The sequence below is a fragment of the Salvelinus fontinalis genome, chromosome 35, assembly GCF_029448725.1.
Source record: "Salvelinus fontinalis isolate EN_2023a chromosome 35, ASM2944872v1, whole genome shotgun sequence".
In the NCBI taxonomy this organism is placed as follows: Eukaryota; Metazoa; Chordata; class Actinopteri; order Salmoniformes; family Salmonidae; genus Salvelinus; species Salvelinus fontinalis.
The window spans coordinates 2,540,904-2,684,480 of NC_074699.1; the positions used below are offsets into that span (position 1 = coordinate 2,540,904).

At 42.4% G+C, this 143,577-nt stretch overlaps 8 protein-coding genes across 23 annotated transcripts; 5 read left to right on the plus strand and 3 right to left on the minus strand.

Annotated features, from left to right (window-relative positions):
- Positions 1-1,433: 1,433 nt before the first annotated feature.
- On the plus strand, positions 1,434-19,222 carry LOC129834217 (synaptotagmin-13-like). Its single transcript, XM_055898964.1, has 6 exons — positions 1,434-1,973; positions 4,277-4,499; positions 7,281-7,418; positions 11,130-11,431; positions 18,552-18,672; positions 18,855-19,222. Exons 1-6 carry the CDS (start codon positions 1,800-1,802, stop codon positions 19,160-19,162), a joined length of 1,266 nt encoding a protein of 421 aa, XP_055754939.1. The 5' UTR covers positions 1,434-1,799; the 3' UTR covers positions 19,163-19,222.
- A 5,603-nt stretch (positions 19,223-24,825) lies between these two features.
- Positions 24,826-30,472, minus strand: LOC129834220 (uncharacterized). Of its 3 annotated transcripts, XM_055898968.1 has the most exons (7): positions 30,102-30,472; positions 29,143-29,227; positions 27,864-27,970; positions 27,285-27,544; positions 26,876-27,131; positions 25,760-26,434; positions 24,826-25,628 (listed from the first exon to the last, which is right to left on the minus strand). In XM_055898968.1, the coding sequence occupies exons 2-7, from the start codon at positions 29,199-29,201 to the stop codon at positions 24,868-24,870; spliced, it is 2,118 nt and encodes a 705-aa protein (XP_055754943.1). In that variant the 5' UTR covers positions 29,202-29,227; positions 30,102-30,472; the 3' UTR covers positions 24,826-24,867. The 3 variants fall into 3 exon arrangements, with proteins under 3 accessions (XP_055754943.1, XP_055754945.1, XP_055754944.1); XM_055898970.1 differs by lacking the exon at positions 29,143-29,227 and having other exon boundaries at positions 24,827-25,628; positions 30,106-30,471; XM_055898969.1 differs by lacking the exon at positions 30,102-30,472 and having other exon boundaries at positions 24,827-25,628; positions 29,146-29,221.
- Positions 29,622-33,551, plus strand: LOC129834219 (zinc finger protein 408-like). 3 transcript variants are annotated; one of them, XM_055898966.1, is made up of 5 exons: positions 29,622-29,711; positions 30,565-30,807; positions 30,905-30,972; positions 31,108-31,376; positions 31,515-33,551. In XM_055898966.1, exons 2-5 carry the CDS (start codon positions 30,595-30,597, stop codon positions 33,464-33,466), a joined length of 2,502 nt encoding a protein of 833 aa, XP_055754941.1. In that variant the 5' UTR covers positions 29,622-29,711; positions 30,565-30,594; the 3' UTR covers positions 33,467-33,551. The 3 variants fall into 3 exon arrangements, with proteins under 3 accessions (XP_055754941.1, XP_055754942.1, XP_055754940.1); XM_055898967.1 differs by having other exon boundaries at positions 30,648-30,807; XM_055898965.1 differs by having other exon boundaries at positions 29,628-29,711; positions 30,587-30,807.
- Positions 33,552-34,525: 974 nt separating this feature from the next.
- Positions 34,526-41,426, plus strand: LOC129834221 (prothrombin-like). Its single transcript, XM_055898971.1, has 14 exons — positions 34,526-34,696; positions 34,874-35,034; positions 35,216-35,240; positions 35,558-35,629; positions 37,373-37,478; positions 37,572-37,705; positions 37,884-38,192; positions 38,799-38,909; positions 38,989-39,115; positions 40,039-40,206; positions 40,376-40,549; positions 40,663-40,841; positions 41,020-41,090; positions 41,192-41,426. Exons 1-14 carry the CDS (start codon positions 34,621-34,623, stop codon positions 41,345-41,347), a joined length of 1,869 nt encoding a protein of 622 aa, XP_055754946.1. The 5' UTR covers positions 34,526-34,620; the 3' UTR covers positions 41,348-41,426.
- Positions 41,427-41,517: 91 nt separating this feature from the next.
- Positions 41,518-49,062, plus strand: LOC129834224 (rho GTPase-activating protein 1-like). The gene is made up of 13 exons (XM_055898976.1): positions 41,518-41,871; positions 43,276-43,473; positions 44,521-44,616; positions 44,717-44,804; positions 44,973-45,104; positions 45,348-45,434; positions 45,520-45,618; positions 45,758-45,865; positions 46,002-46,078; positions 46,298-46,375; positions 46,532-46,660; positions 46,825-46,928; positions 47,154-49,062. Exons 2-13 carry the CDS (start codon positions 43,335-43,337, stop codon positions 47,322-47,324), a joined length of 1,308 nt encoding a protein of 435 aa, XP_055754951.1. The 5' UTR covers positions 41,518-41,871; positions 43,276-43,334; the 3' UTR covers positions 47,325-49,062.
- A 313-nt stretch (positions 49,063-49,375) lies between these two features.
- On the minus strand, positions 49,376-59,305 carry LOC129834222 (autophagy-related protein 13-like). Of its 4 annotated transcripts, none has more exons than XM_055898973.1 (17): positions 59,185-59,305; positions 58,685-58,764; positions 58,503-58,583; positions 58,279-58,398; positions 58,100-58,146; positions 57,840-57,980; positions 57,684-57,724; positions 55,874-55,970; positions 55,597-55,695; positions 55,362-55,452; positions 53,287-53,382; positions 52,468-52,601; positions 52,220-52,340; positions 51,996-52,073; positions 51,767-51,880; positions 50,432-50,560; positions 49,376-50,164 (listed from the first exon to the last, which is right to left on the minus strand). In XM_055898973.1, exons 2-17 carry the CDS (start codon positions 58,754-58,756, stop codon positions 50,087-50,089), a joined length of 1,539 nt encoding a protein of 512 aa, XP_055754948.1. In that variant the 5' UTR covers positions 58,757-58,764; positions 59,185-59,305; the 3' UTR covers positions 49,376-50,086. The 4 variants fall into 4 exon arrangements, with proteins under 4 accessions (XP_055754948.1, XP_055754949.1, XP_055754947.1 ...); XM_055898974.1 differs by having other exon boundaries at positions 53,287-53,355; positions 59,105-59,305; XM_055898972.1 differs by having other exon boundaries at positions 59,105-59,305.
- A 188-nt stretch (positions 59,306-59,493) lies between these two features.
- Positions 59,494-62,828, plus strand: LOC129834227 (putative nuclease HARBI1). The gene is made up of 3 exons (XM_055898987.1): positions 59,494-59,565; positions 59,924-60,608; positions 60,734-62,828. The coding sequence occupies exons 2-3, from the start codon at positions 59,939-59,941 to the stop codon at positions 61,108-61,110; spliced, it is 1,047 nt and encodes a 348-aa protein (XP_055754962.1). The 5' UTR covers positions 59,494-59,565; positions 59,924-59,938; the 3' UTR covers positions 61,111-62,828.
- Positions 62,829-67,245: 4,417 nt separating this feature from the next.
- On the minus strand, positions 67,246-114,173 carry LOC129834225 (PHD finger protein 21A-like). Of its 9 annotated transcripts, none has more exons than XM_055898978.1 (18): positions 113,926-114,173; positions 108,842-108,897; positions 104,243-104,341; positions 102,994-103,026; positions 102,155-102,220; positions 79,772-79,945; positions 79,408-79,662; positions 78,947-79,030; positions 77,962-78,282; positions 77,307-77,429; positions 76,836-76,887; positions 76,600-76,679; positions 76,259-76,319; positions 74,904-75,181; positions 74,196-74,351; positions 72,229-72,304; positions 72,027-72,130; positions 67,246-71,907 (listed from the first exon to the last, which is right to left on the minus strand). In XM_055898978.1, the coding sequence occupies exons 2-18, from the start codon at positions 108,881-108,883 to the stop codon at positions 71,509-71,511; spliced, it is 2,403 nt and encodes an 800-aa protein (XP_055754953.1). In that variant the 5' UTR covers positions 108,884-108,897; positions 113,926-114,173; the 3' UTR covers positions 67,246-71,508. The 9 variants fall into 9 exon arrangements, with proteins under 9 accessions (XP_055754953.1, XP_055754955.1, XP_055754956.1 ...); XM_055898980.1 differs by having other exon boundaries at positions 74,904-75,070; positions 113,909-114,173; XM_055898981.1 differs by having other exon boundaries at positions 75,159-75,181; positions 113,909-114,173.
- Positions 114,174-143,577: the final 29,404 nt, after the last annotated feature.

Genomic DNA, 143,577 nt, shown 5'->3' on the forward strand with positions numbered 1-143,577 from the left:
AATAATCTTATATTTTGGGTTCTGATGGGATACTACAGTTGAACTAAGCTCATGAGGAATTTATAAATTGTATTCTTCAAAAATCAATGGGTACATATCATTAAGTTATACATCCAAAAATTTGTGTAGCAACTGCATATTTCCCCTTTAAACTGCTTACAATTTAGGCCATCCTCCAGATGGCATCAAAGATTAGGCCTATATTCTACATTGGGTTATCCTTCAATTCACATATTGTGCTCTTGCATGTTCAATTCACATCCATGAATGAGTATTGTCTTAAAAGGGACTTCCCTCACTGTCTGAAATAATAATACTGTACTTATTTATTTAACCTTTATTTAACTAGACAAGTCAGTTAAAAACAAATTCTTATTTACAATGACGGCCTACCAAAAGGCAAAAGGCCTCCTGCGGGTTTAACACTGGATGTAGATTGCTGGATACATGTAAACCTATAGAATGCTATCTTTTTGTTTCAATTGTATAGATGAGCTGTGTTAAAAATGAGAATTAAGAACCCGTATTGCCTTCTGAATGAAAGCATCCAGGAAAACCAAACTGAGGCAGCATACGTCATACCTCATCACACAGTTTGGAGAGATGGCCAGTGCCCTCGGGGAAATTTCAGGATGTGATTCATCTAGACATGGAGATGGAATGTAAAAGAAGACTGAAGTGTTATTAAGTTATCCAGACCGCCATAGTGATGGCTTTCATTATACAGCATGTTTCCAGAAGAGCGTGCAAAGTGGAACTACTTGCAGTCAGCTACTGTTGTTAGTAAATTAGCCTTTGAGCTTTTTTAGTTGTTATGTTCAAGTGCTGTACTTTTGGTTACAGCAGTGCTAAGAACAGTGCTTGGCCCCAAGATGTTCACAGGTTTTGGGAGTCTGTTTGTACTGTTGGTTATGTTGTTTCCATGGAAACTGCATATTAAGGCAAGGTTGGGGAGCCAAATATAGAATTTGATGAGCGAGAATATATTTTTTTACTATTTATGTGGCTAAATGAAATGTCTTCATACTCTAGCTATTTCAGATTAAGAGAGATGTTCAATTCAGAGAGATATCATTTGCCTAGCCATGAGGAATATACAGCAATATTGTGGTGGTGCACATTCTCCTGGCTGAACAGCATAATGGGGATAGTGCATTGAGAGAAGGGGAATGAGATCAGTCTATTTTTTTTTAACTTTCTGTTGTTGTGTAAAAAAAAATATATATGTTATTCTGGGGAGCAGAATTTTTTTCAGATGTCAGACATGGACGTGTCTGAGGGAAACAGGAAAGTGGTTGTGGGGAAGAGAAGGAAGGAAGAGAGAGAGAAACGTAGAGATAAAGAGCAAAAGAGAGACAGGGAAGGTAAGCATAAATGAAACAGACATAATACACGAAACAGACATATTCTGTCCTAACCAGCTAACCAGACAGCCAGCCTGTACCCTCCCACTCCTTTCTTTCCCTTTGTCCTTAACCCATCCCTCCTCTCACTGAATATATGCAAGTAGACAATGCGGACTACCGCTCTCTCACGCTATTCTCTTCTGCAGACAGGAACATTCTCCCTCTGTCTCTGGATGAGGGAACTGCATACTGAAAGTGCTTGCAACCAACTGCTGGTACCCAAATGAAGTGTAGCCTGTCTCCTGAAAAAGCATCCTATTTTTGTGGGACATTTGCTGAAGACTAACCAATCAGCATCTTGATTTGTAATGCTGCCTGAAGAGTAACTTGGACATTTTTAGCTTCCTTTCTTCTTCCTTTTTATTTTTTCCTGTGTTGCCCTTGTTGACCAGCATGATTTTCACCACAGCTGCTGTCCTTGGTGCTACGCTGGGCATTGCGTCAGGCATCCTCACTCTCTGTGGGCTCTCACTGATCTGCAGGTCCTGTAAGAAAGGCAAGCCGGAAAGTGGTGAAGATGCAGACCCAGAGAAGGCTAAACCCAGTGTTCTGCACTCCTCAGAGCAGGTGAGCTGCCCAGGCTACAGTACTTGGTCATAGACTCAGATCTTAATGAGCTTACTTTCCTGGGAGGGTAACTACCAGCACCGCAGGGGACTTGGTGAATCTGTGTCACTAGGTTTATGTGGCGTGGGACTGGAGTGAATGCCATGGTTATTGAAGTGGTAACATTCACTAAATGTCATATCACGTGTGGAGCTGTTTTTTTTTTTATCTCATACGTGATCTATAATTGTAGTGCAAAAAGCTTTGTCCTGTCTGTTTGATTTGAGCAACTACAGTTTCACTGAGTGGTAACTACTCTGAGTGGTAACTAACTTACTTTGAGCAACTACAGTTTCTCCTGGTAAATAATATAGCTAGCTACAGTTGTTTAATACACTGACACAACAACTACTCTTTTGATTTTTGAACAGAGAAGTTGGTGGGCTAAGATGATTCCAAATATCTGCTTATGACAGCCTTTGATATCTCCCTTAACTGATATTAAGATTGTAACACAGGAAATGCAGAAGTAAAAAAACAAACATCAGATAGGGGTTACATTACAATAAAGGACTGCGTTAATTAAGATAGAGCCCTTCAATTGGCTCCTCTGATGACCATTTGTTTTAGTCTTTTTACTGTCATAGGCACTGGAGTACAGTTAGTATAGCACTCTATTCTTGTTCCTTTGGGCTGCAGGAGGCTTAACCTGTGACTTGGCTTGTGGCATTGTGTCACAGTTCTGCTCACAAAGGTTGATTGTCTGTTGCAGTCCCCTTTACAGTGAACCCACCCATCCTCTCTCTGAGCCAAGCACAAGGTGTTGCACGTATGTCCACATTTGACCTTGAGTGATTAGTCATAGAGTGAGATCCCACAGCTTTGAAGCAGACTTAACACCTCAGCAACCACTTTGAAGAACTACAGTGTGTTTAATTGAAATTCCTATGGCCTAATGGGCTGTGTAGTGTTCCTGAATATGGGTCTCATTTGAAGATGGCTAAATAATGGTGTTAGAAGCAGATAATAATTTTAAAAAGACACACGCATGTTCGCACCCACCAATCCGATGAGTTTGTGACGAGGTGATGAGTGATTCAGAATCTTTCAAAGCGGAAAAAAACTGCTAGGACTAGCCTAATAAAGAATGCATAGGTTCCCTGCACATCTGTGTCAGTGTAATTTGGGGAGGAGCAGGATACCCCTGCAGCTCACGCTACAACTTGGACTCAGGCGTAGACTTAATATAGTAAATGTAAATCTGGGACACTCCAATTAGTATGATATGTTAAGTTTCGTTTGGTATGTATTCATTTCTGGATGTCGATCATCCATTTCGTATGATATGTTAAGAATTACAATTTGTTGTGGCTAACGTTAGCTAGGTGGCTAACGATAGCTAGGCTAGGGGTTAGGGTTGAGGTTAGGGTTAGGAGTTAGGTTAAAGGATTGTAAGGGTTAAGGTTCGGAGTCAGGTGAAAGGGTTAAAGTTAAGCTAACATGCTATGCAGTTGCTAATTAGCTAAAATGCAGAAGTTGTCCGTGATGAGATTCAAACACGCAACCTTTGGGTTACTAGACGTTTGTATTAACCCTTTAACCTTTGTCTTATGTAACCATACCAAACGTAACATATCATACTAATTTGATCGTCCCAGATGTACATTTACTATGTTACGTCAAGTCTATGCACACAGCCTTCTTTTCCTCAGCTTACACAAGCCCTCACACATGATGCATGCTCCAGGGGGACACCACGTTCCAGTCAGCTTGCTTTTTGCAATACTTCAAATGTGCTGCTAAGGAGGTGAAAAAACACTTGCTGGGTGGAGAGATTTAGTTCTCCTCTGAATTGTTTATATCCCATTATGCAATGTAACTTAACAATGTGCAATTTATTCCACAAGCATAAATAAAGTTCTATACTTTAATATAATAGCTTCCAGTTACCAGTCAATGTTATCATTTAGAGTTTGATTTGGGAGAGTAATGATGCATGCCCAGGAGAATGGATGGAAATTCTCAACCATAACTCACCCATCTGAATGGCCCACCTTTAGCTGACTGTCAGAGTGTTGCATTCACTGTAAATTGGTGTTCCATGTTTTCCTGTGAATTGCCAGACTGCAGTCATAATGGACTGCTATGGCCGTAATGAACCCCTCTGGGATTGGTTGCATACAGCAGGCTTGCTGTCTTTGAACTGCACGACCAACACTAAATCTTCATGAAAGCAGTCTACAAACTAGCTGTGATTTCTCACCACACCTTGTATCATAGCACAGTATTATTAGCCTGTGTTTAACCATCTCTTCCTCCTCTAGTTCAGTGTGGAAAAATCCACAGAGCCCATCCAACCAAGGACATTGTTGAAATTTCCCAAAATATACAAGCCCAAACCGTCTGTGACCTCATCTGAGGTCATCAGCTACCCTGATCATCCCTCAGAGAAGGGGGGTGAGCCCTCTCCCGAGGGACCCTCGACTGAGCCTGATGCTGGTAACCAAGCAACTGACAGCTCTGACACGTTCACGATCCTCAGACAAGGTAAACTCCAACCAATAACATACACCCTGAATTAAACAAGATAAATCCCTTTATCGTTTCCTATTCTTTTCATAGCTACTATGCCTTCATCATGTTATACAATGTGTTATACTCTTCAGTTATTTCGATTCAACATTTTTCAGGTGAAATTTTACATGTGAATTTTTGGACCTAGATTGAAACCACTTTTTCTCTGTAAATCCGGAAAACAATCTTGGCAGTTTCTTGGCAGAAACAAATTTAGTTGTTAATTACTGTAGTCAATCACTTCCTACTATTGTATTAGAGTTACCACTCACCCAGTCTAGATAATTGTGTTTGAGTTACTTATCTCTATTGGGCTCCCAAGTGGTTCAGCAGTCTAAGGCACTGCATCTCAGTGCTAGAGACGTCACTACAGACGCTGGTTAGATTCCAGGCTGTATCACAACCCGCCATGATTGGGAGCCCCATAGGGCGGCACACAGTTGGCCCAGCGTCGTCCGGGTTAGGGTTTGGTCGGGGTAGGCCGTCATTGTAAATAAGAAGTTGTTCTTAACTGACTTGTCTAGTTAAATAAAGGTTAAGTAAAAATAAATAAATACAAATAAACCCACCTCTCCTCCTGCCAGAGCATTGTGATCAAAGGCTTTGCCCCACTTTCCCTTCTTCCCTCCCTAGTCCCTACACTCATCCACTTAGTGTTATTGATGTGTCCAGTCAATGGAACCTAATGCATGATGGATAGGACTGGTCCCAGAAGGCTAAGAGCTTCCTACTGCTATTCTTGGTGCTTTCTTACACCTGAATGCAGTTGCCTTACAGTAATAGCCAGTTTGGCTATACATAGTTTCTCAAATAATTGTTTCTAAAAAAAAATACAAATAAATGTAAGATGCACTGATTTTCATGGTTTAGTTGATGCACACATTTACCATTCAATGTCCCCAGGAAGAAAAACAGCCAGTAATTTCCATATATGTCACGCCCTGACCTTAGAGAGCTTTTTATGTCTCTAATTTGGTTTGGTCAGGGTGTGATTTGGGTTGACATTGAGAACCATACTTAGGTAGCCTTTTCCCACCTGTATTTGTGGGTAGTTGTCCATGTATAGTTGCCTGTGAGCACTACGTTGGCGGCATGTATTTTCGTTTTGATGTTTATTGTTAAGTTGGCGACATCTTAAAATAAAGAAGTATGTACGCTTACCACGCTGCGCTTTGGTCCGCTGTTTCCACCTTAGACGATCGTGACAATATAAAAGGACCCATGAGCACCAACCTGTTAAGTTCATAGGAGCATATCAATTGGGTGTCAAATGAAAGCTAAGATATTTTAGAGAAATTAAAATGTATATTCACAATTTGGAATAAGCAAAGACTTCGATTTCTGGTCAAACAGATGGAAAAGGGGTCTTAGAAAACATCTAACAGAAATAGTCTGAAAAGGAAGTATAAATCAATCAAAACACAATAATGTTGAAGTAAAGATCCCTGCCAACTAATATCAACACTGATATTTAGTTTTGTGAAATGTTTCTGCTATCTGTAAGTTGCCTTGTGCCTTGAAATTCCGTTACCAAAAACCCATACATCTTTAAGATATTTTTTAATTTCTCTCCCTCATGAGAGGGAGAGAAATTACAAGTTAAGGTAACAAGTAAAGGTAGACCTATCAATTAGTTATGGTGTTTTTACTGATACCAATTTTGTTTATGAATTATTAAGTGATTAAAACTTGAAATTCTGTGACCAAATCGATAATGTAATTTCCGAAACATCGGTAACGTGATTTCTGCAATTGAATTGGCTACAATGGGAAATCATGGTAGTCACAAACCACAGCTGGGTTCACAAGTTTGGAAAGTACAGTACATTACAGTAGAGTAGAGTACAGTACAGCAAGGAAAAGTAGAGTATAGTTCAGAACAGTACTGGGGTAGAGTTCAGTACATAGTAGAGCACACTAGAGTAGAGCACACTATAATGTACTGTATTGTACTGTACTGAAGTCTACTGCACTATACTGTACTGTACTGAACTATATTGTACTGTAATGTACTGTACTGAACTATACTGTACTGAACTCTACTCTACTGTGCTGCACTTCGATGTCCAAACCTGTGGAACATAGACGTCTATGATTGGTTCAGATTTGGTCTCGTCTGGACCAAACAAATTTGGTCTTGTTTGGGGACAGAGCTCATTAAAATAATAGCCATTGTGTAGCAACCAAATATGTAAAGGAGGATATTGCATATTTATACCTTTGTGTACCTATTTAGGATACATCACCATGAAGAGAATGACATTGAAATCCATAATTATGCATTTCTGTGTAGTACAGATCACGGACCCATGAATAAATTCCGTTAACTCAATTCCGTTAACGGGTGTAAATCCACTTTACTTACTGTAGTTCAATAACCAAAATAAATATTTTTTTTCAAAGTCAATGTGTCATGTCATAACTGACACCCCATTCTTTCTGCAGACATTGTTAAGTCTTAATTCGGAGCACATATTTAACAGAGTTTTTGGAAAACGTGGACACATAAAACAACTGAGGGAGATTTTACCAAGATTCTGTTACCAAACTTTGCATCTGCATATTTCTTCCAGTAAATGTGTTTTGTAAAATGTTCAGTGTAAATTGTTAAAAGTAGTCCTTGTGCATGGAGTTGTGTGGTTTGTTGAACTTTGAAATCAATGGTTTTTGTTTGGCATACATTTTAAGTGAAAAGTCTCAGCGCAATACCGTTACCAAGGAATTGACCAGCCCTAACCCCGTCTCCTTTCCCAGACTCAAAGGACAAAACCCTGTGTGCAAGGGATCTAACCAATGGGATGACAACAAGCAGCTCCATCCTCCACCCTAAACTGCATTTCTCTCTCACCTATTATACCGACCAGAATGAGCTACACATCACCGTGATAGAAGGTAAGGCAACAATCTCAACAGTATGATCTGCCAGTATGTCCACTTCGTGGAAATTATGAAGGGTGAGGTATCACTAACCATGATGTTGACCCTAGATGTTGACCCTATTAAACATACAGTTGAAGTCGGAAGTTTACATACACTTAGATTGGAGTCATTAAAACCTGTTTTTCATCCACTCCACAAATTTCTTGTTAACAAACTAAAGTTTTAGGGCTTCCCGGGTGGCGCAGTGGTCTAGGGCACTGCATCGCAGTGCTAGCTGCGCCACCAGAGTCTCTGGGTTCGCGTCCAGGCTCTGTCGCAGCCGGCCGCGACCGGGAGGTCCGTGGGGCGACGCACAATTGGCATAGCGTCGTCCGGGTTAGGGAGGGTTTGGCCGGTAGGGATATCTTTGTCTCATCGCGCTCCAGCGACTCCTGTGGCGGGCTGGGCGCAGTGCGAGCTAACCAAGGGGGCCAGGTGCACGGTGTTTCCTCCGACACATTGGTGCGGCTGGCTTCCGGGTTGGAGGCGCGCTGTGTTAAGAAGCAATGCGGCTTGGTTGGGTTGTGCTTCGGAGGACGCGTGGCTTTCGACCTTCGTCTCTCCCGAGCCCGTACGGGAGTTGTAGCGATGAGACAAGATAGTAATTACTAGCGATTGTATACCAAGAAAATTGGGGAGAAAAGGGGGTAAAATAAAAAAAAAAAAAAATATATATATAAAAAAAAAATTTGCAAGTCGGTTAGGACATCTACTTTGTGCCTACCTTCAAACTCAGTGCTTCTTTGCTTGGCATCATGGGAAAATCAATAGAATCAGCGAAGACCTCCACAATAATTGTAGACCTCCACAAATCTGGTTCATCCTTGGGAGCAATTTCCAAATGCCTGAAGGTACCACATTCATCTGTACAAACAATAGTACGCAAGTATAAACACCACGGGACCACGGAGCCGTCATACCACTCAGGAAGGAGCCGCATTCTGTCTCCTAGAGAGTAAAATACTTTGGTGCGAAAAGGGCAAATCAATCCCAGAACAACAGCAAAGGACCTTGTGAAGATGCTGGAGGAAACAGGTACAAAAGTATCTATATCCACAGTAAAACCAGTCCTATATCGACATAACCTGAAAGGCCGCTCAGCAAGGAAGAAGCCACGGCTCCAAAACCGCCATAAAAAAGACAGACTACGGTTTGCAACTGTACATGGGGACAAATATCGTACTTGTTGGAGAAATGTCCTCTGGTCTGATGAAACAAAAATAGAACTGTTTGGCCATAATGACCATCATTATGTTTGGAGGAAAAAGGGGGAGGCTTGCAAGCCGAAGAACACCATCCCAACCGTGAAGCACGGGGGTGGAAGCATCATGTTGTGGGGGTGCTTTGCTGCAGGAGGGACTGGTGCACTTCACAAAATAGATGGCATCATGAGGAAGGACAATTATGTAAATGTTTTGAATCAACGTCTCAAGACATCAGTCAGGAAGTTAATGCTTGGTCGCAAATAGGTCTTCCAAATGGACAATTACCCCAAACGTACTTCCAAAGTTGTGGCAAAATGGCTTAAGGACAACAAAGTCAAGGAATTGGAGTGACCATCACAAAGCCCTGACCTCAATCCTATCAAAAATGTGTGGGCAGAACTGAAAAAGCGTGTGCGAGCAAGGAGGCCTACAAACCTGACTCAGTTACACCAGCTCTGTCAGGAGGAATGGGCCAAAATTCACCCAACTTATTGTGGGAAGCTTGTGGAAGGCTACCTGAAACGTTTGACCCAGGTTAAACAATTTAAAGGCAATGCTACCAAATACTAATTGTGTGTATGTAAACTTCTGACCCACTAGGAATGTGAAGAAAGAAATCAAATCTGAAATAAATCATTCTCTCTACTATTATTCTGACATTTCACATTCTTAAAATAAAGTGGTGATCCTAACTGACCCAAGACAGGGAATTTTTACTGGGATTAAATGTCAGGAATTGTGAAAAACTGATTTGAAATGTATTTGGCTAAGGTGTATGTAAACTTCCGACTTCAACTGTATTTAAGTACTTCCATGACAGTGCATTTCTTTCTGTCAAACCTCATTTATTAACATTATCAAAAGAGGTCAACAAGCAGATGTCTTCTGCAAATGAAAACAAGGATAAAGGGAAAAACTAAGAGGCAGTTGTCTGCAAATAGAATAAATAAATGTGAGGCAACAGTCAATCAAGAGTGACAAATAGATTGAAATTGTAAATGGAGACCTCACAACTCAATCCCCTCAGTGCATCGTGTCTTGTGGAGCAATATTCCGAAGCCAATAGAGTGGCAAAGTGATGACGCACCAACACTGTCACACTGGCTTAATCTATTTCAATATTCTACCTTGCTTCTTTTATGTTCTCCATCTACAAAATAATTGATTTCATTTGTGGTGAGACAAAGCAATCCACCGGCCTTCCCCTTCATAAGACTGTGGGTGATTTGATAAGGGGTTGAGAGGCTTGGACGCCTTTGTGTTGGCACTCTGTTGGCTGGTCCCCGTATGTCGATGCTTAGCGACTGTAGATGCTGATGCGTCACCCAATGAAAAGGTCAGCAATGCATCTACTTTGCCTCGCGGGAGGTTGGGTGGGTGTTTGTTGGTGGTGGGGTCGGGGTGCAAGCTGTCACACTGTTCATACCAGCATCATACGCCTGTTGAGATATGCTAACGGAGGACACAGGTTCTCTGCAGGCCAGCTATCTGCGAGTCCTGCCTCTTTGGTTTGTTTATCACCTGCCGAGTGCTCAATTATATATCATTATATCCAAGCCCTTAGCTTCATTAATTACTATTTTTATTCAAGGCGTACCGTCTGCTTTGCTGTTAGAGAAACTGCTGGGAGAGACCTATGCCGGGTCTGCAAAGTGCTTCTGCATTGTTTATCATAAACACATCTACTAGGCATACGCATTCTCTCCTTATAAATACATAGCCTATAAAGTTCTAACTTCAGTGAATTCTACATAATAAGATATTTTGCAGACCTTTGTCATATATGCTTATTTCATAAATATGGAATTGGGAACAGCTAATGAGATTCTCTCCTCCGCACACTCCACTGGCTTCGAGTCAAAGCTCGCGTCTGCTACAAGACCATGGTACTTGCCTACGGAGCAGCAAGAAGAACTGCCCCCCCTCTACCTTCAGGCTATGCTCAAGCCCTACACCCCCAACGCGAGCACTTCGTTCTGCCACCTCTGTTCTCTTGGCCCTCCCACCCCTACGGGAGGGCAGCTTCCGGTCAGCCCAGCTCTTCTCTGTCCTGGCACCCCAATTGTGGAACCAGCTTCCCCCTGAAGCTAGGACAGCAGAGTCCTTGCCCATCTTCTGAAAACATTTTAAACCCGATCCTCTTCTAAGAGTATCTTAAATAATCCCCCCCCCCCCTAAAGAATGCCTTTTGTGAACAGACACTCACACTTTACTCCCCCCCCCTTACGAGCTCTGACTTTGCTAAAAGCTACTTTATTGGGGAAAAATATACTCACTAATATGTGGTTATCCCATCTAGCTATCTTAAGATGAATGCACTAACTGTAAATCGCTCTGGATTAGAATAATTTAGCATTTGCTAAATTACTAAAATGTAAAATGTAAAAATGTAATTAAAACTACATCAATAGACTGCTATTCTCAGCGTTCACTCCCCCTCTCTCTGTTGCCTTCCTTCCCTCTCTGTCTTCCTCTGTAGCGGAGCATTTGAGTGTGGGGTCGGGCTGTGAGGGCTATGTGGCCGGAGTCCTGACCTTAGCAGCAGGACAGAGGGAGGCTCAGACTTCGTCGCGACGCCTGACCAGCCACACCCGCTGGGAGGAAGGCCTGGTGTTCTCCCTGCCAGGGGGGTATGAGGTGGAGGGCGAAGTGGCTCTCTCCCTTCACGGTTGTGACCAGTTCTCTCAGAACACCAACCTGGGCGACATGAGGTTCAAGCTGGTTGATGTGGGCATGATGTCCAACGCAGACTGCTGGGTCGACCTTCAGGCACCAAAACAGGTAGGCTACCCTGTTCTTACCATTGATATATAGTAGACAGCATTGGCCGCAAAGTTAAAGAGCAACTGCGTCTAAAAATGAACTAATCCTTTTGAAAATGGCCTATTGACAGAACATTTATTATGTTGTCAAAATTGACTACAAAGTCTAAATAGGGTCATTTTGGTCATAAAGTCAGTTTGGAGTTGAAGGTTGGGTTTGGATTATAATTATGTCAACAAATCATGCCCCGTTTTGCCAAGCTCCACATGCAAATCGCCACTCCTCTCACTTCGATTCCCTTCTTTAAATGGGGCTCCGTTGTTTCATCACCCCCAGCCAACATGTTCAAAGGATCACGGCCGTTTGAGACTGAAAATATCTATATGGATTGACCATGCAATGCATGCGTCCAGCAAGAAGCATAGCCAACAACTATGGTTTGCATGCCCTGCCGAAGGACCCTGTCATGCGGAATAGGTGGTTGGAGTTTGTTGGTCCCCAGTGGAGATGAGTATACCGGTAGCTAGACCATAGACTGCTGGTTATGTATCTGGTTATGTAAATTGATAATCATTATCACTATCATCGCTAACATAGCTGACGTTAGCTAGCTAGCTGGCTAACTTTAGCCTACCTAAATACAACTCAGATTTGGCATGGAGACACGATAACATTTCAAAAGAAGGCAAATAATTAGTAGGGAAGCCTTTTGTCATGACTGTGATGTTTCCAGATTGACTTTAGATGCAGTATAAAATTCGCCAGCTAACTAAGATTGAGGGGACCACCGTATTTTAGTTAGCTAACATTAGCAGTGCTTTACAAACTTTGCTAGTAACAGTAATGGCAACATTGCCATCTCTCTAAAGTAAATTTGACGACATCATACTATGGCAAAGTTGTATCATACAAATTATTTGGTTACTTTAGCGATGTAATCATATTTCCATGCCACTCTTAAGTTAGTGTCTAGGTAGGCCACAAATACATATTGTTGTTCGAGAGATGTCTAGTTTGCAGCCAAACATGCAGCATAGAGACCAGCAAGAGGGCCCTCATCAGCATCATGCAGACTTGCCCTTGATGTGAGGATTCCTATGGCAAGTATCCGGCCAGCAACCTTCACCTGTCTGCGGCAACAGCTTTCACAGGCTCATCATTTTGTACAAATACAGAAGGTAACCCACTTTGTTACTTTGATACATTTGATAACCCAATTGTGAAACATAATTGTTGTAAACTGACATTACTTGTTGCTTTTCTTCTACTTTTTAGATGCATATAATGTCCGGGGCATAAGCTAGCTTGGTGGAACAAGCTTGATCTGAAGTGAAATAGAATGATGATCGGCAACGATCAGGTTGGTTCCACCAGGCTAATCATAATCGGTGCTCTGTGTGTGTGACCGACCAGTATCTTTGAGGGGCCAGGAGCTGATCTACGCTGCTATGCCTATCAAAGGGGCTCTGGCAAAGACCTCACCTCCAGCCTCACCTCTTGCCTGCTCACCAACGGTTATTGATAGGGAGAACAGAATTAGGTAGGTCTAGTCTGACTTGTTCAAACTCCAACATAACACTTGTTTGTGTGTCAGATATTACCTATCCTAACTGCCATTGGTAATATGACAGTGACTATGTGCATATGTGTTCACAGAAACATGAATGGAGCCAGCACACGAAGACTTGCAAGATGATGGGATGAAGTCCAGACTAACAGATGGGCTTGATACGGATGTCTCTGAATGGAGAGAGATCTTGCACTCTGCATAAACATTTGACTAGAAACAACTTTTACTTGTATTGTCTTTTTTTATTATTGAATTGAATGGTATCAGTCAATATGGGGAGGGAGAAACCCTGTGTATTCTGCATCTGATCAGGGAACTCAGGGATTTTACACAGGAAGGTATGACCACTGACATGTTTGCCAAGGTAGCCCCATTACCACTTGACAAAATGCTGATAGGCAGAGTATCTGTATCGACTGGGAATGACAATGAAAGATGAAAGGTGCTCATTGTTATGTTAGCAGAACACGGCTTCTACGGTATTATGTAAAGGGTTGTTTATTCTACATGGACCTTGTGCTACATTTAAACGTTACCAAAACACTTAGTTTAAAATGTATACATACATTCAGCAATTGCATTCTTCTTGTTATTACTCTGTAGGCTACTGACCTATTCAAAGTTTTCTCCGGCATCTCATCATGCATCTGTAGTTATTAAACTCAACCTCCAGGAGGTTTGTTGCGATTGAGTGGGAGGAAACAGCTGCGGGCAAGGTTCTGACAGATGGTTGTGTCTTGGTGGTGGCTAGGACACCCAAGAAACACCCACATCAAACCACACCCCCAAGCCAACTCAAGTTTGTTTTCTGTCATAGCTGCAGGCATTTCTTGAGGAGTGTCACGAATACGCCGAGAGTCAGGAAGCAGGTGCAGAAGGTGAGTTTAATAATGATAAATACAGATAAATAAAACAGGAGAAGTGTACAGAACGTGAATCAAATCAAACCAATACTGCCTGATGACTGAGGCTACCGAGGGCTAAATAAAGGGAAGGTAATCAAGGTGATGATGAAGTCCAGGAGTGCGTAATAATAGTTACCAGGGCCTGTGGTTAGTAGACTGGTGATGTCAATCATTGGAGAGGGTGAGCGGGAGTAGGCATGACAGTACCCCCCGCCGCCATCATAGACAGGGGTCCCATAGATGTCCATGGTAGACGCAGGGGTGTCGAGGGGGACGGCATCAGCCAGGAGACCAGGAGCCACCGGCCTGAGGAGGGAAACATGAAAAGAGGGTGAGATCCGGTAGTTGGTGGGGTAAGTTACCTCATTGATCCTCCGGAGAACCTTGAAGGGACCCACAAACCGGGGGCTCAGCTTCCTGCAGAGCAGGTGGAGTAGGAAGTTCCTGGTGAACAGCCAGACGCGATCACCAGGACGGCGGTCTGCCTAATCCTTCTGACAGTGGATGGCACACTGGAACCACTCGACCACTGCAGGGGCCTTGGTCTGGCTCGGAGTCCACAGAGGCAGGGCGTGCTGATAACCCAGGACGCACTAGAAGGGAGTCAGCCGGGTGGAGGAGTGACAGACTGAGTTCTGGGCGTACTCCGCCCAGGGAAGGAACCGGGCCCACTCCCCCTGGCAGTGACTCCTGAAGAACCTCCCCAGCTCCTGTGTAACAGTATAACTTTACGTCCGTCCCCTCGCCCCGACACGGGCGCGAACCAGGGACCCTCTGCACACATCAACAACAGTCACCCACGAAGCGTTGTTACCCATCGCTCCACAAAAGCCGCGGCTTCTAGGTTTCAGAGCAAGTGACATAACTGATTGAAACGCTATTAGCGCGTACCCGCTAACTAGCTAGCCATTTCACATCCGTTACACTCACCCCCCTTTCAACCTCCTCCTTTTCCGCCGCAACCAGTGATCCGGGTCAACAGCATCAATGTAACAGTATAACCTTAGACCGTCCCTCGCCCCGACACGGGTGCGAACCAGGGACCCTCTGCACACATCAACAACAGCCACCCACGAAGCGTCGTTACCCATCGCTCCACAAAAGCCCTCTGCAAGGGGAACCACTACTTCTAGGTTTCAGAGCAAGTGGCGTAACTGATTGAAACGCTATTAGCGCGTACCCGCTAACTAGCTAGCTATTTCACATCCGTTACACCTGGTTGGTACTCTCCACCTGCCGGTTGGACTGAGGCCGGTACCCGAATGCGAGGCTGGCCATGGCCTCCAGCTTCTCCATGAAGGCTCTCCATACCCGTGATGTGAATTGGAAGCCACGGTCAGAGACGATGTCCTATGGAAGGCCATAGTTCCGGAAGACCTGCTGGAACAGTGCCTCTGCCACCTGGAGAGCGGTAAGGAGACCAGAGAGAGGGATAAAACGGCAGGATTTGGAAAATCTGTCCACAATAACCATCAGATGGGGGGGAGGTCAATAACAAAGTCTATGGACAGATGGGACCAAGGCCGCTGAGGCACAGGAAGGGGAAGTAGTTTCCCTGCTGGAGTGTGCCGGGGAGATTGGTTTGTGCGCATACAGGGCCGCCCCTCTGCCATAGTAGACCCCGGGTTGGGACGCACAGGACACCACTGAAGCTGGTGCCCCTCCTGGCCACAATAGAGACAGAGCCCCAGCTGTCTCCGGCGACGCCGCTCTTCCGTGGAAAGGCGTGTGGCCCCTACCTGCATGGGTTCAGGCTCTGCCTCAGGACAGCCAAAGCAGGAGGGCGAGGAGAGAGGTAGGTGCCGGTGCTCCAGAAGAAGGTTATCCAGACGGATGGCCATCGCGATGAGTGCGTCCAAGGATAGGTTGTCATCTCGATACGCCAACTCCGTCTGGACCTCTTTGCGCAATCCTCACCGGAAAAGAGTGCGGTGCTCCGGCTCATTCCATCCGCTGGAGGCTGCCACAGTCGGGAAGGTGAGGGCATACTCCGCAGAGGTCTGGGAACCCTGTTGGAGAAGTATCTCCCCTCCCTCTCTGCCCTCTGGGAGGATGGTCGAAGACTGCCTTGAACAGAGCCATGAACCTCTCAAAGGATCCCAGCTCCTCCTTTCCTCTCTCCCAGAAGGCCGTAGTGAGCCATAAAAGGAGCCAAATCAGCGGGTGCAGTTCCCCTTTTAATATTATTATATTTTTGTAAATTTAATTGTATAGGACTGTGTTCCTCTTTGAGACCATCATAGATATAGTTTGAGTAATGAGGAGTACTGTAACTGTTTATCTTCTTTTGAAGATTGTGTGATATTATGAGGGATTCTGAATTGGGGTGAGATGTATTGGCTGAGTCACTGTGATATTTTGTGTGTTTCCACTAACTATGTCTAACCTGTGCTTCTCTGGGCTGTCAGAAGGTGTTGCCATGGCATCCTTCGAGAGCCCTTACCCCTCGGTGATCTGATAGTGACTTGAGCCATCCCAGCTCTCAAACTGGACAACTGTTCTGTGGATCTGGTGAAACTGAATACTAGGCACTGTGATCAAAATAATGTTTACTCAAGGCCAAAGTCATTTATCTCAATAGCTAGGTTTGGTCTGCCTGTCTGTATGGCTACCCTGTAACAAGCACTGTCAAGCCTCCTCAAGATACAGCGATAACCATCCGGCTTTATGTTAACCTAAAGAGGATTTAGGTTAAAAGGACAGCTACTCAAGCTGCTATAGAGAAAGGAAATCCATTTCACGCCTCATTCTCAGTGACACAGGGAGTATTTGTATATAGTGTTGAAAGGGAGATTGTTGTTGGACGTTTTGATAGAAATGTCTGAAAGGATTGAGCACATACAGAGAGACAAAATGTATACTGCAAGTTTATTCAGCCTCTGATCCATTTGCAAGGTTAAAAAACCCAATATGATCTTGTTTCTATTTTCTTTCGGAACAGCTCATTCTGTCCACCCACAAGCTGTTCTTCAAAGCTTCAGCTACAAGGACACCTGAATGCAAATAGGGATTTAATAAAAAACAGCCAGCTCTCCAGTCTTTCCTGGCTGCTCCATCGTAAGCCTCCAAGCTAGGCAGGAGATCAGAATCTACGTCATCACAAACCCTTGGGATTATCCTTCTTCTGGGATGCGCAAGAGAGCATGAAGTCCTGCCAGGAATCACAAACAGGGATGATGCATGAGAGGGAGATGACGTAGAGAGATACGAGGATGACATGGGAGAAATAAGTCTTGCCAAAGATAAAGAGCAGATAGAGGAGCTAGAGAGGACAGGAGGAGGCTGAGAAATGTAGGAAGGGGAAGGCGGGAGTTTGTATGATGTAGGCTGTGACGCAAGTGATACACCGCTGCGGAAGAATAGCTATAAATGATTTCTAATTGAACACAGTGAGAAGTTTTTCAGCTCTTTATTTAATGGTCATAGCTGCATAAAGAGAACACAGGGGCAGATGGGGCTGACAGAAGCCAGGGATGACACACAGCAGTAGACTGTGCTATAGCTCCTCAGGAGATTACACATTATGATACTCCACTGAAGAAAGAGAGAAGATATTTGATTTATTAGACGTCCACTGAAAGAGAGAAAAACATTTTCATGAAACTGTTGATTTGGATGTAGATGTACAGAGTTATGACTTAGAGAAGAACACTATTCAAAAAAACAAGACTACCCCATTCCCTTTGCATCGATTACTTACCACTCATTTGATCTATTTCTCACAGGAAATCAAAGAGTGAGTCAGGCCGCTACTTTAAAGGGTTTACTTGCTATGGATCGCAGACTATAAAGGGATGCTCAAGCTGTAAAATTGTACTGTGCTCTTTGGTGCTGTTAAAATGATGTAGTTAACATGTCATTTTCAAGCATCCCCTAAAAAGCCAATAATGCCTCGTCTATACTGCATATTGGCAAATGCATAATCCTTGACTTTTTGTCCATTAGTGGGCTCCCTATTTTTTGTGTGGCCTGTTGGAACATAATACGAACCTCTTCCTCATATGTGCACTACTGGATGACCAACGACCCTAGATATCAATTACTTTCACTAATCAACCCTCCACACAGTTTGGCTGTGCATGATAACAGTTTGAGAAAAGGTGGCGTGTTGACTGTAAAGCCTCTCCTACACACGTATTACGTTTATATGATATTACTTTTACGACAGACTTTCCTGGTTGTAAGAGTCTCTGAATTAGTTAAGTGACATATTGGGACATATTGCAGTTTTTGTAGGAGTTGCAATGCCCCTAACCAACGCAGGAAGACCATTTACCAAAGTGGCACGATTTCAGATCAATATGAGATTCACCAGTAGCATCAGAAGCATAATAGCAGGGATTATAAGGATTTGTGCCTAATGAATCCTAATCTTCCTGAGGCACAGAGGTGACTCACACAGCCATTCATCCAGTCCATTTGATTACTAGTGAATCAGACCTTTGTGTCCGTTAATGATGGTGTCAAGGTAACAGGCAGGCGTACCTTATTGTTATTCATAAATGGACATTGCTTTTTGATATTTGTTCTAACCTATGTATACTAAAGTCTGCTATGTGTTGAAGTTTTCCGCTGTGTGTTTTTGACATTATTCGCAGAGGAAACGTTTTCATGTGACCTGTTCTAATCACAGTGAATTGGTGTAATTGACTATAATCGGCAGGATGTCCAGTCAGCTGGAGAGCTCCTGCTGTCTATAAGTTACCTACCTGCAGCCAACCGGCTGGGAGTTGTGGTGATGAAGGCTAGAGGACTACAGTCAGACAAGCTGAAGGACTCCATAGGTACACCCTGTTTATTAATATAACCCATTGCAGCTCATACTGTATGACGCCTACAACTGCTCATTAAACCATACAACCATGAATGGATAGTCCATCCACAGGTTGACGATAGAGTATGCTAAGATAGACAAATATTTGTTGGTGGATTTCATTGTAGTGAAAGCCTTGTTCCTTGTTCCTAGACCTGTCTGTGAAACTGGTCCTGAAGCACCAGACTACCAAGCTGAAGAAGAAGAAGCAGACGCGACGGGTCAAGCACAAGATGAACCCAGTGTGGAATGAGATGATGATGCTGGAGGTTCCCCGCGAGCTGCTGTCTAAATCCAGTCTGGACTTGGAGGTGTTGAACCAGGCAGGTCCTGTTGAGCAGGAGTCCCTGGGCTGCTGCCAGCTGGGTTTACAGGCCTCTAATACTGGCCTCCAACACTGGCAGCAGATGCTAGATAACCCCCGTAAGCAGATCGCCATGTGGCACCCACTGTATGACTAAGATAACCACCTGTCCGCTTTGCCCTTCCAAATACCCAAATGATGGTGGTGGGGGGGGGGGGGGGGGGGGGGGGGGGGGGCAAGTCAACTGCCTTCCTGGATCAGGATTTAAGAGCCTAAATCTATTTATCTACTTATATGGAAAGTATCCCATTACCTGTAATTAATTATCCCACAGCATCCCATGACATATCAACAATAGCATACACCAAACTGAAATGTCACTGAATATCACTGAATTTCCAAAGAATACCAATTATGAACACATTTTATATATTCAATGAAACTCATCAATGCAATGTAATACTTTGCCTACAGTACCTATACTCAACCACCTCTACGATCTGTTTTTATAGCTGAACAGAATAAATATGATAATGCCTGTGTTATTGTGTATATGGTATGTAATGGTATGATAAATATCAGTGAATTTTTCTACAGTAGAGCTGTCATTTTATTTGTAAAGTGATGTATTCACATGCTTGGAAAGCAATCGAGAGAATGCACCTAGCAGAAACTTAAGGGCCAGCCAATATTGAATGGATAGGAGATTTAAGAGCCCTGTGTACTACTGAAAGGACAAGTATTAGTATTCATAGATATACTGTAACAGTGATGGAATTACAGTGGACTACATGTTTCAAGTTTATCTTATTACACAGGGTCTAAAAACGGCAGCTAAAGTTATACACACGATGTATAAAAAAAATCATGCAGTGTTTAATCAAGTAATATACTGCATTTGTCATTTTTATGAATATGTGCAGCTGTATTATCTTAGGAGAATACAAGAGTTGTTATACATGTTATATTTAAAGTAGTTACAATACAAATATCAACTCAATTTCACACCTGTTTCCATTCAACCCACTTTGCTTCAGTTATGTACAAAAGGTATTTTTCTCCATTGTGGTTTTACTTTTACATAGCTTTTGTCAAGTGAACTGCTATAGATTGCGCCAGTGAGGAACATACTGTGTATTTTGAAAATGTACACACTGACACACAAAATGTGTGAAAATAAAAAATATCTTCAAAATATGGCATGCCAAAATCTGATTCTAGGCGACTTGTACTGAGGATGTGCAAATACCCAGGTATCCAGAGAGCACTATGTACAGTATCAGCCCCTAACACCACATCCGGGCAGACATTGATGTAATATATCTATTTATTGATACTTCCTATCCTCAGAGCTCATTTTACGTAACTGATATAACCTTGGACCTGACCTAGTATACAGTAGCTCGCTTTTCATAGCTGAATGAGCACTACCATTATCATGTTGAGATGAAGTTACATATTAATATCACTCATCCAAGCCATTTCACAAAAAACAAAGATGTACTGTAACAGACCAGAATATAATCAACCTGTTAAATGATAACTTATTGACTACTAAAGTATGGCTGTTTCACATGCAAGGTGTTGAATTTACAAGAACACTGGTAATACTGTATGCTGAGTTTTTTGTTGTTGTAAAGCATATCACTCTTAAAGTGGAACAAGGGGTTAATCGCAGTCAATACACCTACGTAAATCCTACTCACAGTATGTAGCCTACTCCTTGACTCACAATCACAGGCTTATATTTTCTGCTGTAATAAAAGTGTTGCAATTTCCATGTTAAAATAAATGGAGATTTTTTTCTATTAAATCATTTCAACAAATGTCTTATGTTGTGTGTTATTGTACTTAGGCTAAGTCATCGTTTGTAGATATTGAAAGTTAGGTCTTACATTTTTTTACATCTTCATGAGATTCTGAATGATCATTTGCCAGATTGTTTTAGCATGCCATGGCCATTATATTCCTGCCTATTTGTTAAGATATGAGCTTGGGTGCAAGTAGTGCAGTCATTATGCATGCAATGGTGTGCAATGCGCATACACTTTATAGCCCTAAACAACAGCAGTTCCAACTAATGATGTAGCTACATTGTTATGTAAATTAACTGGTGCAGAGGCAGTGGTTGGATATAAAGCAACAATAAATCATCCAACGTTTCCAGCCAGTTGTCTTTTTTTATATATTTTTATTTTTTATTTAACTAGGCAAGTCAGTTAAGAACAAATTCTTATTTACAATGACGGCCTAGGAACAGTGGGTTAACTGCCTTGTTCAGGGGCAGAACTACAGATTTTTACCTTGTCAGTTCGAGGATTTTATCTAGCAACCTTTCGGTTACTGGCCCAACGCTCTAACCATTAGGCTACCTGCCACCCCTTCTGTGGACTATCCATTACAAAATCCCTGCAGCTGCAGACATGGCCAGAATTAATAATGAATGTTGTTTCCAATGTGCAGGTTATATAACATAACCAATAGTACAGTTCATCAACCTCAATATCCGTCATGGCCCGAAAAGAGAGAAAGAACGATGGGACATTTTTTATCCATTGCCTGGCAAGGACAACATGAACCTGGAAGAATAATTGCATGAATGAGAACTACGAAATAAACCCGCTGATTCATTAATAAGTGAACCGTACTGACTAGAGCCGCCTGTCCCATGGGTCTAATACTTCTCTTTTCAATTTAAAATGAAAATGCTTGTTGCTGCCTAGTTGTGTGTCAGCAATGGAGCCATTGTTTAGGCCAGAGTCAAATCTGACATAGGACAATGTGATGAGGCTAAACAGTTGTGACATCGTTGTGTACTGAATTAATAAAATTACCAAAATTAAGTATCATCGAGCTCCAACCAAGAGGTTTATTTTGACTAATAAGCCACAGTTTCACATGTTCTAGCTCAATACAGACGGGGTGACACTTAAAGCACCTATAAAGAATCAGTTGGCATTAAAAATATTGGGACTCGCAGGAAGTGAGATACAGTATATTTTCCAAGTGAAAGGTAGAAAAGTGGTCTGTGGATGCCAAAGACACAGCCCTTAATATATAAACATTTGTGACTTTCAAAAGTCTCCAGCAATACATAAGACTTTAACGGTACATAATACAAATAACAGGGCAGATAGCAAACGCAAATAATAGAAAGATGATGTCAAAACTGTAACTAATATACATATATATACACATATACAATTGTTAAACAATTGTTTATAGACAGATTATTTCACTTATAATTCACTGTATCACAATTCCAGTGGGTCAGAAGTTTACATGCACTAAGTTGACTGTGTCTTTAAACAGCTTGGAAAATTCCATAAAATTATGTCATGGCTTTAGAAGCTTCTGATAGGCTAATTGACATCATTTGAGTCAACTGGAGGTGTACCTGTGGATGTATTTCAAGGCCTATCTTCAAACTTAGTGCATCTTTGCTTGACATCATGGGGAAATCTAAAGAAATCAGCCAAGATCGCTGATTTTTTTTATTTTTTTTATTTTTTAGACCTCCACAGTTCTAGTTCATCCTTGGGAGCAATTTCCAAACGCCTGAAGGTACCACGTTCCTCTGTACAAACAATAGTACGCAAGTATAAACACCATGGGACCACGCAGCCGTCATACCGCTCAGGAAGGAGACGCGTTTTGTCTCCTAGAGATGAACGTACTTTGGTGCGAAAAGTGCAAATCAATCCCAGAACAACAGCAAAGGACAGTGTGAAGATGCTGGAGGAAACAGGTACAAAAGTATCTATATCCACAGTAAAACAAGTCCTATATCGAGTGGTTAAAAAACGAGTTTTAATGACTCCAACCTAAGTGTATGTAAACTTCCGACTTCAACTGTACATACGCACATGTGTGTATATACAGCCCTGGAAAAAATTAAGAGACCACTGCAAAATTAGCAGTTTCTCTGGTTTTACTATTTATATGTGTTTGGGTAAAATGAACATTTTTGTTTTATTCTATAAACTACTGACAACATTTATCCCAAAATTCCAAATAAAATATTGTCATTTAGAGCATTTATTTGCAGGAAATAACACATATGGAATCATGTAGTAGCCAAAAAAGTGTTAAACAAATCAGAATATATTTGAGATTTGAGATTCTTCAAATAGCCACCCTTTGCCTTGATGACAGCTTTGCACACTCTCTCAACCAGCTTCATGAGGTAGTCACCTGGAATACATTTCAATTAACAGGTGTGCCTTGTTAAAAGTTCATTTGTGTCATTTCTTTCCTTCTTAATGAGTGTAAGCCAATCAGTTGTGTTGTGACAAGTTAAAGTGGGTATACCGAATATAGACCTATTTGGTAAAAGACCAAGTCCATATTATGAACAGCTCAAATAAGCAAAGAGAAATTACAGTCTATCATTCATTACTCTAAGACATGAAGGTCAGTCAATACGGAAAATTTCAAGAACTTTGAAAGTTTCTTCAAGTGCAGTCGCAAAAACCATCAAGCACTATGATGAAACTGGCTCTCATGAGGATCGCCACAGGAATGGAAGACCCAGAGTTACCTCTACTGCAGAGGATAAGTTCATTAGAGTTACCAGCCTCAGAAATTGCAGCCCCCAAAAATTCTTCAGTGTTCAAGTAACCGACACATCTCAAAATCAACTGTTCAGGGGAGACTGTGCGAGTCAGACCTTCAATGGTCGAATTGCTGCAAAGAAACCACTACTAAAGGACATAAATAGGAAGAGACTTGCTTGGGCCAAGAAACACAAGCAATTGACCAGTGGAAATTTGTCCTTAGATTTGGAGTCCAAATTCAAGATTTTTGGTTGCAACCGCTGTGTCTTTGTGAGACGTGGTGTGGGTGAACAGATGATCTCTGCATGTGTGGTTCCCACCGTAAAGCATGGAGGAGCAGATGTTATGGTGTGGGGGTGCTTGCTGGTGACACTGTGATTTATGTAGAATTCAAGGCACACTTAACCAGCATGGCTACAACAGCATTCTGCAGCGATTCGCCATCCCATCTGGTTTGGGCTTAGTGGGACTATCATTTGTTTTTCAACTGGACAATGACACAACACACCTCCAGGCTGTGTAAGGGCTATTTCACCAAGAAGGAGAGTGATAAGTGCTGCATCAGATGACCGGGCCTCCACAATCCCCCAACCTCAACCAAATTGAGATGGTTTGGGATGAGTTGGACCGCAGAGTGAAATAAAAGCAGCCAACAAGTGCTGAGCACATGTTGGAACGCCTTCAAGACCGTTGGAAAAGCATTCCAGGTGAAGCTGGTTGAAAGAATGCCAAGAGTGTGCAAAGCTGTCATCAAGGCAAAGGGGGGCTATTCTCAAATATAAAATATATTTTAATTTGTTTAACACTTTTTTGGTTACTACATGATTCCATGTGTGTTATTTCATAGTTCCTTATGTCTTCACTATTATTCTACAATGTAGAAAATAGTAAAAATAAAGAAAAACCCTTGAATGAGTGCGTGTGTCCAAACTTTATATATATATATATATATATATATATATATATATAAAAATAAATATATATATATATATATAAATAAATATATATAAATATATATATATAAATATATATATAAATAAATATATATAAATATATATATATAAATATATATATATATATATATATATATATATAAATATATAAATATATATATATATATAAATATATATATATATATAAATATATATATAAATATATATATATATATAAATATATATATATATATAAATATATATATATATATATATATATAAATATATATATATATATATATATATATATATATATATATATATATATATATATATATATATATATATATATATATATATATGTATATATATAATCATAGTTTTTTCATCTTCATGGAATTGATCAGTTCTCTCATCACCGCCATAGTCTCGGTGTGCTGTTGCTGCAGAAGGCTTCGCAGCTGATTAAAGCGCTCCTCTGCCCTCCTTTCCCTCTCCTCTTGCAATAGTTTGTCCTCCTCCCTATAACCCTGAAAGGTATCCAATATATCTGCCATCCTCCTTCTCTTCCGCCCACTGGGTCTAACATGGAGGTGGTTTCCTCTATGTGAAGAGGAGAAGGAGGCAGAAGTGGAGGGGGGACTGACAATGTCAATGGGGCTCGCCGGCACCTCCACAATGTGTAACAGATTCTGGCTTATGTCCTCAACCCCTGCATCTGCCTCAGCATCTCCCATGCTGCCATCAGGCTCGGGGGAGTCTTCAAATAGTTGAAGGCTGAGCCGGTGGCCTATGAGGTCCTGGAGCCTATTGAAGTAGGCTGGAAGCTTCCTCTTGGCCATGTCAGCCTTCTCTGGGTTGAGGACGTACTCCTTGTACGCCCTCGACAGGTTCTGCCATTTCTGGAAGCATCGCTCCCCTGCCTGCTCAGGCACATCACTGATGGGGAAGCCTTGCTCCTTCAGCCTGCTAGCTAGGATCTCAAAGATCCTCTTGGTTCGGGTCTTGTTTTCCCTGATCAGTCCCTGGATCTCTGGAGAGCTGTACAGCTCTACTAAAGCCTCCGTTGCCTCAATGTCCTGACTGATCACATTCCACTCCGACCACACAGGCAGGGACCCACCGTTCTCAGCAGCTAGAGACGTGGATAGGAAGACAGAGAAAAATGAAGAGTTATTACACAAAGACTGTCAATGATTTTGAAAATGGCTGCGTCCTTTTCAGTTATAGGCCAACTGCTAAGATTCAACGTCATAACACGTGTACCTCTGTCATCCCCCAGCCATGACCTCATCCTCCCCTTTTGGAGTTGATTCTCTTCCCTCTCCTCCACCGCATTTGACTGGCGTATCTTGGGATGTGGGAACCGTTCGCTCCTGGACTTCCTGGCTAGCGGTTCAGGCTCAGTGGTGCCTTCATAGACTCCAATCTCTGACTCTGGGCTGGAGGTGGAGGGGATACCGAGGTTGACTGGATGGCCTGATGGGACTACAATAGCATAGAGGGGCAGGCTTGGAGTTGGTGCTACAGCTTTAGGCTTCAGCTTGGTCAACACCCTGGCTGGGGTGTCAGCAGCAGCCAGCTTGGAGCTCAGCCTCTGGCCCATGAGTGCATGGAACTGGTCAAAGAACTCGGGCTGTTTCCTGCGTCCAGCGTCAGTCCTCTTGGACGCCAGCACATAGTCTTTGTACGTGCGCTCCATGTTGCGCCACTTTTGGAAGCATCGCTTGCCAGCCTGCCACGAGTTCTCACTGATCAGGAAACCCTGTGCCTCCATCCGACTGGCAATGATCTCAAAGACATGCTTGGTTCTGGTTGTCCGGTCGTTCAGTAGGCCCTGGATCTCTGGGGACCCGTAGTGCTCGATGAGGGCCTGGTTGGCCTCCCGGTCCCGGGCTGTAACATTCCAGGGGCTTGACCACACTCGTGAGTCCTTTTCAACTGTTGTGGAGGGAGACAAGATGATCATTCAAAACCCCAAGTTTAACTTGATCAGCCTCTGACAGGTAAGCACCTTAAAACTGCTTATAATAATATAAACAAACATGTAATCATTCTTACATAATAAAATGACAAAATCCTCTTTATTAACTATATTTGTGCGTAAAACGACATGCTGATATATGAAGTATTAATTTCAAAAAGGTGACTACTGGTTTGATATTGCCATTCATTGTTTGAGCTTCTGCATGTATTTTGCAACATGGCTCCCCCTGGTGGTCAAAATGTCATACTATTGAATTTCTTAGAATGACTATTTAGGAGATCTTAGATCAGTGATATGAGTAGAAAAGTACACACATTGTAGCACTCTGGAAAGCAATAAAAATAAGTTTGGTAGTTAACTAGAGGGCTGGCAAAGGGATGAGGTAGGAGTGTTACCTGTGGCCAAGTTGCTGTCAATGGTGTCCTGGGACATGCGGTGTAATCGGTCCATGTAGTCATCACTGTACCATACCCGAAGCCTCTCTCCCACTGACAGGTCACGGCACACCCGGAAGTAGATGTGCTCACCATGCTGGAAGGCTGTCAGGTTTCGCTCAATGTCCTCTGAAGAGTTTCGGACATACCTCATCCAGTTGGCTTTGGTTTCGTCGCTACCATCAATGGATTTGTATGAGTTGTTTTTGTCCACCAACTAGGGATAAAAATCATTGACATAAATACATAGATGCGAGAGCCTTAAAGTTACACATGGTGCATGAAGTTAGGAAGACAATTTCATGAGTCATACCATATACGAGTGAAAAGTGAATTGCAAAACATAGTAAGGTTTGTGGATTCAACTTACCATCCAGGGGAAGAAACCAGAGGACTTGTCCTGTGACACCACTTCACCCTGGTAAGGACCGAATAGTGCCCCCCTAGGAATGTCTTTGTCTACGCAGTACACGTCCACCTCACTGCCTTCCTGAATGACCTCGATGCCACTAGGGGTAGTAAGGGCGGCACGGTTTGGGACACCCACTGGCACAGGGGTGTCAGGCACAAAAACTGGAGGGCCGTGTGTGGGGCATTCGTCAATAAAATTGTCTTTGCACTCTTCACAAACTGTATGGTATGACAAAGGTACATTTTAAGCAATATAACTTGAAGGTAAAATGTACAATTATTTATAAAATTACAGCAATGATGCATGGATGAAAAAACACTACCACAGCAACAATAGAAGTTGTAGAGTACATTTCATTAGCAATAAAAATGCAATATTCACATAAAGAAATGATAGGCCTAGTGGCACTGGGAAATGTATCAAAGTATCAGAACAAATGAAACAGTCAAACACAGTTCAGCTGCTCTTAGTCATAGTCTAAGGCTCTTAGTGCGAGTCTGTGTGTAAAGGCACTGGACAGAAATAGCTAATACTCACACCAGAAGTAACATTTTTGGTCTCTTTCAATGGTGAAAAGCAAGTGGTCGACTTTCAATCTCTGGTTGGCTCCCTCTGTCTCAAATGACTCAATGTCTTTTATTTCACTATAAGATTATAGCATATCACAATCAAATCAAATTTTATTTGTCACATGCGCAGAATACAACAGGTAATACAGTACAACAGACCATACAGTGAAATGCTTAGTTACAAGCCCTTAACCAACATGCAGCTTTAATACATTTTTTAAAATGTGTTTATACTTAACACTTCTTTTTCATAAAGAGCAGCAGTAAAATAACAGTAGTGAGGCTATATATGAGAGTACCAGTACAGAGTCAATGTGCGGGGGCACAGGTTAGTTGAGGTAATATGTATGTAGGTAGAAGTAAAGTGACTATGCAATCTCTGGATGAGCGTTAAATGTTTTATTTTTATAACTGCACCTGATTAGCATCCATTTATTCAACTAACCTGCAAAGATGGGCTATCAAGGCAGCAGTTATTAAAACAGACTAGGCTATATGAAAACCAGTGGAGGCTGCTGAAGGGAGGACGACTCATAATAATGGCTGGAATGCAATGGTTATCATGTGTTCGATTCCTTTCACTCCATTTCAGCCATTATACTATATTTCAGGCACATTTTAGGAGCCGTCCTTCCCTCAGCAGCCTCCACTGATCAAAACAGCAGATCATTGATTAGTAGAGGATAGAACACATAGCTAATACTAAGCTATCCAGCAGATCCAACCCGCTTGCTTACAACTGCACTAGGGTCAGACAATCTTTCTGTGTAGATTAATACACATCAGAGTTGGTGCGAGATATGGCTCACAAAACGTACCTCAATCCAGGAATGAGGAATGTGTTGTGCTCCGAATTGTCCCATTATCCCAACTGTTACACAGAGACGATTGAACAACTGCTATTTGACTTTCTCTGTATAACAGTTGGGATAATGGGACAATTCGGAAGTTCAATGCATTTCTCATCCCTGGATTGAGGTACGTTTTGCGCGCCATATCTCGCGCCGGCTCTCCGCTGTTATTTTAGCAGTGTTCAATGTCTCAGTGTAACAGTTGGGATAATGGGACAATTCGGAGTACAACACATTTCTCATCCCTGGATTGAGGTACATTTTCGGAGCCATATCTCGCGCCGGCTCCGCGGTGTCTTAATTTACACAGGAAGCCTGTCCGACCCTAGCCTGTCTGCAGCTGTAAGCAATCTGCTGTCAATCTGCTGGCTACTAGGCCAAATTGATTCATATTACTACTTGGTGCATAGTTCTGCTTCTGTTGAATGGTCCTGGATGGCAAGTGACTCTGCCATTGTGCATAGGTCCCCAGACTCCCCACCTCAGCATACCATGTCAAGAAAAAACATAATATAATGGCAGTTCATGAATACAGGTGGATCAGGTAATACAATTAGTCCTAGTATTTAAAATAAACTCGACATTCAATTTCAGTCAGGCAATGGCAAAACCATAAATGGGACCACGGCACTTGCTGTATGAGAACGTACATGAGTTCCTATTGCCGCTGACAAAATATATGTTGTAAATTAGCTAGTTGGAAAAAAACAAAAACAGCAAGGTACGATAGCTAAAGATACATGACCATATCATGTAGTCATCTGGCTTTTTAACGATTCTAATTAAAATAAATCTAGCATTTACGATGTGGGTCAAATGACATGTTTCCTGTCGGAATGTTTCGATAGAAAGGAACTTGAGGACTTCCGGATTCTGCTCTCGGCTGGAGAACGATGATTTTCCCGGAGTTTTCAAATGGAAAAAACGAATGATACAAATTGGCCAAGACCCTGTGGAAATCCTGAGTTAGTTGAAATATTTTCATGTTATTGCCGCGACTCGAACGTCTACTTGAAATATGTTTGATATCCTAATCGTAGTATCATGTTCACACTGTCGTCGACTGGTTAGCCAGACAACAACAATGTAGCATGCATGGTAGCAAAAACAGTAGCTTGAATTTGTTAGTTAGCATCATCACTGCCACCAAGAACAAATAAAAAAGCGTTAACGTTCATTATTAACTAGCTATCAAACTAAATAACTACTGTTTCTAGAGTTCTGATATATACTCAAGCCTGTTCGAGCTAACGTTAGCTACTGAAATCATAGCTTGCTAGCTCGCCAGTTAATAGTTGGCTTGTGCTTCTTCATAATAATTGTCTGCCTGTGTCACAATTCATTGACAAACTTACTCACGGTCCCATGTCGACGTGTACTGTTTCCAGTTAAGCAGGCCAACTTTTGTTAGTGAGCAAATTCTGTTAACGTTGGCTAATGGTTTTGACAGGGGCTTACATTAGCGCTGAAATGTGTTGCCTTGTCCGCGCATGCGCATGCATACATATGTTGTCACGACAAAGCTTGCCACCCGCCAGGTCACGTATGCATGTCACACACAATTATTGATAAACGATGGCCATAAATCTGTTAGCTATATTCCTATGGTATATACATTGTATATGTGGCTGCTGTTTCTTATACAGTACTGTATCACATACAAGTACTGTATCAATGACAGCTTGAAACACAAATCAAGAGATAGGTTTCAACTTCCAATGTAGCTAGTCATTGTAAATGACCTCCAAAACGTGTATTTTTGTTTGTCATTGTAAGCTAATCATTGTAAACAACGTTCAAAACATTTGCATTTTTAAGAGTCTACATTTTGTGGCTACAGAGAGTAGGATGGACTCTCTGGGTATGAGGGGCCCATCCCTAAACCAGGACTTCCTACACAGTGTGCTGAATGCTGTTCCCCGTGGACTGACAGTAGGCCCCTCTCTAGCAAATGATGGCCAGTTGGGGCTCTGGTGTGTAGGACATGCTCTGCAGAAAGGGATGCTTCTGGGTGTGGAAAACCAAAGCAACACCTTTGACCAAAGTGAAGACTTTACAGAGGTATGTATCAGAGTGGTTGTGATGGCGGAGGCACACACTTGCTCAAGTTTCTATAACATTGCAAATGTATTGAATGTAACACATTTGTTGTCGTCAGAGCTTGATGGAAGAAGCGTATCAGACGATAATCAAGGGGCATCTTTGGGACAGGTGCTATTGGATTAGGTAGGTGTCTCTAGGTAAAGAAGAATAACCCAATGGTTGTTTTTTTTGTAGCACTCAGCTGTATCAAACACATTAACATTACTGTCACATTGAATTTGGTCATTGGGAGAGAGAAACCCTCTTTGTTTTATGCAGATTTGCCTGTAATGCAAGGAGAAAGGATGAACAGAATGTTACTGTTCATGAGGTGGATGGAAGTCTCTGTCTAAGGGCCTGCAAAGACATCAACCCAGGGACAGAACTTCTGCTTTGGAGTTTCCTAGCTGGTCCTCTGGAACACGATGGAAGCCAAGGAGGGTCACTAACAACACCAGGCAAACCTCGCAAACAAGTTACACCTCGCAAGTCCAGGGAGGAGAGATCCCCAGGTGTAAACTCCACGGAGCAAGAGCTCAAGCTTACAGGTAGCCTGACACCCACATTCTTAATACACACTAATACATTTTTTTTACCAATAAGGATGATGTTATGAAATTATGATATTTTATATTTGGATAGTGGTTTCTGAAATGTTACGTGGAAGATATTTGTATGTCTTACAGAGCCTGAGGAGCACACTGAAGATTCAGACATGTCAACTTCTCCACTGGGGTCTACAGAGTCTATGATGGTGGAGGAGGAGAAAAGCCAGGCTGGAATCAAAAGGACCAAACCTCTTATCTACAAAATGAAAAAGAGATGTGTGAGAGACTCTCATTCCAGGGGTGAGAAAACAATGGAACAGAATGGAGAAGTTGACTCAGGCAAAATAATAAAAACAGAACATTTCATTCCAGAAATAACCAATGTGCCATGCTCTAATGAGGACAAACTTGTGAGTCCTGCAGACGAGCCTCCAAAGAGCAGTGAAGAACCAGGTAATGTGGTAAGAAAACCCCAGGAGGAACAGGGGCCACAGGTTGTCAGGGCCAGTTGCAGACTGGCTGCTAAACCCAGGAAGGTGCATTCATTAGTCGGCTGTATCCACAAGCGTCTTCAAGGGCACAAAAATAGGTATCTGGATCGTCAAGTGACATTGGAGGTTACGTCCAGAGTTGGTGATGAAAATGGTCAAGCTTGCCAAGAAACAGACATAAAAGGTAGAGAAAATATAGGCTCAGATGAAATCTCAAAGGATAGTGACAAAGGGGGGAAGAAAGACCCGGAGGAGCTTATGACAGCTCCAGACCTCTTTAACATCAGGGAAAGGAGGTATACATGTGACGAGTGTGACAAGAGTTTCTTCCAGCTCTGTCACCTGAAGAAGCACAAATTCACTCACTCGGACCTGAAGCCTTACTTATGCACAGAGTGTGGTAAGAATTACAGCTCCCAAGAGAACTTCAGGGCCCACCTTCTAATGCATAAGGGAGAGAGGCCATTCAAGTGCCAGCAGTGTGACAAGAGCTATGGCCTGAAACGGGATCTGAAGGAGCATGAAGTTCTTCATACAGGAGAGAGGCCTTTTGTCTGCGATATCTGTGGGAAGGCTTTTGCCCGCCGGCCTTCATTACGTATTCATAGAGAGGCCCACCGCGCCAAGGAAGAGAATTACCATGCTCCTAAGCTCAGGTGCCCTGTATGCGATAAAGAACTGGCCAATTCGGGCTCCCTTAGGAATCACATGCGCTTGCACACAGGAGAACGGCCTTATGCCTGTCCCCACTGCAGTAAGACATTCCGACAGCGGGGAAACCTTTTGGGGCATCTACGCATCCACACAGGGGAGAAGCCTTACAAGTGTAACCATTGCAATCAGTACTTCTCGCAGGTGCCTGAACTCCGCAGACACCTCATATCACACACAGGGGAAGTCTACCTCTGCCCTATATGTGGTAAAGCCTTGCGGGACCCCCACACCTTGCGGGCCCACGAACGTTTACACACAGGGGAGAGACCTCACAAGTGTGAGGTGTGTGGGAAGGCCTACACCATGGCCACCAAGCTACGCCGTCACATGAAGTCACACCTTGAGGAGAAGCCCTACAAATGTCAGGCATGTGGTGCTGGCTACACGCTAATGCAGAGCTTGGTTCGCCACCAGCTCTCCCATAAAAAGAGAGAAGATCGGACATCTGGGGAGCTAGCTGACGCTCTGGCAGCTCTGGAGTCTAGCCACTCTGCCCCTGCTAGAGGCAGACCTAGAAAGACCCCTCGCAAGACAGAGGTCAAGCCATGGGTTGATGTCACTGAAGAGAACATGGAGAGTCAGACAGTAGTGTATGTTCAGGCCATCGAAGACTTAGCCATGCCTAACTCAGGGGAGGTTATTGTCAGCACCTATGACTCGTATCATGATAATGCCATATCTTCTGTGGTAATAGAGGAAGGTTTGGAACAGGATGCGGGCCAGATCCAGCTAAATGAGAATGTCATTGAGATAGTTGTTTCAGATTCTAGTGATAAGTGCATTGTGGTAAGGGAGCACAAAACACACAGCAACCTGGTGATTCTACAGGGAGAGGATGGACTGAGCTCTGTGGCAGAGACAATAGAGATAGAAACAGGAGTTTAAAACTGCAAGTCACACTATTTTGCTTTTTGTTGCTGTTTTTAATTTGTTTAAATCTTCAAATAAAACCAACTATGTGAAGAAAAAATGTTGTTTTGAATGCTAGATGTACTTTACCTAAAATAAGACAATAAGCAGTATTTATTTGGAAAATACATTTGTCATGAATATAAAATATGTTATGTTATCACCATCAGGATACTACGAGTTAAAGATATCAGCAAATATTGACTCACATCTGTGGTGGATCTTGTCTAGCCACTATCTACAGCAAATGTTATTTTCAAGGACTGCTAAAACTACCTGCCCCTGTATTTTAGGAAATATCTTAATGGTTACAAAGAGAAATCCTCATGAATATTTTTTACATTTATCTGACTAAAATATATTTGATGTCTAGAGAATGTTTATGAAGGCTTTTTAAAAGCTTTACTGTATTTGAATACACTGTTTAAATATGGGCCATCAACAAGAGGATCATTATTGTTGAAGACTCCAATTAAAATGGAGAAATGAAGTACCTCTGTGGTGGCTTTACAACAGTTGTATGTGTTTTTGAACACGACTTTGACCATTCACTCTTTATCCAATGCGTCATTCAATATTTGGGTGCAAATATTTAGATGGTTGGGACAGTCCGAGACTGAATCAGCAAATATTCTGGTTTGGAGCAACTTTAGTGTGTGTTTGCTATGCTTGTCTATGCAGCACACACTATCATAGTCTAAATTAGTAAATGGCAGTATTTAAAAGGTTGATTTATTGTGTGTGTTTTTGACATTGCCTTTGTCTTTATCATTTTATATTCCACTTATAATTACTTAATAGCAAACATTTTTATATAAAGTAATCCATGAGTAGGCCCTGACAGAAAATAAACAATGGAGAAAGCTATTCTTGACAAAGTGTGGAAAGCTTATCCATGGTCATATGTAGTAGTTTAAACTTTAATGGAAATATTGAGTTCAATTTTATGTTGACATGACCCAGATGGGAGGTGCAGCCCCGACTCAGTCTTAGTACAGTGGTTCAATATTAACCAGGTGGTTCAATGTAACAAAGTGGGGGGTTTCAATGAGTACTGGATTTTGAGGGGGCGAGAAGGTTTGGTGATGTCCTAGGTTTTACAAGGAGTTCTGTCTTAACCATCCGCAACAATGGGTCGAATACCTGCAACTCTCATTTTCATTCTACTATTTTCTTCTACTCTTCAGATCACCCTTTGTGAAAATGGTAAGATACTAGCTTTTTATTTACCAACCCTGAATGCTCAAAAGCAAGCAAGTTTCAAAATATCGCTATTCTGAAAATGTATACCCCTTAAACTGTTACTCCTTGATGTGAATAAGGCTATTTGTCAGTTATAATATCACTAAAGAATAGGTTGAGTTATCAAATATTTGTTTATAGTATTTCTTAACAGCAAGGAGGCCTCACAGGTTTTTATCCGTGCTAAACGGGCAAATTCCTTCCTTGAGGAGTTGAAACCTGGGAACTTGGAACGGGAGTGCATCGAGGAGATCTGTGACCATGAAGAAGCCCGTGAAGTCTTTGAGAAGCCTGACAAGACGGTGAGGATGTCTGGCTTGTTAGATTGAAGTATCATGCAAAGCACATTAATATTCACCTCGGTATACTGGTAACTAAATCATGAGCTTTCTGTTTACCTGGGTAACACTATATTTGCATAATAAAGTATGATTATAGTATTTCTCCCCAAATAACTGTCTAAACCGATCTTTCTTAATTTAGAAGGCCTTTTGGGGCAGCTATTTGGGTAAGTATTTGTTTTTATTCGTTATTACTTGTGTTTTCTATCAAAACCTTATCTATGGAATATGCAATCATCAGTCAGAACACCCAATGTAAATAGATTGTATTGAACCAGAACAAAGTGCAACTGAGATGTGAGTCGACTTGTTTGAGGAACAGGCTTTAGCCCCAGTGTCGGTGACCCCACACGTTTTGCTCTTCCTACACATGCTATGCTCTTTATACTTAAAAAACAAACATTAATATCGGCTTTGGCAATTATAAGCAAGTAGAGTCAAGTATTTCCGCATGTTTTCTAATTCTTGCTTGTCTTCTTCACAGCTTGCAAAGGCACTTCACTGCTGAGAGACAAGGACAATATAAAAACATTGAGAGGGTGTATTGATGCCAGTGGTAATAATTATGGCCTGATTACACTGCACATTTCAAATACAGTGGCTTGCGAAAGTATTCACCCCCTTTTGTATTTTTCCTATTTTGTTGCCTTACAATCTGGAATTAAAATAGATTTTTGGGGGGTTTGTATCATTTGATTTAAACAACATGCCTAACACTTCGAAGATACAAAATATTTTTTGTGAAACTAACAAGAAATAAGACATAACTATTCCCCCCCCCCCCCCCCCCAAAGTCAATACTTTGTAGAGCCACCTTTTGCAGCAATTACAGCTGCAAGTCTCTTGGAGTGTCTCTATAAGCTTGGCACATCTAGCCATTGGGATTTTTTTCACATTCTTCAAGGCAAAACTGCTGCAGGTCCTTCAAGTTGGATGGGTTCTGCTGGTGTACAGCAATCTTTAAGTCATACCACATTTTCTCAATTGGATTGAGGTCTGGGCTTTGACTAGGCCATTCCAAGACATTTAAATGTTTCCCCTTAAACCACTCGAGTGTTGCTTTAGCAAAATGCTTAGGGTCATTGTCCTGCTGGAAGGTGAACCTCCATCCCAGTCTCAAATCTCTGGAAGACAAACAGGTTTCCCTCAAGAATTACCCTGTATTTAGTGCCATCATAAAATTCTGACCAATTTACCAGTCACTCCTGATGAAAAACATCCCCACATGGTGTTTTTGGGGTGTTCTCGGGGTGATGAGAGGTGGTGGGTTTGCGCCAGACATAGCGTTTTCCTTGATGGCCAAAAAGCTCAATTTTAGTCTCATCTGACCAGAGTACCTTCTTCCATATGTTTGGGGAGTCTCCCTCATGCCTTATGGTGAACACCAAACGTGTTTGCTTATTTTATTCTTTAAGCAATGGCATTTTTCCGGCCACTCTTCCGTAAAGCCCAGCTCTGTGGCGGGTACGGCTTAAAGTGGTCCTATGGACAGATACTCCAATCTCCACTGTGGAGCTTTGCAGCTCCTTCACGGTTATCTTTGGTCTCTTTGTTGCCTCTCTGATAAATGCCGTCCTTGTCTGGTCTGTGAGTTTTGGTGGATGGCCCTCTCTTGGCAGGTTTGTTGTGGTGCCATATTCTTTCAATGTTTTAATAATGGATTTAATGGTGCTCCGTGGGATGTTCAAAGTTTCTGATATTTTTTTATAACCCAACCCTGATCTGTACTTCTCCACAACTTTGTCCTTGACCTGTTTGGCATGCTCCTTGGTCTTCATGATGCTGTTGGCTTAGCGGTGTTGCAGACTGGGGCCTTTCAGAACAGGTGTATATATACTGAGATCATGTGACACTTAGATTGCACACAGATGGACTTCTTTTAACTAATTATGTGACTTCTGAAGGTAATTGATTACACCAGATCTTATTTAGGGGCGTCATAGCAAAGGGGGGGGGGATACATATGCATGCACCCCTTTTCTGTTTCAGATTTTTTTTTTTTTTTTTTCATTTCACTTCACCAATTTGGACTATTTTGTGTATGTCCATTACATGAAATTCAAATAAAAATATATTTATATTACAGATTGTAATGCAACAAAATAGGTAAAAGGCCAAGGGGGATGAATAATTTTGCAAGGCACTGTACGTCAATGATTTATTGACTAAATGTTAATGTTTGTGTTGAAATCAGCTAAAAAGTGTGAGGAATCTACCAGGAAAATATTATAATGTAAAGATACATTTTTTGACCAGGACATCCTGTTTCTCAAATATTATGTGGGCCTGCGTCTTACAGGAGAGTGCTCAGTGGGCAATGGTGTGAACTACAACGGTACCATCTTCACTACTTCCTCAGGAAAAACATGCCAGTACTGGTCCAGTAACTTCCCACACAGAATTACGTATGTAATATTGACCCCATAACTTGAGGAATGTAATTTCAAAGTTGTCCCATTCGTGATGTGTTGTTGCTGAGGGGTAATATCTCTTCTTAGGGAGTTCAATAGTTTCCTGGATGAGACCCTGTATGAGAACTATTGCAGGAACCCAGACAAAACTCCTGAAGGACCTTGGTGCTTCACCAGGGATCCCACAGTCAGGAGAGAGCAATGCATCGTCCCAAAATGTGGTATGATTTCACTACTTGCATAATAACCAACATTTGGTTGCATGTTGTTGCTGAGCTGGTGTACTTTTACACTGACAATCGGTGGTTTATATGCCTCCTTGTTCAACAACAAAGTGCAGAGCATGTTGCTTGTTGCAATATGTCTTAGTGGTCTTCTATTGTGATTGTTTCCTTACAGGTGAGCCTTGGGTACCCCCAAAAGTATCTGCTACAGTAGATGGGAAAGCCAAGTACACCAAGAAGGACTGCCTGGCCAACAATGGCTTGGATTATACAGGTGATCTCTCAGTTACCATGAATGGCAAAAAGTGTCTGCATTGGGCCTCCCCAAAGGCATTGGCACTCAGCAAAGGAAAGAATTTCATCCCAGAGGTCAAACTTGTGACGAACCACTGTAGAAACCCTGACGGAGATATGGAGGGACCCTGGTGCTATGTGGACCAGCATGGAAATACCACTGTGGACTACTGTGACCTTGAGATGTGTGGTGAGCTGTTTCAACAATTTTTCTAGTTTTAAATGATTCACTTAAAATATTAGGACACTAGGGCCTCCCGGGTGGCGCAGTGGTCGCAGTGTTAGCTGCGCCACCAGAGTCTCTGGGTTCGCGCCCAGGCTCTGTCGCAGCCGGCCGCGACCGGGAGGTCCGTGGGGCGACGCACAATTGGCATAGCGTCGTCCGGGTTAGGGAGGGTTTGGCCGGTAGGGATATCCTTGTCTCATCGCGCTCCAGCGACTCCTGTGGCGGGCCGGGCGCAGTGCGCGCTAGCCAAGGGGGCCAGGTACACGGTGTTTCCTCCGACACATTGGTGCGGCTGGCTTCCGGGTTGGAGGCGCGCTGTGTTAAGAAGCAGTGCGGCTTGGTTGGGTTGTGCTTCGGAGGACGCATGGCTTTTGACCTTCGTCTCTCCCGAGCCCGTACGGGAGTTGTAGCGATGAGACAAGATAGTAATTACTAGCGATTGGATACCACGAAAATTGGGAAGAAAATGGGATAAAATTTAAAAATATATATATATTAGGACACTGAAGAAAAAAAAGATATCTGACAGGTATCATAAATGCTCAGTGCTGGACTGTTGTTCTCTTTCAGATGACCCAATAGATAACTATGAGGAGGCGGCCGGTGGAAGGGAAAGGACAACACTCTCTGGGCCCAGACAATCCTTCTTCAGCCCTCGGAGCTTTGGCAGTGGAGAGATGGGTAAGTAGTATAATTTTGGTTATGATTTTTTTTTTAACATAAAGTGTAAGGTACGGCTTTGACTTTGAATTGTTTTCAGTGTGTGGAGAGCGACCCATGTTTGAGAAGATAAGTAAGAAGGACGGTAGAGAGCAAGAACTGATTGACTCCTACCAAGGAGGCCGTATTGTTAAAGGGATTGACGCAGAAGTGGCCAGTGCACCATGGTAATGAAATTAATAGATATTCAAAACACCACATGTATTCTATTGCATTACGTAGGACTACTACTTAGGATCATGGTCGTCATGTTTGACCATATACACGGTGGGAGCGGGAAAGGAAGTTATCTGTGTGTCTGTCATTTAGAGGATGTGTTTTGGGGTTGTCGACACATTTCCCAATTTAAAAGAATGTAGTGGCTACAGATGTGACTTTTCTGCACCTTGCTTCCAGACAGGCAAGGCCCCCCGAAGCTTTTGCACATGCGAGATTCTCTACTTTGCACACGGTCTCTGTTCTACTCATAGACAACAGGGCTACTCTGGCGAATGGTGCCCGTTTTAATAAAGTTAGATCAAAGCTGAATCAATGTCTACAAGATCACATAATGATAGTAGCCTATTCTACATAGCATAACCAAATATAATAGCACAGTAACGTTACTCTAAGACAAAAAACACCACCTCATTTCTTATGATATTTTAGGATGATTGAGATCAAATTGTCTTTTTTTTTCCTCATGTGGCCAAAACTCAAAAGCACGCCACTAGGCAAAATATGTACTTTGATTGAAACAAAATACAGGTAGGCTGTACTACAGTTTGTTAACACCATCTGCTCTAAAATACACTCACTGTACATTCATTCAAAACAACACTGTAGGCTTCTTTGAAACGGTAGCCTACAACTCAAGAATATCTAAATGCTTATCCCCATGAAACTGATTGAGATCAAATGGTAGGTATGTAGATGCAGCTTGGACGTTTCACCAGTAAAACCTGAATAATTATAATTTCACGATTGACAGTGAGAAATGCACAAGGCCGGAAAAGTCAGATCCGCAGCCTCGGCCTAAAAAGAAAGGCACAGATGTAATTTGGCAGAAGAAAATGATGATACCTGTTATTCATGGATGCTTTGATGTTAGGCAGGTGATGTTGTACAAGAAAAGCCCACAGGAGCTGCTGTGTGGGGCCAGTCTAATCAGTGATGAGTGGATCCTCACTGCAGCCCACTGCATCCTCTACCCACCATGGAACAAGAACTTCACCATCAATGACATCCTGGTCCGCCTTGGTAAACATAACAGAGCTAAGTGAGTGGTTATCTCCTATTTTCCCATTTTATCTTTATTAAACAAACGATACACATGGACTTTTGCACAGTTCAACAGTGAACTATGACATGCCATAAGACTTGACAAAACAATAATATAGCCATACCAAAACATTCTTGGCTCATATCGTATTTCATCCTAATCCCAGGTTTGAGAAGGGCACAGAGAAGATTGTGGCCATTGATGAGATAATTGTCCACCCCAAGTACAACTGGAAGGAGAACCTGAACCGGGACATTGCTCTGCTGCACATGAGGAGGCCCATTACTTTCACCGATGAGATTCATCCTGTCTGTCTACCAACCAAGCAGGTTGCTAAGACGTAAGAGAGTTTAACGTAGCTAGCAGTAATGATTAAATAGGAATTATTAACATTTCTGAGCTTTTTCCCATGCTAGCAATGGTAGCATCCTTTTTTTAAATTTCTCCTTCAAGACTGATGTTTGCTGGTTATAAAGGCCGTGTGACAGGCTGGGGGAACCTATATGAGACATGGAGTTCCTCCCCCAAGTCTCTACCCACAGTTCTCCAGCAGATCCATCTACCCATCGTTGAACAGGATATCTGCAGAGACTCTACCTCTATCCGCATCACTGACAACATGTTCTGTGCTGGTGAGTAGCAGTTCTCATCTCTCATCTCAGTGTGGTAATTGCTGTATACTGCAGCTCAAGTCCATCCAATATGTTAACCAAAAGTGAATTGGTGCATTGTGACTTGATAAAAAATGTGGTGAATCACAGGTGTTACCATTAGTATGATGCTTCTTTACAATGCCAATGTACGTTTCAGGCTTCAAACCAGAGGAACAGAAAACTGGTGACGCTTGTGAAGGGGACAGCGGTGGTCCCTTTGTCATGAAGGTATACAACTAGAGAAAAACAAAATTCACTCATTAGATGTCTTGCATATCCCCCGCTTTATTTGATATACTCATGAGAATGACTTATATCCTCATTCACAGAACCCAGATGACAACCGTTGGTACCAGATAGGCATTGTGTCCTGGGGAGAAGGATGTGACAGGGATGGCAAATATGGATTCTACACCCATCTTTTCCGTATGAGAAGGTGGATGAAGAAAGTTATTGACAAAACAGGCGGCGATGACGACGATTGATTGTTATTTCTTCTCATTTTCTCTACATGCAAAGGAAACTGATGTAATATTGGAAATAAACATGCGTTCCTGATCATTATCTGCTTGTTATTACTCGTAGACTCAGCAATTATAATTATTATAATTATTACAGAAATTAATCAAACTAAATTCAGATCTGAGATTGCCACTAGAATTCTGCATGTTGTTACACAAGGTTTTCCATACATTTTTTGATACAGATCTAATGATGAAGTAAACGCAAGCCCCGCTGGAGAGCTATATCAGACAGGAAGGTTTGAAACCTGCTATCATAATCAAAGCTAAGCCTAGTTCACACAGCACTTCCCCACCTGTGCCTCTGTCTCGTTTCGGAGTCAGAGGAGTGTGGTTGCCAAGGCAAGGAGAGCTCTCCACCCACGGAACGAAAACCGGATGTTTGTGACTTGTGAAGCAAGCAGCTGTCACTGACATAGCTAACGTTAGTAGCCTAGCGAGATAACTTAGCAAGCATTTCAGCGGGGATCAATTTCACCGATTTTACGGTAATCCACCAATTTAATGATTTATGTTTGAATGAATCAATGTATTTGGCGTGTTATATAGCTAGCTAGGACATAAACGTCAGACGAGCTCATTTGGATTAGCCCCATATAACCAGGTGGTTAGATAGTTAACGTTAGCCTAACCAGCCGAGGCTAATGGTAACATACTGTACCTTGCTAGCTGACAAGGTAGTTAGCTGTCAACTAAAATATTGTTAAGTAGCTAGCTAACTACAGTTAAACAGGTTAGCTGCTGCTGGTAGTTGACGCGTTAGCTAGCTAACGTTTGTTTTAATCTATCGATATTTGTAAAACATTGAGTAGCTAGGTTACCTACTGCTGTATCGTCTGGCGTTAGCTAACGTTTTTTTTAAATGTGTGTATATATATATATATATATATATCTCGACATCGCAGCGCAATAGGGCATAAGTTAAATAGCTAACTAGTTAACGTTAACTAGAGGAGTCGGGACAAATTGTAGCCTTGTTTTGCGTAACGTTAGATAGCTAACGTTAGCTGTTTCTCTAAGACACGAATCACCTTATTTTTGTAGCTAAAATATATGGCAGTTGCAGTGTTTCGCAATATACAGTATTTTGGCTAGTTTATCTACTATAGATGTATACAATTATTGCACTTTGCCTGAATGCAGTTCTCCTCACCTGGACTGCGCATACATGAATGTGTTTCTGACTCCAGTCGTGATATTTAAAGAACCAAAATGTCAGAGCATATTGCATCTCATAGATGGGGAGGACTGTATTTGATCCTTCCCGCAAAACGAAGAACGGGTAACAGCAAGGCTGCTTCTTCAAACACAGCCCCTGTGGTGTTGTAAGATAGATTGGGTCATTTCATACGAAAATGTGTGTGTGAAATGTGTAGAACTTCCAAAAACAAACCAGCCAATCAATTGTTGCTTCATTGCACAGACATCTCCTCAAATTATTACCAAATGCTAACCTGATTACAGATGTGAATTAGGCCTCGTCTATTTTTCTTTTAGGCTGGACTTTGAAAAGAGTGAAGGACACGAGTTTATAGACCTGTTTCTTCAGTCCATGTTTCATGCATTGTCCTTTCTGGCCCCATTGGAGTGGCTCTTCTGCAGTTATGATGTAACAGTACAGCTTTAAAACATGGTTTTTGCCTAGGGTCCATTATAGCAGTGATAATTTACCACAAAGCACAAGAGAAAAGGCATCTTAAAAAATGTTGCAACTGTGCCTGTTAAACACTTGTTAGCTGTTTTATTTGTCTAAGTTAAGCTATAGGGAGGGACTTTGAGGAAGATGCTAAAAAAGATCTTGAAAGTGATCCCACTGCTGAGATAAGGTGATATCTCATTGCATTAGATACGTTATGGATGGATGTTGATGAACACACTTATTTCTGTGACAGGAGGCTGGCTGAGCACCTGACCAGATTTTGATCCGTGTGGAGTCTCATAGTTCACCACCATGTCTTCAGACCTTCTGGTTGACCTCAATGATGACCTTGGAGTAGATGATCCTCCCAGCAATGCCCTGGACCAGCTCAAACTGTCTCCAATGGGGGACAAGCTGTGGCCCCCAGATGACTCCAGGATGAGCAAGTCTGGTAAGAACCTAAAGGCTATTAGAAGGACAGCTGGACCTCTCTGTGCTGTCAGATGTGGACAGTTGGGTAACAATTTAAAAAATGAAGTTGCTGAAATTTGAGAAATGCGTAAATAATTTATATTGTTCTATAAACCACCTAATCCCTTGAGTAAAACAAAATCATGAGATCACTGTTTTAAAATGCCACATTCTGGCAAAATGTTGGCCATTGTAATATGATAATAATCAGCCTGTTGTAAGATCAGCTGAGTTTTTAGAAATGGAACGTTGTTGTAGGGCTATTACTGTTATTTCCCTAAAAATCATATAGTTTTACGTAAATCTGTCATTGGTCCAAGGGAAGACTAAAAGAGAGCCTTATTCACAGCCCAATGCAGTGAGCCTTTTGTTACTCGTGTCATATTATTACAACTTGATTGCATATTGCCCTCTGATGCAGTCTGCATACATTAGTTATGCATTCTATTTGTAGGCACAGCAAATTTCTGGTTCATTTCTGTTTCACAGCAGATCTCCAGCCTCTGTCTGATTGGAGGATGAGGACCGTGCCATTATTTGTGACTAATAGATGCATCTACAGCACCATGATTTAGAGTTTGAATTATTCTCAGAATCGTTATTAATGAACAGATGATTAAAGAGAAGGGTACAAGGGTTAATCTTATGAGATACCAAACGAAGCGCACACTGTCTGACCACGCCTCGGGCAACTGCATGTTAGTGACTTATTCTGTGAGAAGAACATTGGTTTACTAAGTACACAATGCAGACGTGTGTGTGTGTGTGTGTGTGTGTGTGTGTGTGTGTGTGGGATAGCCTGTAAAATGCAATGTTTTGCCCAACTAATTATTTTGGTATGCATCGAAGAGGCTCAAAGTGTGTTCGCAAACTCATTCTAAGAGTGCCTGAGCAGTGAGCACCTACTGTCTGTGACGGGGCAGAGCCGAAACATTGAGTTGTGAAATTCTGAGCACTCTGCCCTCGAAGATATGAGCTAGTGAGATACGCGTGAGGTGGTTGAATGTGTCCCCTTTCCTGTCAACAGAGACGGACATATCCAAGCGGTTGGGGGAGGGGTCACACCTATCCTGGGACCACCCATACTATGATATTGCCAGGCATCAGATTGTCGAAGTAGCAGGTAAGAACTTTGTCTCTACATGTGTAGCTTATCTGACCTGAATTTCCTGTTCAGTCTTGAATCCAGTTGACACTGTTTCCTCTCTCACTCTGCTGTCAAGGTGATGATAACTTTGGCAGGAAGGTGATTGTCTTCAACGCCTGTCGGATGCCCCCCCACCACGAACTGGACCACCACAAGCTACTGATGTGGGTGTTGTTGTTTTGAGATTAATGAGACATTTTCATCCTGCCAAATGTCTAATAAATAGCTTCTTGTTGTGCTTTGATTTCCCCGCTGCTAGTCAAGTCGGTAGTCGTTGTTGTGTTTTCATAAGTGATGAGGATTGACTTCTCAACTATCATACTATCATCCAGGTATCTGAAGGCTACCCTAGACCAGTATGTTGAGAGCGACTACACCCTCATCTACTTCCATAATGGCCTCACCAGTGAGAACAAGCCATCTCTCAGCTGGCTGAGAGACGCCTACAGAGAATTTGACCGGAAGTGAGTCCCACCCTACCTCTAGCCAGACACTGGAGACCATAGTTGCAAAGCACATTTTGATCATTTTTCTCCTATGAATGATGAGATGCACTCCATTTCACTAGAGATCTGAAAACTAAAGCCAAAGAGGAAGTGGACTTTGCCCTCACCCATATTTATCTGGGTGAGGGCACTAATGGCTTGACTTCTCAAACAAGTGAACCGATTCAAGTTTGCTTTTGCTGACTGCTCCGTTTTCTTCAGGTACAAGAAGAACATCAAGGCACTGTACATTGTCCACCCCACCATGTTCATCAAGACTCTTCTCATCCTCTTCAAGCCTCTCATCAGGTTAGCATTCCAGCACCAGAGATGCTCTTTATTCCTTTAACTGTAAAGTGTTTGCCATGTGTGATGAATCTTCTTTCTTTTCTAGCTTCAAATTTGGACAAAAGATCAACTACATCAACTACCTGAGTGAACTGGAGGATGTTGTTAAGTGTGAGCAGCTAGTGATACCCACCCGGGTGCGAGTGTAAGAACATTTTACACACGTTACGTGTAACTACTGTAGCTCAACATTGCCAATGAGTTGGATGTAATGGATGTCTATTTGTGATATCTGACTAGTTTATTAAGTGCATTACTTTGCTTTCTCACACCCAAACCGATAGGTATGATGAAAAAATCAGAGCCTCACTAAAACCATCAGTTCAGGCCCAGATGTCCCCCCCCCGCAGTCCACCACTACCCAATCAACAGTTTGGAGTCTCCTTGCCAATGTAGGTAGTTGGATGAGGGCTGTTTTTATTTGACTCTACTTCCTCAATATCCGACCTTGACGCTACATACGTAAGACATTATCCTGTGTATGTTTCAAAGAGTTTCATTTTTTTTTGTTCTTGTTGATTTGTCAAGGCTAAGAGCGAGAAGCTCAGACAACGAAGCAGTTCCATTGGTGATGCGAGACACCGTGGCCTTCTTAATGGATCAAGGTAAGCACCCTTCTTGCATATTTTTTACCAGTGGTCATTTTTCTTGATGATGGGTTAAACCTTTGAGTCTTTGTTCAGTTTTTTGGACAATTCCAATTTCATGGATACTGGACATGGATTTAGTATTTGACTTGCAAAACAAGGCAAATTCTGCTATTTGATTCTGTTTTACAAAAGGTTTTGTCTTCATGGTTTCCCCCTTTTTCTGTCCTGTCTTAGGTCTTGAAATTGAGGGGATATTCCGGCGGTCAGCCAACGTGACGCTCGTCAAGGATGTTCAGCACAGATATAACTCAGGTGAAGCATTTGCACTCATTGTTACTCTTAAATTAATGTCTAAAAATAATATCCGGTCATGTAATCCGTTCATGAACTGGGTAGACCTAATGTATCTCTTTGGCTGTAGCTGTGGGATTTGTATGGCTCTGTGATTGTGTGTGTCTGTGGCTCCAGGTGAGGAGTTGAGTTTTTCCCAGATGGAGGACGTTCACCTGGCAGCTGTCATCCTCAAGACATTCCTCAGAGAACTACCAGAGCCCCTCCTTACATACCAGCTCTACAATGACATTGTCAACTTTCACAGTAAGTCTGGGGGACTCTCTCTTATCCTCCACACAGTAGATGGGGATATCTTTTTATGTTTGTTGCTATAGCTGTCAATTTGTTTTGTAGGTCATAATCCTGAGGATAGTTTTTAGTCATAGCCATGTAACGTTAAGGGTCTATTTGTTATGCTCATTCCTCAGATGTTGACAGCAGTGCCAAAGTGACTGCGATCCGGAACATGCTGGCAATGCTCCCTGAGGAGAACTATGCTTCCCTGAAGTTCCTCATTGAGTTCCTGGTGCAGGTATGTTTGCTGTCGTATCATATCCCCAGCTGAATACTTATCAGAAGCTCGGCAAACATTCCTGTTTGTCTTTGGAGGCCTGTTGTTCTATGGTTTTGTCTAAATAAGCATCATTCTGGGCATTTAGTACTGCCTGGTGACACTGGCCCTTACCAGTTTGTGTAAATTAACCAGTGAGTCATTTTCTTATTGATATTCTACAAACATGCATGCTTGCCCATGTAGGTGTCCGCACAGAGTGAGATCAACAAGATGAACAACACCAACCTGGCAGTGGTGTTTGGACCCAACCTGCTATGGGGACAAGACGCTGCCATGACACTCAGTGCCATCGGCCCCATCAATAACTTCACCAGAACTCTGTTGGACCAACACGACAAGGTCTTTTCCCCCTAAGACGTCTCCTGACAGCGATCTCTAACCACGCCCCATTCGTTCGGTGTTTAAATCCCCGTCTCTGACCATGTCTCTGTATTGGTCTAGTACAGTGTAACTGTGTCTCTCCCAGTGCCCCTAGTAGTGTTGCCAAATGCATGAGTGTATTGTGACTGTGACTGAGGACACAGAGAGAGAAAAAGACAGGGGAGACGAACCATTGAAGATGCCAAAAGTCGGGTTAGAAGTCAGGTATGAAGAAGGCTTTAATGTCTCCGCCAGATATCTATCACTCAGGAGAAGTTCAACACAGTGTACATGATTTGGTACTTTAAAACAATTGGAATAACCTATATCAGTTCACATCTGTTCTGGTTTGAATCATATCAAATATTTATTTTGATGGTACAGATTTCAGAGAACATTTATGCAATGTTTTGTATCTGGGGAGCAAGATATATTTTATATTAATTTACTTTGTCAAGTCCTATTTGCATTGAAATAATTTTCGAATTTCATAAATGATCGGTCGCTACAGTCAGTGAGCCAGTGTACTCCAATATTCAATGTACTCTAAATTCTATCGGGAGTTTATATTTTGCCACAACTTGTTTAAAAATCATGGTTGTGTAAAGCTACAGTCTATAGCTAAATAAAACCATAAGAGTATGTGTATTTACGTTTTTTGGGGAGGGTCACATATCGCCTTACTTTTTAAATGTTTACTCATCTGACAAAACATACTGGTATACCCTTTAAACATTTCCAGCACGCCTTTGTTTCTGCTGCATTACTTTTGATCATTTGTACAGGTCAACTATAAAATAACTATTCTTAATCATGTAACTTCTACATTTCATGTTATGCCTGATTAGCTTTCTCAATGCAGAACAGTATTTTCATGATACATATTCTACTTTCATTTGTGTATTATTACTCTACTTACGGCAGTTATTCCTTGAACATCACTATCCCTCTGTAAAGACTGATGGCTAGTGTCATTGCTGGCAAAAGATCTTTATGTAGCCTTAAAGTCAGTAAGGGGCATAGAAGGGCTACTAATCACGGATAGACTGAAATGCTGTGTACTTACAGACCCGGGGGCTCTCAGGCTCTATTGTATTTAATTTGTTTACTGTATGTTAGGTGAGTTGTTTCTCAGCCTTATTTTGCTCGTTTTATTGACGTCCGTTGCTTTTGTTCAATACTAAATTCAACTCAACCAAAGAATTATGGTTGCATTGGAGAACACTAAGATGGTTCCATTAGATTTTTTTTTTTTTTTTACCTTAACATTTTTTTCCATTTGCAATGGCCAAACTTTTGGGGGTACAGCTCCTGTGCTTTGTGATCCTGAATTACTTTAATGAACATATCCTGAACAAGAACAGTGCTAATGTTAAGACTGAATAAGTAAGAGTTCTGTTGTGCTTTATGTTTAGTTTAGTGTGTATGAAAACTTCCTAGTCATGTCAATGAAACAATTGCATTGACATGCGGATCAGTGGCTTAGTAGAGCCTTTACAACCCCATTTGCGTCTGTGCCTTAAGGAAACAAACAGGCGAGTAACCAACTCCACAGTCATATCTTGTAAAAATTGTGCCCGTTTGTCCACCTTTATTGTACTGTTTATCTGTATTGTAAAATAATAGTATTTCCTGGTTGCTACAGTGAAAATGAAATACCTCGTTAAGAGTATTTTACTGCAATCTTTATATGTTGTGAATATAAAGTATAAATAAAAGGTGATGGTTAAAAGTGCCTTTGATTTATTCAGATGTCTGGAGGGTCGTACTCATGTGACAAGAGTATTGATGCTCTATTGTATTTTAAAAGCTTCAAGGACGACGAACACGATCACTCGTGTTGTGCTGGTATAAATCACAAACGACCACAATCAGAAATATATAGGGCCTCTGGCTTATTCCTTTCCCATAATACAAAATAGGCCATTTGAAGTAAAAATGTATTACACATGACCATGCTACTGTATATTAAAGCATTGGGGGAAATCAAGAAGACTTAAGATTGATACATTGAAAGTGCAAATAATGTTTACCCTCTTTACAGATAGGGGAAAAGGAAGCTTGCTTTATATGGTGATTCAGAGGTGAGCAGTGACTGTACATCATTTGTAGTGACACAGTGATTTGTGGCCTAGAGTTGGTAATCTAGAGAAGAAAGTAGACAACACTTCTCCCCATTTACAAAAAAACAACTACAGGAACTTTTCAACATACAGATTCAGCTACACAGCATGTTCGCTGTTTCTTGGATATAGATTCACTACTATTGACCAATTGCCATACATATCTTCCCATCTACTAAAACATGGCCACGTCTGACTCCATAGTTGCTATGAACGTTCTCAGTGTCACACGGGACAGCAATAATACAACGGCTTTGATGAACTGAACGTCTTTGTTATTATGTGCTAAGTTCTATAACAGCAAGGTGAGAGGGGATCTGGTATTTACATTACGACACAGTCTGCTCAACACTAGAGCAAACGTTGCAGTTATTCACATCAGAAAAGAAACCGTGCAATTTTTTTAAAAGATGTCTTCGATTGTTGGGTACAGGCTCTCTTACTCTACAATACATCAACCAGTGAGGTTTGAAGAGAAACATTCTGATTACAAATCAATGTGGAATTTCAACTACGAGAAGAAAGAACAGGCATACACAGGCTGAATGCAAACAATCTTGAAAGACAACAGGACCTTGCAGATGGACTAAATGGGATAATTTGTCATTTGAGACAGTGGATCCATTTCTATCCCTACTGCAATGTGTCCACAAATGCATCAAATTCATCAATGTTCTTCTCGTATACTGCCAGTTTTTCAGGAAGAGAGTCCTGTAGGGAAAATGAAAAATGAACATCATTACAAACACAGAAGGACTAAGATATTGATTTATTAGACTAAAAAGCACCACCGAAAAGAGACATTCAAACACACAGTAAATCATATAATGGTAACTACTATGTTCCCCTTTCACTACTATCTGTCAGTCGTTTAAATTCCAACAGGACCACTTCATAGACAAGGAGACCCCAACACGCCCCACCTGGCAACAAAACAGAAACCATCTCTCTTAGGAAAGTCAGAGAAGTGTGTCTCACCAGGTCCTCTGCCATGGACTGAGAACTGACATCAATAGTGAGGCTGGTGAGCTGTGGGGGGTTCTGGAACTCTCTGTAGAATGTGCCAAGGTCCATGGGAAGGAGGTCATCCTTGGAGAACGCAGGCTTCTGAAGAACAGAGCACCACAGAACACAATCAGATGTGCAGGGCAACAACTGTAACAGCCCCTTCCTTAATAACAGACTTCTTCCTACGATTTTTTTTTTGTCAGCAGCACATATTATTCTCAAAGATGTTCCGTTTTCAACATTTTCTTGCCAGCAACATAGTCCTAATTAATTCTCAACTGTTAACCACAAGATAAGGGGTCCGAGGTCAGAGATTTGAATTAAGAACGCTCATTCCCATAAGCTTCATTTTCTCGACATCAGAAGCGTTTATCTAAAATGTTCAAAGCTGACATCTCTCCCTCTGTTGCTTTAAAAAGCTAGCTCCTTTGATCGATTTTGGTTTTCATTAGGTCTTTGCTATGTGCTTTGTCGCATTCGCCTTTGGTGTTTTGGATTTTAATTTCTCATGGTCCCTCTACAGCCCAGATACAAGTCAGAAATAAAAACTGTCTGAAGCAGTTTGCATGCTACCCATCCGAAACAGTTTGTTAATGTTGGTCTTGGGCAAGGGTTATTTCGGCTGTTCATGCACACAATTTTTTTTCTTCCTGAGGCAAGCCGATGTTTGGTAGCCGAAGTCTCCGCTCCTTCGTCGGTGACTGGTCAAGAGTAGGGATTCTTCAATGAAGTGTTTGATGTCATTCAACGAGAGAGGACTCGTTTTCATGCAAATTGTTTCAGTTGAGAAATACTGCACCAAACATCTGTTAGTTGTAAAACTGCGAGACTACGACCGAAAACTTCTACATTTATTACAGATACCTTGAGTTATCTTAGATTAATTTCAGACTATTTTGAGGAAGTGTATACTTCTACGGCATCTAAAGAGGGACAAACAGTACTATTCCTGCTTTTTAAAATAATTTTTCAAGCCAAGGTCTTTAAAGGGAGTACGCGAGGCACAGACATTCACTTCGTCTAGCTGAGTTCTGTTTGGAGCAAATCGAACCTAGTATGCAAGCGCATTAAATGACCACTGCTAAGTGATGTAAGTAATGCTCATTTCTATAAGAAGAAAATTCACGTTTTCTTCCTCTGCAGATAACATCCACAAACAGACATTTGTTCGTAGGAGCATTTGATAAGACATAGAAATGGGGTTAGATTGATTGAGTTACTATCTATCCTTGACTAAAATGTAGTGTCTGTTTTCCCCTGGAAAACAAATAGAGCAATCTGTGTTACCGAAGGCAGGGTACTTACAAAGTCCACCATAACAAAGTCGTCCTGTGCCGGGCCTCCACTCTCACCAGAGCCTTGGGAGTGCAAACTGCCCTGCAGGGGAGAGGACGTGGCTGAGGACCCCGGCGGCTGAACCTTGGATAAAGGAGAAGTAATATCATCACCACGTCTGCACTAAAATGACTCCTAACCATAACCCAGAAAATAGTTATTTAAGGCTGACAATTATTTATGTGAATAATTGATTTACCATAGGGTCATTTTCCTCGAGGTCATAGGCTCTGGGAGCAAACGCTGCAAATGGTAAGTCCAGGCTTGCTGTGGTTACCTGCAATGGACATAGGTTAATACTGCAGTAATTACAAGGGTGTAACACTCACTGGTAATATGTCCTTTACTCGTAAGAATGGGTACTTCCAGGAATAAATATCTAAGCTTTGTACTTAAACAAGGACATAAAAAGCCTGTCGCTACCTGTGTGCCTGGCTTGTTGACAAAGGCACCCACTTTCCTGGTGAAGGTGGTCTCCAGTACACCACAGGGAGAGCCACTCTTCACCTCAACGCTCCTCGACGAGGTCTCTGCGTCCTCGCCACTTTGAAAGATCACATGGCAAAGCTGTAACAAACAGGTTTCTCCCAAGCAAGCGTCACCTAAGGTGATCCTCAGTTCCACAGGGTGCTTCGCTTGTCACACGGGGGTCATGGCAGACTGGGGCTTACCTGCTGGAGGGCGTGGCGGGAACATGATCAGAAGGGGGGCATGAGGACACTCGTCGATGCTCTGCCTGGGCTCCGTGACAAGGCTGCACAGGCACCTTCTGGGGTACGCCCCCCTCCTTCCCTGGAAATTCCATCTACATAGGACGTGTGAAAGGCCATAGTTGGCACTGGCTGAGTCATATTGAAACACCTATGCAAAGCTTAGTTTTCCTTGTTGGCCCTCAAATCTATTCATTTAGAGCATCTTGACTGGCTGCGTCACCGCCTGGTATGGCAAAGTGCTTGGCATCCGACCGCAAGGCGTCATCCATGACCTCTATACCAGGCGGTGTCAGAGGAAGGCCCTACAAATGGTCAAAGACTCGAGACACCCAAGTCATAGACTGTACCGATGCAACAAGTCTGGAACCAACAGGACCCTGAACCGCTTCTACCCCAAGCCATGAGACTGATAAATAGTTAGTTAAATAGGTACCTGGACTATCAGCACTGATCCTTTTTGCACTAACTTTAACTCATCACATACGCTGCTGCTACTGTTTGCTATTGATCCTGTTGCCTAGTCACTTTATTCCTAGTTATACAGTATGCACATATTTACATCGTACCCCTGCACTGGTACCTCATGTATATAACCAAGTCATCGTTACTCATTGTGTATTTATTATTACTTTTCTATAATTTCGCTATTTTTTTTCTCTCAATGCATTGTTGGGAAGGGCCGGTAAGTAAGTACTTCACTGTTAATATACAACTATTGTTTACAAATCATGTGACAAATAAAATGTTATTTGACTAGCTCAATACTTGGGTGGTTACCTGGTGTGGGTTGGCAGCATTTAAGCTGGAGGGGTGGCAGAAGTCAGCAGCTCCAACAAGCACAGGAGACTGATAAGAAAGACGAGAGCAGTAGAGCTGAGAGAGAGAAAGAGAGAAAGGGCGAGAAAGAGAGAGAGCAAGAAAGAGAGCGACAGAGACAGAGAGAGTGAGTGAGAGGAAGAGACAGCGAGAAAGAGAGAGACAGAGAGAGTGAGTGAGTGAGAGAGAAAGAGACAGCGAGAAAGTGCAAAATAAAGAAGGAAAAGAGAGCGAGCTAAAACATGAATTAATCCACAGAGGAGAAATGGGGTGATGGGAGGCAGGCAGCAGGAGGTAGAAACTATAGCATTAGAGAGGATAGGGTAAACGTTTTAAGCACAGCTCTTCTAGGCAGATTTGACTTACCCTGACAATGAACGTGATAATCTATTAAACATATTTAAGTGATGACTAACTACTTGTTAAGGAATCCTTGTCAGCAAACCAATGGGACCATGTGGAAAGGTTTGAGGTTAGGAATCCTAGGGCAGTCAGTAGATAATGTAGATAATTACATAAGCACTTCCGTAGGTTATAAAATACCTTTTACCAAGACAAATATGATTATTCATGTTCTGAATCGTTCAGTGGACTCTAACATATCGTTAACATTACATAGAAAAAGTTGGATTTCTTAACATTATACATACGATAATACGCACAGAGCTCTGTTGACCTAGCGGTGGCAGGTTTCTCGTAACAACTTTTCAGCATTTTACATTTTGTGGTCCTTGTCTTTCAAAGTTGTTTTCCGTGGGTCGCAAAAAGCACAATTAGCACGACACGAGCTGAATTAAATGTAAAAGGCATTGGGAAAAGAAAAAAAAAAGCTTGGAAAAACGCTCAGTGCCCCGTTGACATTTCACAGAGATACGCTTGTTTTTGTGAGAAATCTTCAAAAAAGAACAGGAATTTCAAATGAATATGAAAAGAGTACCCTAAAATTCTACATGTCATGTCTCAAAATCGATATCCATCTTACATCTATATTGTTTTATGTCCTGCGGATTTGAAGAAAGATGAGTTCAATGGGAAAGTGAGCCTGTCAGGTATCCACAGTAGCCTTATTTCTCGCACAGAATCCAGCATAGCTGACTCGATGCAGTTGTCCTGATTTTTTACCACTTTTTTTTTTTCTGGCCTCCATTGATTTAGTCCATTCTACAAGGGTTAACACCTTCAATAACTTTTGAACTGATTAGTATAGAGAGATGAGGTCAGGACCATTGGTTTTATTAGAGGAGTATCTACACAATAAACATATTATTTTACCCATTGGTCAAAAGATGTGTTTTTGATTGGACACCCTAATGTAAGGGATAAAGAGATGTCCCATTTGATTGCTTCATTTATTTGCTTTTAAGAGTTCTATTCTTCTATTACTTTTAAAGAGGTATCAGAAGACAGGCCAAATAGTCATGGAATACCTCAGGCATTGTGAATGAGTGAGATACATGCCCACACACAAGACTCACTTGGAGTGAGAAGGCCAGGCCCATCATGGGGAATTTCAGAGTGTCCATCACTGCAGGTTTTATATTTTATTTTTTATTATTATTTTTTTTATTTTAATTTTAAATGTGCCTTACTTACAGTGAACACGCACTACACAGACAGCACAGAAAGAGGGAGAGAAAGGGGCTAAGAAATGAAAGCACTTATACAGAAAAATGGAAAGGACACATTTGGTACGGGGGCTTGGTAATGTCTCCAACACAAAATGTCTGCTATCCCACTGCCAGAATTGTGACATGAGCTTTGGGTATGAGAATAGCAACCCACCAGATACACAAACAAGACACCACATACACAACTACACAACAGTTGGATGTATGGTCATCAATATATGTCAAATGTTTGAATTTGCAAATCTATTTGAACGCGGCGCAAGACAAAATAGTTTAAGAAAACACCTGACCCTTTTGGTAGTGAAGTCACATTCACAAATCTCACCGTGGACACCACATATGAAGTTACACATTTGCAAAATTTACACAGTTGCAAAGTTTGACTTTGCTAAGCAGTGACATACGTACTTGTGAGGGTGGAGAAGTGGAGAAGGACGTGGTGCACACTTCCTGAGAATCCTCCACCCCATTGTATGCTCCTTCATCTTCCCCGGGTGCTCTGGAGTATAGGGAAGGCAAACAAACATGACCAGATCATTACACAATCCTTTATTTTAGAACTTCACTAAAGATTATCATAAATAATAGGCATGCACAAATCTGTATTGGGTCAGTATAGGTGTTTGGGTGAGGGCTAACCCACCTGTAGTTACATGGATGCATGTGTCCCATGTTGCCAAAGGGGCGCTCAACGAAGTGGTCAATGATTATGCCCATAATCGGAGCCGTCCTCTCAAACTGCCTGTGAGAATATGAATATAGAATTAGGAATAAGTGTATAGGTAAAACCAGTGGAGAATAAGGAGGATAGTGGAAGAAAATGGGAAAACATATAGTGGCAGAGTTTACAGGCAGTGCATTTGAGACCGCTGAGTGAGCACATGCAGTGCTGTGAACAAGAACAGCTTCTGTTTCTGTACCTGGTGGACATGAAGGCCAGGTTTGTCCTGTAAGCACAAGATAAGGTGATGGTTCCAATAGGAGTTCCCACAACTCCTACACGCACTGTCTGGAACCCTGAAAAACAGCATTCAGAAACAACAAATATCAGAATCTTCACAGCCCTATACAACACTTCCAAAGACCCACACAACCGACAAAATGTATACAGTGCATTCGGAAAGTATTCAGAGCCTTTGACTTTTTCCACATTTCCTTATGTTACAGCCTTATTCCAAAATGGATTAAATAATTGTTTTCCCCACATCAATCTACACACAATACCCCATAATGACAAAGCGAAAACAGGTTTTTAGAAATCTTTGCAAATTTATGAAATAATAAATAACAGAAATACCATATTTAGGTAAGTATTCAGAACCTATTCTATGAGACATGAAATTGAACTCAGGTGCATCCTGTTTCCATTGATCATCCTTGAGATGTTTTGACAACTTGATTGGAGTCCACCGGTGGTAAATTCAATTGATTGGACATGATTTGGAAAGGCACACACCTGTCTATTTAAGGGCCCACAGTTGACAGTGTATGTCAGAGCAAAAATCAAGCGATGAGGTCGAAGGAACTGTCCATAGAGCGCCGAGACAGAATTGTGTCAAGGGAAGGGTACAAAAATATCTGTGGAAGGGTACCAAAGAATTTCTGCTACATTGAAGGTCGCCAAGAACACAGTGGCCTCCATCATTCTTAAATGAAAGAAGTTTGGAACCACCAAGACTCGTCCTAGAGCTGGCTGCCAGGCCAAACAGAGCAATCGGGGGAAAAAGGCTTTCGTCAGCGAGGTGACCAAGAACCCAATGGTTACTCTGACAGAGCTCCAGAGTTCCTCTGTGAAAATGGGAGAACCTGCCAGAAGGACAACCATCTCTGCAGCACTCCACAAATCAGGCCTTTATGGTAGAGTGGCCAGGCAGAAGTCACTCCTCAGTAAATGGCACATGACAGCCCGCTTGGAGTTACCAAAAGGCACCTAAAGGACTCTCAGACCATGAGAAACAAGATTCTATGGTCTGATGAAAACAAGATTGAACTATTTGGCCTGAATGCCTACGGTGAAGCATGGTGGTGGCAGCATCATGCTGTGGGATGTTTTTCAGCGGCAGGGACTGGGAGACTAGTCAGGATCGAGGGAATGATAAACAGAACAAAGTAGAGAGAGATCCTTGATGAAAACCTCCTCCAGAGCATACAGGACCTCAGACTGGGGAGAAGGTTCACCTTCCAACAGGATAACGACCATAAGCACACAGGCAAGACAAGGTAGGAGTGGCTTCGGAACAAGTCTCTGAATTTCCTTGAGTGGCCAAGCCAGAGCCCGGACTTGAACCCGATCTAATATCGCTGAAGACCTGAAAATAGCTGTGCAGCGACGCTCCCAATCCAACCTGACAGAGCTTGAGAGGATCTGCAGAGACGAATGGGAGAAACTCCCCAAATATAGGTGTGCCAAGCTTGTAGCGTCATACCCAAGAAGACTCAAGGTTGTAATCGTTGCCAAAGGTGCTTCAACAAAGTACTGAGTAAAGGGTCTGAATACTTATGTAAATGTGATTTTTCCGTTAAAAAAAAATACATTTGCAAAATATTCTAAAAATTTATTTTTGCTTTGATATTATGGGGTATTGTGTGTAGATTGATGAGGGGGGGGGGGGGGGGTCTGAAAATGTAATCCATTTTAGAATAAGGCTGTAACATAACAAAATGTGGAAAAAGTCAAGGGGTCTGGATACTTTCCGAACGCACTGTAAATAATATAACGGGCATGGTTACCTTCTCCCAATCCTGTAAGTTGAACCTCTCCAAAATATATCCTGCAAAAGAATGTATCTATTAGTCAGATTGTTTACTAACACGATATACATCATCATTAGCAATACTGGTCAAAATAATGTTAACACATATCTGTATACCATAAAACAAACAAACCTGTACAGTATGACATAGTCATGCCCTTGCTTTCGTGAGAGTTTGTAGGCTGGGGTTACCCTTGTGATAGCCAGTAGTGACTTGAGCAGTAATGACATGCGGTTATAGACAGTGTAGGACACCTTAATATCTTTGTCACACCTGCAAAAAAAATAATCATACATTTTACAATGAGTGTTACGGTCCATGAAATGTAAAAAGCAACTACAGAACCTGGGGCACAAAAAGAAGAAAATGCTAAACTTATTCTCATTACTTACTTCTCGTTCATTTCGAGACACCATGTCTCCAATTCCATCGAGTCTCCCTGGAAAATATGAGAAAAACATAATGTTTTTCTAACCTTTACAGTCACTTGGACTTATTGACAAACAAATGCCCAATGATCCAGACCACTGGTCTCTATAACTGTCTGTGACACCGGTCTGTGCTATCTTACCTCTGAGGTTTTGAGGGAGATCTCAACACACATGGACCGTCCGATGCCAGGAAGCTGCCCGGCCAGAGCTTTCTTTGACTCATGTGTAACTTCTGGGATATCTTTGATTGCCAGGTTGAACTGGTGAAAATAATTTAGTTTAATGTTGAATCTACAACTCTTTCAGGAAAAAAATGTTACCAGTAAATTAATGAGTTGAGAGGCAAGAATGAATTGTGACTTACCCAATCAGAGCCAGTAGGTGAAGACAAGGAGCGTGTGCATACTTTTTCCCCAAGTCGAGCTTGGACTATCACCTGTACTGTCTGATGACATAGAGAAATTATCAACCTCAGTGAATTAATCAACTCAGGAATACTATAGAAAGTGCTTGATAATCAATATTGCGTATAATTAAAGACATTACCTTCAAAGCGAAAAACTTTATGAACTTGTCCAAGTCTTTTTTATCCTGAGGACTTAGATCACTGTCCATCATGGAATGCCCTTGTAATGTAAAAACACATTCTGGTGAGCAAGGACAGCCACATTAATCTAACTGTTGGCAGGCTATATCAATGGCGTGTCAGTGAAAACAATGCTAGATTTTGTCTAGCCCCATTCTATTAGCTAAGAACTCCAGTGTGTCCATATATAAAGCTTGTGTGTGTTGACAAAAAACAGCTAGCTAACGTCGACTCTAGCTAGGTAATATTTGACTAAAACATATTGGCTGTCAATGACAAGAAAATATTCAAGATTGGTGGTAGCTATCTAGATAATTAATACGATAGCATGGCTAACTACCGAGTTTAGCAACATAGCTAGCTAGCTAGCATGCACGTACTTAGCTCATCACATCAGAAATGCACAACATGTATTTCAATGTTGCGCTGATAGCGTACTGAAAAACGTAGTTCTGGTTACCTATATGTCTAAATGTTATATATTCTTATATTGGCTAAGTTACACCGTCGCATTATGTTATTTGGACACCAGCCTTAACCACCTGGCCCATTTCTTGTTTATTTTCTTTGGGGGTATGACGTGTATCGAAATAGTTGTATTTTGAGAAGCACTTTCATCTCCAACACTGTGGTCTTTAAAATGTGCAAAATCCTATCTATCGAAATGTCAGTGTTTTAATATCAATAAAACACAGTACATGTTGTTTTGTACACAATAATTACGTTCATTTGTTTGTTTTAAAATCGAAACTGCGTCTCACATATTTTTGCTAGATATCAGAAAAGTGACATGCGCAGTGTACTTTGCGCAGAAGAGTCACGATAATAACAACAAACGCCGGTAGGTTCAATTTTGACGTGTTTTTTTGTTACTAATGAATGATATTTATAGTTCGTATTCTTCTAAGTTAGCACCATCTCGGGTGACTCTGGTTCACTGTTACCAAATAAATGTCTGATAAGGAAATTGCTAGGCTAGCCACAAGCCCGAATGCTAGCTAGCTATACAACAAATTGTATAGAACACCGATCATCTTTATATCTAGTAGAGACTATTTCTGATTTATCTAACTGGACATTTGGTTAGAGATTAAGCATATCAGACCAGAAGATAATATTGAAAGAAACAGACCATGCTGAAAACACAAGGCTCTGTTTTGATGCATTCAACAATGCCTTTCTCTTTTTTCTCCCTACAGAATATACATAACGAAATGGCTATACAAATAGCCATTCTGGATTGTGACCTGCTGCTCCATGGCCGTGGACATAAAACTCTCGACAGGTTTGATATAGAGACTGTTTCAGATGAGTTCCTATTAACAACATTTGGATTCCCTCGAGATTTCATCTATTACCTGGTGGAGCTACTGCGTGACACTTTATCACGACGTACGCAACGGTCTCGAGCAATAAGCCCAGAAGTTCAGATTCTTGCTGCTTTAGGATTCTATACCTCAGGTTCCTTCCAGACGAGGATGGGGGATGCCATTGGCATTAGCCAGGCTTCCATGAGTCGCTGTGTGACAAATGTAACCAAGGCACTGGTTGAGAAAGCTCCAAAGTGCATAGGATTCATGAGAGATGAAGCCACAAAACAGCATTCCAAAGAGGAGTTTTTCAGGGTAGCGGGAATACCTAACGTCATGGGAGTTGTAGACTGTGCCCATATAGCCATTAAGGCACCCAATGCAGATGATTCTTCATATGTCAATAAGAAAGGCTTCCATTCAATAAACTGTCAACTTGTGTGTGATGCCAGGGGACTTTTGCTCAGTGCAGAGACTAACTGGCCTGGCAGCTTACAGGATAACTGCATATTTAAACAGTCTTCAGTGTACAAGGAATTGGAAGAGCAGGAAAATCACGAAGGCTGGTTATTAGGTAATATAGCTGATAATCCTCCATTTTAAACTTTCATTGTTGAAAATATATATTTTTTATTATTGTCTTGCTCTTCAAGCTTCCCTCTTTCATAATGTCTAACCTAGCCATGCCTTTTCTTGTAGGAGACTGCCACTATCCTTTAAAGAAATGGCTGATGACACCTGTCCAGTACCCAGAAACTTCAGCAGACTTTCGATACAACCTGGCTCACACTGCCACTCATGAGATTGTGGACCGCACGTTCAGGGCCATTCAAACCCGTTTCCGTTGCCTGGATGGGTCCAAAGGCTACCTTCAGTACTCACCTGAGAAGTGCTCTCACATCATTCTGGCCTGCTGCGTCTTGCACAACGTGTCATTGCAATCAGGCTTGGATGCCTGGACGTTTGAGAGGACTGATATACCAGACCAGTCAGACGACGGCAGTCGAAAGCCAGAAACTGTGGACTCGGAGGCAGTCCGAATCCGCCAGGAGCTCATTCTTAGTCACTTCAGCTAGGTCTGCATGCTCAGAATCAACAGGGAAAACACTGTTTCACAGAGACACTGCCTGCAATAGAGAAGTGGTTGACACCAGATTCTGTATAAGCAGAAAGAAAGATGATTTTGTGACTAATATAGGTTTTAGTAGGTGTAGATGTGCATTCGCTTCAGAAGGTATTCATACCCCTTGACTAATTCCACATTTTGTTGTTGGATTAAATTGATTATTTTTCTCACCCATATACACACAATACCCCCTAATGGCAAAGTGAAAACATGTTTTTAGAAATGTTTGCAAATTTATTGATAATTAAATGTGTATCCTAAAAAACTCTGTAGTCCTTTCTAATGACAAGCATACCCATAACATGATGCAGCCACCACCATGCTTGAAAATATGGTGTACTCAGTGATGTGTTGGATTTGTATGTATATGTAAAATGTATGTATATGTTGCAGAAAAGCTGTAAAAAAATGAAAAAGATATTTCTCCTCCGAAGAGGGGCGGTGGTGGAGGGGTTAATAAAACAACTTTAGCCTTAATAGCGGACACATATCTCAACATGCTCACAACATGCCATTGGATACAAATTATAAACATTTACATACAGAAGAAAAATGGGGCAAGTCAAATTCTACTCAAATACTGTATTTGGCGGGTTGTGAGCATGTTGAGAGGTGTGTCCATTCTTAGGGCTTGATTCAATCAGATAAAAAAAGTGCATGTTTTGGATTATTTGTATTCTGTACAGGCTTCCTTCTTTTTATTCTGTCATTTAGCTTAGTAATTACAATGTGTTCGATCCATCCTCAGTTTTCTCCTATCACAGCCATTAAACTCTCTTAAAGTCACCATTGGTCTCACGGTGAAATCCCTGAGCGGTTTCCTTCCGATCCAGCAACTGAGATAGGAAGGACACCTGTATCTTTTTTTAAATTTTACCTTTATTTAACTAGGCAAGTCAGCTAAGAACACTGAGCTCAGCACGCACTGAGCCCCAATTGTGTGCCGCCCCAATGGGACTCCCAATAACGGCCGGTTGTGATACAGTCTGGAATCAAACCAGGGTCTGTAGTGATGCCTCTAGCACTGAGATGCAGTGCCTTAGACCACTGCACCACTCAGGAGTGACTGGGTGTATTGATACATCATCCAAAGTGTAATTAAAAACTTCACCATGCTCAAAGGGATATTCAATGTCTGCTTTTTTAAATTTTTACCCATCTACCAAAAGGTGCCCTTTGCGAGGCATTGGAAAACCTCCCTGGTCTTTGTGGTTGAATCTGTGTTTGAAATTCACTGCTCAACTGAGGGACCTTACAGATAATTGTATGTGTGGGGTAAAGAGATTAAGTAGTCATTCAAAAATCATATTAACCACTATTATTGCACACAGAGTGAATCCAGCAGCTTATTATGTGGCTTGTTAAGCAAATGTTTACTCCTGAACTTAATTAGGCTTGCCATAACAAACGAGTTGGAAACTTATTGACTCAAGACATTTTAGCTTTTCATTTTTAATTCATTTGTAAAAAAATTCTAAAAACATAATTCCACTTTGACATTATGGGGTATTGTCTGTAGGCCAGTGACACATCTCAATTGAATCCATTTTAAATTCAAGCTTTAACACAGCAAAATGTGGAAATATTTGCAAACACTGGAATTGTCTACAAGAGTGCAGGGTGTGGTGTACAAGATTTATACGCTCCAATAAATACATGTGTAAATGACTGGTTCATTTATTTTACTCATTATACGCATAACTATGCACAACTATTTTTTTTTAAACTATACAGTTTAAAGTTCATTCCAAAAACTCTTTGATAGAAAGTTAATTTGCCATATCTGTCACGGCCGTCGTAGGGAGGAGACCAAGGCGCAGCGTGATAAGCGTACATACTTCTTTATTTAAAGAATGAACACTGAACAAAATAACAAAACGTGAAGCTAATATGGCTAGTGCAGACAGGCAACTAAACATGGAATAAGAACCCACAAATACCCAAGGGAAAATGGCAACCTAAACATGATCCCCAATCAGAGACAACTATAAACAGCTGCCTATGATTGGGAACCAATTCAGGCCACCATAGACCTACATATGCCTACACTTACAAACACCCCTAGACATACAAAAACCCTAGACAATACAAAACAAGCATACCCACCCTCGTCACACCCTGACCTAACCAAAATAATAAAGAAAACATAGATTACTAAGGTCAGGGCGTGATAATATCAAAGGTTTGTTTGAGTTAACGGTGAAAAGACCAAGCTGTCTCCATCGCACAGCATGCTTGGCTATCAACAGCAATAAATCAAATCAATTTAATGAGACTTGGAAGGGGTGCACCCTTCCAGATTGTTTCATTTTGAAAAGGGAAACTAAAGGCAATGGATGGACTGTGAGCTGATGAAAACCTGAGCAAATGATGGAGAACAAACATATTTTTGTCTCCCAGCATCTTATTGAGTAATTGGAGGACCAGACATAGCGAAGTGATTGAAGAGAGTAAGGATAGACAGTATTTCATATACTTTCATATATTACATCCAGTGTGTGTGTTGCACCGATTTTTAATTAAAAAAAAGAAAGAAAATATGCATGAACAGATGTAGTAGGAGTTCTCAGAACTCTGCTGAATTCTGGTTTTGAACTAATTGTTGTAGACGAAAATAAAAAAGTGTTCAACTAATGAAGATGAAACAAAAAAGTAAACAGCCGTCTCATCACTTAACCTGTCAAATGGAAACTCACAAGGTCAAGAACATGGTATGTGCGCATCTTGCAAAAAAAACATGTTCCAGGTGCTGGATTTAAACAACAATTGTAGAGAACAAAACAAACTGGCGTAGGCTCCCAAAAGCGTATGCTCTGCCCCTGCTAGAGTCGAAATGTTGCCATGAACAGACCACTTTTGAGAGCATAAAAGCAGTGTACAGATGTATCTTGCTCTTTATTAAATAACAGCTCAACCTTTGTGGTCCCCCCCCATGTCTCTTGTTATCTCTCTCTCTCTGCAGGAGTCTGTGGGTTCTGCAGCACCTTCTCTTGAGAGTTCCATTAAATGGGCCGATGGTTTCCTTATTATGTATTCCATCACAGACCGGAGCAGCTTTGAGTCTGTCTCACACTTAAAGAGGATGAGTATTGATCATGTCAAGCAGACCCTGGGTGAGATGACAATTTTACACTTGTGGAAACACCAGTAAAGGGCAATCAAATGGAGTCTGGAGGGGAGGGCATCTCATTATTGCAGAGGTTACATCTTCTAAGAGGCTCTTTTCAGAACCTACTTTACATAGGCTAGTCCAGCTCTCTTTTCATTGAAGGATATTACGCTTTTGTATGTTTGTCAAATGTATCATAATGATTCCATTAAATCACTCATGACCAGGGGAACTGGTTTTATCAAGGCTGTGTTAAGCTGAGTTTGACTGCTTACTGCTTTTGCTGGAGTAAAAAACGTAAGCCACTGTTACACACCAGTACAGTGATAAAACAGTAGGTCTGCTTATTGTAACGGCAAACGTTATGTGCTGGTTGTCTTTTCTGCATAGCCTCAAATTCCTTGCAAGATACAGATAGACCATCTTAAACAAGATCATCTCTGTGTATTTTGTGTGTGTTTTGTGTCCCTTTAATAGGTTTCTAAACTCTTTTCCGTGCTCTTTCATCAGGCATACCTACTGTAATAGCTGTGAATAAATGTGACATGGAGAATGGAAGGGTGGTGCGGGCAGGAGAAGGAAAGGCCCGTGCCAGTGATCTGAGGTGACATGTTTCAATGGATTCACTTGTCTGGCGCCATCAGCAACAACTTCCAATCGGCTATATTCTTATTAGCCTTGGAACACTGAATCAACTACATTTTGAAGATGTGTGAACTAAAATGTAGTAAAAGTTTTTGCCGACACAAGTGAATTAAAATATAAAATCAGCCAGTGGTGAATGGTCCATGCTGGAAAACCATTTCTTTGTCCCTCAACCATATCCATACATTAAATTGACCAGTTGACAATGTCCAATTGTTTTCAGTGGGTGATCAGGAATGGAGAACTGATCTTTAGCCTCTTGTGTATGTTCAGGTGCAGCTTCTTTGAGTTGTCTGTGGCAGAATGTTCTGTGGCTGTGGAGGTAGCGGTTGAGAAGTTGGTATGAGAGGTGTGTCTGGAATACCAGCGCCACCTACTGGCCATGGACAAACAGTCACGCATGCTCCAGATGAGGCACGCACTGAGCCTCAAGCTCCCCCGCAGCAAGACCATGCAATGGTGACGAAGGCATTTCACAGAACACACACACAGTGTGTCTATGGCTACATATTGGTTAATGCACAATTGCATAGAGGTTCACACAGCTTTGATATGGCACTTGACAACATCAATGGGAGTTTGACAGAAAGCAGCTGAAAATGGATCGGAAGTTGAACTTTGACCAGGAGGTATTATCTCTTACCACCTGTTTGACAGTGAATTGTTTGCTGTCTACAGTGTTTGTAACAAGAACTATCACACACTAAATCTTGATGGCTGTTTATAAATCAGGATATACACTGCTCAAAAAAATAAAGGGAACACTTAAACAACACAATGTAACTCCAAGTCAATCACACTTCTGTGAAATCAAACTGTCCACTTAGGAAGCAACACTGATTGACAATAAATTTCACATGCTGTTGTGCAAATGGAATAGACAAAAGGTGGAAATTATAGGCAATTAGCAAGACACCCCCCAAAAAGGAGTGATTCTGCAGGTGGTGATCACAGACCACTTCTCAGTTCCTATGCTTCCTGGCTGATGTTTTGGTCACTTTTGAATGCTGGCGGTGCTCTCACTCTAGTGGTAGCATGAGACGGAGTCTACAACCCACACAAGTGGCTCAGGTAGTGCAGTTCATCCAGGATGGCACATCAATGCGAGCTGTGGCAAAAAGGTTTGCTGTGTCTGTCAGCGTAGTGTCCAGAGCATGGAGGCGCTACCAGGAGACAGGCCAGTACATCAAGAGACGTGGAGGAGGCTGTAGGAGGGCAACAACCCAGCAGCAGGACCGCTACCTCCGCCTTTGTGCAAGGAGGTGCACTACCAGCGCCCTGCAAAATGACCTCCAGCAGGCCACAAATGTGCATGTGTCAGCATATGGTCTCACAAGGGGTCTGAGGATCTCATCTCGGTACCTATTGGCAGTCAGGCTACCTCTGGCGAGCACATGGAAGGCTGTGCGGCCCCACAAAGAAATGCCACCCCACACCATGACTGACCCATCGCCAAACCGGTCATGCTGGAGGATGTTGCAGGCAGCAGAACATTCTCCACGGCGTCTCCAGACTCTGTCACGTCTGTCACATGTGCTCAGTGTGAACCTGCTTTCATCTGTGAAGAGCACAGGGCGCCAGTGGCGAATTTGCCAATCTTGGTGTTCTCTGGCAAATGCCAAATGTCCTGCACGGTGTTGGGCTCTAAGCACAACCCCCACCTGTGGACGTCGGGCCCTCATACCACCCTCATGGAGTCTGTTTCTGACCGTTTGAGCAGACACATGCACATTTGTGGCCTGCTGGAGGTCATTTTGCAGGGCGCTGGCAGTGCACCTCCTTGCACAAAGGCGGAGGTAGCGGTCCTGCTGCTGGGTTGTTGCCCTCCTACAGCCTCCTCCACGTCTCTTGATGTACTGGCCTGTCTCCTGGTAGCGCCTCCATGCTCTGGACACTACGCTGACAGACACAGCAAACCCTTTTGCCACAGCTCGCATTGATGTGCCATCCTGGATGAACTGCACTACCTGAGCCACTTGTGTGGGTTGTAGACTCCGTCTCATGCTACCACTAGAGTGAGAGCACCGCCAGCATTCAAAAGTGACCAAAACATCAGCCAGGAAGCATAGGAACTGAGAAGTGGTCTGTGATCACCACCTGCCCAATCACTCCTTTTTTGGGGGTGTCTTGCTAATTGCCTATAATTTCCACCTTTTGTCTATTCCATTTGCACAACAGGATGTGAAATTTATTGTCAATCAGTGTTGCTTCCTAAGTGGACAGTTTGATTTCACAGAAGTGTGATTGACTTGGAGTTACACTGTGTTGTTTAAGTGTTCCCTTTATTTTTTTAAGCAGTGTATTTATACAGAGAGAGAAGAGAAGCCACAATTACAACTTTGTAATTTTATTTAAAAATGGTCAAATAAATAAATACAAATTGATCGAATGCTCCAAAAATCTTGACTTACTCTGACACTGCAATGGAATTTGCCAAACACTGCATACAAATAGCTACATAAAATAACTCAAGTACAGGAAAGAGGTCAAATAAATCAGTGGATCACAGGCAACAAAAAGGATTGGTAACAAAACCGTAGTCAAAAATAAACAAATACTTCTTTTAAAAAATTATTGTGAAAAAATACAACTGACAAATATTACAAGAGAGTATGCAGTCTGTGTAATAAACCATTTACACTATATTCGGCACATTAGTGCCTTTGACTTGCTACAATGCATCTTAACAAAGAGGAAGAATACTTTACGTTGAGAAAAAGCCTTCTAAATTAATGAAATTATATGAGTGCATGAAGTAAGAGGTGGGACAGAGGTTACAAGAAAGGGGGGGGGTCTCCATATTGATGGAAATGAAATGCAACTAAAACACTTGAAGGCCACAGATGTGACATGATATAGCATGAGAATAACTGTTTTCAGAACTAATCAAGATATGCAGAGATGAAGAATCGAATCAATATTGGTTTCCTAATTGGTTGCTCTCGTTGTGAATATTATTTAGCTGGTGTAGATCATAAATGGAAATAAAAAAGGCTTTAAAATCATTCTTTGGATATTAACTTTGTTTCCATTTTTTTTTTATCCACAACATGACATTTACTTTCTTTCACAGCACAAAGCACTACACAATATTTGAGTTGGCCATACCACATCCTCCTCCCTAAGTCAGAAAATAAAAACAATTACGCCCATAATATTCAGCACTTTGCCTTCAAAGTTATGATCCAATAAAAGTCACTAATTGAGAGGGACATTTCAATTCCTACATGAGTCATTGGGGTACGTATACAGTACATTAAACATTTAATGGTACAGCTGTAGCTTTCAATATACTGCTGTAACACTTTACATTAAGGTAGCCTATACACCTGGTTACTTTTTGTTACTTATTCGTTATAATGGGTTATAAACTAAAATTTGCAAACTACTAAATAACAGATTATAAACGACTTATGAATATTTTATATTTTTTAAGGCACCTTAAAGTAAAGTGTTAACAAGGTTGGAAAGGTGAAATTCAGTTCTATATATGAAAAGTAGGAATGTTTTTATAAGTATAATCATGTCCATACAATCAATTTGCATATGTAGGCATAGGTTTGTTGAGGTTTTGACAGCTGTAGTTTTGTTGTTGGGCTCATCATGCTGAGCACAGATGGGGGAGTGTATTTGCTGAGATCCTTATTATTTCTATTGCATTAGAGGCACTGAGAGCCACATTTTCTAAGCTTCTGCACCAAAAAGGTCCAATAAAAACACATCAAAAGGATTATAAAGATAAGATGAAGAATATGTAAATTATTATTATTTAACAATATTCTGAAAGAAATCTGGCCCCAATTATACATTTTCATGGTAAGTATGTGTCATTGCTGCCACTTTTATCATTTTCATCTTGGCCTGTGAAGATGGCAAGTCAGGAGAGAACTAAAGGATTTAACACTGTTGTGTATTCAACCAAAAGGTGCATTATAATATTTGCTAATTGCTTGTATTTGAGGGACTTGGTGGAGGGACAACTCAAATAGTAGTTCAAATCACAATCCTTATTTTTCATACACTGGCAAGTCAAGTCAAAACTAATCAGAACTCTCTTACGTGATGACTCAGAGCAACTGACCCCTTGGAAATACAATAGGTTCCCATTTTAGCCTATCATCTCAGTTCTGTGCAAAGAGAAGTAGATTTCCTGAAGTGGTTCATCACAAATAGACAATATTTCCACAATTCATTGAATTTTTTTGTGACACTCAAACAAGACCAACAATACACCGAACAGTTTGTTCACGAGGCGCAACAGTTTCTTAAGGCAATTGCTATACAATGGCAAGTACCGCAGGCCAAAAGGAAGAGTGGCCTCAACACAAGACACTGGACTGGGCCATCACTTATTCTTTAACTAATGCTTTCCTTTTGATCTGGCTATAGATTAAAAACCGATTTGCATCTTCTCTTGTGCTTTCCAGTTAATTGCATTATTATTATGATTTTTTTTAAATTTTGAAACAAAACATTGCCATAGTTTGGGTGCATTTCATGTCAGAGGAAATATATAGAGCCCTGTAAAAGCCTTCAAACTCTCTAGGAAAGGCACCCCCAGCGGAACCCATACCGTACGGTGTAGTACAGCAAGTAGGCCCTGTGATGAAATGATATGTTTACTGGCAACCTACTCCTTCATTCCCATTTAACGTCCCTAATTTCTCAAGTGTTTCACAACTAATATATCTACATTGCATTGCAACTCTAGGGACTTAAAACATGTAAAACGGCAGGTTATAAACAAAAGCTACACATACTGTACAAAAGTGTAAAATGAAAAGTGACTTGTCAGTGTGGTGGTGTAAAATATAATCATTCAAATGTTCATATTTACTTTAGACATGTTTATGGCAGGATGAGGGTATGTGGTTCGGTTCCAGTTCTTTTTTGCCAACAAGTTTGTGCTTTTCCTATAGCGTTCCTGACAGTTTTTCCAAACAACATTCGGAAAACAATGTCATTGCCACACTCTCTTTTGTATGTATGTATGTAACTGCCATGCTAAATTTGTGCCTATCAATGGGGACTCCTAATTAAAACCTTAAAAACATTATATAAGAAAATAGCACTGTTTCCCTGCTGTATTTGGATACAATAGCATTTGGCAGTTATGAATTCAGCATATTGAATAATAATTCAATTGCAAGGAACATCTAAAAAAAAAAAAAAAGTATTTACATCGTTTTTTCCAGTTCTAATATATTTTATAAGAAACCAAAGTAATGCGAAACAGAAAAGCACTTTTGAAGAAGCATATCTTGATGTTCGAAAACTAGGAAGACCTGAATATAAACAGATTCCCCCAGAATAAATTGTTAGTTTCCTTTAGCAACAGATCCCAGGGGCGTGACAAACGGACACAAAAAACCTGTCAGACAATATCTGAACTGATAGTTGCTAAGTCCCCGTGCAGGCCTAGAGCTGCATTCACATGGAATATTGATGCGGCAGCTTTCTGTCTATGCCTCTGAACGTATCAATCAACAAATTGGTCAATCACATTCTCAAAATAATAAAAAGGAATGCTAGGTTCAGCAACAATGGATAACGCAAGACAAGTCATGATAAGGTGACCTCGAAAAGAAAAACATCTTCATTGTCAATGAAGCCTGCAATGAGTCCATGTGATGCTGCTGAAGACCACAGGCCGTAAGCTGAATGCTCGGCTCCTCCCACTGTAGCCGGTCCGTCTGGCTGTCTGTTGGGCAGCACTGAGGTGACAGTGGACACAACATGGACGTCAGGCTGACCTATGTTGATCCATCATCTTGGCCAGGTCGCAGTTGCAAATGAGAACTTGTTCTCAACTAGCCTACCTGGTTAAATAAAGGTTAAATAAAAAAAAATAAAAAAAAATCTGTCCTGCGATGTTACTTTAAGCTGTATTGTCAGGAGTTGTTGGTGATCGTAATGGGGCAGGTGGGATAGATGGATGGAGGTGAGCTGGAGCTCCTGTAAGACAAAAAGTGAGATTTGGGACTAATCATATCCCTCAGGCAATACTTCAGTGATTTTCAAAACTGTTGACAAATACTGCAGCAAACAAAAACCTCGTCCCCTGGTAGTTTATAAATTCCAAATGGCTGTTATGGTGTTTTGGTTGATCCAATTGTTTCTGGTGTGGTGTAGGTGGTGGATCTTCAGGCGAGCGGGCAGGTCTCGTCTTTGGACATCTCGGATCCATCTCCCCTGAAGCTGCAGACTAAGACACCCTAAGAAACCATCCCCACAAAGAGGCGCCATGGCGACTATTGGAGGCACACATTGGTGTGATGTTTATTACTATTAACAATATCCTTATTATGAGTAAGAGCGTCAATGTCGTCAGACTTGAATAATAATCCTTGACCTCGATTGGCATACCACTGGTACATAAGTCACCCTCCTTCGTACCTTTCCATTTCTCGGTCTGATAATCATAATGTCCTCTCGGACAATCCAATAATACACAACTACAATAACAACGACCCCAAAAATATATATGTCGGTGTGTGTTAATCGATTGGCAACTTTGGGCAACTTCGTGGGGTGCTTTATCTTTTTCTTTCCCTCTCTTTGGGGGTTCCTGTCCCTGGACTGGGTTGGTGGGTGTTATTTGACCCCCTCTGCTATATCCACAAGGGCCGGTGCTATAGTGTGGGGAGGCTCAAAGGTTTTGCCAAGGCTGCTGCTGTTGAGGTTGTCAATCTCTTTAACTTCCTCTTTCTTCTCTTCCTCCTCGGTCGCCCCGTCCGCGTTGTTGTTCAGGTCGTCGCTGCTATTGTTAGTCGTGTTCTTGTGCTCCTCAGGACTTGTGTCGTCTGTGTGGTCAGCACTGGCACAGTCTGCTCCTCCATTTGTCATGCTGGTCTGGAGCGCTGGCGGTGAGGCCTCAGGGGATGGGCAGAAGTTGATGCCCTGAATGAGACGCACCAGGCCTTTGACCTTCTCCAGGGAGTTGTGCATGTCCCTCTGACGGGCCAGGATAGTGTTCTTGTTCTCCATGCATTTCTTTAGAGAGAAATAGGGACAGACTCATTAGTAATTAACCATCCAGTTCATGTGCTGTTTCTGAGATGACTTCACATGCCTTCAGGGTTAGCCTCAGTGTCATGCAGTGTAATGCTTACCGTTATGGATTGGCTCAGCTGTTTGACCCTTTGTTCTAGCTGTTCTCTGTCCTGCTTCAGTTCCAAGCTCCACTTCACCAGTTTCTGCTTCTCCTCCTCTTTAGCTATCAGATAAACCATTGCAGTCAACATTTAAGTGTTAATTAGATGAACACAAATTAAATTTGGAGGTAGCTCTTTTTATATCTGGCTTCTTCTGTACCTGCTTTATATGCAATGTAGGAATGAACAATAGCGAGGGTTCCAGGCCATGGGATTGCCTCATCTTTCATCAAAATCTAAAGAAGAAAAGAGGAAACAATTGAATCCATGTCAACAATAGGCTTGGTTCTGCTTCTTTTTTAAATGTTTGAATAACCATTCAACCATCCATTATGTTTCAGTCGCTTTTTGGTGGAGACAAGTGAGCGGAGAAATACAATATAATTCAAATACTGAGCTATATATTGTATGCTCCCCCTAAAATTGGGAAATTATATTATACGAATATAATTGTTTAGAGAAAGAGATTTCTGTTTAACAAGTTATACTTTCTTCTCTCAAAAAAGGTAGCGTTCAAAATGATTGACACTCCTAAAGATTCTTATAAATGAAGTAGTCAAAAGGTTTAGTATTTGGTCCCATATTACTAGCACATGTGATTCTACAAACTTGTTGGATGCATTTGCAGTTAACGTTAGTTTTGGTTGTTTCAGATTATTTTGTTCCCAATAGAAATGACTGGTAAATAAATGTATCTAGTCACTTTGATTGTAAATAAGAATAAAATATGTTTCTAAACACTTCTACATGAATGTGGATGCTACCATGATTACGGATAATCCTGAATTAATTGTGAATAATGATGAGTGAAAAAGTTAGAGGGTCAAAGATCATACCCCCAACACATGCTAACCTCCCCTGTTATTGGTATTGGTGAGAGGTTAGCATCTCTTCAGGGTATGATCTCTGGCCCTCTGTAACTTTAGCACTCATTATTCACAGTACCATCCACATTAAATGTACAAGCGCTTAGAAACATATTAGATTGTTATTTGCAATAAAAGTGACTCTAAAATGATGCAATACATTAATTACCATTCATTTGTATTTGGCACAAAATAATCTGAAACAACCAAATGAACTGCAAATGTATCCAACAAGTTTGTAGTCACTTGCCTAGTTAAATAAAGATTAAATTAAAATGTTTAAAAAAAAACAAATAAACAAGCTTAATGTTGTGTGCTATGAATATGGGACCAAATGCTAACCTTTTGACTACTTTAATCCTACGAGTATTTATGGGTGTCAATAATTTTGATGACTACTTTCGAGAAAAAAACATTATTACTTGTTGTTTTTCTAAACAATTGTATTAGTTTAAAATAATATACTTTCCCCGCAAAAAAATTGCATAAAATATAGCTCGGTATTTGAATTATTTTATTTATACAGTTATTATTGCTCATCTTTATCAAGGGTGTCAACAATTTCGGGCCGCACTGTATTATTTAGTTGAAATTGCCTGAATTCTTCGTCCACTTTTAGATGTTTACACAATCATGGCTCTGAACGCTGTTGTCAAGGATTTTAGGACAGAGAGACAAGGCCGTGAATCAAATGATTATTGGTTACTGTAGGTTATCATACTGTATGTTATGGAGACATTGCACAGAGGGATTTCAATATAACACGTCTTCCCTTTCAACCAAGCTACCAAAAGCCCAGGGACACATACAGGGCCCCTTTGGAGGACTTGAGCACTTCCACATAAAGTGCACACATTTTTCAGAGACCAGACAGACAAGAAAAAAAATTAAAAGGTAACAAGATGACAGTGCAAGAAGCATTTTGTACAAATAATGAAGTGAAATGCATGGCGCTTTCTCATGCCTGTTCAAAAACTTTGTTTGGAGAACATACAAAGCTAGGAAACAGTCTTATTGCTAAGACCCCCTACACTAAGACAAGCTCTGAGATTCCTGAGAGCACTAGGACAAGGTGGCATGAGTGGTTCTCACTGAGGTTTCACCTTCTAATATCTCACTCTTACAAACTGAACTTGAATAAACAGGGGCGGCTGTGGCTCAGCTGGAGCTTGTATTAGCTGCATTTAGTTTACAACCGGCCTGGGAACTGCTGGGGGAGCTTCTAAGTGGCTGAGACTGCAGGGACAGATGCTGCTGTTACCTGGTCGTGACATTTGGGGCAGATCCACATGCCCCTGGGAATGGTTTTCAAGGGTGGAGCGAGGCAGTCCAGATGGTAAACACGTGCACATGTGTCACACATGAGCAACTGACCACTGCGCCTGCACACAGTGCAGAAGTCCTCATGGATGTCTCCCTGTCAGGAAGAATTGCATCAATCAGTATTGTGGCCACTACGCCCAACCGATCATACCTGGATATGTGGTACTAGAGGAAAGGGAGTCGAACTTCACTGAATGACACCTGCCCAATCTGACTGTACTCTCAAACTGTTCACATTGTAATTGTGTTTGTGGGCACTGGGTGTTGTTCACACGAACCAGTTTTCACTGGATGACCGCGAGTAATGTTGCTGGTCACGGTACCCTACCAAACCCCAAACACCACTGTCAACAGCAATGACGTGCGATGCGTTGATCCAAACATCCTCAGCCAAAGGAATGAGGGACTTTTCACTTTGTAAGGTTATGGACATCAGGACACACATAGATTGTCACACATAAATGAATGATGGATGTAATGGCATGTAGGGTGTAAAAGTGAATGGTTGTGGAAGGTTTCATGTTGTAAGGAGGGGTGGTCTGTCCTGAAACCATAGGGCCTCAGGGAGATACCACTGAGGGGGGGATTTGGGGGGAGGCTTCCTCTAGTCCTGGTAGGTGCAGTGGGCTCTCCATCAGCTACTTACATCCCTGGAGCTGGGTCTAGGCAGAGGGAGGGTGTGGGGGTGGACGGGGAAGTGAGAGCCCCCCCTCTCTGGCCGGTGGTGGGCCGGGGAGGCGGAATGACTGCTGGTGGGGGATGTTGGGGTGTGAAGACCCAGCTCAGGAACACTGCTGTATTTGGGTGGGCGACCTGGGTGAGATGAGACACGACAAAACAAAACAAAAACAAAAGAAAGGAAAATGGGAGAACAAAATAAAAAAACATTCTCATGACATACCTGTGACAATGGGTCCTCATTGGCTAGCGCATAAGGAAGAGGAAGAGGAGGAGCACAGACAGAAGCGTTAGTACACAGCGAGGGGGAACAGCATGAAGTCGGGTCAAGAGGAAGGGTGAGCTGGGCAAAGCTGACAGTTAATTAGGACAGTAGTTCCGAGAACAAAGCAGGTCAAAGCAAGACATAAGCCACATCGTATCGACCCGCAGGGCAAGACTTTGTTGAAACAAATGTAAAATCTAATATCTACATTATTTCAATGTACTATATGAAACAATAGGTCAAATACAGCTGCATTCAACATTGTCAATCAGAACATGGGAAGCAAATGCTTGGTTCATATGAGGATTCATTCTCCTAAATGTTCTACTCACAGAACCGTAGTGTACCACTAAATATGTTACATAACAGGCCTCTTAAGTCTGTTACAAACAAATGGGTAGTGAGATCTGACTTGGCTTGGCATGCCATACTAGCCTGAAATCCACAAACCTGTTTTGTTAACATTCCACCACATATACTCTGTGTAATGCTAAACATGAGAAAGAGTGGCAAGGAGTAGAATGCTAACTCAGACTGGTACCCAGGCTAATGCCATACACATAGCGTTCAGACAGCGACAGGGCTGAAATCCACATGGGGTTTTGCTTGGTGGAGTCCTGGGGTGAGCACATACAGTACAGAGCTGTGAAGCCATCCTCAACAATACATTCAGAGCAGGGTGGGAAGGCATCTTACTGAGAGGGCAAAGAGAGCTGGTTAAGTAGCACGAATTACAGACAGGGCAAAAGCACAGAGTCAAGTGGCATTAAAAGCAGGAAGTGCAAGGAAAGAGCCAGCTCTATTGCACTAGCATGATAGCACAACCAAAAGAGCTCCTACAGTAAGTCTGTGATGGGGCAGTATCACAGTACAACAAAACAATGTATACTGGTCTCCACAGTTGTACGAGATATGACAGCACAGACTTCCTCCTGGTGTCTGGGAGAGCAGGGGTGCGGTCCAATTGACATTGTGTTAACAAGGTTACAAGGTGGGACACTCCACACAACCCTGAGTAGCTAGACGTTTCCATAACCTGACAGGGGATTCATACTGACCTCTCTTCCTGGTGCCTTGGTGTAGAGGAGTGTTCAGGTATGTGACGCCGTTCTTCTTACGCTGTAAATATAGGTTGTGTTTACTACTTAGGTTTGGTTCTCTCACAGCAGACCTAGAACAGGTACAACCTAGAACAGGTACAGTATCCAGAGTTGGGGTCGGTTCCATTTCAATTCAGAAAGTAAACCAAATTCCAATTCCACATTCTTAACCATTGAAGAGAATTGGAATTTCAATGTACTTCCTGAACTGACTGGAATTGAAATGGAATTGAGACCAACCCTGACAGTATCATCATAATGGCATAATAATAGCAACGTTAGTGGCCTATACACTGTACCTCAGGCTCAAACACTGCTCCACTGTATACTGGGTTTGCTGTTGTTCTCCTCTTGCGCTCCTGCCTCCGACTCTGGATCTCTACACAGGTACAGAATAGACCAGGTCAGTACAACACATTGGACATATCTGATGTTAAATTGTCTTCATGCAGGCACAGACATTATTGTAAAAACGTATACAGAATAGGGTGTGGGGGGGGGGGGGGGTATAAAATATCCATTTGGGCCTTCCAACCTTCCAGATGGTCATATGTAACCAGTCCCAAGGACACCATGAAAGCACGTTTCTGTGGGAGAGAACAAGAGGTCAAATGTTCAGTCAAACGTGTCAGAAAACAAGATTGACCCACAAAGCTGACCATATACAGTACCAGTCAAACGTTTGGACACGCCTACTCATTCCAGGGTTTTTCTTTATTTTTACATTGTAGAATACACTGGTTGAGAGAATGCCAAGAGTGTGCACAAAGCTGTCATCAAGGCAAAGGGTGGCTACTTTGTTTAACATTTTTTTTGGGGGGGGGGTTACTGCATGATTCCATATGTGTTATTTCATCGTTTTGACGTCTACACTATTCTTCCACAATGTAGATAATAGTAAAAATAAAGAAAACCCTTGAATGAGTAAGTGTGTCCAAACTTTTGACTGGTACTATACATTTATTTTCTTGTTTTCATTGCATCTGTGTATAGAGTATAGGCCCACCTGGAGGTTGTCCTCTCCCTTGTTCCTCAGCAGGGGTGGAGGGGTGCTTCTAGCGGTGTGTGAAGGGGAGGAGGGCGCACTGACCGATGTCTTCGGCTCTGTAACACCCCGAGCTTTAACAGTCTGGAGGGACGGAAGTAACGGAGTTAGCTGCACACAACAAGAGTCACAGTCCCTCCACGGTGGATGTGACGCCCCTTCATGAGAGGCTGCTCTCAAAGAGGAAAAACACACATTTTCACACACAGCAAACCAGGACAGAGGGTGGTGAACACCTGGCTTATGTAGGTGGAGGACTCTCCATTCGTGAATGTTATTGGGAGGTCTTCCAATATTCAGTGTATCTACGAACTCACTCTCTGGAATAGAGTTGTGGCAGCCGCTCAAGTACCTAGCCATGCACATCAACAAAGCAGGGTGTCTATGCCGACCAAATTGAGTTAAGTAAGAAGCCTGTGATGAACACAAAAGAGCCAGGCTAACAGCTGGGTGCTTCTTGGTTTAACAGGAATGAAAATGGTAATTCTACTACCGACGGCCCTACTGAAAATATTATCTGGAAGCTAATAGATTTCATTTGATTGGGTCCACGGAGAAGACTGTAATTTAAACAAATCATGCTTGCCCGCCCCCTCTTTGTTCCCCCTCCTCTCACCTTGGTGTCAGGGCTGAGGCTTCTGATCTGAAGGGTCTGATGAGTTGCCAGGGTGGCCAAAATGGTGGCTGGCGAGGTGATGACGATGCCAGTCAGCTGGGCAGATGGCAGGGTCTTGGTGATGCTGGCGCAGGGCTGGCCGTTTACAATGCGTACCTGGTGGATGGGCCCGGTGGTGGAGGCCAGTGAGGTGGAGGTCAGCTTGGTGGTCAACATGACAGGCCGCTGGAGGAGTTGAGGGGCAGCCAGCATGGGAGGAGGGGGCGCAGGGGCGATGGGTACCGTGGAAGTGGGCGTAGGCGTGGCTGGTTTAGGTCGGACCTGGTCCACAATATAGACAGGAGGATAGTGAGTATACAGTATGTAAGGACCCATGTCTTTTAAACAGTAAGAAAAAGTGCATATCAATTATACAGCTTTGTCATTAACCCTCTGTGATCAACACACAAAGCAGCAACAACAGAGGACATGCCACATTCACAACAACGGTTAGCAGGAGGTGGGTTGGCACTGGGCAGGTAGATTGAAGGAACAGCCAAAGCACGTGGTAAGGAACAACACCGCTGACATAGATAGTGAAGCCAGGTAGTAAGCAAGGGGTTACGAAAATGCCACTGAAACAGGTCTTGGGTCAAGCCTTCGGTCCTGAACAAAAAGCATACGAATGCAGGAACACACACACACACACACGTCACAAAAGGACACAAGACAAACAACAAATTAGAAAGAACTTGCTCCACCAGTCCCCTCCAGTAGAATCCCTATTCAGACCTCTGAATAGAAAACCCTTGTAGTCTGGTAGGCTATCCAATCAAACTACCTCAAATGGAGTACATTTGACGTTATAGGACGTCAGATGATAGCTAACGAATTAAAAGCTTAGAAGCTGGTCATTCTAGGACTGATATCCAGTCTAAACGCCCCCTGTTAGTGTTACTGGAGAGAGGCTGCGGGGTGAGGGGAGGGGAGATCCACGTGGACGAACCTGCGTTAGAAAGGTAGGTCGAGGCGTCAGTCTAGGCGGAGGGATAAACTGAGGAACTTTGATAGGCTGGGCAGTGGCCTGCACCTGCGATGAAACCATCCGTTTACACACGTTAGAGAATGCGGAAAACCATACACAGTCTCAAGGAGATAGACCATGAGAACACACTCATGAACGCGCAAGTCGCACAGTGAAGAAAAGTTGGTCCCAGATCCGACTCATTCCTTGTGAAGTCTGCATTTGCAGACACTCTTGCGGCGACACAGAAAAGGGCGATACGTCCTCCTTATCTAAAGAACACGGCAACCCCACCTGTGCCCTGTGATTTCAAATGTTTGTTTACAAAATCAGAAATATACTATTAACACAATTGGGACTTCAGGGACAGTTCAGTGTAAATTCATTTTATGTGCAGACAATGAAGCTGAGTGAGTGACATGTGGGACATACAGTATACTTACAACAATAGTGTTCTTGGAGACTATCCGAACCGGCTCCATTCCCTGATGGGTCAACTTGCTGGATGTCTGAAGGTTGATAGGTGCACTCAGTGAGTCAGGGTGACCTATGCTGGCCTTGGGCGTGTTGCTGATGGCTGTGACCTTGGCGACGGAGGGTCGCGGCGTCACGGCGGAAGCAGGCATGGTAGCGGTGGCAGCTTTCAGTACCAGAGGTAGACTCTTAGTGGCGATGACCGGGGTGATCGTCATCGTGTTCTGCCCAGGAGAGAAGCTAAGTTGAATATGGGGCTACCCTTCAACAACGCATACGAACAGATTACTATTACAGCAGTGTGTGTGTGTGTGTGTGTGTGTGAGCAAGTACCTGTGGCATGCTCAGTTTGTCAGGCGAGGGCAGGGAGGGTGGGGTGTGGAGGTTAGGCAGGGCAGAGGCCTTCCCATCAGGCTGCACTGGGTGCTGGGGCTGCTGATGGGCCTGGACCTCCGGATGATCCTGTTTCACCAGCAGCTCTTTCCTCAGCTGCTCCACCACCTTCTTCTGCAAGACAGCGGAGGACACAGATTTAAGTCGACAGAAGGAATTCTGGAGTTTTCATATGGACCGTGCTGTCCTGGAGAGGTACATACATAATGACGACTCAAACAAAACTGTTCAGTACCAGGATATCAAAAGCACGAAACAAAAGTAAAGAGACAAGCAACTGTCCTTGTCAAATGTTATTATTTACCTCATACAAACCCAATTCCATTCGTTGCTGACTCAGTCATAAAAAAATAAAAGTATCTTGATAGGCAATGAAGGCATTTTTTGCTTAAACGTAATAGAAATGCTTTCTGCTTAAGGCAGAGGGAGGTGGTGAGGTAAATGGGAACAGAAAGAGCGAGAAGAGAGAGGAACAGCATCTGCTTCAGGTTAAATTCACACTGAAGAGAACAGCATCTGCCTCAGGTTAAATTTATACCGAAAATAAACGACATCAGCTAATAAAAAAAAAATGGCCACATCACTGAACTAAAGCAACGGTGGATTCCAAACTGTGTACATTACCCAGTTGATAGTTGAACAAAAAACTATGTATCCACATTTTTATTCTGACTAGACCTTAATAAAATGACATGAGGATTCTTTTCAAACGCATGTAGGCCTAAATCCGGTTAGATATACATGTAGCCCTCACTGTGCAATACCAGGAAGTGTCCTGGAGACTTCTAGTTATCCCTTTGTTATGGCAAAAAGGCACAGATTCAGTATTATATGTGTATATATTAACCACAACCAACTAGTACAGCTAAACATTAATGCAAAGTAAATGAGGATGAACAATCCTTCTAGCCTCCTGCAGAATCAGTTCTTGAAATTCAGTTTGGAATTTGGTCCAATAAAATACCGCCTGGAACTGTTTTACACACACTGTGACAAAGACACGCAAGGCTTGACAGCAAGTGAAGTGGCAGGTGTCCCAGATTCCCCCTGGCTACGGCACATAGGACACCTACCCCAGTTATGAGCAGCCTGCTTCTAGGCAAATCATCTGTGCCATCCCCCAACAGGTTACTACTGGTTCTGACACAGCAAATCAAACATTCTCAATTATCTGTAACCTTACCCACACAGTGAGCATCAATCCTTATCTGGTAGGCTCATAGAATGCTTTCCTGCTTTCTTTTATGCCCAGACAGCTAATTGCTGAACCTTGCACACACACACACACACACACACACACACACACACACACACACACACACACACACACACACACACACACACACACACACACACACACACACACACACACACACACACAGTTTCCAATTGGCTTGGCTTCAGACTAGTTCGCATTGACTGTGGCACTGGCACTGCCCCTCGCGGGCCAGCCAGGAGATAGGAGAGGACACATATGATGAAGTCAGCACAATGAGACGCAGTTCATTCTTCCCTCACATTCACTCTATTGACGTATGCATTGAAAGTCCCGCCCCGCCTGCGTCTGATAAGACAGAACAGAGTCCGACCGCTCTAGTTCACCTCTGTCCATTCACTCACACTCACTGCAGTGAAAAGTGAGCCAATGTCCTCTCAGCAGCCATGGGCGGGCTGAGCCAAACTTTTTGGAGGGTATCTGACTGTTTACGTACATTCTGTCAGAGCAAGTAAAAACACCCAACTGTAGCTTTACAAGGAAAATATAACCATTAATGAATAAATATAAATCCCAATAATGTATATTCTTTCTTACCTTTTATCTGACTTAGTACAGTAATGATCATGCTCTTTTTTTGGGGTATATATATTACTGGCATTGACAATTGTTAGATTTATACTACACTGTTGAGGAAAGAGCTTTTATGTAAGCATTTCACTGAAATACCATTTCAACTTAATTTGATCCCCAATAGGTAAACAACCTTCATGTTTCTTTCTATTCATTGAAATAGAATATGTTTGTTGATCAAATCAAGCAGTAGTACAATACGGAACAGCCTATTTGGAAATAGACCCGACATGCGTCAACAAACACTCTGAGACCACATGGCAACTGCAACATGAATTAATAATGGAAGAGCAATAAGCATGAGGTTTTTTAGAAGTGCTGTTGTGAATGGCATGTATTTGTGTGTTAGTTTAACAAGAGGGGATGTATCAGTATTTAGCCAGTGACTTCTCCCTTCCATTCATGTACTACATCAACCCTCTGGTCTACAGTCCCACCACTGCACACCTCTAATGTAATCTTTCATTGGTTTTGAGGTGAGGGTCCTGTCAGCTCTAGATGGTGATGCTGCTCACATTCCCTTATCTCCTCTTAAAAATCAGGCCTATTTAACTGCTACAGGCGCTGCACTTTCCACCACTCAGTGCAGCATTCCATCACTCAGTGCAGCATTCCACCACTCAGTGCAGCATTCCACCACTCAGTGCAGCTTTCCACCACTCAGTGCAGCATTCCACCACTCAGTGCAGCATTCCACCACTCAGTGCAGCATTCCACCCCCCCAATATTTTTTTACATACATTTTTTTCAGAGACTTCCATGTGCGCATGAATTAATCAATTATAAAGTCATTTTGATTTGACCAATCTAACTACATAATGGTAATCATGTATTTGGATGGTAAATCTCTGTTGATAAACTGCGTAAATCAAGATGTAGCCTATCCACAACACAGGTGAATGCATATGCAATAGCAGTGTGTGCATGCATTGCGTTATTGAGCTTGTTCTGACTGACATTTGGAGATAATAGCAGTCAGTTAGCATGACTTTCATGACTTGTGAAGCCTGTATATGGTTCATTACATGAATTGTGAAGCCTGTATATGGTTCATTACATGAATTGTGAAGAATTCACAACAAGTCACGTTAGCTGATGAACATTATCTCATATAACCACACGTATAAGACCTCCTAAACCTGCGTTTACCACAGATCTTATTTTCAGCGTTTATCCAAAATCCCTCTAAAAAAAAAAAACAGCATTGATTTTCCCCGTAGGCTTTGTCCAACGAACCATTTTTTAAAAATGTTATAGTATCAAAAAAGTACAGACATTTAGGTATACCGTGCAACACTACTAATAAAGACTGAAGGCTCAACATTGGAATTTCATCATCTGCAAAGCGCACTCCTGTTAAGCCTTGAGGACCGATGTAGTGATTGCTATTATTCTTTTTGTTTAACTAATGATTTCGTTTTAAACAAGCCTTTTTACCGTCCGCTTATTATGGCAATTCTAATTAGATGATCGTGTAAAAGGACTCCACAATAATTGCATTTTTATTTTTTAAGTCAGTGTAACGCTTTAGATTTTATTTGGCAAGGTCATTGATGCATATGCATGAGCTGCCCTTTGGTGCTCCGTAAAGAAGAATTGGGCACATTCAAGCATTCTTTGCTGTTATTGCCATCAGCTACATTGAGTCAATGGACAAATAACTTTCTATGCCACGCACACACAACCACAAGCACGCAAAGCAGGACAGCTGCCACGGCGAGACAGGTTTCATCAAAGACCACCCTCGTGATTCTGACAGTTGTCCTTATCAGACAACAGCTATCAGCCGCTAAGGTCTTGGGACATCTTGGGCTAATGCAAGACATCTTGTATCATCCTCAAATGTTCCACCTCTCTTACTCCACATACAGCTACAGTATGTGAACTACTGTCCTTAGGTCCTTTTAACGTACCTCATCTTTTAGCATAACCGTTCAGTATTATCTGATGCTCAGTAATAGCTAGACCAAGCTGACAGCTTTTCAGAGACCATTTTCACAGCAGGATACGTTTCATTATGCAGAAGTCCTTGGGCATACGGTAGATCAGCCAGTTACATTTCCTCTTGGGGTCTCCCTAGTGACGGAATGCTTTTTGTTGAGGGAACACAGCCCAGTAAGACACGGTAAGAAACCTGCACAGGCAGAGATGACCTCCAGAGGGCACAATGGGGGACACTGTTGATGGGATACACTGTTTATCAGTTGTATGTACATACAATGTGGTCAAGGCTTAAATGATAAATAAATACAAAGTCAAAAAGACACGAATCTCTCAAAAACCAAAACAGGATTGGACAATAACTACATTTTACACACAGTCTAACGTACTTTCTTAAAATCATTTGTTGAGACCATAGCAACAATTCCTTTCCAGTTATAGATTTGAACCACAAGTGAGTCATCTCCAGATGCTTGTTGGCGTGTTTTGGAGGCCTTGCAGAAAGCCTTGTGTGTCTGCTGAAGTGCTGAGTTGGCTGCTGAACATACGGCGCAAAGCAGTGGTTGGCTAATCAAAGGCCCAGTGCTCACTCAGCACGCACAGCAGGGTGCCCTATAACTGGCCCCCCCCCCTCTTTCTCTGGGAGGGTCTGTCGTTCACAAATTATACATGGTGGAAAGTCCAAAGGATGCCTCCCGGGGAAAAATCGGAACCAATGCTCTACTAAATGGTCTTTAGTCTCTGGCTTCAAAGAGTCAGCTGTTTCCTCTGTGAGCTTTCCTCAGGGTGTGTCAAAACCCATAGCGCATGTTTTAGAAATCCCTTTCTTCATCGGCATTGCCGTTATTCAGGCATTCACTAGGTGACATTGTCAGACCTCTTTGTCATGAGTCCCCGACTACACGTCGATCACTCACTGGGATCTCTACCGCGTGAGTGACGGGCGAGGGTAAATTGCACTTCATCACTCAGCCTCCGATGGCCATCCCCCTGTCAACGAGGACAGAACGCTGTCATTTCAAATGACATACAAATGGGAGGGGAAGCAGTGACTCACAGATGAGGTTGACTTTATAAAAGCACAAGCTCCTTTATTTCCCCATCTCATCTCAAGGGAGGGATATAACAGATGGAATGAAGGGGTACACTCTGTTCAGACTCACTCCTCCTCATCATGCCATATCATGGAAACCGTGTACAGCAGACCTGGGTCAAATACTGTACATATGGCATATATACTCTGAACAAAAATATAAACGAGCCAGGCCCAGAACATTAGAATGAGTTTTTCCCCACAAAAGGGCTTTATTACAGACAGAAATACTCCAGTTTCATCAGCTGTCCAGGTGGCTGGTCTCAGACAATCCCGCAAGTGAAGAAGCCGCATGTGGAGGTCCTGGGCTGAAGTGGTTACACGTTGTCTGCGGTTAGGAGACCGGTTTGACATACTGCCATATTCTCTAATACGACGTTGGAAATTAACATTAAATTCTGGTAGAGAAATTAACGTTAAATTATCTGGCAACAGCTCTGCTGGACATTCCTGCAGTCAGCATGCCAATTGCACACTCCCTCAAAACTTGAGACATCTGCGGCATTGTGTTATGTGACAAAACTGCACATTTTAGTGGCCTTTTATTGTCCCCAGCACAAGGTGCACCTGTGTAACAATCATGCTGTTTAATCAGCTTCTTGATATGCCATACCTTTCAGGTGAATGGAGTATACTGGCAAAGGAGAAATGCTCACTAGGGATGTAAACAAATTTGTGCAAAACAATTGCGAGAAATAAGCTTTTTGTGTCTATAGCAAATTTCTGGGATATTTTATGTCAGCTCAGGAAACGTGGGATCAACACTTTACATGTTGCGTTTATATTTTTGTTCTGTATACTTTTAAATGACTAACATGCGCTTGATTTCATTTGCCTGGTACAAAGAAAGAAAAAAAAAATTGTCCAAACATTTGATTTAGCTTGGAGTTATAAATATTACATTGGTACTGACCCGGTATATAGCTTACTTATGTTCTTCTTATTTCTATTTTCTTTGTGTGTTTCTGTTCTACTTTTTTTTATAGTACTACTGATATAGATTACTGCATGGGAAAGAGAAAGCAAGAAAGGCATTTCACTGTACTTGTGCATGTGACAATAAAAACATAAAAACTAGAAACTTCAAGATAAACAGACGTATAAACGATGGCATCCAGTACTAATCATCAACATTCCCTAAGATGTATCTTTTCCCATAAAAGCCAGATCCTGTGTATTGGTACTCAGCTATCGTCATTGGCTTACGACCTGCTGACTCTGGCTTTCCTCTCCCTCGCATTTTTATATTTTCATTTTTTATCTTCCTCTGAAACAGGATGAAATGTGAGCGTCACATCTGGCGCTTCCCAGCCATGTGGAGGGAGGTCTGGTGGGGTTGGGGCTGCCTGCCGCCTCTCAGGTGTGAGGATTTATCCCCCCCGACAGTCTCCCCTCCCCTTTTGTGCTGATGGTATTTAAACAGCATGTTGAGCCCTTGATTGAAATTCCTCTCACACTACCGCTTGCCTCACAGTCTTCCCTCTCTCGCTCCCCCTCCCTATCTCTCGGAGCTAGAACTAAACCCATCACAGACACACATTAACACTCCCCTCTCGCTCCATCTGGGGAGATCCATGACACATACAAAGCCTCCATACTGCAGCCAGTGTGTGTAATTGTAACACATACTGCCATGCTTGCACGCACACACACTACAGATTACATTGGGATATCTGTACACACAGTAGCAAGGGGTAGGCAACCCTGTTCCTGGAGTGTTGCAGGTACTGCCGGATTTTGTTCCAAATAGGCATCATTGATCCGCTAATTGATCAGTTTAGTGATTGCCTAAATTCAACACGCCTGGTCTTCCAGGTCGGTTCAATCGAAACCATGAAGTGCCTGCGGAACTCCAGGTGCCTGCAGAACTGCCTACCGCTGCAGTCGACTCCTGTTGCCTTCCTCAGTTGGACACAGGGTTTCCCAACCCTCTCCTCAGCCCCCCGGAATTTCACATTTCTTGTTTTAACCCTACGGACACACCTGATTCAATTAGTCAACTAATCATCAAGCCTTTAACTAATTGAATCAGGTGTGCCAGTTCAGGGTTAAAACTAAAATGTAAAACATCTGGGGGGGGGGCCGAGGAGACGGTTGGTAAACCATGAGTTAGAGTGAGTGAGTCTTCCATGTCCTTTTGTTTCGCAGCAAAGATTCGTGAGGGAGTAATAAACACCAGAGGATGCAACGCGTCAGCTACAATTATTCACTGCTCAAAAGTTCCTATCGCCAAACATAAATACACAGACACACACATATATACGCAGTTACGCACACGCAGCCAATTCAAAAGTACCAAGTGTCAGGTAGAGCTGTATTGTTATGAGATTAGCTTCACGCCACATCTGTCTAATGATGGCAAGGTCATATTTTCACACTTCTTTCATAAAACTAGAGCCCATTTCTACAAACTGACAGAGATTGTGGGGCAAAATACTGAGAACATGAAAGAGTGAAAGATGACACTTGATATTGAGGATGAGACGTTGAGTGTGACAGGAAAGTCAGAGCAGGGATCCTGTCCTAGCCTGACATCATGTAGCTACTCCACACAACCCCTTTCCACCGTCTGCCCTTTCCCTGTGCCTTTCATTATCACCCGTTACAGTTAAAGTGATAGTCAATTTCCCTAACTGTCAAACACTCCGCTGCCAAGACAACGCTCTTCACGGAGGCAGAGTGACCAATGCATATTACAGTAAGTACGAGTGTGATTTAAATGTTTAAAAACGCAGCCAGGCCGCCTCAGTTGCACTAGATTGTGGCGATTTCATGCCGCGTCCATCTCTATCTACTCTGTTACATTGTTACTTGACATTATTAGTTACATTATGCAATTATTGCTTGACAATAGTAAACATTTCTTACAGAGGGTAAAATAAAAGGGATAAAGAGCTGGTCATCCCGTCAGTTTCATCTTCCTCTCACAAGAGCCTGAAGCTGAGTTTAAAGTCAGAGCTACCTCGGGATGGCGTCATTGTAAAGCATTGTAAGGGATCCTGGGATATTTACTATGCTGCTGTACTTTAATGGTAGTCGTTAATATCAATTAGCTGGGGAGCGTTAAAACACAACGCAGCTTCTTTTTTTGTATTTTAGAGAGAGGAGAGGAGACAAAGAGAGGTTGAACAAGAGGGTGCTTAGGTAATTATCATCAGGCCTCTAAAAGCATACACAAGCATTTAAGTTAAAAAAAGAAAGAAATTGATCAATTACATCCGATAAACGTGCATGGTAGATACGTGTCACTACTATTAATGCAATCATGGCTGGCCACATTAGAGGTTGACCTCGGGAGGCACTTCACGTGTTGTCAGCCTTTAAGCTAAGCATAACCCAGCAGATTTAGCTCTACCCCCCCTCCCATCAAGCCCACCACACCTAGAGCTAAAACCCAGGGAGGAAACAGTAAAAGCTTTACAGTCTCCTCAAACACACACACACACACACACACACACACACACACACACACACACACACACACACCACTGCCAGAATGAAGTATTTACTCAGCAACTACATGCATCATGGGGTATGCGCTGCTCTCTTTTACTCAGTCAGTCTCTCAGTCAGCCACAGAGCGCTGTGAAAGTGGGTTAAGCAGGTATAAAACCTCTTCTCTATCCAGACAGCCCTGCTCCCTGCAGATACGCTCTAGTGGGGTGGGAGGAAATGCAGGGCACTGAATACAAATCTACTTTCAAAGTACAAAGTGCTGAACAATGTAAACTGCACCCCGGGCAGAAAAAGGATTAGCATTTCCATGAATGTGTGTTTAATCTACAAACTTAATTTCTAAAATCAATTTACTGAGTCCACCAGGGCAGGGCTTTACCTGCTTTGAAATAGATAAAGCAACTAATAGTATTAACAAATTGGGTGATTTGTTTATTTTCTTCTAATATTTACCAAATAAATTATTTATAATCTCTCGTAATTACCTACAGCATTTCTTGTGTGACGCATATTCTAAATCCTTCTCAGTACAGAATAGAAAACAAGAGACAGAAAACAGAATCCATCTAACAACATACTTAACAAGCTCATTGCCTGTAGTCACCTTCAAAGCGTCCTATAAAGCACATAGCACTCAAATATGTTTTTGTAAGATCTTTAAATTGAGTCAAAGACCTTGGCCTGGTGACTTATTCAGCCTGAGCAAATGTTAATCTATCAAGAGAATGGTGATGTAAGTATCAGTGAATTGCAGGTGGGGTCATTAGTTTTAAGAACACGCCAAGGAAAGCACACCCCAGGAGGTAGTATATAAGGCTCATTTCTGATTTTCACTGTATTAGTCAGGCATCAAGGAGATTATCCCGGATTGTAGTTTAAGGTTTCCGGGGGCAGACAGGACAGACATGCAGTGGAACAGCGCGGGGGCATGTCTTAGTGAAACTCCTCCCCACACGGCTCCCAGAGAGCATGGTAGTTGGCCCCAATCTCCCAGTGACAGCCAGCCAGGCTGCTCCCTTTCTCCTGCTCTCCTCTGGCCTGCCACAGTCTCCTCTCCAGACCACAGTGCAGGGAGCCAGGGGGCATCTGTGTGGAAGAGTGAAGCTGACATTCTAACACAGAGAGGCACCGTGCTGCTGGATTAAAGCACATCCTTCTGGCAAACACACACTCCCTCCCTCCCTCTCCTTTCAAAACAGTGACTTAGCAACGTTCAGCCACAGCACTTCTCAGGAATAGGGATTTTCTGATTATTTTCAGTTTAACGAGAAAAGACATTGATAGAGATTTGATAGAAATAGAGATGCATTCCTCCCCCATTAGTTTTTAAAGTGTTGAGGGTAGAGGTCGACCGATTATGATTTTTCAACGCCGATACCGATTATTGGAGGACCAATAAAAGCCGATACCGATTAATCGTCAATTTTTTTACAATGTATTTGTAATAATGACAATTACAACAATACTGAATGAACACTTACTTTAACTTGATATAATACATCAATAAAAATCAATTTAGCCTCAAATAAATAATGAAACATGTTCAATTTGGTTTAAATAATGCAAAAACAAAGTGTTGGAGAAGAAAGTAAAATGTATGTAAGAATGTAAGAAAGCTAACGTTTAAGTTCCTTGCTCAGAACATGAGAACATATGAAAGCTGGTGGTTCCTTTTAACATGAGTCTTCAATATTCCCAGGTAAGAAGTTTTAGGTTGTAGTTATTATAGGAATTATAGGACTATTTCTCTCTATACCATTTGTATTTCATATACCTTTGACTATTGGATGTTCTTATAGGCACTTTAGTATTTCCAGTGTAACAGTATAGCTTCCGTCACTCTCCTCGCTCCTACCTGGGCTCGAACCAGGAACACATCGACAACAGCCACCCTCGAAGCATCGTTACCCATCGCTCCACAAAAGCCGCGGCCCTTGCAGAGCAAGGGGAACAACTACTCCAAGTCTCAGAGCGAGTGACGTCACCGATTGAAACGCTATTAGCGCGCAACCCGCTAACTAGCTAGCCATTTCACATCGGTTACACCAGCCTAATCTCGGGAGTTTGCTTGAAGCATTGCGAAGAGCTGCTGGCAAAACGCACGAAAGTACTGTTTGAATGAATGCTTACGAGCCTGATGCTGCCTACCATCGCTCAGTCAGACTGCTCTATCAAATCATAGACTTAATTATAACATAATAACACACAGAAATACGAGCCTTAGGTCATTAATATGGTAGATTCCGGAAACTATCATTTCGAAAACCAAACGTTTATTCTTTCAGTGAAATACGGAACCGTTCCGTATTTTATCTAACTAGTGGCATCCCTAAGTCTAAATATTCCTGTTACATTGTACAACCTTCAATGTTATGTCATAATTATGTACAATTCTGGCAAATAAATTACGGTCTTTGTTAGGAATAAATGGACTTCACACAGTTCGCAACGAGCCAGGCGGCCCAAACTGCTGCATATACCCTGACTGCTTGCACAGAACGCAAGAGATGTGACACAATTTCCCTAATTATAAGAAATTCATGTTAGCAGGCAATATTAACTAAATATGCAGGTTTAAAAATATATACTTGTGTATTGATTTTAAAGAAAAGCATTGATATTTATGGTTAGGTTTGGTGCAACGACAGTGCTAAATCATCACCCGTTTGGCGAAGTAGGCTGTGATTCGATGGGAAATTAACAGGCACCGCATCGATTATATGCAACGCAGGACACGCTAGATAAACTAGTAATATCATCAACCACGTGTAGTTAACTAGTGATTATATGAAGATTGATTGTTTTTTATAAGTTTAATGCTAGCAACTTAACTTGGCTTCTTGCTGCCCTCGCATAACAGGTAGTCAGCCTGCCACGCAGGCTCCTCGTGGAGTGCAATGTAAGGCAGGTGCTTAGAGCGTTGGACTAGTAACCGGAAGGTTACAAAAACGAATCCCTGAGCTGACAAGGTAAAAATCTGTCGTTCTGCCCCTGAACAAGGCAGTTAACCCACCGTTCCTAGGCCGTCATTGAAAATAAGAATGTGTTCTTAACTGACTTGCCTAATAAAGGTGTAAAAAAATATTTAAAAAATGTATTTAATTTTTTTTTAAACGGTGTTCAAAAATATCAATTTCCGATTGTTATGAAAACTTGAAATCGGCCCTAATTAATCGGTCGACCTCTAGTTGAGGGTGTTCTTAAAAGGGGCTGTAGGGTAGAATGGAGGTGTAGCTACTCCACTAACCTTTGAACTGTAAGTGGGAAAAGTCAGTGAGAGGACTGGCTCTTTACTCTCCTCTCTTGAGACGGAGCTAGATGTCTACGGCAGATGTGTCGGCGCACTCTGGGAGGTGAGCGGGAGATCACTGACATACAGTACACCTGTACCAGCCACAAGTGCAACCCTAATCACCCCACAAGCGCCAGCAGAACAAAAAAACTCAAAGTTCTAGCCAGCTGCTCACGAAAAGACTGACTCTGCCAGAAACGACCATATGGCTCACCTGTTGCTAAGGAACAGTGATCACTGAACCCTGTGCAGACTGACTCCAACGCAAGTACCTAACACAGAAGAAATAGGAGTCTACCTGCTGGGCTGAATGTAATATGTATGCCCCTACTGTGTGTGTTTTCAAAGTGTGAGGAGGGGAAAGTACAACTTAATGTGTGGTACAGCCCCAGAGTGTGGTAATAATTAAAAAGTACATTAGAGTCAGAAAACTTAATTTGATGTATATGCAATTGGAAATTGCGTGAAACAATGCTTGTCTGCATATAGAAGAGTGCAGCCGAGGACAACCATATATTGTATGCAGGAAATGTTTGGTTCATTTGAGGGCAATACTGTGAGTCATCCCTCAACAACACTAAAGCACTTTTAGTTTTCAGCTCTTTTTATGCCCAACCCATCTCTCTCCTCCCTACCTCCCTCTTCTCTTTCCTGGGCACACAGCAGAGACACACATCAAGACTCACTCAATTGTTCCACGCATGGAGGAGCAGCGGTGATAATAACTGGGCCTCGCAGCAGGGACTCTCGTTAGAGCCTGCAAATACAGCTCAGACAGAGTGCCAGATTAACCAAGCCCAAACCAAACTTGCACCAGCCTTGAAACCAGCCCTGAACCATTCCTGAAGTAGTCATAAAACAGCACTGCCAAAAAATGCCCCACTAGCAAACTTGTGTCCCTAGAGCAATATAAGAGTGATAATAGTATCATGAATACAGAATGCTAAAACTTTACTCCACTGCTTGAAAGTCTGTGTTAATCTATTTACAACATATTCATAACGTGTGAGATTTAAGAATAAAAGCATTGACAAAAGATGGGGGAAAGGTTTTTTCCTTGGCGTCAATGGTTTAGTCCTTCCATTATCTAGCATATTATCATACAGTCTTTCTATTCCTCACGTTTTCACAAATGGCACAAGCGCAACTAAACTCAGCAAAAAAAAGAAGAAAACATCCTCTCACTGTCAACTGCATTTATTTCAGCAACCTTAACATGTGTAAATAATTGTATGAACATAACAAGATTCAACAACTGAGTCAAACTGAACAAGTTCCACAGACATGTGACTGACAGAAATTGAATAATGTGTCCCTGAACAAAGGAGGGGTCAAAATCAAAGTAAAAAGTAACAGTCAGTATCTGGTGTGGCCACCAGCTGCATTAAGTACTGCAGTGCATCTCCTCCTCATGGACTGCACCAGATTTGCCAGTTCTTGCTGTGAGATGTTTACCCCACTCTTCCACCAAGGCACCTGCAAGTTCCCAGACATTTCTGGGGGGAATGACCCTAGCCCTCCGATCTAACAGGCCCCAGAAGTGCTCAATTGGATTGAGATCCAGGCTCTTCGCTGGCCATGGCAGAACACTGACATTCCTGTCTTGCAGGAAATCACGCACAGAACGAGCAGTAGGGCATTGTCCTACTGGAGGGTCATGTCCGGATGAGCCTGCAGGAAGGGTACCGCTTGAGGAAGGAGGATGTCTTCCCTGTAACGCACAGCGTTGAGTTTGCCTGCAATGACAACAAGCTCAGTCCGATGATGCTGTGACACACCACCCCAGACCATGATGGACCCTCCACCTCCAAATCAATCCCCCTCCAGAGTACAGGCCTCGGTGTAACGCTCATTCCTTCGACGATAAACGCGAATCAGACCATCACCCCTGGTGAGACAAAAACGCTACTCATCAGTGAAGAGCACTTTTTTGTCAGTCCAGTCTGGTCCAGCGCCGGTGGGTTTGTGCCCATAGGTGACGTTGTTGCCGGTGATGTCTGGTGAAAACCTGCCTTACAACAGGCCTACAAGCCCTCAGTCCAGCCTCTCTCAGCCTATTGCGGACAGTCTGAGCACTGATGGAGGGATTGTGCGTTCCTAGTATGACTCGGACAGTTGTTGTTGCCATTTTGTACCTGTCCCGCAGATGTGATGTTCGGATGTACCGATCCTGTGTAAGGTGTTGTTACAAATGGTCTGCCACGGCGAGGACGATCAGCTGTCCGCCCTGTCTCCCTGCAGCACTGTCTTAGGCGTCTCACAGTACAGACATGGCAATTTATTGCCCTGGCCACATCTGCAGTCCACATGCCTGCCTTCAGCATGCCCAAGGCATGTTCACGCAGATGACAGGGACCCGGGGCAACTTTCTTTCGGTGTTTTTCAGTCAATAGAAAGGCCTCTTTAGTGTCCTAAGTTGTCATAAATGTGACCTTGATTGCCTACCGTGTGTAAGCTGTTAGTGTCTTAACAACCGTTCCACAGGTGCATGTTCATTAATTGTTTATGGTTCATTGAACAAACAATGGGAAACAGTGTTTAAACCCTTTACAATGAAGATCTGTGAAGTTATTTGGATTTTTACAAATGACCTTTCAAAGACAGGGTCCTGAAAAAGGGATGTTTCTTTTTTTGCTGAGTTTAGCTTATCAACAGCTGCGAGACTTTTACAGTTTGCTATAATGTCACGTCACAGCCAGTCCGTCGGATTCCCCTCTATTCAGTACTGGGCAGGCCAGTTGAGACGAGCCCAACCATCCAGTGCAGTGCCATTTCTCTGGACCCACAGGGCTCCTCTTCTCATAAAATGGCCCGTACTATTCAGACCATTGAGGCAGTCAAAGAAAGGACAGACTGCAAAAAAAATATTCAATTGTGCCTAGTTTCAGTGCCATGGGTCATTATTTCTACAGTGGAGGAGCTCAAGGTGTTTATTATCCCTGGGTGGGAGCCACACAGGCAGACAGGTATTCCGAGACAATAGAGCTTCCTCATTTAAAGGAGGGCCAGCAGCCTTTTCTTCAGAATTCTGCAGACCAAATTGAATAGCACACCTCTTAAAAGAGGAAGGGACTGCCACATAGTATCATAAATACAGAATGCTGGAATTTTACTCTACTGCTTGAAACCTGCTTGAAAATATGGATAAATCTTGTGCCAACCCACAAAGAGACATAAGAAACCAGCTCACTGACACAGTCTCCCTGGAGTACATTATCAGAGAAGGTAGGTTCAGCACTTTCTGCCCCCATGTGTCCCAAGTTTATCAGGCCAGATCTGACCAGTGGTTGAACCCCTTTTATTCTCACGGCCATCCTCAGCGGTATACCTCTCAAAAGCCAATAAAATGTAAACTCGCCAACAGAGCTACAATAACGCTCAGAAAGACAAGCTACTGAGTCTCTACAAATAACAACGAAAAGCAACTTTCCTCTTCCAGAGTAACAAGGATTTTCGGAGAAATATTCTGATTATTTACCATTTATTTCAACAGGGAAGTCATCTGGAGACTAGAGTCTCTTTCGCAAATGAGCCCTGCACAATACAAAAACCAGCACATAAAACAGGCAAGTATAGATAAACATAAATATAGACAATATACACATTAAGATACAAAAACGAACACATTCTTGTCCTAGGGACTTCAAAGCACCCAATCAAAACATTGGTTTGAGATTATCTGGAGGGCTTCCTGCGTAGCTGCAAAATCAGACTGTAGCGTTGTCACAGCCAGGGCAGCAGTCGGGGAAATTGCATACATAATAGTGTCACCAGCATATCCATGAAATGTAAACATTTTAACAGATAGACCAATAGCATTTATATAAAATCGTAGAAAGAACAGGTCCTAGTATCGACCCCCACAAAATGCATGGCAGTTTATTTTAAATCCAAGAAGTGAGCTTTATGTCTGTTTTTTACTACTTTGTTACTTATCAAAATGTTGAAAGAACTGTGCTGTCAACTCAGATTATAACACTTCACACCGACACATAGATACAGTGCTGAGAGACTAGTGTGGAAAAAATACTGTAAATAGGGGACAGGGGAGAGTTAGGGGGGAATACAGGAATCGAAGTTTAAAATTTTTACATTTTTAAGGGTTTTCAACTGTGCTAAAGACAACCCCAGTCTGAAATCGATGGCTGGATCCTTGCAGCATGATTTATAGAAGCACAGCCAGGCTGCTTCCATAGCCCCCCGGTGGGGTGACATCCCCGGAGTTGAGCCTTTTCATTAAATGTGAGAGAGAGTTTACATCTTTTCAGTCCACACAATGAAAACTGCTGATGTGTGGAACGCTAATAGTCTCTTCCAGGACATTTTAACTAAACGGCTTCTGAAAAAGTTTCTCCACTCATAAAATAAGTAATCCGTGCATTATGGGGGCTAAGCGAAGGTCCTAACAAGAATGAATTGCTTATGACCTTTTTCAAAAGCTTGTTAACAAACAATTAAATGTATACGTTTATAAGCAGAACGTCAAATGCTGTGTTACACAATTTATCTGTCAAAATTATATTCCTCAAGAGCATTGCCGTATCTAACTCCCAATCAAGCCAGTCCAGCAAATAAGTCAGCTAGAATCCTCTCGAACAGTGTGAAACACTAGATGAAAACAGCTCAGGTCCATGAAATGGCCTGCAGGTTTCTCCACACACAACCCACCTGACCTTCAGTCAGTGCTTTAATATTTCATTCTTTCTGGTTACAATGCAGTGGTAGAGGTCGTGTGGCCAAAAGCACACTGGTGTGACTAATTTCACCGGAAAATCCTCAGATTGAGTATTTGTCTTTCACACATAGTGCTGGAATGAAGTAATCCTCTCAATGGACCTCTATTCATACAGACAACGAGTAGTTCAGTATGATAAAAAAATGTAACTGCTCTTTGGAATGATAATCTAATCGTTCCTGTGATAAGCTACGCTCATCCGACATCGACTTAGTGGAGGCCCCACACGTCATAGAATATAAATCAGCTGCTAGTGTGAATTTACAGAAAAACACTTTTAAAAATTCATAGCTGAGCTGCTGAAATACTTGGCCTGAGCAGCCTGCCACCCTTGTTAAATGAACCTGGTATTATTCACACTCCGTCAGCAGGTGTCCTGCCTTTCAGCACTGGGCAAGAGACAGTACTGAGAGTGCTATGCCTGAACTGTGCGATGTAGTAGGCAGTTGTATTTTCCAAAAGGCCAATATTCTACATAGTTTAGCGCAGAAAACGTGGTAGTTAACTACAGTGACCATAATACATTGAGCACCTACTTCTTTTACGCTTGCTACGTTAGTGTGGGGAAGACACGGAGAGAGAGACAGAAGAATGTGCAATCGAGACGGATAGAGAGCAGTTGTTTAACGAGGTATCTCTACCTGAAAATACATGAGCTAAGTCAGAGACGGGCAACTTTGATTGTGGTGGGCGCAACAACAAAAAACGTCATGAGGGATTGCAGTTGCTCGCAGGTCTGCATACCTGTAGCACATGAACACATGTGAAACTTACTCCTCAGCCTTATGTGTCCCCACTTGTGTTGCCTCATTCGCTAGCTTTTGAGGTGGCGCGATCAGCTAAGACGCTTGAGGGAGGACGATCACATGTGCTAGCAAGGCAGAGGTCCCGAGTTTGCGCCGAATCGGGAGGAAGTGGTACTCACTAAGCAGGCAGCGTGATATCCACTACATACCCACATGTGCATAGCCCCCCCCCCCACCACCGCATTGCAAGCTAAATATTTTAGTAGTCTCCTGCTTGACAGAGGAGAAAATGTTTACGTTTTAGAGTTCATTTTGTACAATTCTACACATTTTGCCACGGGACGTAGAGAAAATTTAGTTTTAAAGCAAGTTTGCTGCAATACTACACATTTTGCCATAGGGTGGAGAGAAATGTTTGCAGTTATTTATATGACATTTGAGTGAGGCTGACTAACAAAATCAAATAGGGGTCCCCAGGCTGGTAATTCGATCATGATTACTAAGTTTAGATAGCTGGCCACTTGACTTACCAATCAACATTTTTTTGCTTACATGGGCTAATTAAGTGACTATCAGTGACTGACATAACAAGAGAAAAAATGCTAATGGACAGACAAATTTCAAAATTGCACCTTGTGTATGCTACTATTCTAACTTGCAACAGTAAGTTGACACTAGAGGCCTTCACTGGTCCAAAAAAGTTGGACCCATTCCGAAATGGACTTTCCCAACTGGCTTTCCCAACCGGAACCAATATGAATAAGTACATTTTTACAATATAGAGACCCATTCCAGACAGACCTGAGGACAACAAGACTCATTCCATATTGGCCTGATTGGATCCAGACTGAGTGAGGGAAGCAGCAGAAAAGTAAAATGTTATGCTACTTTATTAACCGGAGCTGATAAAGTGCGAGGGAGAGGAGGTAGAGAGTAGTGACGCTCTAGCAGGGGCCAGTGCTGTGTGTGTAGGCTACTACACAGGGAGGAGGAAGGGAGAGGTGAGACTGCAACCAACCAAGCCAGCTCACGCTACAGTAGACTAATTGCTGCCATAGCTAGGTTATTCATCATCTAATATGATTACATAGTACCTGTCTTCAAACCGGGAGAAGCTAGTTAAGCTAGCTAGGTAGGCTAATTAAGGCTGCATGCGCTTTTTTGTCCTACACAGTTAAACAACAACTCCATTCAGAATATAGTAGCAGCAGCCTACCTGTTGGCTCTTGGTCATTGTAGGTGGTCCTTCTCCTTAAACTTCCAATTCCATCATGTTAATTCCATCTTCCATTGAATAGATATCTCCTAACTTTTGCCCCACACAGAGGCTCTATGACTAGCCTATTGCCTTTTTTGATGGCTTATTTTGATGGCCAACAACAACAAGCTACACGTGCCACCTACGTGAAAAGCAAAGAGCAGCAACATAAATTATACAATTTCTCTCTCGCTCGCTCTACTGCAGCAGTCGCATTTTTAACTATATGGGTCCTTCTGGAAAAGTCAGTTAAAATTACACGTACCTCGAGACAATCATATCTGATTCGACCCGTGGCATTATTTCGAATTCTGGATCCGGACCCGCTTGTGTATTCGGGAACAGGCCCATCCCTGATCAGTTACCCATCCCCGATCTAAGTGGTTGATCATTGGTATTCAGTCATAAAAGTATGACTTATTTACTTTAAAGAACTACTAAAAATAGTGATTTTGTCATAGTATAGGCAGTTCTACAGAGATGACTAGGAAATAATGAAATAATAAAGTAATCAAATATAACAAATGTAATATAGACAACAAATTAAAGTAAGGTGAATAAACAATGGTTGATACGTGATCAGCAGTAATGGGCAGTCACTACCATCATGGGACATTTATTAATTGTTTCTGTGTCGTTACAGCATTCAACCCAAATAATGCATTGAATGTTCAAAACCGAAAACTGATAATTATATATATTTTTTTTTTAATAATCGGACCGAAACAGAACCAACCTCAAAAATCTAAAAGCACTAATCGCTTAGCACTAATGTACACACACACACGCGAGTAACAAATATATTTCAAACACGATTCCTTTACGGAATCGCAAGGTGTGGATTCATTTCATTTAAGTTAAATAATGAAGACATTGACTCCATGTAAAGTGAATACAGAAGAGACTGCAACAGCAATCTTGTATTAATAAGCATATCTTGAGGGGGAAATAAGAATAAATTGAGAAAGTGCACCGCCACAAGCAGTGTCTGGATGGGACTATGGGGATGCAGGTTTGATGCTAATTCCAGTAGAATGTTCTCCTTGATTCTCAAATAACAACTCTCAATAGGTGTTAAACTACTCTTCAGATCAGATACCCATGCATCCACAGTGAGTATATGACCAACTACTCGCATAGCACAACCATAAAGCTTAAGGGTTCTCAAAACTAATACAGCAACACAAACAGCCTCAATTAAGGTACAACAAAAGCGCCGGCCTCTGCACAAATACCATGCCAATTATTTTCCTTTTGAAAGTGAATACAGGCCCTTTCCCAAACAGCATTTAAATGTGACGTTTTAAAAACCTCGTTGGTTGAGCCGACAAAGGGCCTGGAGAGAGGACGATCGATAAGTGACAGGTGGAAAGAAATGGGACACGTCTACAGAAATCACACCCCTTCCTTTAGTCTGTACAGACAATTAGACAACAGGGACATTGTAAACAGAGTTCAATAGAAACCTTCGTCAGTCCCAAGACTTAACCTAACCACAATAACAGGGTAAGTATATATGCAGCAAAGTGATTAAGAGGAAAAACATCATATCTCCAAAAGCCTGTTCAGTTCAAATCAACAAAACAAAGCCTCTTACAAGAATATGTTAATGGTTGGTTGAGGGGCAAATTCACTAACTCTAGCCTGCATGCATGCCAGTTGTACTTGTAAGTCAATAACAAATATACTGTATATCAGTGGTGGAAAAAGTACTCAATTGTCATACTTGAGTAAAAGTAAAGATACCTTAATAGAAAATGACTCAAGTAAAAGTGAAAGTCACCCAGTAAAATACTACTAGATTGACAGATAGCCAGGGGCACACTCCAACACTCAGACATAATTTACAAATGAAGCATTTGTGTTTAGTGAGTCCGCTAGATCAGAGGCAGTAGGGATGACCAGGAATGTTCTCTTGATAAGTGTGTGAATTGGACGGTTTTTCTGTCAAAATGTAACGAGTACTTTTGGATGTCAGGGAAAATGTATGGAGTTAAAAGTACATAATTTTCTTTAGGAATGTAATGAATTAAAAGTTGGCAACAAAAATAATATATACACTACCGTTCAAAAGTTTGGGGTCACTTAGAAATGTCCTTGTTTTTGAAAGAAAAGCAAATTTTTTGTCCATTAAAATAACATCAAATTGATCAGAAATACAGTGTAGACATTGTTAAAAATGACTATTGTTGCTAGAAACTCGAGGCTCTACTGGACCGGGTTATGTTTTGTGACGCTAGCCACAATAAGGATTACGCACAATAGTGAAATTTGCGGTTTGCCTCCAAAATAAAAGTATGTCATTGACAGTGATGCAAATGAATACAAATTGTAGAATTATGCCATACCTTTATTTTGAAGGCTAACCGCAAAGTCCACTGTTGTGGCTAATCCTTATTATGGCTAGCTTCACATAGGTGAGTCCGACCACAATGAATCAATTAAGAACTGTCTTATAAATTAGGGTTATTTTAAATGACACCTAGCTATATAGGTAGCAAGCTAACTATATAGCTACTGAAACAGATTGTCGTTTTGCTATGTTTTTGGGAAAGAACATTGCTTGCATCCATGAGCTAACTAGCTTTTTTTATGACCAGCACTGTAGGTGCGCACGAGACAACTTTACCAGCATCATAGCATATGTATCGATGAATCGTTGTGACATATGAAATACGAGAGATAGTGTAATCAATGTGTAATAACTACGTAAAAAGATAATGAACGCGTTAAAGTATTATGTGATGTGCAGTAATATTTCAGGTCCTGATTGGTCAAATCGTGTTATTGAATACGTCAAATCGTGTTACTGGACACGTCAAATCGTGTTATTGGACACGTCAAATTGGACACCTGTTAAATAGTATATTTTTTGACAGGCAAAGACCCAAATGCCGTTCCATAGAAATCCGATTGAGAATGTGACGACTGAACAAATGAACAACGAAACAGCACAGCAAGTAAGTGAAAGAAATAGGTTTAGATTATGTTTTACTGGTAATGGGGACATACGTAAATGACAACAAAATAACTTTTTGGTCAGTGTGTGTGTGTGTGTGTAACCTTTATTTAACTAGGCAAGTCAGTTAAGAACAAATTCTTCTTTACAATGAAGGCCTACGCCGGCCAAACCTTAACGACACTGGGCCAATTGTGCGCCACCTTATGGGACTCCCAATCACGGCAGGATGTTATACAGCCTGGATTCGAACCAGGGACTGTATTAACACCTCTTGCACTGAGATGCAGTGCCTTAGACTGCTGCGTCCATTTGTGTGTGTTAACTATTTACCTGTACTAGAATGCGTAAAAAGGCTGCTAATTTTTTTTATATCGGTATCGTTTTTTGGGGGCAAGGAAAATCGGTGCATCACTAACAGATACCCCCCAAAAACGACTTAAGTAGTACTTAAGTATTTTTTCTTAGTATTTTTTACTTAAGTACTTTACACCACTGCTGTACATCGGTCCGATAAACGGTTCAAGTCTCAAATGACTCTTATCTCTACCTATCCCATGGTTGTCAATGGATGTGAATGTTAACAGCGTCACAGAGAGTGCTGCTTTTTAGTACCATGAAACTGGATCAGTCAGAAACCTACTCTAAGCCCTTAGCCTCAAGCAGGAGACAAAACCCAACTCAAAGTGATCCCAGGCTCACACCCTCAACTCTACAGAAATCATCCATCACGTGCAGTAGCATGCAGGACTCTTCAATCTGCCACATTGACTTGTCTAGGCCCACTCAAGAAAAAGACAAGAACAGAGAAAAAGAAAAGAAAGGATAGCTCTGGCAGGAAGTGAAAGTAGGCTCTGTCATGCAGAGAACCACTAGCATTTTAATACACAGTGCAGTAATGTAAGACTGGGGAAGACCTTGGTGTGTGCCAGTGAGATGGTGCATGAAATCCCAGAGCCACCCACAGGTCTCCTCTCCTGTTTCAGTTGCCTACCTGCTTCTCACTCAGCGCTGTGATCTTGGCTTGACGTTCATGGAGCTGCTTCTTCAAATCTGCATTCTGCAACAACAAGAAAGAGAGCAACAAGCTTTGTTATAGCTCCCTTATACATAGCTGTGTTGAACTGCTCATTTGTGACAGCTGAGTTGGATGTGCGTGCTATGTGGGGAGTGTGCCAAGCTCGGGGTGCTGTATTTGTGTGCGTGTGTGTAGGTGTGGTGTAAAGAGCCGAGACAGCAGCTTTAACGAGCATGAAGTCCAAGCTAAAATGACTGTGCACACCGTTTTTTACGGGACGAGCGAAGTGAGGTGGAAAGAATAATCCACTCCCCTCACATCACTGGGCTACCACAGCCACAGCTGTCAGCCACATGAGGGGGAACTCAGAGCTGGGATGTAGGGACACCACTCAAATGTGGGATGGGCTGCTGCTGCTGCTACAGCAGAGTCTTCATAAAAGGGCTGCAGGATGATAAAGTATAGTGGGCGGATACTACAGAGATAGAAGAGCTCTGGGGAGTTTAAGGCCGTTCTCAAAATTGACAGAGTAAAGTAAAAGAGGTGGAATTTGGAAGACATCTAAAATCTCTGAGCCCCAGTGACAAGGACATCATATCTTGTCTTTTACCCGGTTTTCCTCTCAGGCGGTTTTAAATCATATTTTTCAACTGTGTAGATTGAGTAATAGGGATACTACATTCTTTCAAAAGATTGAAAACCTCTGAACAGACTGAACTGTTCTGTAATAATTAAACTAATGTCAACCCCAAAACGTATACTGTATTTGGGCCTAGCAATCTGGTACAACCGCCTGGGTGACAGAAGGGGCTTACCTGTGGATCCTGCTTCATCTGGGACACTAGTTTCTGTGAGAGAGAAATCATAGAAAGTTATCAACAACCACATAACAAATTCATTGATACACATAATATATTACAATGAGAGAGGCTGTGCCACTTGTTCCTAACATGTCACATGTTTCGTAATGGTTTGAGAAAAGGTTTTGCAATAGGCTTTTAACATGTTTCCTAAGAGAACGTTCCTTTCGCTCACCCCCCTTTAAACGCTGCAGTACCTAATGCATTCTTGTTGTCACAGCCATACAAACTGTAGACACAGTGGCCCCCAGAGGCACCTTCCAATACTGCAACCTTAGAGCACATTCATGGCTCCCCACTGTACAATCCATTCCAGACAAACAAGGAGGTTCATGCTCAACTGGATGGGCCACACCGGGAGGTACATTCAGTGGTTGCGAATAGGAACACTATACTGACTACACTGAACATGTGGGTCTCGCTAATGTGATCAGTCTCATAGTAATGAACAAGTGCCCCGTTTGCATTTTTCTATAAAGGAGCACATCTGGCTAGTGATAGATGTGTGGGGATAGGTTTTCCTCATGTTTCTGGTTTCTGTATTTGGGTTGAACCAGATGGAGGGTATCATGCACCAAACCTCAAAACAGAAACATTATGGGATGGCAGGAAAATACAACTCATAAGACTACAGAGTATATATACACTTTTACAAAAAGGGTTCTTCGGCTGTCCCCATAGGAGAACCTTTTTTGGTTCCACGTAGACCTCTTTTTGGAAAGAGTTCTGCATTGAACACAAAACCGTTCTACTTGGAACCAAAAAGGGTCATTCAAAGGGTTCTCCAATGGGGACAGCCAAAGAACCCTTTTAGGTTCTAGATAGCACCTTTTTTTCCTAAGAGTGTAGAGTATACATTTACAGGATGAAGTATATTTTTCTGACCCAAGCCCGACACTAAACCATACTTAAAGGACAATCGCTGAAGGAAGAGGCAGGGGGAAGCAGAGTAGAGAAGGTCGGTGGATAAATTGACAGATAGGATGAGTCTAAGGATGAGTCTAAGGAGGAATTATTCATGGAGCAGTCTGAGGGCAAGAAAATGATGGAGTGAATTAACAAAAACCCAACCATATTCTGTTGCACAGTTTGGTGTGTTACCAACTTTCCTCCCGAAACACCTCTGATGATAATTTCCAGGTTAAGCGAGTAAACAAATGGTGGTTAAATGGCAGAAAAGCAGAGAAACACATAGTCCCATTACCTGATGAACCTGTATTTCCGCTTTCAGGGCCTCTTGGAGGGTCTGTAATTCCATCATTGATCCTTTCTGTCGGAAGCTCAGTCCTGGACAGCTTTCAGCCTGTTCAGCCAGGAAGAATGATATTTTATTCCTTCATTCAACAAGAATACTAATATGTCAACATAAAGACTTGTGACAGTGAAATCAAGTTGTGCTGATAACAAAGCAATGACATGGCATCAGGCCATAGAACACTGTAAAAATTGAGATGTTATCTATCACCTTGAGTAAAGGTGGACGTTAAAGTAGACATTTCAAAAACACTTCACATTGAACATTTAATTATTAGTTTATAAACCTGTATAATATATATATGCACACATACACACACACAGTTGAAGTCGGAAGTTTACATACACTTAGGTTGGAGTCCTTAAAACTTGTTTTTCAATCATTCCACAAGTTTCTTGTTATGGCAAGTCGGTTAGGACATCTACTTTGTGCATGACACAAGTAATTTCCCCAACAATTGTTTACAGACAGATTATTTCACTGTATCACAATTCCAGTGGGTCAGAAGTTGACATACACTAAGTTGACTGTGCCTTTAAACAGCTTGGAAAATTCCCGAAAATTATGTTAAGGCTTTAGAAGCTTCTGATAGGCTAATTGACATAATTAGAGTCGATTGGAGGTGTACCTGTGGATATATTTCAAGGCGTACCTTCAATCTCAGTGCCTCTTTGCTTGACATCATGGGAAAATCAAAAGAAATCAGCCAAGACCTCAGAAAAAAAATTGTAGACCTCCACAAGTCTGGTTCATCCTTGGGAGCAATTTCCAAACGCCTGAAGGTACCACGTTCATCTGTACAAACAATAGTATACAAGTATAAACACCATGGGAACACGCAGCCGTCATACCGCTCAGGAAGGAGACGCGTTCTGTCTCCTAGAGATGAACGTACTTTGGTGCGAAAAGTGCAGATCAATCCCAGAACAACTGCAAAGGACCTTGAAGATGCTGGAGGACACAAGTACAAAAGTATCTATATCCACAGTAAAATGAGTCCTATATCGACATCATCTGAAAGGCCACTCAGCAAGGAAGAAGCCACTGCTCCAAAACCACCATAAAAAAGCCAGACTACAGTTTGCAACTGCAAAGTACAAAGATGGTACTTTTTTCAGAAATGTCCTCTGGTCTGATGAAACAAAAATAGAACTGTTCGGCCGTAATGACCATCGTTATGTTTGGAGGAAAAAGGGGGAGGCTTGCAAGCTGAAGAACACCATCCCAACCGTGAAGCACGGGGGTGGCAGCATCATGTTGTGGGGGTGCTTTGCTGCAGGAGGGACTTGTGCACTTCACAAAATAGATGGCATCATTAGGGAGGAAAATTACGTGGATATATTGAAGCAACGTCTCAAGACATCAGTCAGGAAGTTAAAGCTTGGTCGCAAATGTGTCTTCCAAATGGACATACTTCCAAAGTTGTGGCAAAATGGCCTAAGGACAACAAAGTCATGGTATTGGAGTGGCCATCACAAAGCCCTGACCTCAATCCTATAGAAAATTTGTGGGCAGAACTGAAAAAGCGTGTGCGAGCAAGGAGGCATACAAACCTGACTCAGTTACACCAGCTCTGTCAGGAAGAATGGGCCAAAATTCACCCAACTTATTGTGGGAAGCTTGTGGAAGGCTACCCGAAACATTTGACCCAAGTTAAACAATTTAAAAGGCAATGCTACCAAATACTAATTGAGTGTATGTTAACTTCTGACCCACTGGGAATGTGATGAAAGAAATAAAAGCTGAAAAATCATTCTCTACTATTATTGTGACGTTTCACATTCTTACAATAAAGTGGTGATCCTAAAACAGGGAATTTTTACTTGGATTACATTTCAGGAATTGTGAAAAAATGAGTTAAATGTATTTGGCAAAGGTGTATGTAAATTTCCGACTTCAACTGTATACACACACGCGTGACAAATACATTTTTTCTTAAAGTTTAAAATAACCAATCTTTTTACGGGTTCCCATTAAAATGACAAGAATATGTCATTAAAATTCCATGTGAGTTCACAATGCAGCTGTGCTGCTGCCAGCAAAGGTTTAGGTCCCTTTGTGATGGGTAAGCGTTGCACCTGTAATACCATTACTGTACCTCAATTCCACCAAAGTTTGCATTTCACCACCTTATCATTTAACTTCTAAGTATTGCCATACAGGACTTCGCTGTTGTCGCTTGCCTTTCTCATTTTTCCAACTGTTAACGGCGATGACGTAGTGGTGGAGAATTGACTCCAAAAATAAATGATTCCTCGACTCCTTGCATGTCGACTCCCGGTGTTGACTCCTATTTCTGAGTGTCAAGATTGTGACAGCTAAGTTGGTGTGTGTATGTGTATGTGTATGTGTGTGTGTGTAAAGATCAGAGAAAGCAGTTTTAACTAGCATGAAGTCCAAGCTAAAATGACTGTGCACACCGTTTTCCAAAGGACGAGTGAACAAACGCCCGCATCTTTCAAAACGAACTAGCGAGGGACGATGAGAGAGGGGAGGGGCACAGTATAGGCAGGTCGGACACCAAGTAGACGACGTCAGAACTAGTGCACTAGGCAATCAAAAGCTGCATCTAGCAATGGTATGCTGTATCTCGCATCATTAGCAAAGAGAAAGAGCAGGCGACCCAGCACATGGGAGAGAGAGGTGTGCATACAGTGCCTTCTGAAAGGTATTCAGACCCCTTGACCTTTTCCATATTTTGTTACATTAGCCTTATTCTAAAATTGATTAAATAGTTTGTATTACTCATCAATTTACACACAATTCTCCATTATGACAAAGGAAAAACAGGTTTAGAAATTTGTGCAAATGTATTTAAAAAAAAAAAAACTGGAATATCACATTTACATAAGCATTCAGACCATTTACTAAGTACTTTGTTGAAGCAGCTTTGGTAGTGATTACAGCCTTGAGTCTTCTTGGGTATGACGCTACAAGCATGGCTCACCTGTATTTTGGGAGTTTCTCCCATTCCTCTCTGCAGATCCTCTCAAGCTCTGTCAGGTTAGATGGGGAGCATCGCTGCACAGCTATTTTCAGGTCTCTCCAGATTTTCGATTGGGTTCAAGTACGGGCTCTGGCTGGGCCACTCAAGGACATTCAAAGATTTGCCCAAAGCCACTGCTGCATTGTCTTATCTGTGTGCTTAGGGTAGTTGTAATGATGGAAGGTGAACCTTCGCCCCAGTCTGAGGTCCTGAGCACTCTGGAGCAGCTTTTCATTAAGGAGCTCTCTGTTCTTTTCTCTGTTAATCTTTCCCTTGATCCCAACTAGTCTGCCAGTCCCTGCCGCTGAAAAACATCCCCACAGCATGATGCTGCCACCACCATGCTTCATTGTAGGAATAGTGCCAGGTTTCCTCCAGACGTGATGCTTGGCATTCAGGCCAAAGAGTTCAATCTTGGTTTCATCAGACCAGAGAATCTAGTTTCTCATGGTCTAAGAGTCTTCAGGTGCCTTTTGGCAAACTCCAGGTGGTCCGTCATGTGCCTTTTACTGAGGAGTGGCTTCCCTCTGGTCACTCTACCATAATGGTCTGATTGGTGGAGTGCTGCAGAGATAGTTGTAATTCTGGAAGGTTCTCCCATCTCCACAGAGGATCTCTATAGCTTTGTCAGAGTGACCATCAGGTTCTTGGTCACCTCCCTGATCAAGGCCCTTCTCCCCGATTGGACAGTTTGGTCGGGCTCTAGGAAAAATCTTGGTCGTTCCAAATTTCTTCTATTTAAGAATGATGGAGGCCACTGTATTTTTCAGAACCTTCAATGCTGCCGAAATGTTTTCTTACCCTTCCCCAGATCTGTGCCTCGACACAATCCTGTCTCAGAGCTCTATGGACAATTCCTTCGACCTCATGGCATGGTTTTTGCTCTGACATGCACTGTCAACTGTGGGACCTTATATAGACAGGTGTGTGCCTTTCCAAATCATGTCCAATCAATTGAATTTACCACAGGTGGACTCCAATCAAGTTGTAGAAACATCTCAAGGATGATCAATGAAAACAGGATGTAACTGAGCTCAAATAAGGTATCTGTTTTTAATTTTTAATACATTCGCAAAAAATCTAAAAACCTGTTTTCGCTTTGTCGTTATAGGGTATTGTGTGTAGATTGCTGAAAGAATTATAATATTTAATCTATTTTAGAATAAGGCTGTAACGTAACAAAATGTGGAAAAAGCCAAGGTGCCTGAATACGCACTGTATGTCTTGGTTATCTGTAACTTTCAATGTCTTATCTAATATGCCTCGCAAATTCACCAAAGTAGCCTAAAGTTTACATCTTCCTCTCTGGTTTTATTTAAATTACACAACTTTCCCGAGGCCTTTATAGCCTATTGTCTAGTTAGACTATAACATGTAAAATCATATGTTTTGTGATAACTGCACTGTGATTAAAATGTTCAGTTATGTGTTAAGGATCCCAATTGCATTTAAACGTTCACACCCCTAACGCACACACACACACACACACACACACACACACACACACACACACACACACACACACACACACACACACACACCATAAATGTTCATAGCTTTACCTTCACACAGTCTTCAGTTTTGAACACCATCCAATTTTGCATTGAGGGGGTGGCAGCTGTGACACAAAAAAAGAGGGAATCAGATAAGCCACTCCATTTAAATAATGTCGCAGTACAACGTCCAGCAGCATGTCATAGTATGGGCTTTCCTCACCCACAGCAGGGGCACAAAACACTTGCTGTCCACTCTCTATTCTCTCTCACTGTAGAGCCCATTCAAAGACGTCAGGGCCAAAGGCTACTCCACTAAGTCGTTAGATTGTGATATGCAAGAGAAGATTCAGCATAACGTTTTGGAATAGTTTTTTGGGGGTTTTTGTTTTACATCATCTCACTCTACAATGTTTTGGATAGTATGGACTACCCTCTCTTCTCTAGGCCTGGTTGGCCTTTAAAGTATTAATAGTACATTAGACAATTTTGTGGTCTACAGTAATGGGATTAAACAAACACAGTATTTTTTTTTTAAGACAGTTTGATAATCATTGGCATTTAAATACAGATTCTGATATTCTGTACAACTTATTTAAAAGTAACCTACTGATTTCTGATAGTGAACTATAATGCTAATGTAACCGGTGTGAAATGGCTAGCTAGTTATTGGGGTGCGCGCTAATAGCGTTTCAATCGGTGACGTCACTTGCTCTGAGACCTTGAAGTAGTTGTTTCCCTTGCTCTGCGTGGGCCGCGGCTTTTGTGGAGCGATAGGTAACGATGCTTCGTGGGAGGCAGTTGTTGATGTGTGCAGAGGGTCCGTGGTTCGAGCCCAGGTAGGGGCGAGGAGAGGGACGGTAGCAAGTGTTACACTAAGAAAATAAAAAGAGATGAATGTGCAAACTCCCCAAAACATCCTACTAGTTTTGTACACTGTGTGTAAGCAATTCATAGAGAGTGAAAACTGGGAAAGAGAGCGAGTCAAATCGCAGCAGTAATACAGCCTCCCAGCCGGCGGATTGATTTCCGGCCAGGGCCTTGTGCCAAGAGAACAATAATAACATTGGAGCCATTACATGGGCTCACCACCTGGCTGAGTGGACTGGCTTTCTCCCTCTCCCATTTTTCACTCTCTCTCTGTCCTCCTGCTCTCCTCATATCCTTCCCTCACTATCACTGAGAACATGCCAACTTCAGGAGAAGGGCGTATATAGGTAAAACACAGTCCAGGTGTACATTAGTGATGGGGGAATAAATCGATAGTTACCTATACCTAGGCCACATATATTTGGGGGAAATTACTATATACTGAAGCCTGCAAATTAGTTTTATTTTGTTCAGTAGGTAAATATGCTATATTATTTTTGGCTACTATACAGTGTCTTCAGAAAGTATTCAGACACCTTGACTTTTTCTACATTTTGTTATGTTACAGACCTTATTCTGAAATGGAATAAATGTTTTTTCCCCCTCATCAATCTACACAAAATACCCCATAATGATAAAGCAAAAACAGGTTTTTAGAAATGTTTGCTAATTTATCACAAATAAAATAAGTATTCAGACCCTTTACTCAGTACTTAGTTGAAGCACCTTTGGCACTGATTACAGCCTTGAGTCTTCTTGGGTATGATGATACAAGCTTGGCACACCTATAGTTGGGGAGTTCATCCCATTCTTCTCTGCAGATCCTCTCAAGATCTGCCAGGTTAGATGGGTAGTGTCGCTGCACAGCTATTTTCAGGTCTCTCCAGAGATGTTTGATCGGGACCGGGCTCTGGCTGGGCCACTCAAGAACACTCAGAGACTTGTCCCAAAGCCACTTCTATGTTGTCTTGGCTGTGTGCTTAGGGTCGTTGTCCTGTTGGAAGGTGAACCTTCACCCCAGTCTGAGGTCCTGAGCGCTCTGGAGCAGGTTTTCATCAAGGATCTCGCTGTACTTTGCTCCGTTCATCTTTCCCTCGATCCCGACTGGTCTCCCTGTCGCTGCAAAACATCCCCACAGCATGATGCTGCCACCACCATGCTTCACTGTAGGGATGGTGCCAGGTTTCCTCCAGGCGTGATGCTTGGCATTCTGGCCAAAGAGTTCAATCTTGGTTTCATCAGACCAAAGAATCTAGTTTATCATGGTCTAAGAGTCTTTATGTGCCTTTTGGCAAACTCCAAGCGGGCTGTCATGTGCGTTTTACTGAGGAGTGGATTCCGTCTGGCCATAAAGGCCTGATTGGTGGAGTGCTGCAGAAATGGTTGTCCTTCTGGATGGTTCTCCCATCTCCACAGAGGAACTCTGGAGCTCTGTCCCAAGGCCCTTCTCCCCCAATTGCTCTGTTTGGCCTGACGGCCATCTGTAGGAAGAGTCTTGTGAAAAACTGACTTTTTCCAAACTTTTTCCATTTAAGAATGATGGAGGCCACTGTGTTCTTATAGACCTTCAATGCTTCTGAACTGTTTTGGTACCTTTCCCCAGATCTCTGCCTCGACCAAATCCTGTATCGAAGCTCTACGGACAATTCCATCCACCTCATGGCTTGGTTTTTGCTCTGACATGCACTGTCAACTGTTGGGACCTTATATAGACAGGGGAGCGCATTTCCAAATCATGTCCAATCAATGGAATTTACCACAGGTGGACTCCAATCATGTTGTAGAAACATCTGAAACATGATCAATGGAAACAGGACACACCCGAGCTCAATTTCGAGTCTCAGCAAACGGTCTGAATACTTATGTATATATATATATATACACACACACACACACACACACACACACACACACACACACACACACATTTGTACAAATATCTAAAAACCTGTTTTCACTGTAATTATGGGGTATTGTGTGTAGATTACTGAGGAAAAGAACAAGGCTGTAATGTAACAAAATGTGGAAAAAGTGATGCGGTCTGAATACTTTCAGAATGCACTGTAGGTAGCGTTAGCTAGCGCTAGTCGGCTGTACCTGCGGAAAAACTATGGTATTTTTCATCCTATAGCTTGTCCTCCTTCTTTTTAAATAGTTAGCCAACATATTTTCAGCACTTTTACTTCCATGACTTATCAAAACGTGTTTTCTCATGCTCTCTCTTGTCTCTCAGCAGCAGACAAATAGTGAGCAATATGTTTGGAACATCAAAACCCCAATAAAATCGCAGTGTCGCATCGCAATACATGTCGTATCGGGACCTAAGTATTAAGATAATATCTGGAGGTCCCTGGCAATTCACAGCCTTAGTGTACAGGAAGTTCAGGAAGCTGATCTACTATTCAAATGATCTAGCAGAAGTACACTGCTCTTTCATACTGTAGGTTACTAAAAGTCTGTAAGAGTTCCAGTCATTTCAATTAAGGAAATAGTCTATATCCCTTGGTTTAGAAGAATATGACATGTTAAAAAATGTCAGGAAAGTAAAATAATGTTATTAACCGGGTCCCATGCTTTTAAAATAACAGTTCTGTTCCGGAACAGTATAGATGACTTTCATTTCCGGTTCTGTTCGTCAAATAACATTTGAACACCACAGCATCTCTGAATATAGAATCCATGCCCCGAAGATTTCAGGCTGTTCTGGGTGGGAAGGGGGTCAGACCCGGTACTGGATGGGTGCTAATTAGCTAAAATGCTATTGTTGTCCGTGATGATATTCAAACATGCAACCGCTGGGTTGCTAGATGTTCGCGTTATACACACACCCTACTTTTGTTTTTGCCTTAAGTAACCTTCTGTCTTTAGTAACAATACCAAACGTAACATATCATACTAATTTGGATTCTCGGTTTACGTTTACTATGTTACGTCTAGTCTATGAGACCAGGCTATTCCTACATACGTCTAATAAAATCAAATTGTATTGGTTGCATACAAATATTTAGCGGATGTTATTGCGAGTGTAGCGAAATGTTTGTGCTCCTAGCTCCAACAGTGCAGTAAGTGAGTACAACAATGAGTAAGTAGCCTTACTACATTGTAGTTCCGCTGCACCTGTCTAAATACATGATGTAAAGTGGGGCCAAACATGAACGTCATGCAAAACTAGAAATGTAAGCTACAGATGGGTCGACTTATACGTCCTACTCCTAAAGTGGCCGACTAGACACGGCACTGCACCTGTCTGTCACTCAAAGCAACGAATAATAAGGGCATCGTTTCAGAAATACTGATACAATATCAAGCGTTCCAATCTCAGCCGTTCGACTGGAATAGGGCCTACAACTACCCCCACTATTTCACCAGCTAGGCCACATTTATTTGGGGGAAATAACTGTATAGCGAATCCTGAGAATTAGTTATATCTTGTTCTGTAGGTAAATATTCTTATTTCTCAGAGTAGGCTAGTATGTGGGGCACCAGGAGACACTATCGAATTCCACTTGATGCAGGCATAACTAAATTAGCTAAAGATCATTCACGAGCTGGAGTTTCTCCTCCAAATAGCAAGTTGGTTGTCCAATGAGAATTCGCTTAGTTCTTTTACACTATTAACTTAAATATCACATGGTATAAACTTGAAACACAAATTAACTACGCGAGAGCAGGGGATGCACATGTCAAACCTATTTTGGAATAAAATACAAGAACTTATGTGATCCGTTTTTTCTTTTACGTGAAATGGTAACCTACTCAATAGCATTCACTAACGCTTTTGTGGCGCTATTACGTGTTACTCGTCGCGAGACAGCGTTCCTTTACGAAAAAGAAACAGGGGGCAAGCAACAAAGCATTCGTTCAACTAAAAAGCAGACAAATTGACTTATTAACATCTTATTATCCATCTGAAATGGATGACTGTCCGGCAGCTCGCTACACAACAAAAAACATTAGAATTGTGCTTTGAAATTCTTTGCAAACGGTGTTTTTATTGTATAACAGAGGCGTAAAGCTTAGCGCAAGTTAGAATCAGCCCCTTTACGCACTACGTTCAATACCCTCCAATAGCAAGGCACTTATAAAATATCACCCAACTCCTAGAATATGGATATATGAACAAAACGATTGCTCAGCGACCGCTTTCCTTCGACTAAAATGCGAATACACTTGATCTAAAACAACAATATGAATCAAATAAAAGAGAGTAGCAGAGATGGAAATGAAAGTTCTTATAATAATAGAAAGATCCCGAGATGTTCTTACCCTCCTCTTTTACTCACTTGAGCAGCAGCCAACCCTGCTCTTCTCACACAAATTATTTAAATAAATATTTACAAACACCGTAGTACTTCTTCACCGAAAAACGCCCAGAGCGTGTATTTATCCACTTAATATCCAAATACACTCCATTGCATATGATGTGATTTTCCCGATAATTTTTCGCACTATTTAATTTGAGTATAAAGAGAAAAACTGAGATACAGAACAAGAACTCTTCGTCAATCTCATTCACCCCCCTATCCTGAGCACATTGCACATCAATGCGCGTAGGAAGAGTGAGCGAGAACGGGGCAGGGAAAACTAAGCGGCACTTAGCACAAAACAAGTCACCAATGGCTCTGATTGATTCAATAATTACATTAAAGTATTAAATCGATTCAGTATATTGTTATGCTATGTATAAATAAAGATGAAATCGCATTTAGTAGAGGATCTACTTTATGTGACGGTGCGGCGAATTTATTTCCCTTTGCCTAAGGAACGGAGGTGATATGCCTCCATTGCCTAGGAAAAATACCCGGATGTAGACTTGATGAAACGCTTCGTATGTAAAGTAACAGACCACTTTCACGAATTGTCGGACACAAATACCTCAACTCTTTGCAATGATATACCACATTCAGAAGCGTTGATCATAGTCAGACAAACAAACACGTACAAATCAGATATTGTTACTTACTAACGTGAATACATGTAATTGTAAATAATAATTTGTTATTAACTGACTTGCCTAGTTAAATAAAGGTTAAATATATAGATTTTTTTTTTTACAAAATGTTTTGTTAGAAGAATTGAGGTTGATAATGAATGTAAGACTTGACCAAACTATCTGACACCAATAGGCACATACTTTTTCCACATTTTGTTGGCTTACAGACTGAATTTAAAATTGATTAATTTGATATTTTGTGCCACTGATCTACACACAATACCCCATATTGTCACAGTGGAATTGTGTTTTTATTTTTTTTTACACAATAATTTTTTAAAATCTGAAATGACTTGAGTCAACCCCTTTGTTATGCCAAGCCTAAATACGTTCAGGAGTAAAAATGTGCTTCACAAGTTACATAATAAGTTGCTGGACTCACTCTGTGTGCAATAATAGTGGCTAACATGATTTGTGAATGATTACCCCATCTCTGTACCCCACACACATACAATTATCTGTAAGGTCCCTCAGTCGAGTAGTGAACTTCAAGCACAGATTCAACCACAATGACCAGGGAGGTTTTCCACTGCCTCACATAAAAGGTCACCTATTGGTAGATGAAAGCTATACTAAATATATTCACGACACAAAATAATTGATTAAAACACACTGTTTTGCAATGAAGGTCTATAGTAGCCTCAACAGCACTCTATAGGGTAGCACCATTGTGTAGCCGAAGGACAGCTAGTTTCCGTCCTCCTCTGGAGACATTGACTTCAGTACAAAACCTAGGAGGCTCATGGTTCTCACCCACTTCCATATACTTACACAGTAATTATGACAACTTCCGGAGGAAGATCTCCAACCTATCAGAGCTATTGCATCATGAACTGACACATTGTCCACCTAATCAAAGGATCAGAGAATTAATCTAGTACTGAAAACATAAGCTTCATCTAGCTAGCACTGCAGTGCATAAAATGTGGTGAGTAGTTGACTCAAAGAGAGAGAAAGACGATAGTTGAACAGTTTGTAAAAAAATAAATAATAATAATTAAGGAGAAGCAAGAGAGAGAGAGAGAGATTTCGTTGTATTTTTTCTCTCACTTTCACTTAGCTAGCGAATGCAGCTAGCTAGTTTAGCCTACTCAAACACCCATCTCAAACAGAGAGGGACGCTACAGTATGTTAGCTAGCTGGCTATGGCTATCCAACACTGGAACACTACCAAGTCAAGGTAAGCTTTTGGTTTTATTAATTTATTGCCACCAGGGCCCACTGATGTAACTGCTAAACTGCTTGTTGACTGTACACTGTACTGCATGATTGTAGTAGTTATACTAACGTGTAATTATTTTTGTACATTTAAAAAAATTAATTGTCATATCCAATTACGATGTCTCATCGCTGCATCTCCCCAACGGGCTCGGGATGGGCGAAGGTCGAGTCATGCGTTCTCCGAAATATGACCCTTCAAACCGTGATCTTTAACACCCGCCCGCTTAACCTGTAACCCAGCTGCACCAATGTGTCAGAGGAAACACCGTTCAACTGACGACCGAGGTCAGCCTGCAGGCACCCAGCCTGCCACAAGGAGTCGCTAGAGCGCGATGAGCCAAGTAAAGCCCCCCCCTGGCCAAACCCTCCCCTGGCCAATTGTGTGCCACCCTTTGGGACTCCCGGTCACGGGCGGTTATGACACAGCCTGGGATCAAACTCGGGTCTGTAGTGATGCCTCAAGCACTGCAATGCAGTGCCTTAGACTGCTGCGCCACTCATTTTTGTTAATTGATTTCACCTGTGTTAGTTACTCACCTGATCTCATCAGCTCCTTATTTAGTTCAGTTCATTCTGTTTGTGCTTTTGTGAGGTATTGTTTGTTTTGACTCTACTAAGCCTTTTCCTAGCTCGTTTGTGAAAACCAGTTATAGCCTTCAGCCCTAGTTTTGATTCACCTGCCTGTTTGTCTACTTGTGTATGACCATTATCTGCCTGTAATCACGATTCCTGCCTTCTGCGAAGGTGTAAACAAACACCTGCCGCGCTCGGCATGTGAATCTACACCTTTTTCTCCCTGAGTAGTCATTACAATTTTCAACTACAGTGGGGAGAACAAGTATTTGATACACTGCCGACTTTGCAGGTTTTCCCACTTACAAAGCATGTAGAGGTCTGTAATTGTTATCATATGTACACTTCAACTGTGAGAGACGGAATCTAAAACAAAAATCCAGAAAATCACATTGTATGATTTTTAAGTAATTAATTTGCATTTTATTGCATGACATAAGTATTTGATCACCTACCAACCAGTAAGAATTCCGTCTCTCACAGACCTGTTAGTTTTTCTTTAAGAAGCCCACCTGTTCTCCACTCATTACCTGTATTAACTGCACCTGTTTGAACTCGTTACCTGTATAAAAGACACCTGTCCACACACTCAATCAAACAGACTCCAACCTCTCCACAATGGCCAAGACCAGAGAGCTGTGTAAGGACATCAGGGGAAAATTGTAGACCTGCACAAGGCTGGGATGGGCTACAGGACAATAGGCAAGCAGCTTGGTGAGAAGGCAACAACTGTTGGCGCAATTATTAGAAAATGGAAGAAGTTCAAGATGACGGTCAATCACCCTCGGTCTGGGGCTCCATGCAAGATCTCACCTCGTGGGGTATCAATGATCATGAGGAAGGTGAGGGATCAGCCCAGAACTACACTAGGTGGAAACATCATTCTTTGGGGATGCTTTTCTGCAAAGGGGACAGGACGACTGCACCGTGTTGAGGGGAGGATGGATGGGGCCATGTATCGCGAGATCTTGGCCAACAACCTCCTTCCCTCAGTAAGAGCATTGAAGATGGGTCGTGGCTGGGTCTTCCAGCATGACAACGACCCAAAACACACAGCCAGGGCAACTAAGGAGTGGCTCCGTAAGAAGCATCTCAAGGTCCTGGAGTGGCTTAGCCAGTCTCCAGACCTGAACTCAATAGAAAATCTTTGGAGGGAGCTGAAAGTCCGTATTGCCCAGCAACAGCCCCGAAACCTGAAGGATCTGGAGAAGGTCTGTATGGAGAAGTGGGCCAAAATCCCTGCTGCAGTGTGCGCAAACCTGGTCAAGAACTACAGGAAACGTATGACCTCTGTAATTGCAAACAAAGGTTTCTGTACCAAATATTAAGTTCTGCTTTTCTGATGTATCAAATACTTATGTCATGCAATAAAATGCAAATGAATTACTTAAAAATCATACAATGTGATTTTCTGGAGTTTTTTTTTTGATTCCGTCTCTCACAGTTGAAGTGTACCTATGTTAAAAATTACAGACCTCTACATGCTTTGTAAGTAGGAAAACCTGCAAAATCGGCAGTGTATCAAATACTTGTTCTCCCCACTGTATAACAATAAAGTTTTCCTGCTGGAGAAGGATTGTCCCGACTTTCAAGAATCTCTAAACAGACTGTCTGCTATTCTGGAAATTTTGCCATGAGGCTGAAATCAAATTTTGCTGTTTTTAAGCAGATTCATTTTGGTGGGTTGGGGGCCCCAAAGCTTGTGGGCACCCCGGTCAAGATTGGGAATTGAATGCCAGAACAGTCCCATATCTAAAAGGCCCTGTCCCACAGCCTAGATTAAACTACACTGTAGCCCGTATCACACAATTAGACAGAACATGGCTACAAAAGAAAACATGGCAGTTTATTTGAAAGCAAATGATTAAGGCATTTTAATCATATCCACAGAACATGTGGATATAATCATATTCAACATCTGCAAATTCTGGAGTGAAATACTTTGAATTCCAGATCCATTGTATTTTGTTGGAACACCACGAAAAGGATCAAACCATTCTTCTCAATGTCAATGTTTGTATGCTAAAAGGGTGTGCACATTTGCCCGTAGGCTAACATGCAAGTTGGGTATTCTAGTTTAATAAAAAATGTCCCGTTCACACAGTATGGAAATTACTATTGTGATTGAAGTAATATAGGATGTTTGAACATTACGAATGAGACGAATTTGTATTTGGAAGATGTACCATACTTTTAGAGATATATTAATACTCGTTCGTAAGGACAGTAGGCAAACAATTACCTGACCAGAATTTTCTATTTCGGCCCTATTCTGTTCTCCACAAATGCAAATTATTTTTACCCTGTTGTCTTGTTCAAGAAAGGTTAGCCTCGGACTTCAGTCAACGAGATGGGATTGGAAGGATTGCAACGCAAAACCTTTGGAGTCTTATAAGATATTGACCTGTTGAAATGATCAATCACATGCGTTATGTTGGAGATCGGATTGTTCACAGTGAGTGCCTGCTGCATGGTCATTGTGTACACCCACAGTAGTCCTCTTTCTCCTTGACCTCCTATTTGGCACAGAGCACTCTAAATGCACAACATCTCATGGCTGTAGACTAAAGTCTGTTTGCTCTTTGGGTTTGAGATTGATCTTGCAGCCACTTCAGTAGTGCTCATCAAAAGTGCTACTGTGGCCCTGACATCTCCTTTGTGAGCCAATGTCTCCACCACTGTAACAGCCAGATAGTGGTGATGATTAGTGCGGACACAGCATGCCTAAGGATAGAATCTGCACAAGTAGAACCTATAGGGCACAGGTGTCAACCTCATTCCACAGAGAGCCGAGTGTCTACGGGTTTTCACTCCTCCTTTATTGATGAATTAAGGTAACTAATTAGTAAGGAACCACACACCTGGTTGTCTAGGGCTTAATTCAAAGGAAAAACAAAAACCTGCAGACACCAGGCCCTCCATGGAATGAGTTTGACACCCCTGCTATAGTGGATCACTGGAGACAGTCTTGTGTAGCCTACTGATGCAAGAGCAGGGTTCTCAGTTGGGATAAAATCACATCAAATCTTGATCCTGGCCTGCGGCATAGTAGGGTTTATGAAGAAAGGTCAAATATACTCATTGTACTGCACAACTGCAATTTAGGACAGTAACATTTATTTTATGTCACGTACGAATGGCTTAAAATACAGTATGATGCAACATAGTGGCACACAATATGACAGGGTTAGGCAACTACATTCAGCCGTGGGCCGATTTATGTCAGAGCCGATGTTAGGGGGCGGGAAATGTTTTGATATTGAAATAAAAATAGCTGCATTGGGCCTTTAATAATTTATGGATGCAGTGCTATGTGAAATATCAAGTTTAGTTATCATCACATAATATAAGTAGACCTATTGCAAAAGTTATTGTGTGGTAAACATGCATAGAGGAAACTCTTTCGCAAAAAGCAGCAACAATCAGGTGAGTGAGTCATAGAGTATAGTACAGCCATCAGCTCAGAGTCACTCTAATGACATAGACTGTTTCAAATAGTGCCTTCAGAAAGTATTCAAACCACTTGACTTTTTCCACATTTTGTTGTGATACAGCCGGAATTTACAGTTGATTAAATTGAGATTTTCTGTCACTGATCTATACACAATACCCCATAGTATCATCGTGGCATTTTGTTTGTAGAACATTTTAGAAATTCATTTAAAAAAATTAAGCTGAAATGTCAATAAGTCAATAAGTATTCAACCCATTTGTTATGGCAAGCCTAAATACGTTCAGCAGTAAAAGTGTGCTTAACAAATCGCATAATAAGTTGCATGGACTCATTCCGTGTTTAATAACAATGGTTAACATGATTTTTGAATAACTACCCCATCTCTATACCCCAGACATACAACTATCTGTGAGGTTCCTCCAATTGAGTAATGAATTTCAAGCACAGATTCAACCACAAAGACCAGGGAGGTTTTTCAATGCTTCGCGAAGAAGGGCACCAATTGGTAGATGCGTAAAAAAAAAAGCAGACACTGAATATCCCTTTGAGCAAGTTATTAATTAGGCTTTGGGTGGTGTATCATTAGACCCAATCACTACAAAGATCCTTTCTAACTCAGTTGCCGTAGAGGGAGGAAACTGCTCAGGGATTTAACCATGACGCCAATGGTGATTTTATAACAGATACAGAGTTTAATGGTTGTGATAGGAGAAAACAACTGAGGATGGATCAACAACATTGTAGTTACTCTACAATACTAACCTAAATGACAGAGTGAAAAGAAGGAAGACTATACAAAATAAAAATATTCCTAAACGTGCATCCTGTTCGCAACAAGACACTTAAGTAATACAGCAAAGAAATTTGGAAAATAAATGTACTTTTTGTCCTGAATACAAAGCATTGTGTTTGGGGCTAATCCAACACAACACATCACTGAGTACCACTCTTCATATTTTCAAGCACGGTGGTGGCTGCATCCTGATATGGGTATGCTTGTCATCGGCACGAACTAGGGAGTTTTTTAGGATAAAAAGAAACGGAATACAGCTATGAGCATAGGCAAAGTCCTAGAGGAAACCCTGGGAGGCCAATTCACCTAAAACACAAGGCCAAATCTACGCTGGAGTTGCTTACCAAGACGACATTGAATGTTCCTGAGTGGCCTAGTTACAGTTCTGACTTAAATTGTCTTGAAAATCTATGGCAAGGCTTAAAGGACTGTCTAACAATGATCAACAATCAGCTTGACAGAGCTTTAAGAATTTTAAAACAAAACTTCATAGTCCTTGCCGATGACAAGCATACCCATAACATGATGCAGCCACCACCATGCTTAAACATATGAAGAGTGCTACTTTGTCATTATGGGGTATTGTGTGTAGATTGGTAAGAAAAACATATACACTGCTCAAAAAAATAAAGGGAACACTTAAACAACACAATGTAACTCCAAGTCAATCACACTTCTGTGAAATCAAACTGTCCAATTAGGAAGCAACACTAATTGACAATAAATTTCACATGCTGTTGTGCAAATGGAATAGACAAAAGGTGGAATTTATAGGCAATTAGCAAGACACCCCCCAAAACAGGAGTGATTCTGCAGGTGGTGACCACAGACCACTTCTCAGTTCCTATGCTTCCTGGCTGATGTTTTGGTCACTTTCGAATGCTGGCGGTGCTCTCACTCTAGTGGTAGCATGAGACGGAGTCTACAACCCACACAAGTGGCTCAGGTAGTGCAGTTCATCCAGGATGGCACATCAATGCGAACTGTGGCAAAAAGGTTTGCTCTGTCTGTCAGCGTAGTATCCAGAGCATGCAGGCGCTACCAGGAGACAGGCCAGTACATCACGAGACGTGGAGGAGGCCGTAGGAGGGCAACAACCCAGCAGCAGGACCGGTACCTCCGCCTTAGTGCAAGGAGGTGCATTGCCAGAGCCCTGCAAAATGACCTCCAGCAGGCCACAAATGTGCATATATTTCATATATTTCATTTGTATTTCACAGTCAAACATATCAGAGAACATTATCTTCAAACGTTCATAGATACATGCCCACACTAATGCAAAGGCACTTGAGTGTTCTAATGAAGCTGTTCAGATACAGAAGTGCCTCTATTATGTGCTTTAATGATGGAGAAAGGAAGGGAGAGGTCAATCCACAGATCTGGGTCCTATCAAATCGCTCATGCCCTTTTCTCTTCTGCACAGATTCCTATCTACACAGGAGAGAGTAGTTAAAATCTCAGTCAGGGCAAAATGCACACCTGAGAGAAATGACAGGTCTCTCACAGCTATATCAGTAATCTCACAGGAGCTCAGCTGCTGTCTTCTTTTCTCTGTCTTTTAACCGTGTTCTCACCAAGTTATTAAATCGTTATTTCTACTCTTACAGTTGAGGGTGATTTTAAATGTTTGTTCTGTAGATAAAGCAATGGAGTGACATTTTCTGCTCAGCCAAGTTTTCTCACTGAGAAATGTGTCTATTTGTATTTCTAATAATTCAGTGACTGCTTTTCAAAGCCTACTGATAAAAATGAATTTTGAAGTTTAATTGTGACGATTTAATGACTCAATGAGAGCTTGCTGTTTATTTGCAAACAAAGCCAGATCAAGGGTATTGGCTAATTACTACAATACTCATGCCAACAAGAATGGAATCTATTAGCCAAAGTCACTTTGAAAACTATCAATAATGTTTACTAGTGTTCTGGGACATGTTTTGAGACCATGTCTGGGTACGTGAGAGCATCTAGTGTCACTCCGAGGATGCTCTATCTTTGTGGTTGTGTGATTGAGAGTGAAGGTGTGATAAACGTGAGGATATGCATTGTTGAGCTGCAAAGAAAATGTATGACAATCCTTGAAATATTTCCCTTCTCGTGTATAGACAGTCAGTCAATCCGATATACTGTAAGTCAGTGAAACTTTGAAACATTGCTGTTGATTGATTGTTTTGTGCTACAGAATATTCCCTTCTGAGTGCGGCTCATCATTGCAGAGCATTGAAAAGGCCACTAGAGGGTAGTAATGCAAAGGCTTTTCCTTAGAAGAGTATAAGTCAAGATCCTAGCTGAGAGCAATTACTTTTTTATAACTTTTCAAAGTAGGGCTTTGCAATTACTTCCAGTTACTTTTTTCAATCAGTCAATCAATACAATTTATTTATAAAGCCATTTTTACATCAGCAGATGCTACAAAGTGCTGTACAGAAACCCAGCTTAAAACCCCAAACAGCAAGCAATGCAAATGTAGAAACACGGTGGCTAGGAAAAACCCCCTAGAAAGGCAGGAACCTAGGAAGAAATGTAGAGAGGAACCAGCCCCTGAGGGGTGGCCAGTCCTCTTCTGGCTGTGCCGGGTGAAGATAGTACATGGCCATTAAGGCCAGATTGTTCTTCAAGATGTCCGCCGGCAGAACAGTTTAAACTGGAACCGCAGCACGGCCAGGTGGACTGGGGTCAGCCAGGAGTCATCAGGTCAGGTAGTCCTGAGGCATGGTCCTAGGGTTCAGATCCTCCGGGAGGGGAGAGAGAGAGAATTAAAGGGAGCATACTTAAATTCACACAGGACACCAGATAAGACAGGAGAATTACACCAGATTTAACAGACTGACCTTAGCCCCCCGGCACATAGCCTCCAGTAGCTATGCTGCAATAGTCTGAGACGGGGGGTGTTCGGGGACACTGTGGCCCGGTCCGACGATACCCCCGGACAGGGCCAACCAGGCAGGATATAACCACACCCACTTTGCCAAAGCACAGCCCCCTCACCGCTAGAGTGATATCACCAGACCACCAACAACCAACTGAGACAAGACTGAGTATAGCCCACAAAGATCTCCTCCACCGCACGAGCCCGAGGGGATGCAAAACCGGACAGGAAGTTCACGTCTGTGACTCAACCCATTCATCCCTCCTAGGGACGGCATGGAAGAGCACTAATAAGCCAGTGAATCAGCCCCCCTAATAGGGTCAGAGGCATAGAATCCCAGTGGAGAGAGGGGAGCCGGCCAGGCAGAGACAGTAAGGGTGGATCGTCGCTCCAGTGCCTTGCCGTTAAACTTCGCACCCCTGGGCCAGACTACACTCAATCGTAGGACCTACTGAAGAGATGAGTCTTCAGTAAAGACTTAAAGGTCAAGACGAGTCTGCGTCTCTCACATTGATAGGCAGACCATTCCATAAAAAGAAGCTCAATCATATTTAATGTATGGTCTCTATATTCTTGGTCATTCCTGTTTCAGTTCTTTTGTAGTCCTGGTTTCATTTATATTTTAATATTTTGTATTATTATTTATGTATGTTGTAGCCTATGCCGACGTACTGTATACCCCATTATAACTGACCCACAGAATTCATTTTACGTGTTCATGAATGAGTTCAAAAAGTCCTTTTAATCAATGATCTCTGCTGCTGGTTTCCATTCTTCATCTGTTATAACTTTGATGACATGCCTATTGATTTTCAGGCCAAGTGCTTGTTTTCGTTCGTAGGAAGTTATTGATGTCGTCTTTCAAGTAGCAACACACAAATATCCACCTCTCAAGTTGAATTCATAGTCCTGTGAACTTGCTGGTTGTGAAGATGTAGTACTGTACATTCCCTGTGGATGGAGCCATACTCCTATCTCCATGGTCTTGGCTGCATTAACTTGTTTTCACATCTTATTTTTTATCAGACTGAGCAGAGGTGAATAAAAAGTCATGAAAAGTAATTACTTTGGCATAATAACTTATTTGGCTAAGCGGTTAAACAAACATCCAAATTGTGAAGCCAATGTTCAACTTGATGTTTGATTTGATGTCTTTGCATCTTCATCCAGTTTCAATAAGATTAAAAAATGAATTGAAACGAGCCAATGGGCTCGCAAAGCTTTTCGTCAGCCATTCTTCAACATTCAACTTTAATCAGGATATTTCTTTCACACTGAGATATTCCAAGAAAAGCACATGTTCAAACTAAGAACTATGTTTTCGTAAGAACTTTTCAAGAAATGGTATCACACAGTCACCAAGTTGTATATCTGGCAGATTTTTATAACATCAATCTTCTTGTATGTAAGGCCTTCAGAAAAAGCTAGTCGTTACAATGCATATAATCTCTTCTTGGTCTTTTGAAGGGGATTTAAACTGAAAGAGTGTATCTGTGGATGGAAGGGAGTATCCTTGAATTCTTCAATAAACTGAATTACATCTGGCTGGATTGGTATGACCACACAATGAGGACAGAGAGCTTCAATTCCCAGACCCAAGGCCCCCTGCTTGCATTTAATCCGTAGCTCACCCTGGGATACAGCTTGCCTTTGTCCCTTTGCAAACGCCACTGCCCTCCACACACTTTCACCTTCAAAACACTATCATCCAAACAAACATTCATGTATTTTACTTGCCTGTAGTGTAAACTTATGGTGTAACTCATCTTTGTGGTCACACAAGATGGAGAGGCCTATCACTCATGCTGCAGTATTCTCCATGGTATGGTCTTATGAGCAGAATGAGACAATTTGCTCTCTGAGACAGGTTGAGACGGAGAGACAAAAGGAGAAGATCTTCTACATTGGATTAGACTATTCTTCAGAGTATGGCATATTAAACTGTTGGAGATTTTCAGGTAAAAATAATACATGTTTTCTGTATAAAATATTAGACAATTGAAAGCACTCATACAATTTGCACAATTCGGTCAAATTTTTTGCTTGACTCGTCGTGAGGCATACTTTTAAGTGACAATTTAGTAGTCTCAACATTCAGCAAATTTCAGCATGCAAAGCTTGCACTTCATCTTTTATATTTAGAACAAAAAAAGTAGGCTTGTTAAAAAGAGACCTCAATAAGAATACTATTTTACAAGTTGAATTTTTTAAACTTCACATGAGAAGCCCTGGTGTGTAGTGGGTTTATGGGCGGTTCTCAGTAACCCTTTAGAGTCAGAAGCTCAGCATGTCATACACACAAACGTATTATAGTGGGTGTCAGGTACATTGCAAAAATTCTGTGAAACTCTTAATAACAAAAATGTCCACGCAACTCCTGTAGACTGTGTGCATGATGCAACAGTGTGTAATGATATCTCTGTTTGCCAAGCCATCCCCCTTCCCCTAGCATAACTCATATTTCACTCCCCTTCCATTCTCTGATACTTTCTTTGGCTTGACGCCATTATTTACATCCGGTTTGGAGCGAGCGGTCGCATTTGCATTCGCTCTGCAGGTAGTATAACTTTTCATTTCATTTTCATTACATTTCATTACATTTCATTATAGTACAACGGTTTAATTTGTCTAACCTTAGCAATTTCTTCTTAGCTAGCTACTTAGCCGTCTGTGTATAAAAGATAATTGCGTAATTATCGTATTCCGTCGTCTATCGTAGTCCACACTGCTATCTGCCCAGCAGCTAGCAAACGTCCACCGTCTACCGAATAGTAGTATAAACTCTTCATTACATTTCATTATAGTACAACGGTCTGATTTTCATTTTCACTACAGTACAACGGTTTGATTTGTTTGATCTTAGCTAGCTACATAGCCGTCTTTGCATCAAACATAATTGTGTAGTTATTGAGGTTCGCCAGCCAGCTATTTTCGCCCTAACGTAACGCAACGTAGCCAACACTGCTAGCTAGCCAGCTTGCCACCGAATAGCAGCATTGTAGAAACGAGTGCATTACAACGGAACGACTTGATCAGTGTAGTGTTGGCTGACTACACAGTTGTCTTTGCTATCTTTGATTTGTATTTGTTCGATCTTAGCTAGCTACTTAGCTGGCTACATAGCCGTCTTTGTATCGGTGATAATTGTGTAGTTATCAAGGTTCGCTGAGGTTCGCTAGCCAGGTATTCTCGCCCTAACGTAACGTAACGTAGTCAACCCTGCTAGCTAGCCAGCTAGCCACCGATTAGCAGCACTGTAGAAACGATTGCATTACAACGGAACGACTTGACTTGTGTAGTGTTAGCTAGCTACATAGTTTTCTTTGCTATCTTTTTATCTAAGATAATTGTGTAGCTTTGAGTAATTATCGGTTAGCTAGCCAGCTATTTTTCGCCTGCCGCGCTGCCGTCCTCCTACCTAGCCAACACTGCTAGCTAGCCAACTTCTACCGAATAGCAGCACTGTAGAAACTTACATTACAACGGAACGACTTGATTAGCGTAGTGTTAGCTAGTTGTCTTTGCTGTCCTTGTATCCATGATAATTGTGTAGTTTAGAGAACTTTAGTGAAATTGTCGAGGTTACCTAGCCAGCTTCACTTTCAACAACGTAGCCACTGCTAGCCAGGCTACTTCACCAGCCAGCAGTACTATATCATTTTAGTCAATAAGATCTTGTATTTTATTTTTATTTTTTTGCAACGTAAGCTTAACTTTCTGAACATTCGAGACGTGTAGCCCACTTGTCATTCTAATCTCCTTTGCATTAGCGTAGCCTCTTCTGTAGCCTGTCAACCATGTGTCTGTCTATCCCTGTTCTCTCCTCTCTGCACAGACCATACAAACGCTTCACACCGCGTGGCCGCGCCCACCCTAACCTGGTGGTCCCAGCCCGCACGACCCACGTGGAGTTCCAGGTCTCCGGTAGCCTCTGGAACTGCCGATCTGCGGCCAACAAGGCAGAGCTCATCTCAGCCTATGCGTCCCTCCAGTCCCTCGACTTCCTGGCACTGACGGAAACATGGCTCACCACAGATAACACTGCTACTCCTACTGCTCTCTCTTCGTCTGCCCACGTGTTCTCGCACACCCCGAGACCTTCTGGTCAGCGGGGTGGTGGCACCGGGATCCTCATCTCTCCCAAGTGGTCATTCTCTCTTTCTCCCCTTACCCATCTGTCTATCGCCTCCTTTGAATTCCATGCTGTCACAGTTACCAGCCCTTTCAAGCTTAACATCCTTATCATTTATCGCCCTCCAGGTTCCCTTGGAGAGTTCATCAATGAGCTTGATGCCTTGATAAGCTCCTTTCCTGAGGACGGCTCACCTCTCACAGTTCTGGGTGACTTTAACCTCCCCATGTCTACCTTTGACTCATTCCTCTCTGCCTCCTTCTTTCCACTCCTCTCCTCTTTTGACCTCACCCTCTCACCTTCCCCCCCCTACTCACAAGGCAGGCAATACGCTTGACCTCATCTTTACTAGATGCTGTTCTTCCACTAACCTCATTGCAACTCCCCTCCAAGTCTCCGACCACTACCTTGTATCCTTTTCCCTCTCGCTCTCATCCAACACTTCCCACACTGCCCCTACTCGGATGGTATCGCGCCGTCCCAACCTCCGCTCTCTCTCCCCCGCTACTCTCTCCTCTTCCATCCTATCATCTCTTCCCTCTGCCCAAACCTTCTCCAACCTATCTCCTGATTCTGCCTCCTCAACCCTCCTCTCCTCCCTTTCTGCATCCTTTGACTCTCTATGTCCCCTATCCTCCAGGCCGGCTCGGTCCTCCCCTCCCGCTCCGTGGCTCGACGACTCATTGCGAGCTCACAGAACAGGGCTCCGGGCAGCCGAGCGGAAATGGAGGAAAACTCGCCTCCCTGCGGACCTGGCATCCTTTCACTCCCTCCTCTCTACATTTTCCTCTTCTGTCTCTGCTGCTAAAGCCACTTTCTACCACTCTAAATTCCAAGCATCTGCCTCTAACCCTAGGAAGCTCTTTGCCACCTTCTCCTCCCTCCTGAATCCTCCTCCCCCTCCCCCCCCCCCTCCTCCCTCTCTGCAGACGACTTCGTCAACCATTTTGAAAAGAAGGTCGACGACATCCGATCCTCGTTTGCTAAGTCAAACGACACCGCTGGTTCTGCTCACACTGCCCAACCCTGTGCTTTGACCTCTTTCTCCCCTCTCTCTCCAGATGAAATCTCGCGTCTTGTGACGGCCGGCCGCCCAACAACCTGCCCGCTTGACCCTATCCCCTCCTCTCTTCTCCAGACCATTTCCGGAGACCTTCTACCTTACCTCACCTCGCTCATCAACTCATCCTTGACCGCTGGCTACGTCCCTTCCGTCTTCAAGAGAGCGAGAGTTGCACCCCTTCTGAAAAAACCTACACTCGATCCCTCCGATGTCAACAACTACAGACCAGTATCCCTTCTTTCTTTTCTCTCCAAAACTCTTGAACGTGCCGTCCTTGGCCAGCTCTCCTGCTATCTCTCTCAGAATGACCTTCTTGATCCAAATCAGTCAGGTTTCAAGACTAGTCACTCAACTGAGACTGCTCTTCTCTGTATCACGGAGGCGCTCCGCACTGCTAAAGCTAACTCTCTCTCCTCTGCTCTCATCCTTCTAGACCTATCGGCTGCCTTCGATACTGTGAACCATCAGATCCTCCTCTCCACCCTCTCCGAGTTGGGCATCTCCGGCGCGGCCCACGCTTGGATTGCGTCCTACCTGACAGGTCGCTCCTACCAGGTGGCGTGGCGAGAATCTGTCTCCTCACCACGCGCTCTCACCACTGGTGTCCCCCAGGGCTCTGTTCTAGGCCCTCTCCTATTCTCGCTATACACCAAGTCACTTGGCTCTGTCATAACCTCACATGGTCTCTCCTATCATTGCTATGCAGACGACACACAATTAATCTTCTCCTTTCCCCCTTCTGATGACCAGGTGGCGAATCGCATCTCTGCATGTCTGGCAGACATATCAGTGTGGATGACGGATCACCACCTCAAGCTGAACCTCGGCAAGACGGAGCTGCTCTTCCTCCCGGGGAAGGACTGTCCGTTCCATGATCTCGCCATCACGGTTGACAACTCCATTGTGTCCTCCTCCCAGAGCGCTAAGAACCTTGGCGTGATCCTGGACAACACCCTGTCGTTCTCCACCAACATCAAGGCGGTGGCCCGTTCCTGTAGGTTCATGCTCTACAACATCCGCAGAGTACGACCCTGCCTCACACAGGAAGCGGCGCAGGTCCTAATCCAGGCACTTGTCATCTCCCGTCTGGATTACTGCAACTCGCTGTTGGCTGGGCTCCCTGCCTGTGCCATTAAACCCCTACAACTCATCCAGAACGCCGCAGCCCGTCTGGTGTTCAACCTTCCCAAGTTCTCTCACGTCACCCCGCTCCTCCGCTCTCTCCACTGGCTTCCAGTTGAAGCTCGCATCCGCTACAAGACCATGGTGCTTGCCTACGGAGCTGTGAGGGGAACGGCACCTCAGTACCTTCAGGCTCTGATCAGGCCCTACACCCAAACAAGGGCACTGCGTTCATCCACCTCTGGCCTGCTCGCCTCCCTACCACTGAGGAAGTACAGTTCCCGCTCAGCCCAGTCAAAACTGTTCGCTGCTCTGGCACCCCAATGGTGGAACAAACTCCCTCACGACGCCAGGACAGCGGAGTCAATCACCACCTTCCGGAGACACCTGAAACCCCACCTCTTCAAGGAATACCTAGGATAAAGCAATCCTTCTGCCCCCCCCCCCCCCCCCCTTAAAAGATCTAGATGCACTATTGTAAAGTGGCTGTTCCACTGGATGTCATAAGGTGAATGCACCAATTTGTAAGTCGCTCTGGATAAGAGCGTCTGCTAAATGACTTAAATGTAAATGTAAATGTTAAGTCAAAGAAATCCAGCCTCGAGCTTCCCAGTGATGCGAGCCTACCATGTGAGCTAAATGCCTTCCATGCTAGCTTCGAGGCTAGCAACACTCAGAGCACCAGCTGTTCCAGACAACTGTGTGATCACGCTCTCTGTAGTCGATGTGAGTAAGACCTTTAAACAGGTTAACATTCACAAGGCCGCAGCGCCAGACGGATTACCAGGACGTGTACTTAGAGCATGCACAGACCAGCAGGCAAGTGTCTTCAATGATATTTTCAACCTCTCCCTGACCCAGTCCCTATGCCCAAGAATGCAAAGGTAGCTTGTCTGAATAACTATCGCCCGTAGCACTCAGATCTGTAGCCATGAAATGCTTCAAAAGGCTGGTCATGGTTCACATCAACACTATCATCCCAGACACCCTGGACCCACTCCAATTCGCATACCGCCCCAACAGATCCACAGATGATGCAATCTCTCTTGCACTCCACACTGCCCTTTCCCACCAGGACAAAATGAACCTACGTGAGAACACTGTTCATTGACTACAGCTCAACGTTCAAAACAAATAGTACCCTCGAAGCTCATCACTAAACTAAAGACCCTGGGACTGAACACCTCCCTCTGCAACTGGATCCTGGACTTCCTGACGGGCCGCCCCCAGGTGGTGAGGGTAGGCAACAACACATCCGCCATGCTGACCCTCAACACGGGGGACACTCAGGGGTGTGTGCTTAGTCCTCTCCTGTAGTCCCTGTTCACCCACGACTGTGTAGCCGTGCACGACTCCAACACCATCATTAAGTTTGCTGGCGACACAACGGTGGTAGGCCTGATCACCAACGACGATGAGACAGCCTATAGGGAGGAGGTCAGAGACCTGCTGGTAATGTGGTGCCAGGACAACAACCTCTCCCTCAATGTCAGCAAGACAAAGAAACTGATTGTGCGCTATAGGAAACAGAGGGCCGAGCACGCACCAATTCACATCGACGGGGCTGTATTGGAGCGGGTTGAGAGCGTCAAGTTCCTCGGTGTCCACATTGCTAAGGACCTATCATGGTTCAAACCCACCAATACAGTTGTGAAGAGGGCATGACAACACCTCTTTCTCCTCGGGAGACTGAAAAGAGATCCTCAAAAAGTTCTACACACTGCTGCTACTCAGTTTTTTTTTTTTTGCCTAGTCACTTTTACCCATACCTACATGTACATACTGTATTACCTCAATGATCTCGTACCCCTGCACATTGACTCGGTACTGGTACTCTTGTATATAGTCTCGTTATTGTTATTTTATTGTGTTAATTCCTTTTTATTATTTTTTCTAAATGTTCTTACTATTTAACTCTGTATTGTTGGGAAAGGGCTTGTAAGTAAGCATTTCATATTAAACTCTACACCTGTTGTAGTCGGCTCATGTGACAAATAACATTTGATTCGATTTTTTATTAGATGTTTTTCTTTTGCCTTTGTCCATCTAAATTGTCTATCCATTTCCTCACTAGCGTTCTCTCCATCAGGCTGTATTGCTCTCTCCAGATGTGGCCCAGACATGCTGCTCTGGAGGTCCTGGTCTGGAGTTGAGAGAGAGAGCGAGAGAGAGAGAGAGAGCGAGAGAGAGAGAGAGAGCGAGAGAGAGAGAGAGAGCGAGAGAGAGAGAGACTGTCTAGTGGAGCTGGTACTGCGGGGGAGGGACAGACTGCATCCAAAGGGATGACAGCATCTGGAACCTCCTCATCAATCACGCTCTATCCCTGATGTTGTTTCCCATCTCATCTCATATTTTGTATATACTTTATATACTTTCTCTTTTTCAGTGCATTGTGAATAGGTTGGATATACACTGAGTGCATTAATATTGAGTTGGATCCCCTTTTGCCCTCAGGACACCCTCAGTTCGTCGCGGCATGAATTCTACAAGGTGTCGAAAGCGTTCCACATCGATGCTGCCCCTGTTGACGCCAATGCTTTCCACAGTTGTGTCAAGTTGGCAGGATGTCCTTTGGGTGGTGGACCATTCTTGATACACACGGAAAACAGTTGAGTGCGAGAAACCCAGCAGCGTTGCAGTTCTTGACACAAACCGGAGCTTTCGCCTGGATGCACCTGGTCATTCTATGTCATGGAAAGAGCAAGTCTTCATAATGTTTTGCACACTCAGTGTATAGTACTTTAGAGGTATACATTTTCTTTAGGCGTAGGTCCTTGTAATACACTGTCTGTCACAGCATAGAAACAAAAATCCCACATGCCTTACTGTTCGCTCCTTTGTTGTGGTTGTCAGTCACGAGTCAGCCCCATCGAAAATGTTAGAATAATTAAACCCCTACCTAATGTGAAGTTGAACCACTGCCTCATCGGGGCGAGAGGTTGGGACCAACCACAAAGTACCACGCCCCGGCCAGTCTCTGTGATGGATCTAATTATTGATACACCGGGGGAGGAGAGGATGGTTGGATGGAATCTACAGGCTCGCCCTTTGCCTCAGCCTCCCCAGACAGGCAGACAGAGTGACCCTGAGGCTTGCTATAAATACCCCACTTATTACTGGGTGGCGATGGGGCTATGGCCAGAAGGCTCTCATTTAGGCTTTTCCGAGACTGAAATAAAAAGAAACACTTGGAGTTGAGGAGAGAACCTCTGAAACTAACTCTGGGAATAACTTCAGTGGGGGATGGACTACCAAACCGAACATTCCCCTCAAACAATGGGATAAAGGAGCTACCTGGATGCCTTCCAGACAGTGGTTGGATTTGTGGTTTGTCAGTCTTCTCTGTGTTATGCTTCCAAGCTACACAAACCATGTCATTTTTTTCTCTGTTCCCAGTTATTGAAGTCAACTAAGGGAATGGAAGAGTTCTGAATGCAATACTCTCAAACCGCCGCCAGCAGTTACTTTCTCCTGGGATTCTATCTTTCTCTGGTCCGTATAACTGATAGAAATAGACTGCCAGTGCCAGGCTTTCAACAATGACAGAGGTCAAAGTTGTGCCTCTCACTAAACAGTATGATATTGACATGCGGACTCCACAAAGAAATTGATTTTTGTAAAAAAAAATGTTTCAAATCCCAGCTCTAATGGGGCACGGAGGACAAGTGCTTTGTTATTGAAAAAGGCTTGGTTAATAAGCGTCTCTCTAACCACAGCATGTACAAGTCAATGTGACGTCAGTCTGGTGAGTCAACTCTTGTCAAGCGTGTCAGAGCAGGTCTCTTATTAACAAGATATGCTATTAAAATGAGCAGGCGGCAGGTGATTCAGGGGACTATAATCAGCCTCAATGTGGGCACACTCTGCTAATAGGAATCAAATGAGTTTGAATGAACTCACAAAACCTCACACCCCTGCTTTATAGAGTTGGTATGGGAGGCAGAAGGCTATTGACATGCTCAAAGATAACAGGCAACAACAACACAAAATACACGACATGACCAAAAGTATGTGGACACCTGCTCATCTAACATCTCATTCGAAAATCATGGGCATTAATATGGAGTTGGTCCCGCCTTTGCTGCTATAACAGCCTCCACTCTTCTGGGAAGGCATTATACTAGATGCTGAATCATTGCTGCGAGGACTTGCTCCCTTTCAGCTACAAGAGCATTAGTGAGGTCAGGCACTGATGTTGGGCGATTAGGCCTCGCTCGCAGACAGCGTTCCAATTCATCCCAAAGGTGTTCGATGGGCGTTGAGGTCAGGGCTCTGTGCAGGCCAGTCAAGTTCTTCCACATCAATCTCGACCAACCATTTCTGTATGGATCTTGCTTTGTGCACGGGGGCATTGTCATGCTGAAACAGGAAAGGGCCTTTCCCAAACTGTTGCCACAAAGTACAGAATCGTCTAGAATGTCATTGTATGCTGTAGCGTTAAGATTTCGCTTCACTGGAACTAAGGGGCCTAGCCCGAACCATGAAAAACAACCTCAGACCATTATTCCTACTCCATCAAACTTTACAGTTGACGCTATGCATTCGGGCAGGTAGCAGTCTCCTGGTATCCGCCGAACCCAGATTCGTCGTCGGACTGCCAGATGGTGAAACGTGATTCATCAATCCAGAGAACGCGTTTCCACTGCTCCAGAGTCCAATGGCGGTGAGTTTTACACAACTCCAGCCGACGCTTGGCACTGTGCATTGCGCATGGTGATCTTAAGCATGGAAACCCATTTCATTAAGCTCCTGGCGAACAGTTATTGTGCTGACATTGCTTCCAGAGGCAGTTTGGAACTCGGTAGTGAGTGTTGCAACCGAGGACAGACAATTTTTATGTGCTATTCGCTTTAGCACTCGGCGGTCCCGTTCTGTGAGCTTGTGTGGTCTACCACTTTGCGGCTGAGCCGTTGTTGCTCCTAGACATTTCTACTTCACAATAACAGCACTTACAGTTGACCGGGGCAGCTATAGCAGGCCAAACATTTTACAAACTGACTTGTTGGAAACTGGCAAACTGACCTGTTATACACCTGTCAGCAACGGGTGTGGCTGAAATAGCCGGATCCACTCATTTGAATGGGTGACCACATACTTTTGCATATATAGTGTATCTTTATATCTAGTTTAAAATGTATATTTAGCTCTTCTCCCTCTACCCTGTATATTATTTTATTGGCAACTGCTTAGCTAACTGCTAACAAGCTTGGTGGTGTGACGTGTATTTATAATGCAGCATTTACTGGTAAACCACAGACAAACAGTTGTTCTGTCCATAAACATTTGCTCCATTAAATATGTATTATATTTCCATTGGTATAACTGTGCTAGGTATGTGTTTTCTCAGTATAATTTTGGGCAGTAGTACTATCCAGCCTCTGACGTGCATGATAAGTACATCGATTCAACGTTCGTTATCCATAAACATCAAGTCCCAGTGAGTTAGCTGTATTGACTCAACTAAAGGGTTCAGAGCGGGGAGGCAGAGGCAACAATTTCCAATCTGATCACCATAATGCGTCTCTGTCCTATCACACAGGAAACAGGAAAGGTCACTGCTTCCCAACGTGTGTGATCAGATGGGTGACTCATCCTCCGCTAGTATCCCTATGAATATAGAAACAGGGGTTTGTTATGGTCCGTTTTTGGATGAAAACAGTGCAGGATGTGACCGCATCATGGACTAAGGCTTGCAACCTCACTTCACCTCCAAAACTAGTTTCAGAAACATGACACAAATGCTGATGAATATCTTGTGCATTTATCTTGTATTAAAAGGGATACACCTTGCAAAATACCTCATGTCAAAACAGTTCTGAGGATATGTTCAGCCCTGGGTTAACCAAGAAGATCTGGGTTTAGGCTATTAAGATGTACAGTACTGTATGTGTTCATTGTTTTAGTGAGAGGAAGAGTGATGTACATGCTGACAGTACTGATGAAAGCTTTCTGAGGTGGTTTTGGTGGTGGTTAGGTTATCGTCTTGCCTCTGACCCTCTCACTGGTCTGGTCTACCCCCTGAGCGATATACTGCTGTGCTGAGGATCAGTCAGATCCAACTAAAAATAAGACTACTAAGCTTTCGCAGGTGACAAGAACAAAAGCTGAGACCAGACAGAGCAGATCCCTGAACAGAGATTTTTTTTTAAAACTGTTTTGATACAGACCCTTCAGCTTGAGTGTATTACGTCTATGAGCGATGGAGGTGGACAGACTACAGGGCTCTGTGATTGATTAGACACAGCATGTTAGCCCAGGCAGGGCGCCCAGAAGGAGAGAGCCAAACATTTAGCCTGGGGTCAGGCTGTGTGACACGGCCTCGTGAACAAGTTGGTGTCCAGGTGCTATGAACTCTCGTGCTGTTCTCCCCGACTACGCACAACATCCTCACCACTGTGCTCCTGTAGTAACTACAAAATGAAGTGGGCAGGGTGGCAGGAGTGGTTTTGTCATGAATGCTCCTTACGTAACCTGACCTTGGTGCAGACTGCAGACGATTTGTTGGCAACGGTTTTGAAGGAGCTCTTTTGAGGCCTATTCCAGCTGGCCTGTGCAGTGAGCACCCATCCAAGACCAGGCTTTGATTACCATAGGATACACCCAGTCACTCACACATCGCCTTGCCACACCTGGCAGTTTCACTTCTGGTGCTCAGTTTCCTTTTAGAGAAAAGGCCATGGATCTCTGGATCCTGACCGTCTTCTTTTACTCTCTGTGCTCACACACCTTATCTCAAACAAAACCTTTTCTTTAAATGAAAATGTTGTATTACTTGGACACAGTTGTTGCTACACAACAAACGGTTTTGTTTGTTGACACAAAGAGGTCGAGAAGTTCCAGAGTCCTCGCCATGTTTCCCTAAATCTGGAGTACATTTTCTCAACCTTTTTTTTAATGTCAATTTCATCAATTCAGGACAGAACGTGAGGAAATGGAATGGCAGTTTGAGAACATTTGTTTGGTGCAATATTCAAGAGATGGTGAAATGTCCTTCATGACACACAGACAGGTAGAGAGTAGACTGGGTGGTGGTGCAATCCAATGCCAATCTGATATAGGACTGACCTGAAGCTTTCCCTTGTGTTGTTCAAACAGACAAAAAATAAGCTGTGACCGTATGTGTATCTCAGTATTGTTTTCAAAATCTGACATTTAGGAAAATGTCATTGGATATGTTACATCCAACACAGGAAAAAGAAAGGGAGTAAATCACTGTGCTAGATAAAAAAAAAATATGAGTAATTCATAGTAAAATGGAATATGGGGGATAACACCAAATCTGGCGACTTTTGCTGTGTGGGAAGAAGAAATCGTGAGGGGAAAAAACCTCAAGCTACTGTAACAAATGAGATTATATGCACATTACCTTCCAAGTGGTAAAAATATTGGTCTGGAAAATAATAATAAAATGTTGACTCACTTCTCGGAGACATACAGTACGCAATAGTCTGGGGAATCGGGGAGAATGTTATGTTCTCGAAAACAGGATTTTACGCATGGACAGAAACAAACATAGAATCTCATTCCATGTTTGCGTGTAATCTGAAGTGGTTCCATGGGCTATTGGGTCATTGAAAGCCTACTCAGTACATGTTGTCTTGTAAAACAACATAACCCCGATTTGACCTCAATTCTTAAAACATGACGTATCTGAAATTATTACTCCAATTACCTCAGGAAAACATAGACCGAAAATGGACACAGTAACGGTTCTTAGCCATTTCGATATGATTGTTCACTGAAAGTAGACACTTCAATTGGTGTTGTTTTTTCATTAAAAAAAGACAATATATTTTGCTATATAAAGATATACTTACAGTCATTTCACACCTGACAACAAAAGCAAACGGCAAATATTCGTCATTCATTACATTCACTCTGTGTTCATTCATCCACCATGCTAAATCTGTTACCATGGCATCCCAAGGCTGGTGTCTGGAAAGCAGAGTATAGTGTTCCCGTAATGACAGAGGAGCCATGGGTGCCTCAGTCAGAACTGGATGCTACCAGTGTAAGTGGTGAGTCAGTCAGGGTCATAGTTTTATCCGGTTTCCTGACGTCAAGGACCTTTTGTCCTGGATTCCATCCCCTTGAAAACAAAAAAGGTAAAGCAATGACATTGATAATAATGCCAATTCTTATGCAGTCAAAAGTTGCCCGCAAACTTCATAGTTCTAGTTAGACCCTTGGAAGATATGACGTCCTTGTTATGTACTTTGGTTATGTACTCACGCTAAAGAAATCGGAGCAAATGATGGTCAAACAGGAGCGTGGGGTTATATACCTTACAGGACTTACGGATCCATGCGAATGGTCAGACATTCTTACCTTCAAAAATGTACAAATTGGCCTAGTAAAGCTACCATTGTAAATAGGCTACCAGGATCAGTTGGGCATTGTCATAAGATCTACCTCTCAGATAAACCTGTCAAATCAGACTTGACTGTTTCTGTACACATTGGAAGCAATTTCTCCGTATCTTGTGTTTCAAGATGATAATCATTACAACAGATGTAGAGGCACAATATTAGTAAAGGTTATGTAATATAACGCATCACAATCTAAGGTGTCAACCCAGCTTCATCACATTTCCCCTCCTAGGAAAATATCAGGTAACTTCATGATGAAATCAGCTCTGCCTCAAATGATTCCTTTTGGAAGTGTTTCTTGGTAAGCCCTTTTGTTGGATTTTTGTCATTGTTGTAGAGCACCCGTCCTACTTTTCTCTGTTTTCTGCAGCGCGGAGGTCTACCTGAACTGAAATCAGCTCTCTGTTGTTGTTCAACCTCTGGGTAGCTTCAGAGGCATAAAGGTAAACGTGTTCAGAGCTGAGGGGCACATTATTTGGAGGGGTGGGCTACACTTGTCCTCTCCAGTGACCATCTTTCACTAGGATAATGATCATGGGATGGGTGCAGTTGACAGGCTCTTCTCCTCTCTTACTGGGATCAGAGGAGAGTGCGGGACAGACAGCCTATTGAAATATTGGACTACATTGATCAATATCAGGACTCCTGGGTTTTCAGCCGTAGAGGGTGTGTTACACAGGTGTGCTTTGTCTACCAGAGTCCATGACAGTGCAGGGATATTGTTACTTTTCTCCTGCACATAATTATATTTTGTGACTCCGCTTGTTTCTTTCCACCAGGCCCTGTCATCGGGTTCCATAGAGTTCTTACTGGTAAGTACTCCCTCACTCGTGTATATATACAGGTTATTGTTATATACATGTGCTGCAGCATGCAAGAAAGGGGATTAATGGTCTGCTCATTGGAAGTACAAGAAGAAGTCACTGTACAGTACACAATGGCATACATGTTGCATAAGGGTTTCCTCCCCAGACTAAACTACATAGATGTGCCATTGAGGAGAGGCGACAGAATGTGTTGTACTTTTGCTTTAAACGGCCGGTGTTGGGTGTCAGTATATTATAATGGAGTAATTCATATTTTATCGTCTTTTATTCTTCAGTCCTTTCGTGTTTTCATTTAAGGGTAATTTCAGAGAGCTCTGAAAGAATGGGTACAATTAAAGGACTTCTGTAAAGTATGAGCATTTGATTTACAACTTTCTGATGCGCACGTGTGGGCGCTGACAGGGTGGGTGCAACTGTAAGTCATCTGTAGCTTGCTTGAACTCAATTGGGAAGCCAAGTTGTACCCGGTTACACCACATAGGACAGTATAATCACATCCCACTCTCTGTGCAGCCCTGTCATTTTGGGCCAGACAGCGACATCAAGTGCAACTCTCTTCTGAAAGGCAGTGATCATATGCTGTCTCAACATGAGTAACTGCTCTCCACACTCTACGTCACTAAATCACTGTCTTTGAGTCCCACTATCTACGATACAAGTGCTTCTCGAGTTGAAATCCTTGTAAATGTCTCAGTTGGACAAAACTCCTGTTCATCCGTCATCGATACCCTCTAGAGATAGAACCTCTAATTGGACATGCATATTAAAGACCACCACGACAGGGACAGGTAATTGAGTGTTGTTAATGGAGAGAATGTCACACACTGTTGCCATCTGGTTTGTCACGTACGTGGGTGTCACGCGCCTTCTCGTATTCATGCGTTGCTCTTTTGTCCTTTCTCGATAAGGGATTCATCCCTCGTGGACGTAAGAAACTTTTGCGCAAATTTTACTTCTGGGTAACCGAGATGAGGTAGGGATATACTTAGTGGCCAAGCTAATGGACTTGACAGATGACACAGCCACAAAAGGGATGTCAATGTAATAATATTGGATGGCAATCCCTAAGCAAAATTCCGCATGGCTCTAGCTTTGGCTGATTTACCATTCATTCTGTGAAATAAGAAGAACACAGAGGTTCATTGAGGTCGGTCATTTATCTTTGGTAGGAGTCAAAGCACTGGCAGCAATCAGGCGTCATGAAAATGTCCTCCATGGCAGCAGCGCAGTTTATTAAGCTCTTCTGTCAATAGGAGAATAAGTAGTATATATTGCTCACCTTTCCAGAGTCTTCCACCTCTGTCCCTGTCTTTCTTTCAATCCTCCTTTATAATAATATATTATATGTGACAACCACAGGTGTCTGTTTCACAGAGTCAAGTTTCCACCCGCAATTATGTAAGAGGCCGGTTGTAATTACATAATGCTTCGTCCTAGGTGGAGACAAAAGGGAAAAAGCTGAGGGAGATGCACTGTGGGTATGAAGAGGTGAGACCTTTAGTCTTCTTGGTCTTGGTATTCAAGCCACACTGTGAACAAAGCAGTGAGGTGTGTCACAAATAGTCACGTTGTGACAGGCATGTCGTCATGTTTTATGCTACGTTCCGCTATTCACCTCGTCTTTGCATTTTACTAAGGTAGAGCTTGGTGTAATTCTAACTAAATCATAACTACATAGTAACTAAGATTTTGTTTGTCTGGGGTTCACAAAAAACAGCACTGTTTAGTAACATTGCGCACCAGCTACTGTCGTTGATTGCAATTTAAGTCCAGACTTGGGGATTCTTTCCCTGCTGTATCCTGCAATGGCATCATCAGCATTGGACGTCATTGGCATCATGTAGAAGGACCATGGTTCTACCCTCCTGCTGCTCAGTCTATAAACCACCACGATTACATGACGCTGTACATTCAGTCATACAGTACCAAACACTTTCATCTTGCAGCAAACCAGCGTTGACACCTTTGCATCTGATGTCATGTGTCACCTTTGTATTTTATGTTAATGGGGCAAAATCTTGTCAAGGAAACTTCGGGGGATTTATAGTACATTTCCAGCCAGTCATCATCTGCAGCGGGATGGGGTTTACAACCGTACAGGGCGGACGTAAGAGCTGTGGAGAGGCTTCAGAGAGGCAGTAAAAGGCCCGAGGCAGCCATTTGAAGCAGCGCTTTCAGCCCCCTCCTGCCAGATGTTTGCGTTGCTATGGCACTTTGTTTTCACTATCATTAGCTACAAGAGTGAGAGGAAGCCATGGTATACCTGAAGTGTTTAATGTATGGCCTGACACATGAAAGGACTGGGAGTATGATGTATGACATATGAAGTCCAGTGCTCATTGGAGAAACTCGTGTTCAGCGTCAAACCTGTTTGAGCCACGTTCTATCCCCTCGTTGCCACTTTCGTCTTGTCCTCTTTTAGTCACACTTTCATCTCGTCTTGTTGCTACAAAGAGTAATTGGTGAGAATATCTATGCCAGTGAGAGTTGGGGTGTGCTGTGACAAAACAGCTATGTTCCTGGACAAAGACAAAGTGAAGAAATCTAACAGTGTCCTCATCTGATCTCATCTGTGGTCCTGCTGTCTGTATTCTAACTGACCAGGTAATTATAGGTAATCACCAAGCTACTTGAAGCCACTCTTACTCTCGGCAAGCGACGGCTTCATTAGAAGCCGGGTGAGGAGTCATTTCCACTTAGAATTGGCTCCTAATTAGGGATATAGCTCATTTCAAGAAATACAGAACTGCCAGCTTCAACTGTCCCTCCTCATCTCATTAACTTCCTTTAGAGGGGCACTTGCATCAATACCAGGCGAGTCTTGAACAAGGTCACCGCTTTTTAAAACAGCCACTGATACAGCTTCCGGTCTGTAGCAAAAAATAAACAAATGGTCAAATGACAGAAAGTGAGTGGTGCACAAGTGATTATTAGTTATTTCCCTCTGTTTACATGTCAAATGGGTAAGGGGAGATAGGTAAACATAAAGCAGAAATTCAATATGACCTGCCTTAGGCCACATATCACAGGATTTTGAGAAATGTAACACATCCAGGATTTAACACAGGAATTCATTATATCAAACAGTACAAACAGTACTCATTACAATGTAAGCATGCAAACAAATACACACTGAAAACCTGGGGGATAGCCTACTTGACAAAACAAGGGTTCAGAAATACCTCTGCAGGTTACATTCTGTTGAAATGACATATCACACCACACAGAGTTAACGACACCTTCACACAAAATAATGAGTGTAACGCATCATGGGGTAGGTTTTTTACAAATTAGGGCACCTAAACAGTCCCTGAAGGAGGGGACAGAGAGTATAATGGTAACATTAGCTGAGGATCTGGAGGAAATGGTGGAGAGAAAGAACCACAAGAATGGGAATATTTTCCAGTATCAGGTGGCCTCTGTCCCCCTTAAGTGCTGTTAAAGACCATGGCATAAAAATCGTCATTATTGCTCCCTCTTGAAAGGCACCAGAGCTGCATAAAGATCCAATCATCTGTTCAGTGACACTGTGATTTGCTTGACTGAATTAAAACAGGCTTATTGATCCATCCCCTCTGCGTAGGTGGTAAAATCGGGTAACCAGGTGTGAACTGAATCCGGCCCAGTGATCAGAGACTCCAATCAGCTCGGCACAAGAAGTGAGAAGTGTCGCTGTCAATCGCCTCTCAAGATAAATGGGCTCTTCAATTCATGTCTTTAAATCCTGCAAAATAGGAGGCGATTATCACGCCACTAGGCAACTCATTTTAGCCTGTGATCACTCAAGGATGTTATCCAACTCAATCAAACTGACTCTCACACTTTCTGGTCACATGGTGATGGATCTGATCCTGAAGCCTTGCTGCGTAAATGAGGCCTGGCTGTGAGCTGAGAAATGCTTGCTTCGCCACAGCACTATATCATAGTAGCATCCTGTGGCTGACACACTTAGCCAGCCAGCCACTCCTCTCCTCTAGTCACACACACACACACACACACACACACACACACACACACACACACACACACACACACACACACACACACACACACACACACACACACACAGTCAGTATATCACTGCAGTCAAGAACACACTGATGCATCAGGCCAGACAAGGACAGCAGGGTGTTCAAAACCTCAAATCCACACTCTCGGTCAGTTTAGATGTCTTTATCATTCTGATGGTGTAACGGCTCTCGTTGGTGGTAGGAAGCGTAGACCAAAGCGCAGCGTGGAAAGTGTTCATGACTTGTTATTCAAAAAACACTCAAACAAAATAACAAAAAGACAAAAAAACAAAAGCACACAGTTCTGTCAGGCTCAGATACTAAACAGAAAACAAGATGTAAAAACAAAAGGAAAATGACAACTTATATATGATCCCCAATCAGAGACAACTATAGGCAGCTGCTTCTGATTGGGAACCACACGCGGCCAAAAACAAAGAAATAGAAAACATAGACTTTCCCACCCGAGTCGCACCCTGACCTAACCAAACATAGAGAATAATAAGGATCTC

Coding starts and splice junctions, on each gene's coding strand:
- LOC129834219 (XM_055898965.1), top strand. CDS start 29,675: ATGATACAAATTGGCCAAGACCCTGTGGAAATCCTGA. Junction 30,973..31,107: donor GACAGGTGCTATTGGATTAG/GTAGGTGTCTCT, acceptor TGTTTTATGCAG/ATTTGCCTGTAATGCAAGGA. Junction 31,377..31,514: donor GCAAGAGCTCAAGCTTACAG/GTAGCCTGACAC, acceptor TATGTCTTACAG/AGCCTGAGGAGCACACTGAA.
- LOC129834222 (XM_055898973.1), bottom strand. CDS start 58,756: ATGATGGACAGTGATCTAAGTCCTCAGGATAAAAAAGACTTGGACAAG. Junction 58,584..58,684: donor TAAAGTTTTTCGCTTTGAAG/GTAATGTCTTTA, acceptor CTATGTCATCAG/ACAGTACAGGTGATAGTCCA. Junction 52,074..52,219: donor TCAACAAGCCAGGCACACAG/GTAGCGACAGGC, acceptor TGTCCATTGCAG/GTAACCACAGCAAGCCTGGA.
- LOC129834225 (XM_055898978.1), bottom strand. CDS start 108,883: ATGCAAAATTGGATGGTGTTCAAAACTGAAGACTGTGTGAAG. Junction 76,888..77,306: donor AGGGAGAGGACAACCTCCAG/GTGGGCCTATAC, acceptor TCTCTCCCACAG/AAACGTGCTTTCATGGTGTC. Junction 76,320..76,599: donor GAGCAGTGTTTGAGCCTGAG/GTACAGTGTATA, acceptor CTATATTTACAG/CGTAAGAAGAACGGCGTCAC.
- LOC129834220 (XM_055898968.1), bottom strand. CDS start 29,201: ATGGCAGAGTCACTTGCCATCCAGGACCATTCAACAGAAGCAGAACTA. Junction 27,132..27,284: donor CTGGTTTCTTCCCCTGGATG/GTAAGTTGAATC, acceptor TTTTATCCCTAG/TTGGTGGACAAAAACAACTC. Junction 25,629..25,759: donor ATGGCTGGGGGATGACAGAG/GTACACGTGTTA, acceptor CCACGTCTCTAG/CTGCTGAGAACGGTGGGTCC.
- LOC129834217 (XM_055898964.1), top strand. CDS start 1,800: ATGATTTTCACCACAGCTGCTGTCCTTGGTGCTACGCTGGGCATTGCG. Junction 1,974..4,276: donor TTCTGCACTCCTCAGAGCAG/GTGAGCTGCCCA, acceptor TTCCTCCTCTAG/TTCAGTGTGGAAAAATCCAC. Junction 11,432..18,551: donor ACCTTCAGGCACCAAAACAG/GTAGGCTACCCT, acceptor TATAATCGGCAG/GATGTCCAGTCAGCTGGAGA.
- LOC129834227 (XM_055898987.1), top strand. CDS start 59,939: ATGGCTATACAAATAGCCATTCTGGATTGTGACCTGCTGCTCCATGGC. Junction 60,609..60,733: donor TCACGAAGGCTGGTTATTAG/GTAATATAGCTG, acceptor CTTTTCTTGTAG/GAGACTGCCACTATCCTTTA.
- LOC129834221 (XM_055898971.1), top strand. CDS start 34,621: ATGGGTCGAATACCTGCAACTCTCATTTTCATTCTACTATTTTCTTCT. Junction 35,241..35,557: donor CTTTTGGGGCAGCTATTTGG/GTAAGTATTTGT, acceptor TCTTCTTCACAG/CTTGCAAAGGCACTTCACTG. Junction 40,550..40,662: donor ACCAAGCAGGTTGCTAAGAC/GTAAGAGAGTTT, acceptor TTCTCCTTCAAG/ACTGATGTTTGCTGGTTATA.
- LOC129834224 (XM_055898976.1), top strand. CDS start 43,335: ATGTCTTCAGACCTTCTGGTTGACCTCAATGATGACCTTGGAGTAGAT. Junction 45,435..45,519: donor CTCTTCAAGCCTCTCATCAG/GTTAGCATTCCA, acceptor TTTCTTTTCTAG/CTTCAAATTTGGACAAAAGA. Junction 46,661..46,824: donor TGACATTGTCAACTTTCACA/GTAAGTCTGGGG, acceptor CTCATTCCTCAG/ATGTTGACAGCAGTGCCAAA.